Source organism: Aricia agestis, chromosome 1 (assembly GCF_905147365.1).
Source record: "Aricia agestis chromosome 1, ilAriAges1.1, whole genome shotgun sequence".
In the NCBI taxonomy this organism is placed as follows: domain Eukaryota; kingdom Metazoa; phylum Arthropoda; class Insecta; order Lepidoptera; family Lycaenidae; genus Aricia; species Aricia agestis.
In genome coordinates, this window is record NC_056406.1 from 13479572 (window position 1) to 13623750 (window position 144179).

A 144179-nucleotide genomic window follows, 5' to 3' on the forward strand; every position below is an offset into this window, starting at 1 on the left:
ACAGTTCATTTGACATTTTGATAAGGTTAAAGTTATAGTTAAAGTAAGTTGGTGCAACCCACCCTAAGTATATATAAACAACTTTGTTCTTGGCGTTGCCATGACATCACATGTTTTGGACATGCGCAATAAAAGGTGTTGCGGCGCATGCGCTAAAAATTACGCCGACGAACACGAGCCAAGTTTCCATAGAGCTGTCGTTTTGTAGATTCACGTTTGAAAAACGTCATTTGTGTCAATGTGTCATGTTACGTTATTTATGTCAATGTGTCATGTTGCATTGTTGCCGCGTAGTATCGCGTACTGCGGTCTCACCTTAAAGCTTAGGCCAAACCTACGCGAACAGGCGTCTGCGAAGCGGAGCGTCAAGTCAACCTTCACACAGCTGCAGTTACAGAAGTTTAGTGCTTGTCGATTCGTGTGCTTTGCATATTTAATTTTATATATTTTAATTTATACATATTATAAGTTTCGTTTGATCAAGATTTATTTTTCACTCTCACAACAAAATATTTAATCATTTGCTTCAAGCTCCGCCCTTATTTAAACATTCAATCAATTTAGACATTATTTACATATTCACTTGCGCTTCTTTTAGACGGTTTATCGTATTCTCGAGCTAACAATTAGCTCAATGTTTTACATAATATTATGTATCTAGCTTGGACAGAAACAATTATTCTACTACATATACACTTCTACGCAGGACGACAATAAATACAATTCAATATGAACAGATATTTACACACAAACATAATATTTGGCACTACTCCCCTTGTATCCTAAAACGAGCATTACTGGCTTTATTACATTTATACAATAATTTACTATAATACAATTATCATCTAAGTATTTAATCTAAAATCACATTTCTCTTAAGATTTACAAGCAAGTACAGTCCTATTCGATGTGCGCGCATTTGAATAACCCTGAAGTAAATAATGACAATTCGCATTATTGATTTTAAATTTATATTATGTCCTCTGCCGGGCCATACATAAAATTTCATCAAAATCGGTTACAGGCAGATAGACGCACTATTGCATTTATAACACTGGATCGCATGAATCGAAGGTGCGGGCAAAGTCTAGATTATAATCAGTATGAATAGACTCGAAGTATACCTGCAACATAACACTTTTACCCAGCCATGTACACTTTTGACTTCACAACAAAAGTGTGAGAAACAGTGACATTACTCCAAGGGGTGTCCGTGTATAGTGACGGGACAGTCGATCCACTGCACCTGCGAGTAGTCGACGAGCGCGGGCTACGTGTCGTCGGGTTCCATCTTGGTGGAGCGCACCATGACCAGCTTGTCGTCGTCGCCCGGCATCGCCCCTATCGTCAGCATCATCTTCTCGTCGTCGGGCTCCATCTTGGTGGAGCGCACCACGACCACCTTGTCCTCGTCGCCCTGCATCGTCTCTATCGTCAGCATCATCTTCTCGTCGCCGCTGTCCGACGCCGAGTCGGAGTACATCTGAGTCGATGTTGCCACTTCCTGGGAATATAATTGTCGCTTTTAGTTGTGTAGAGCTAGCGTTCACTTGACGATAAGTTCTCGAAGGATTCGGAGTTGCTATGAGAATGAAAGTCCTGGCAGTCTTAAGTAACTCTAAACCATAAAGTTCTCTAAACGGACTGCAGCTGTTAGCTAATCTAAAATAGTATTTATTATCGCACAAGTAAAAAAGAAAAATGTCATAAAGATCGTTCTGCGAAGATAGAAAGAAGGAAATTCACGTCATATTATAGTGATCGATTGTAAGTCTATATGATAGGGCAAACAGTGAGAGAGGCGGGTGCGAACGTTATTAGTAGATATTATATTAAGTTATTGGAACATTTTGCAGACATACGCCCCTTTCAGTTCTGCCGAACGATCTTAAAGTTTTGTGCGATCCGAAGCACTAGTCCAATAGGCTAATTTTCAGGTGTTTTACAACCGAACTTTTGATGGCCATACCGTGATTCTATTCTTGGTGTGTATCCGCACGTGCTTGGCCAAGTGGTCGGAGCGCATGAACCGTTTGCTGCACTCAGGACACTCGAACCGTTTCTCGCCGGTGTGCGTTCGCCTGTGCCGCTGCAGCTCGTCCGACCGGGTGAATCTGAAATAGGTGTCACACTCATGAATTTATATAAATACTGGAAATAGTTAATAACGTAGTATAATTATTGGGATAGGACAACATTTCTTTCACTAGAACACGAAAATATTGCTATCTGAGCCTATTTATAGAGCTGTAAAAGTGATTGCGCTAAATTCATTGTCGTGGGAAAGAGTCAGTTAGGGGCTAGGGTCAACCCACACGTGCCACAACCACACCACGTCGCAACGACAAAATGCCGTCAAGCAGTAATTACGTGTGAATGGTGTCGCTGCAGCGTTTTGTAGTTTCGTTGTGGTACCGACAAAATGTCGACGTGGTTGCGTTGTCGCCAGTAGTCGCCATGTGGTTACGTACGAAAGTCAATGAAACGGAGGGGGGGAAGAGCGCGGGCGGTGTGCGCGCACTGTCATTGCATCGACGCACGTTGTGGTTGCGATGTGGTCGGCCACTAGTTCGCTAGTGGTTGCGATGTGGTCGGTATCACACAAATGGTCGACAACGACTCCAAAATGTGGTACGTGTCTGAATAGTCCAGTTCATACGCCTACGCCATACGCCCGACGATGTGGTGTTGTTGTTGTTGTGGAACGTGTGGGTTGGCCCCATAAAGTTAATATACCTAGCGGAATAGAGAAACGAAGGCCTGAGCAAGAGAGATGTCACTATCAGTAACACTGCGTGGTAAAAAGAGACGTGTGATACATGACAGCAGCACTCTTTTTTTGACGTCCAGTCGGCACGTGCCGCTCGTTGACAATTTAATCTCATAGAATTCATGTTCAATCATGCTTGTGTAAGTGTATACGTACACATAATATTTTTACACACAGATGAAACCAATTTCAGTTTCGTTTGACAGCTCGATATTGTTGCTCTATTCCGCTAGGTATATTAATTATTATCTTTATGGTTGGCCCTTAACGTTAGGGTTTCTTCAAAATTTATCTTTATATTCGATGACTTCTTTATGAAGATTACACAAATTACTAAATTAACTTTGTTTAGGAAATAGTCACTATAGTTTGTGCGTTTTAAGATGATATGGGTGACAGTTTTCATATTTCTTGCTACGGGTTTTTTTTACAAGAAAACAAAAAAAAAAAACAAAATGTAATAAATTATATTCCATCTACAAAAACAAATGTTTTCTATAATTGTAAATGAATAAAAATGAAAAGCTGCTAAATGCTAACTTATTAATATAAAATTTGTGAAATAGGAGTATAAAATTATTGTTACGAAAACATTTGAAAAATGTTAGTTGCATGAAACGGAACTTATGTCAATAGAGATTGACTCTGTTGAATCGAAATCAAATCGATAAAAAAGGGCGGCCATCTTAAATCGCCGGCACCACTGAAATGTCAGTACGAAATCGATAATTTCGATTGCAATTCCTTTACGAAGTGATTCGATATTTTTAAATTATCGATTAATTTTTGTTAGGTAACTTACCTACTATTGTCAATTATAATCTGTCACGCATATCATCATAAAACGCACAAACTATAATTCCTAAACAAAGTTAATTAAGTACATTTTATGATATTAAAAAAAGCCATCCTACCTCTTCCCACAGAAGAGCCAGTTGCAAAGGAACGGTCTCTCGCCGGAATGCCACCGCAGATGTGCTCTGAGATGCGACGTCTTGCCGTACACTTTGTTACAGCCGGGGATGTGACACAGGTGCTGCTTCTTGCGGTCGACCAGACGACTGCAACAGTACACAAATTAAATTATTAACAGTAGATTACATTTTAAGGTCTGCGTTTGATAGAGCGGGAGCATAAAAGAGAAGTAACGTTGCATTGTTACAAACGCTAACGTGCCTTGTGTCTCTGTGGATATATTTTGTTTTAAACATTTTATACAGACACAACGTATTGTTATTCAAACTTAAGTAGTACTAAACACGTTAACCTAAACCTCAATAATAACTGATTAATTACTAACATTGAGTATAAAGACAGCGGCATTAAATTGATTAGAATATTGCTCATGATGCATAATTATTGAAACCACGCTAAGCCGTTTAATCACGGCTTAGCAATTAATGCTTGAGTGCAAATACGTCCTTTTATCTAAAATGATTGTATGTACTATCCTACGTTCTTTGGTCGCATTACGTCAAACCCAGCCGTCAGAATCACGACATATTATATTGTATTGACATAAGGGTCAATTCAATCCGCAACGCGACGCGTAGATGCATTTCTAAAGTACTGAATTGAAAGATTTTTATTGCGTGAGACGTCTTGTAAATCTGTCAAACTCAAATCCATACAAATTTAAAAATGCATCTACGCGTTGCGTTGCGGTCTAATTTGACCCTTACCCGACCAAACGACGTAGATCCGTCAACTGCCTATAAAGCAATTTATTCAACGGTACTCACTTCTCGCCCTGATCGCAGTTGGGGCAGGTGCAGGCGACGCGCTTCATGAGGCGCTTGCCGCCGCTGGGGCTGGAGGGGCGGGTCTTGATGTTCTCGCACTCCGGCGTGCTGGGCCCCGTCGTCACCGTCACCACCTGCCACTTGCCCGGCTCGTTGGGGTCCTGCTGGATCTGCTGACCGGGGTATGGCGTCTCTGAAAATGCGGACTATGTTAGTTAATGTAACTACAGTTTTTTTTTAAGATATTACTGTAAAAGTTGGTAATGGCTCGACTTCATAAACATAGACTGCCCAAAGTTAATGTCATGGTCGTACTACATTGATAAATAATGTAATGTCTTAATTTATATGCCATATTGTTTAGAATCGTAGTCCTCTCTAATGGCTGCCATACACGCTACGGTCTACCGTAGACCGGAATGTGCTTGGGAATAACCTGGGCAGTTTTTTGGATCTGGGCAGGCGACCGGCGCAAAATGGAAAATCAATTCTTTCGGCTGACACCTGCGTAGGCATACCTGCACAGGTGACCTCTCCGTTAGACCGTAGCATGTATGGCTTACATAAGTAAATTGAATCTGTTTTATAACATAAATCACTCCGTTGCCACTTGCCAACAACAACTTTGTTGAAGATTTGGAAGCTTTTAACAGCAACACAGCGTACTATATTATACGAATACGTCCTATGGGCAGGAGGAATCGTTTACTTTCAATACCATCACCATCGCCTTGACGTTCCTTACTTTTCTCTCCTTACCTATGACGGGCTGCGGCTGCGGCTGCTGCGTCTGCGTCTGCGGTATCTGGGTGAGCTGAACCGCGCCCTGCAGACCCATCGCCGGCACTAGCTGCACCGTGCTCCCGATACCGCCCACGCCCAGGGTTGGCACCTGAATAATGCCAAAGTACGTTACACGTGGAGTTGGTTGGAGCCACAAATACGATACAACGATGAACATGTTCTAGTGTACACGATACAAAGCTTATTATCGAACTTATAAATAACTAGCTGTCCCGGCAAAGTTGTTTTGCCATAAAATGATTTTCCCTGTTTTCCTGCTTTTCTCTTGAAGTTTTTTCGGATTTTTTTTTCTATAACCTCACGGAGCCCGAGACATTTCCAACGAATGCAAAACCGTGGAAATCGGTTCGTGCGTTCTGGAGTTATAGCGTCAGGAAGGAAAACCCGACTTATTTTTATATATTAGATTAATTAAACGAATCTCAGAATGTTAGACGTGGAGTTGGTTGGAGCCACAAATATGATACGACAATGAAGATGATTGTACACGACACAAAGCTTACAATCGAACTTATAAAGAATTAATTAAATTTAACGATTCTTAGGACCTGTTTCACCACTACCTAATAAGTGACGAATAGGCTATTCACCAATGAACTTGACAGATCAAGTATGGAGAATCTGTCAAAAAAGTTGTGAGTAGCTTATTCGGCACTTTATCAGAAAGTTGTGAAACAGGCCCTAATGCTAGACGTGGAGTTGGTTGGAGCCAAAATACGATACAACGATGAACATGTTCTAGTGTACACGACACAAAGCTTACTATCGAACTTATAAAGAATTAATTAAATGATTCTTAGAATGTTAGACGTGGAGTTGGTTGGAGCCACTAATACAATACAACGATGAAGATGTTCGAGTGTAGACACGACACAAAAATTACCATCGAACTTATAGAGTTAATTAAATTAAACGATTCTTGTGTCACAGAATTCAATGCTACGCTGGACTGTTTTGATAACATTTTGTGTGCTAACGAGTATATCTGAGTATCGGCTGACATCTATTTTTATACCCGAAATAATTTATACTTACGAAAGTAAGTATCTAACTACTATAGTCAGGGCAATTTAACGTGGCACCAGCGGTCATTGACCTTTCTAGTCTAGGAGCTATGTGAAAAATACACGTAGTGCATTCTGCTAACTTAAGAATAAAATTGCATTCTTGTTTCTTTACAACATACTATTATACATATAACATACTATTATATTTTCATCGGAAAACGTCTTGGTTACCTCTTCGTATGATAACTTCTAACTGTTTATGAGTTTGAAGTGATATAATGCATACTGTGTTCACATCGTGTATGCAAAATACGATATCGCCCTTAGACCAGAAACGTCTGTCAATTCATTGTTAATCGCGGTTTGTATAGGACATAACAATTTTGACAGGGAGTCAATGACCGCTACAGACAGAATTCCACGATTTGAGTATAGCATAATTTATCTTATACTGACACACTATTTCTACGAATGTTGTAGTAGTGTGGGGGTCTAAAAGATACCTGTACAGGATTAACGACCGTCACATTGTTCGCGGCCGGTATGACGGTGACCTGCTGCCCGGCGGGCGTGTTCGTGATTATCGTCTGGGACGGTTGCTGTGGGATACTAGAGTCGCCCTGTACTCCCTGCACGCCCTGCACCGCCTTGTCCGAGCAGCGTGAAGTGTTAGTAAGAGTTAGACAAATGCGTTATTGAGTAACATCTTTCCTTTCGCTCTTTTGTATTGAAATGGAATTATAGCACTTTCAACGAGCGACTTTTCTCATATACGGCCAACTAAAGTGAAGTTTGCGGTATTTGAGAGGACAGATGTTACACCTTATCTACGACTCTAATGTTAATTGAAAACGAGGCTCGTTCATAATAATATGACTTATGATCGTTTACCTGTAGCGTGATTGTGGCGGGCGTTTGGGCGCCACTGACTGAAGCTTGTGATGTCCCACTCTACAAATTAAATGAGTTACTTTAACCACTCCCTTATTCTGCGTCTCCATAATGTTTGAATCAGGTTGTTCCCTATACTTTGGCCTATGGCCAAATCATGACTGAATTTTGGCATGGCTCCGCAAAAAACAAGAGGAAAAGTATATTAGCTTAATACTCACTTGAACGTTTCCCAAAGAAGCAATTTGTATTTGTTGAATTTGACCGGACGGCGTCAGAACGTTGGCGACTTGAGGCTGGGCTTGCATCTTAAAATGAAATCCAGAATGTAAGTAAAGAGGGAAATTTTAACAGATATATTAAAGGCGCCAAAGGGAAGGACATAGTTAAAGTTAGGCCCAATAAGGCCTTAGTAACAAAAAGATGTTTAAATTCTGATATGTTACTAAAGTGCCTTGGGGTTGTGGGTGTTTCTATTGGTATGGAGATATTTGTATGTCACCTCTCGTCTGCTACGTACCTGCTGCAGCTGCGGCATGACCTGCAGGTGCGGCGCGTGCACGGGCAGGTGCACGGTCTGGTACACGGTGTGGCCGTTGGCCATGCTCACGGGCACCTGCACCGGCACCATGCCCATGCCGCCCATGCCACCGACCCCGCCCACGCCCCCGCGCACCGCCACGCCACCGCCCGCTGGTGATAGTAATAGTGGTTATATAATATATAACCTCCAACCCCCCTACTAATAAAAATATTTACACAACGAATAACTTTATATAAGGTCTGAGTTATCTTCGATCTTTGTCGGGCACATGACGCTTCCGATGTGCCGCACATCAGAAGCGTCACATATGACAAACGAAGACATAAGACCTAAGATCTTGAATAGTTTTATACGCTGGTTAATCTTTATCAGTAAGGGGGCCAGAATATAACTTAAGGGTGCGTAATTTCGCAACCTATAAGTTATCAATCCAAATCCAAAAATCAAAGTACCATCGAAGAAATTGATTCATAGGCAGTCGACAGACCTACGTCATTCGGTCGGATTATGTCAATGGCCTAAGCAATAGAGATGTCACTATCAGTATCACTACGTGGTAAAAAGAGACGTGTGATACATGACAACAGCACTCTTTTTTTGACGTCCAGTCGGCACGTGCCGCACGTTGACAATTTAATCTCATAGAATTCATGTTCAATTATGCTTGTGTAAGTGTATACGTACACATATTTTTCACACAGATGAAAACCAATTTTGGTTTCGTTTGACAGCTCGAGATTGTTGCTCTATTCCGCTAGGTATATTAACTTTATAGACATAACACGACCAAATTGCCTATGGATCAACTTCAGTGATGCGCGCGCGAGCTCAGAGGAATGGTGCAGAGGAAGTGTAAAATATTTTTCGATAATAGCGCATAACCGCGCATCTCGCTCAGCACCTCAAAGCTCGCGCGCGAACTATACGTAATCGGATGATATTCTTGGCTATTAATTAATTGTTTATGTCAGCCACACAGTCGGTCAATTCGTGCATCATGCTTTTTTATGCATGATATTAGGTATAAATAACAATTATTACATGTGCAATTTCTAAACAAATCAACGTGTGTGGCTGCCAAAAACTGAAAAACCGTTTAAACGTTATGTTCGTATTAACACATCAAATTATTATTTACAGACACCAATACAAGCTTAGAATGAAGTAAAATGCACACGATGATTATATACAACTGTGATTGAAATAAAAGTAAAGCAAAGAAAGTGAAAGATGAAAAGCTGGGGCAGCTGTGCGACACTCGATTTATATATAGGGAATTCGTCTGTCCGCACGCCGTAAGGGCAAAGTAACCATGACCAACCTTGTGCTTGCGGGCTCGCGGGCTTGGCGTCCTTGACCCCGCTCTTGTTATCCCCCCCGCTCAGTTGCACAGTGTTGCCAACGCTCGCGACGGGCATTTGCACACTCGTGGGGATGGAAATCGCCTGACTCGTCGGTATTTGCAATCCGTTGGGGAGCGTTATGTTGGTGCCCGGTATGGTAATCATCTGGTTGCCGGTCAAAGCGCTCAGCGGGATGGTAAGGTTAGTACCGGGGATGGACACTGTCGCCTGTTGCTCTGTTAGGTGGTGACAAGCGGGGAGCGGAAAACACAGATTAGTATGAGAACAGAACCAGTTAGAAGCCAAGTGGGCATGCGATTGATGAAGCCTAATGATCAGATTTTTTAATAATTTATTAAACGTACATAATTTTTAAGGAGAATTATTGCAAACTTTGGATTTGTCTGATGCCAATAAAATGCTAACATTTTACAGCTAAGTTATATTTCAGAAATATTTACTAACTTTACTTTTTTTTGAGACTATTTATTACTTTTTTTGTTTTCTTTTAAAAAAAATTTGAATTAATAAATAAAAAGAAGAGAAAAAGCAAATGTAAGTAAAGCGCGATTGTGATGAAGTATGATGCTAGCAACACTGACTCACCGGTGGGCAGATGCATGACGTTCTGCAGGAAGCCAGCTGGCAACACCGGCGTCCTGACTAGCTGACCGTTCACTAAACTCACTTGCCCCAGCCCGGAGAAATTCTAGAATCGTTTAAAATGTTCCAAATTTAAACACTCTTCCATTGCCCGTAATTCACCACCACCACCACCACAAAAACTCTTGTAAAAAAACCTCAAAGGCTTTGAGGTTTTTTTACAAGAGTTTTTTCACTCGTGCGTTTGATAAGCTTACGACAAACAGTTAACCAATGAACAACGCTATTGAAAAGATAAAATCCTGACAAAAAACCTTGAAATCTGAGCATAATGTGTTTATAATTTTTTAACGCCTATAACCAACCTAACGGTTATTATATTTCAAATTCAATGAAGCCGTACGACTGGAAAGGACGTCTTGTCTGGAGGTAATTGCGCATTCAGAGCACGTCAAGAACATAATATGGTGACGCAAAGGTCAGACTGCATACCATTTTTGCTGATTAGGATATGACTGTATTTTTATACATATTGAAAGAGATTTACATAAAACTAGATGACGCCCGCAACTCCGTTGCGCCAAAATTCGTTTATCGCGCGGGAATCGTACATTTTTCCGGGATCAAAAGTATCCAATGTAAAGGACATTGGATACTTTTGATCCCGGAAAATCCCGGGACTCAAAGTATATCCATACCAAATTTCAGCAGGTTCAGCGGTTTGGGCTTGAAGAGGAAACAGACTGACAGACAGACAGACCACACTTTCGCATTTATAGTAGGTATTAGTATGGATTAGCATTAGACATTTTTGGCACAGGCTCCCGGGCTACAGGGCCAAGTGTGTGATGGAAATCATCGAAATTTGATGCAGTACAAAACAATAACGTCCATACATTCGAATGCTCAAATAGGTATAGCTTAAGTTACTGTCATAAACACGTAGATAGGACAACAAACGCATGACCGACCCTAGTATGAAAACCAACTAAAATTACTAAAGTTTCATGAAATGCACATAATAATTATTATAGGTGTGCGGTGTTGCATGTTTTAGGTTAGTTACTATTAAAATAATGATTATTTAGACTGTGGGTATCCTCCCAAAAGTTGTTTTACTAGAGTTCCGTACCCGAAGGGTAAAAACGGGACCCTATTACTGAGACTTCGATGTCTGTCTGTCTGACTTCAGGCTGTATCTCAAGAACGGTGATAGCTAAAGCGTTGAAATTTTCAGATATAATTTCTGTTGCCGCTATAACAATAAATTTAGGGTACGCCACTATTCGCAGTGTTGAAAAGAAATTACCTGCGCGTGCTGTGCCGGTATGAAGAGGGCGTCCTGTCCGTCGACGGTGACCGCCTGCATGGGCGCCACGCCGCCGACCCCGCCCACGCCGCCCACCAGGCAACCGCCGTACACGCCGCCCGCCTGTTGCTGAAATTAAAGTTTTATGACGTCACGGTTATCGTATTATGTAAAACAGTAAGCCTACTACGAAATCGTTTTGAGACTCAAACAATTGGACGAGAATGCTTATACGTGGGAGAGCCATGCTTCGGCACGAATGGGCCGGCTCGACCGGAGAAATACCACGTTCTCACAGAAAACCGGCGTGAAACAGCGCTTGCGCTGTGTTTCGCCGAGTGAGTAAGTTTACCGGAGGCCCAATCCCCTACCCTATTCTCTTCCCTACCCTCCCCTATTCCCTTCCCTTCCCTACCCTCCCTATTCCCTCTTAAAAGGCCGGCAACGCACTTGCAGCTCTTCTGATGCTGCGAGTGTCCATGGGCAACGGAAGTTGCTTTCCATCAGGTGACCCGTTTGCTCGTTTGCCCCCTTATTACATTAAAAAAAAAATGCCGAGTCCTGCTTTAACAACGTCATATCACGTTTGTTAGAGTAGGATGCGACATTCTCGTTCGATTGTTTGAGTCTCAAAACCGTTTCGTGGTATGGGCCCTGGCCATAGACGGACCGCAAGTTGCAGTCGAGACCGACTGCTCTAGAACCGTCGCGTTGAAGTCGTACGCGACTGCAACATAATCGCATCATGCAGTCGACCTTACATAACCTTTGTTCGACCGCACGGCGAAACTCGACCGCAGAGCGACTGCTCCGACCGCTCAAGAACTGCTCGAGTAGTCCGTGTATTGCGGATATGAATTTAGTATGGAAGCTGCAGATCGCCGTGCGGCAACCGCATCTTGCAGTTGTTGACTTCAAGATGCGGTCGATCTATGGCTGGCCTAAGATGCAACGTTAAGAAGGAAAACTTTATTCATTTTTTATTAAGAAGGCAAACTTTATTCATTCATTATTTCTTTATTTTATTTTTAGCTTCATGGTTTTCATTGCAAAAGTGCAAGTTTATGAAATCATTTCGCATTTACTAGAGGAAACCCTTATTCATTGTATTGTATACTTAGATACAATGTCAACAAACTATAATATAATATGTATTTTAACACGACGGAAGTAACCACGTCTGCAGACGTACTTCGATTGGCGCTGCTAGGCTTGAATATTATATCTGTATACACGTATGTGTGCATGCTATTAAGCGTGTCCTGCGCACAGAGCAAGCGGCCTCGCGAGGAATTCGCCGCGCGAAGCAGCTCGCCGCCCGCCCGAGGAAAGGGCGCGTGGCTCAGGCGAGGCACGTCCACACTGACCGAGCTGCTTCGCACGGCGAATCCCCCCGAGGCTACTCGATCTGTGTGGACACTCCTATTCGATAAGCCTCTAATATATTATACCTGTAGTAACTGTGGGTGTATCTGCAGCAGCTGCGGTGGCGCGTTCTGGTAGCCCTCGCCGCCTACAACTCCGCCGCCAAGCAACGACTGGAGCTGCTGCATACTGATCACCTGAAAACAATCAATAAATGTGTATATCAAATCATCAAACTCGTTATTTACTCGTTTTATTTTTGGGTCGATAGAAAAGATGGGGTGAACAAGAATTGTTATCCTCTGCCTTTTTTTATCGTTTGGGTAATGCAATTACGCATCCCGGCGATCTGGGGATGGCTACCGAGGTATGTGGGACTCCCCAGGGCGGTGAAGGCCGCGCCCGGGCATACCCACTAAAACCCTACGAGTGTTCCTACTTTCCTCTTTAGGTAGGTACCGTTAGTCTGTAAGAAGCCTAACAGCATATTTTAAGCCACAGCGGATTAACTCAACATAATACTTTAGGATGTGTATGTGTTGTATGTGTTGTATGTCAGGAATTTTAGACATATGTCAGGAATGCGGCCGGAAAAGGGAAATGTCAGGAATTTTTGGCAAATATTTGAAATAATAAAATTTTGTACACTAAAAACCATCAAAACTTTAATTTTTAATCACAATAACAAAAAAGCTTAAGGCACAAGTACTTTGGAGTTTCATAAGCTGTAACTTACAAATAATCGTTATCTTTTTACGATATAAACATAAATCAACATTGACAAATTAAAAATTAAAAAAATCAACAAACAAATTGCTCGTGTCAGGAATTTTGGCCGAAAATCAGGACTTTTGAAATTTGTATCTGGTAACCCTATGTTTAGTGCTCTGACTTTTGAGCCTTAAATAATTTTGATATATATATTGCAGTGTAACAATTACCTGTGGTTGCTGCACTTGTATTCCATTGGGCACTGTGCTGGCGGCGTTCACGATGGCCGCGGAGAGCTCGTTGCCCTGAACATATTCACCGTGGTCAAGCACTTCTTTTTAATAAGAGATGATATTGACTAGGACGTATTAGACGAGAGATACGATAAGGTATAGTAATCATAGAGTGCACTCAGTACACTAATTTATTCTTGGGATGTTATGCACTTTATAGATTAGCTTGGCATTTAAATTCTACTACCCTAATAATGATTACTAAAATCTGAAGCTTAATTATATTTACAACTATAGCAATAATATGAAATTAAATACATCTACAAAAATTAATACACCTAGTAAAAGCAAGGTAGGAAACTTTCACTTAATTTATTAAGTAATGGTTTGATGAAAAGGCATTTTAACAGAAAGGAAGCTTAAAGTATAATCAATATAAATACTTAGCATCAAGCATTTTTCTTCTTCTTTAGGTAACTTAGCATAATATAGTAGACGAGCTTTTGCCCGCGGCTTCGCTCGCGTTAAGAATTATTATTATTTACAAACTTTCATCCCCTATTTGAACCCCTTGGGGTTGGAATTTATCAAAATCCTTTCTTAGCGGATGCCTACGTCATAACATCTACCTGTATGCCAAATTTCAGCCCGATCCGTCCAGTGATTTGGGCTGTGCGTTGATAGATCACTATGTCAATCAGTCAGTCACCTTTGAGTTTTATATATATAGATAGAAGATAGATAGATAGATATATTATGTATTATGAGTTAAGTATAAAGTTATTTATTTTGATTATACTCTAAGTGTAATTAGCGCATGCAGTACTTACGTAGTGATGGGCGATGGTAAGTGAGTTAGTGAGGTGAACAAACATTACATCTACCCTAAACCCTCGCCCCGCCCCCACTCACCGACAACCCTTGCGCCCTGAGCTGCTGGACAACCGCAGTGCTGATCACTCGCAACTGCGGCTGCTGATGTTGCATGTACTGCTGCTGTATAGCGGCTAGCGTCGCCGCCTCGCCTTGTTGTTGGACAAGCTGAGCTTGTTGAACCTGTTGCTGTTGCTGCTGCGCTTGCTGCTGCTGCTGTTGCTGCTGCTGTTGCTGTTGTTGCTGCTGTTGCTGCTGTTGCTGTTGCTGCTGTTGTTGTTGCTGCTGCTGCTGTTGCTGTTGCTGCTGTTGTTGTTGGGGGCCTGAAGATAAGAAACATTAACCTTAAGATTGACGTAAAGTTTGAAAGGTTTCTAAAAACCTTTAACATAGATACTGCTAATATCTTAGTTTTAGTATTAAAAAAACATATTAGATAGTCAATATCAATACACACAAAACCCAGTACTAATCAACGCTTTTATATAAAGGCAGGTATTAAATAATAAATCACACTGTAGCTAAAGAGCCCTAAATTAGAGAAATATTTCCCGATCCCTTATAAATTATTAGAAGTATTTATGTGTGCCACCTCTTTGTTTTCGTGTGGCATCAGTGACCTCGCTACAGCACGGGGGGTTCCTCCCTTGAAACCCCCTACAGACGACCTCGTTTAAAAAGTCGTTTCCGCCCAATTCAAAAATAGGATATTTATAAAATATTAAACTATCGATCAGATTACATTTCATAATGAAGGCTACCATAAAAAAATGAAATGAAAGTAATATCGTATACGAAAGAAGAGAGGGTCGATTAGATCCACCCTCCAATTTAGATACTTACCTATGTACTAACAAATTCTACAATTAGAATAACAGAAATTCTTAAAAGTTGCATTGTTTGTAATATATTCATAATTTAAATAAATTATCATTCTTAAATCTTTGACGGCGGAAATAGTTGAAAATATTTGTATGTGTAGAAAAGATAGATATATTATGTAGATTAGATTTAGACGTGATGTGAAGCGAACATAGATATTGTTATTATTAGATTTCACCGCAACCTAGTAATTTAATAAAATGACTACATGATGTTCATCCAACTGGTTAAATTTTAAACTCAATGAAAATGCTAGTTGTCATTTCATCCATTCCATTATTTATTACCCCGCCGTATCATAAACTGAGTAAGGTTTGCTATATTGGTCTAAATTCAGGGCCTTTACTTACAAAATAATAACCATAATATTAATGGTATGCATTTTTTTATTTTAAGCACTAAAGATTTTATTCTTCGTAAAGATCTTAAACGTCCTAAGATTGAATTTTACGTACCTATTTTATTACGAAAGTATCGGCATGACAGTATTCTATCAATGTGTCGCATTAATTTTTTCTGCTGAACTGTAGGGGTTGACTCCCCGTGGAGATCGTTAGGGGACAATATACAATAGTCGTTACCGACTCAAACGCTTCTGCCAATTTTTACTGTAGTTATCTTGAGAAAAATATTTTTAGGCCGACAGGTGATACTAATGTAAGTTAAAGTATGTAGGTACTTATATACATTTTTTTCGTATTCCTTTTTGTAATATATTCCTCAAGGTTAATTTTAAACAACTGAATACTGACGTAGGAAGAGGGATGATACCAGTCACCGATACCAGTACGTATAAGTGTGCCTGTCTGCCTGTATGGGTGTGTCTATCTATGGCAACATAACTAACGAGCGGATGAAGCGATTCCATTTATTTTTTTACGTGGATTTCTATAACCCGTAAAAGACTTTTGAAGATACTTACTAAAATGCTGCTGGTGCTCCTTAATGTCCTGCTGGTCGGGCCCCATGTTGGCGGGACCGAGGCGGCTACACGTAGCTGCTAACAACGCCAATGGGGACTGCGCACCACCAGGTTCTTGCTGAAAATATGTTATGGGTTACCAAAAGCATTTTAGGTATTTCGACTGTTATTGACGCGATTTTATAACTAAAAAGTTTATTTGCTATTCTGTATTACAATTTACAGACAGACCAGACAATGCTTAATATTATATGAGTGAGTGGGTGGATGGAAGACATTTTTTGTGAATGTTATGATGAATATTTTTTATACATTTTAATTCATGTCAGATTTCATGGTACATCCTGTAAACTTCAGAATTTTTACTCGATGTTAACTTAACATTATACTGCGGTATATCTCGTTGACAATACAGGAAGCCCTCGATAAAAGAGTTGAAGTCTCAAAGATTTATATACAGTCAATGACACAGATTCGATAAGCCGCACGGTAATGTCGGTCGGATGCGAAAAGGCGCGAATCCACGGGGGTCAGGCCTAGGGAGGGTGTCACTGGCAGGGCCCCGCCAGGCCCCCAGACCCCGGCCAGGCCCCGTTAGGCCCCCGCTATGCTCAGCCCCTTCCGGCTTTGTCAGGCGTCTGTTATACTCGGCTAGATACAATAATATGTACATGTGTGATTTGAAGCTTTATCATGTTTACGTTCGGTTTGAGCTTCCGTAGTCTCAGATCGCTGTATCATTTATGTTAGTGTTTCAACCGTACGATATTTATTTATGAGGAATTACGTACTAATAATAATAAATAATGATAAAATATCTATGGAAGCTTCACACCACGTCAATCTGGCCCCGTGCTAAGTACCTGAAGGACTTGTGTTACGGGTACCAGACAACTGAAATATACGTATTTAATACTTTTATACCATACATATATTTAAGATTTTTAGTATATGATACACATATTTAATACACGTCTCAATGACCCAGGAACTTTGAAAACTTTCTGTTCCGTCGGCGGGATTCGAACCCGCGACCCCCGGCTTGAGCTACGAACAGCCCACCAACTGAGCCACAGAGGTCGTCAAAAAGTAATATTTATTTAGTTCTTCTAGGACTATTTATTTAATTCTTCGAGTTTTAAATTTATGACTTATTAGCCAAAGGGGAAAATTAAGCGTTTTTTATTATTATTTTTTGTTATTTTAGTTTTTGAATAACTATAATATTTATTACTTATCACGAGCATAAAAACAGATCTACGTAGTAGTTACTTTTTCAATCATTAGCCCAACGATAACCTGATAATTCCATCTTCGTACTCTGAAGTAGACCCTTTATTGAAAATTACTAATTAGCCATCAGTCATAACGCTAAATTATAATTTCTGAGGAAAATCTTTCTAAAAAGAAAAAACAAGTTATAAAGAAAATTATTTTCACAAAAAAAGTATAATGACAATATTATACTATTTTATGTCTTTTGGAAAAATTATATTGTTTTCATAAAATCAATGTTCAACACCATAATCGTTTAATTATGCTTGATAGTAAGTTTGATAGTTTAGTACCCTAAACTATCAAAGTGAAGTGGGAAGTCAATTTTGCAGTCTGTGAACAATATTGGCAAAATTGCGTTATTTGTGAGTCGACACGCCTTTTCCTAACAAGTGCCGTGAACCGGGAGTCGTCGCTCTCAAGGTCGCCGCCGCCCTTTGATCCACCCACCTTGGGTCGCGTGACTGTTATTTTATGCTCTTAACTAGGTTATGTTGCGTTCGCCCGTTATTCCTCATCACAAAATCATATCGAACGTTACTTACGATAACCATTTATCATTTCTTATATTGCTACGATAACGTCCATGTTAAAAATATAACAAGCGGTAAAACCGGTTCAGCTCCGACCGCTCAGTCACGGCAGTTTAGACAAACGCATCGCATCGAATTTCGAACGTGAAGACTATTTTCGAAATCAAAATGAGGAGTGTGTCAATTTTTTGGCAAGGGAGTAGCTTCAGACGCGGTCGCAACCTCCCGCGTGTGGCCCGCCGCGCCGCCCGCCGCCTGCCGCCTGGCGGGCCCCACACGGCCGGGGCCGCGCTCGCCCCGCCCTCCCCCTGCACCGACACACGACACTGCCCGCTGGCGTCCAATCTGTTACACAATTTTGCACTGTTTTCTCCTCACCTAGCACTATTTACCTTAATAACCTTGTCCTCGGTAACGTATTCCACTTGCCCCTTCGTAGAGTCAGACGACATTCTCTGCTTTGCACTTAAAAACAAATAATTCCTTTTGTTCGGGCACAAACTGCACCATTATCACGACTGGCCGCCGATCCGCGGCGAACGAACTGGCAGCTAGCGGCGCACGAAGTTAGCCGAGGGCGCTCGTTAATGTTCGTAGATCCGCCTCCTATCGCTTTCGTATCGAAAAGTTTTTAAACACTTTCAAGAAAGTTCCTATTAACTAGAAGTCTTGAAACTTAACAGGGTACTTTTCAAACATATTTTACGTTTCCTATTTGAAATCAATCGATGTATAAGTTGGTAGTTAGCTGAATATTATCGAAAATACGAGGTGACGTCTGCATTTTCTGTCTCGCTCTAATACGAACGAGGTCTTGATTATTGGTAGGCAGCAGCTGCGCCTCTCTCCTCCTCCCCGTCGCGGGTGCGGCGCCGCCGCCCGATAATAATAATTGAAAGTAGGAAGGACGTAATAATGGGTGTATAACCTCGCGCCCGCGGCCTCCTTGGGCGGGCAAAAAATGCACACATGTCGAGAGTCGAGACGTTTGCCGCGCTCTCCGCGTCTTCAAAGCCGACGAGGACAATGATAAGGAACATTATGCGCCGGCTCTTTGTTAACGTGAATCCTTGTGCCATTTTAGATTACGACATCATCGCGACTCTGAGAACTGTTATCACTTTTTGTATCGGCTTTCATAACGTTGTTTGGTGTTTGCATTTTATAGGTCGTTGGATTTACACGTGTTTCGAGTACAATAATATGATTAAGTATTTTAATTAGATCACTGCTTTGGTCTATATTTTTAGATTTTGCTTCCTTAACATTGTAAACATGATTAACTTCAGGTAATTTCTTTGAATATGCTCTTTTAATTATTTTAAGGCTTTAAAATTAAGACCCATGCTATGAAGAAATCTCATCTGTTGTGTAATGTGTTGAATCTCTTAGTCTCGATCCACCTACATACAATTGGAAACCGACGTGGACTTATTTATAATCGGCTATCGGGTCTGGCTCGCGGCGAGAGTGAAAGTCGGACCACGTTTTGTCAAGCGTCAGCCTCGTTCGCCCCAAGCCCATTATGCACGAATGAGCAGCCGCCCCGAGAGAGCGTGTGTCTGCGGCTTAATTATCTTCACCTCGCTTGAAGCATAATAGATCCTATAAATATTAGTATTAGTGCTCAAAATGCTCTGACAAAGATTATGCTCTCGACAAATTTCCACGTAAAGAGTGCACCACACGAGCGTATCGGATAATAAATTCTACCGCATGGAGTTACAGATGAAATTCGTCTGACGAGAAATTGAATCATATTATGTTTTTATTTCGTGTTGACTCTATTATGGGTGTACCTCAGCGATCGGCACGCGGCGGCACAGTGACGTGATAGTGTTTACTAAACGCTAATGCTTAATTAGTCAAAGCACGGTAAACACTGGTGAAATCATCGGAGCCATTGTCCCTGGCAGCAGGTTTAGCCGCAAGCTCGTGAGATCGTACAGCGCAGAGTGCATTTACCTGACTGAAATAAAAAAATAACTGTAGAATTTTTAAAATGCCTTAAACTTAAAGAATGTAATATAGTTTTTACATGAACAATTAATAAAATATAAAATATTATATGTTAGTAGTTAGTATAGTATGCTGTCTTATTCATATTAACTACCAATGGAAGACATTAGAGGGGAAAATATTTTTTGGGAATATGTCTCAATTTCTAAATTACCAATACTTTAATAATAATCAAAACGATGTAAGCTGGCTAATATAAATAAAAAGTATTTATTTTACCTATGATAACGTTCCGTCCAAATCGCCGCTGCTCCAAGTCTGTGGGAGGGTGCTCATGACCATTTAGACACGCCCAAATTGGCTGCAGGATGAGATATCGCTGTCCAACATACACCACCCTAATTAAAATATTTTGTTAATAATAATCTATAGACAATTTTTATTTCTGATGGTATTCTAAATATCTCTAGAGGAGAGATATGGAAGATGGAATTTATATTCTATTCGCAGAAGACATTTCACAGAAAAAATATTTTTCGAATATCTATAAAAATTAAAAACCCAAAATAGTACCGTGAGATTATGTCCTAAGTATGTGAAAATGTGAAAAGTGCCCATTATTATCCTTTAAAAATTTAATTTGTTTGTACTTTTTAGGCGATTTATTGGCCTAGTTCCACAAGTTACAACTACGTGTTTCAATTTATTTTTTTCAGCCATTTAATTCAAATGCTCAGTCAATTGAACGCCTAGGCCGTTTATGAATCATAAAATAAATTAATTAATTAAAATACCACGTACATACTTGTATCCCATAAAAATGCCAAAAGCATCTGCACCATGTACAAACTGTAGAAAGACGTATAGAAGATTCGACTAGACTACCAAGTTATTAAAAAAATTGACGTAGACTATACACCTAAATTTTATATAGGTAAAACGAATTTAACGAACGGCCTAGGCGTTTCATTGTCTGGGCACTTCATTTAAATGGCTTACAGTCATCTGGTGGTGGTGGTTCAAACTTGATTGAATGACTTTTTTTTTTATTAAATAAGGGGGCAAACGAGCAAACGGGTCACCTGATGGTAAGCAACTACCATCGCCCATGGACACTCGCAACATCAGAAGAGCTGCAGGTGCGTTGCCGGCCTTTTAAGAGGGAATACGCTCTTTTCTTGAAGGTTTGCAGGTCGTATCGGTCGCAGTGACTGACGCGTTCATTGCGACATAATATTATTATACATAGCTGTTGTATTTCCTTAGTGAAATTCCAGCTGTGGGAGGGAGGCCGGGTAAGCCCGCCCGGGGGTAGTAACGTGGGGCAACCGCGCGCCGACAATTACTGTAGAAACAGAGTTTTTGTTTTTTCAATTCAATCATTATTCAAGGAAGTGGCTAAAGCGTAGTTATGAGTAATTAGTTAAAACTAAGTAAGTAAGTACATAATTATTATTAGTTATGGATATTGGTTTTATTTTTTAAGTAAATAACCTTCTATCGTTCTTATTGTAGTAGTTAATTAGTTCCTACCTGAAATTAATTGTCAACATCGACATGAATTTATCGAATTGCACCACAAATGCAAAATATAGAGATGTAGAGTCTAGCCTTCAACGTCCTACGTCAGCTTTTTCTCATCGAAATTGATTTTATCTAATATTTTAAAATAGTTGGGTATGACAAAATAGTAAATAATAAATAAACTCATTAATTAACTTTATAGTTAACCTTTAAAAAGTCTTAACATAGTTATTATGTACTTCTAAAAAATGACAGATTTTATACTAACGAACACAACCCCTAATTTGTTTTGGAAAAACATTAAAAAATTATGTGCAGGACCTAGGTACTGCAGGACACACAATAATATTTTAAAGGAAGTGATTAATAAATTATGTCATAACGATACTACCGCAAGGTCCCGACTTGGCACCCTCGCGCCCACAACCGGTTCGAGCGCTGGCTCCGGAGATCCTTATCAAGATTAATCACTTCCTTCAAATCCGGCCTCCTTTTGCGATAAGTGTCCTAAAAATATCTCAGTAGCACTGCAAGTCACTGTTTCCTAAAAAAGTTTAATTTTGAATTAAAAAAAACATTAACTTTTATCCGAATTTTCTTGGGCGTAGACCGTGACTTATAAACTGTGCCTCTTAATAAAATTATTCGAACTAGGTTTATAATCGGAGATTTGGCGAGAACTTATACGTACCTACCCATAATAAGTACACTCATGTGCACCCTAACCGATCTCGGTTCTATTGCAACTCTCCCTTTTGGACCCTTTCGGAGATAATTGATCGTAAAGTACAGCTTTTGAAAGAGCCCTCATTTAATCTCGCACATATACGATGGATAGCCTTACAATTCACTAACTTTATTTTTTTTTATTAAAATATTTGAAACTAGAAACAGTTTTTCCAGTTTCCGTCAAATGTACCATCGAGGAAATTGATTCTTAGGCAGTTGACATACCAACGTCATTTGGTCGGATCATATCAATTCAATATTAACTTATTATAATCTGTCGATTGGGTTTGACGTAACGGGACCAAACTACGTAGGTCTCCCATCTGCCTAGGAATCAACTTCTCTGATAGTAAGTACATTACGAATAACACAAGACAGCGTTTTTAAAAAGAAAACTTACGTAGGTGATAGGTATAAATCTTACTGGCAGGAAAGTTGTCCCTCTATCCTCATTTGTCGAGTGCATTCACCGCTCTTTTTTCCTCCAGCTCTTGCACAATCTGAAAAACTACGGACAGGAACTATTATAATTTATAGACAGAACACTTAGGGCTTGCTTCATTTTGCCACAACTTTTTTGACAGATGGAGTGTGGATAGCCTATCCGGCACTTCATCAGAAAGTGGTAAAACAGCATCTAGGCCCTGTACTTATATTATTTTCTTCTATTTAATCGTATTAACGTAAATAGGGCATGATTCTGTGTTATTACGTAATATGTAACTTCAGTCCAACTGTGGCAAGGGCGATCCCGCTGGGCAACCGGGTGGGTTTTTACTTTTTATTTATAAACGTAAACAAATTATACGCGAAAGACAAACACTGCACTTTCACGTTCCCTTACCTATAAATTATAATATGAAGGGCCTGTTTCATCCCTTTCTGATAAAATGCCTAATAGGCTATTCACGACTTTTTTGACAGATTCTCCATACTTGATCTGTGAAGTTAATTGGTGGATAGTCTTATCAGGAAACGGTGAAACAAGCCCTTAGTATAGCTATATTTATCTAGATAGGTATATACTATATAGCTATATTCATACGGAGTCAAGCTATCTGACATGGGAATCCCCCCTTCCCCCTCTGAAATAAAAGCTGGATCCGCCCTTGATCTGTGGAAGCTGTGCACACAAAGTCCAAAAGAAGCGTCCGAAAGATGCGCCGCAACAAAATCAGCTCAATACTATCAACAATAATGTAAGCCTAAATAATAATTGAAATACTTAATTTTTTATTCAGTTTTTGGAACAAAAGATTATAAATATAATAAATAAAAATTAAAATTAATGAAATGTCTAACAAGTTCAAAGAAAGATTCTCCCCTTTTTATTAAAATTACATTACTTTTGTTCGGCGCGTAATTGTTGGTATTTTTATGAGTCTCCGTCGTCCCATAGAGCGCGGATGAGCGACGTGGTCAGGGCTCCGCCCCAATCCCATTACTGGGGGCGTGCGGCCCTTCGGACTTGCATAGGGCTTGCCCTAATTATATCATCTGCATTACTTGTAATTTTAACCGAAATCTTCATTAAAGTGCCAATAATTTCGAAATAGAATTTTTGTATCAAGTGCGTTTTGGGAAAGAGCAGTGTTCTCGCAAAATCATTTTTCTTTTACTTTTGTTTTTTATTCATAATAATATGTATTATGTAAATATGATAGAGCAGCATAATATTAATTCTTCTTCTTCTTCTCCGTCAAACGCAAACCATTGACCACGAAACAAGCAGACGGATTACTTGATTTACGCAATAGACGCCGCCCACAGTAAATACTCCGATTATAGAAATAACACTACTAGCTCATTTGGCGAAACTCAGCTTCATTGTTTCATACCGATTTTCTGCGTATTGACTGGCTTATTACTTCCGAGGCCCGACATTTTCACCTAAAGCAATGTTTATTGTACCGATTATAACCGAAACAAATGGTTTTTATTGCTGCAAAATACACGGTTATTGCGCGGTCAACAAATTTCGGTGCAAACGAAATAAAAACCAAAATCTATTTAAATAAATGTTAAGTTCCAATTACATAATGCTTTTGCTCGCATTTAAGAAATATAGATACCATTAACCTACATATTTAGGACTCTTTGGCATATAATTTAGGAGACCGATCTGCAGTATAGCTAAGAGTGAGTGTAGTAGAGCGGTCACTGAAGAAGCAAGTAGCGAGGGACACCTAAATTAAACAATGTTCACTACATAAAAATAATATACTTTATGGAACTATTAAAACAAAGGGTTTAGTCTTACCAAACAGAATAACCATGAATATTCCAATTCTATAGCGAGATTCTGGAGCATGTGCGAGGTCTCTCTTTGCGAGAGAGATAAACTCAAGGAACCTCCTAGAGACCATCCTCTAGCGACTACTCAAAATATAAACAAACCCCGCCTATTATGTTACAAAAAAAATCCTTAAAACTACACCAATCTCAACTTACATCGACTATATTCCGGAATTCTGTTTGTGGTATCGCCAGCCCTATAATATACCTAGTTATAGTGCTAGGCGTTAGCTAATTGATTAGGTCAAACTAATTATGTCTCGGTGAGTAGTGACGGACGGGAAGCCTGCAGTTGACAGCTGTAAGCGGAAGTGAGTGTGGGCGGAGCGCCCCCGCCCCGCGCCGCCACGCCTGTCGCCCGCGCCCTAGATACTAATTATCACCAAATATTATCTAACAATAGATTATTATGTATTTTACCGAGGTTTAGGAAGTAATAGGTGAAAATTTATTAAAGGGTTTTTGGCTACCAAAAACTTAATAAATTTTGGGATATTATTAAATGCACGTCAGAATAATTTTGCAGCACACTACCTTAACTCCGCTAATTAACTGAATGCATACCAGAAAAACTAATGCCGATCAAAAAAAAACAATTGATTAACTGAACATGTCCTTCAAAAAAAACTTAAACATCATACAAAACGAGACGACCTTTATAACCGAATTCACACCAAAAATATGGTTCATACATCTGATATATTATTTGTAAAACTAAAATTTAAATTGTTTATCAAAAATACTAACTTGCACTCTAAATTGGACAATCTTACAACGGAATTTCTAAAAACGATATCGAAAGGTGCACCACAATAAAATCAATTTCTATTATCAAAACAAGTCTACAAATTGACAAATCGTGCAACTAAAATATTTTTAGCCTAACTTTATTTTCTTTTTGTTTCTCTGTTTTACTGAAAAACATGTTGGGGCCTCCTCATCTAACGCCGCACTCACTCCTTTGCGCTCGCTCTTTACTCTTTAGCGACCACAGATATATCTTGATCTATTTCTGTGTTAGCGACAAAGATTTTTGGTAATTATGATGAGATATTATGGTGAAAGATTTTATCATTCCAAAACTATATAATTCAAGGTTTCTTGATAAAAATTAAGAAAAATTATCAAAATTTACTACTGTATTATAATTGTATGGGTTAATAAATTTATTAATAATTCTTAAATAATTAATAGCAATGTTGGTCCACTACGACTTGATTGGGTTAGGTTAGATGGCTAAGGCGGGAGCGTAGCGCAGCGTAGCTTCCGCCTTAGCCATCGTGGTTATTTTTTTGTGAACCACCCAGAAGTAGGAGCCCCGCGTGGCGGGGCTCCGTCGACTCATAATTGAAGCCAGTTGTTTTTTTCTTTTTTTTTTCTTTAGTAGCTTGTCAACCCCTAGAATGCAATTCCTAAGCCGGAGGATTAATTATTTTGCAATATATCGGTAAGGAACGCTTTGTGCGCGAATCCGACTCGCTCTTTGCCGATTGTTTATAAACTGAGTTACCGTTCACTGTGCCAAAGTTTAGTTCATGTTATGTTAGCACTTGATGATTTTTATGTGTTCTTAATTATATGAACATAACAGATTAAATTGGGTTTTATTTAGAATAAAATATGATGTTCCTAAAAGTAATTTAGGTGATGGGTTTCCTTTAAAAAGTTATAGTATGTTTGTTGAACTAAGGAATTTTAGATATACAATTTTAATAATAGTTATTTGTTCAGTAAAACAGTTTTGCAAATAACTTTAAATAGTATGCTGAATTCGCATTATTTAGGGTGCATCATTAGTGTGCAAGTCAGTATTTTTGGTGAAACTTTCAAATATTTTGATCGGGAAAAGGGAATATACAGATATTGATTTAAATACATGCCATAAATTTTCACCTATTTTATTTCAACATACGTAGAAAACATGAACATTACTGCCTGGCTTAGTAAAATAGAGATGGGAAATGTTCTAGATTTAAAGACTGTTAGTTGCTAATAAGTAATAAGCTTAATATATTTTCTAATTCACTAATATTTTTTTTCTGTTTTTTAATCTTTATTTTTACTCCTCGACGCTGGACGACCGCCCAGGGCGCCGGATTTATTATATTAATATTAGTTCAATTTTTTTAACACTACCAGCGCCCTGGGCGCCGAAGAAATCTCGCCCAGGGCGCTGGTAGTGCTAACACCGGCACAGCCTCGAAGACCGAAGTAGGTACACGACAGCTGTCTGTCCAATTAGCATAGGTACCTATAGTAAAAATATATGTAGTTACTGTCATCCCGCGAAGGTCACTTCTAGGGAGATCGCAGACGACAGACTTTTTGTGCGATGCCATGCCGACTGATCTCCTCTAGAGTCAACTATCCTTTATAGAGCGCGGCTCTTGACTCGGAGGTCCTGGGTTCGATTCCCGCGTTGGAAACATGTTATTTCCAAGTTTGGTTAGGAGTTAGGACAATGCAGGCTGATCACCTGATTGTCTGAAGATGATCCATGCGTCGGATGGGCATGTAAAAAGTCGGTACTGCGCCTGATCTCTCGCCGGTCGTGTCGGTCTTCCGTCCCACTGGGTTATAAGAATAAAGGAATAGAGACTGATCTTGTGTACTGCGCACACACTTGGGCACTATAAAATTACTCCTGCGTAGCTGGCCTGGTTTCAGTGAAACCGGCCACCGTCACCGAAACTGGTATGGGAGCTATTATTATATATCCTAGATAAAAAAGCAAATTTTGCACCTGCTCAGTTTTTCACTCAGTTTAAGGGTTACTCAGTTCAACTGTGAAGTAAGTAGATACTTGGCAGGTGCTGTTACCGACTACCATGGGAGAGCCATGCTTCGCCGCGAATGGGCCGGCTCGACCGGAGAAATACCACGGGCTCATAGAAAACCGGCGTGAAACAGCGCTTGCGCTGTGTTTCGACGAGTGAGTGAGTTTACCGAAGGCCCAATCCCCAACCCTTTAGCCTTCCCTACCCTCTCCTATTCCTTCCCTACCCTCCCCTATTACCCTATTCCCTCTTAAAAGGCCGGCAACGCACTGCAGCTCTTCAGATGCTGCGAGTGTCTATGGGCGACGGAAGTTGCTTTCCATCAGGTGACCCGTTTGCTCGTTTGCCCTCTTATTTCATTTAAAAAAAACGTACCCAGTTCCTACTTTGTACCCAGAAATACGCCAGTCGTCATCTATGTAATATTATAATATGAAGAGCAGTAAAGAAATAGAGGCGTTGAGGGCGTGGCATCAACGGTTACTTTACATAGTAAACTTTGACGCGACCGCTCCACTTACAAAATAATATTTCCCGCCCAGTTAAATATTTTTTTCCATAAAGAAAATGGTATAATATTATCTAGCATTTTGATCGAAAGGTAAATATTTTCTTCTCAGCTCTCCCACGTCTTAAAAACGCGTCTCCCCTTTTTTCCCTATCCCAAGCGTGTAACAAAATATTACACGCTTGTTGGGAATGCCCTATTTGGCTAAATGCCGGTGGAACCTTACGATTTGTTTCATTTTATTAGATATTTGGTATACAACATTTCCTTTCAATGTCCCCACATGTCTCTTAAAAACACTCGGTAGTACTTACTACAAAGCAGTGTGGACAACTTCCTGCACTGATTTAGAGCACTATTAACGCCCAAGAAAACACACTTGTGCCACCTTACCAAATTTTTTTGTAAGGTGCAGTTGCCACACTATTACAGCACTGACAGTATGAAGTTCAAAAACAGGTCAAGTCACTGAATGCAAATGCCCCTGATTTTAAAAAAAGTTTACACCGCATAAAATTAACGATAGTGATCAAGCGGCGATCAAGTGTCAAAAAGCTATAACTTTTACTGCGGGAGAGCTTTTCAAAGCGGCCGCCTTGCCGCGCCCACACGGCCCGTGCAGAGCCGGCGATAACGAACTCTATCTTATCAGCACAGTGTTCATATTTGTTTGACACATTTGTTTTGAATTAATTTCCTGTGAAGTAACAGTTATTTAAAAGTTCTTATATCACACTTTGACCCGGTGAACTTCGTATCAAAGTCCTTGCAAAGCCAAAGACTAAAATTAGCCAAATCGTTTCAGCCGTTCTCGGTTTTTACTAACAGAATTTAAATTTATTTTTTATTTATATATTATTATAGTATACATATTAATATTTTATGCAACATATTACATACCAGAAGTAAATTGCATGTATTAAGCATATTTCCGATTTTGCCTCATCGTCTTCCATAATAAAAATATTATGTCGAACATTTAATTTCATTTTCGCCTAGTGTACTTTGCGCATAATTATCCACTGTTAATGACCGGTTTACATTATTCCAGTAGCAATCCAGCGCTGAATTGGATTGGAATAATATAAACCAGTCATTTAACTAAAACCCGTCAGTACAAAGTTTCGTGTACCTACCTATAGTTTTTTTCTGGTAGGCTGGCTGGCTTTATCAATTAGTGTTGTTATAACTTCACTTATACGATATGGCGCCATCTCACGGCGTTTTGTCGAATCATTAAATCATTAATTGCACACGAGTATTTACGTAGCGTCAAGTTGCACGTAGCGGCGACTTGTCCTAACTCTACCTAGAGACATCTAGCGTCGACTCTTGTCATCTTGACATCTAGTCTCTATTTATAGGTAGAGTTTTCTATTGTATTGTGGTTTAACCTCTTTCAAAATTACCAGCGACAGCTTATTGCTAATAAAAGTAGTTTTGAAAGATGTTTTTCTTTTAATACAATCTATTAATCTCTATAAAACACTTATTATGCTTTTTTAGTATCGGTCTGACTAGGAAAAGTAGAAATGAAACACATATTTAATGTAAGTCATTTTATTAAACAATAAAACCTAAATCTAGACATTTTGTAGTAAGGTACAAATAAATAATCCGCCAAGCGTAACAATCATAGTGTAAACAAAATATGGACAATCTAAAAAAAATCATAAATAAAATCACAATCATATTTTTTCATTGTCTTGCTTGATCTTTGATCCAAATAAAACAATTTTGACATATTTTGATATGTCACTTAGTTCTATAAAACATCTAAATAACATTTGTACTGGTGCCTAAGTAATTTTTATATTGAATAAAATTTATTAAGTAGTAAGATTGATTACATTGAATAAAAATATTTACAATAATAATAATATCAACGCTCGCTGTGGCCAAAAGATGGCATTGTACAATGCACAGTAAAATGTAAATAGTGTAAAAGGTTGAAAAATAAGGTATCTACAATAAACATGTTACGTACATCTAATGATCGTTAATATTAAGTTCGTTAGTAATACTTGTGGGTTTCGACGTTACACTTAAAATATAATCTCGAATTTCTGAAAACAAAAAAGAATTACGTAAATGTCAAAGTTAAATAACAAATGGACCACTCAGTTAGCGTTAAAACATTGCTTTTCTTTTCATCTCGATTTCCACGTCCTCTTCGGTTACTCAGATTAAAAAGTGTCGGTCTCACCACAAAAAACTAAACATCTGTTGAACAGTTGTCTTGATACCATTTTGTACTGAATTTTTCTCTAATCAACTGTTCTACAGGTAAAATTTTTTGGTTAAATCTTTTGTAGTAAGACCGTATAATATGTTTATCGATTTTGTTTTAAAGAATAACAGAGTCACGTCAAATTCATACGTTCAAATCTGTCTCTATTGCCAAAGGTACCTTATAAATAATTATACAGTCGCTTATAGACCCAATGTACCATCGAAGAAATTGATTCATAGGCATTAGGGCCTACGTACTAGGAGTTACGACGTAGCTTAGGTCTGTCTACTGTCTAATGATTAGGCAGTTGACGGACCTACGTCATTTGGTCGGTTTATGTCTATTCAATGTTAGCTATAATCGGTCGGATGGGCTTGACTTAACGCGACCAAATTACTTAGGTCCGCCTGACTCCGTCATGTGCATAGGAATCAACTTCTCCGATAGTACAATTTAAAACCTTATTGCGAAGTGATAAGATCGACATATAGCGTCATACGTACCAAAGCAGGCGCATTACAGTCCACCACCGCTCCTCTCGACGGTGATCTGCTTTTTGAGGGATTCCTTCTCGTGATGGGCTTCCTCCATCTCGGCCATACGCGCGAACCGCGAGTACGCCACGTGACCAGACTTGATCGCCGACATCATCTGCAGCGATATGTAGGGTAAACGCCGGATACTTGCTACTGTTTACTACTACACAATGATGTTCAGAGTGCCAACATCTACACAAATATTTTCAAAGTGCCAAATGCCAATCTTAATTGAAAAATATAAGCTTGTATATTTAAATAAAAATAGTCTATTGTGCACTGGTTCAGAAAACTCACAAATAAACATACGTGCTGAACTTACCTTAATTTTGACGTTTTGTTAGTGGTTATTAACATAATATTAATTTTTTCTAGACACCAAAGCAACAGCAACATGAAGCGTAAGCAAACTTTATGCACAAAAATATTCCCGAAGTGTAAAAATGACAAGTGAAAACGCACAAAATGCATGGCGAATTGTTAAATAGTTAAAACGATACAAGATGCATGTAATAATATTATTATGTAATGGAAAGGTGTAAAATGGTAGTTTTCAATTCGAACATTAAATATCCCTAATTTATAACATACTTAAAAAGCTTAGTAAACAACTACATGCATTTAAAAGTAACTATTTATACAACGTAACATTTCAATGGTTGTTTTCCCGCAGCAGAACGGTTTACCTATAAAAAACTTCACAAATCTATTGTACTTTAATAATATCTATGGACGCTTTACACCACGTCAGTCTGGCCCCGTGCTGGACTTGTGTTACGGGTACCAGACAACAGAAATTTATTAAATACTTTTTATATTATACATATATTTTAGATTTTTATTATATCATACATAATATATTTAACACACATCCAAGACCCAGAAACTTTTGAAAACTTTTTGTTCCGTCAGCGGGATTCGAACCCGCGACCCCCGGCTTACGCTACCAACGCGCCACCAACTGAGCCACAGTGGTCATCAAAGTATTGTACTACTAAGATAGAATCATTTTACTGCCGGAAAACAACCATTAAAATTTCACGCAGTATATTTCCATGCCATCTCGTTCTAACACAATAGTTGCTCGGGTCTTATTTCATGCAAAATTAAAATGCGATTAATTTTTTTTTACCCGCAATCACACATAAAATGGCATAAAACCCCCAAAAAATTAAATCAAAATAAACGCATAAAAACCCAAAATCAATTCAAGTTTTGCTCAAAATAGCGAGGCGGACTGATATGAACCTGCAGATATTCGTCGAGTTCGACCTGCCCATTCATGTTAGTGTCGATCTCTCGCAATATCTCGTGCAACTGTTCCCCGGTCACTTCCTCGCCGTAGTTCTGCGAAACAACGCGCCGCGTCAATGGGAGGACATACCACAGTTTACCCTACTTTATAACCGTTCGGGAATTTTCAATCCAAAGAAAAATCCCCTTATTATTTCGGAAATATTCATATTATCTTCAAGTTGTCTGATCCAGAAACACGTCAATCAAAGCTTCTTCTTGAAATATTGAAAATTCCCAAACAAGTTTACAAGACATTGACATAGCGACATGGACCCCATAGCTTAGCCCGCGGCGGTACCAGCAGTTTACCAGCAATGTACCAGTAATACCGGCAGTGTACCTGCAGGTAGTCCTGTAGCTCGAGCTGCCCGTGGTACGTCACGTCAATCTCTGACAATATCGCACTAATCTCCTCGTTGGACGGTTTCACTCCCATACTCTATAATGGTTCCAAAAATGTCAATTTGCCCCAATACAATTTTATTCTATTGAAATAGATAAGAGAATATATGATTCTATTAGGTTTTACTCATACGTTTACAAACATGATTACATATTATTAAAAGTCTCTCCAGGTATACAAAGAGACCTTTTACTGGATTGTATTCTTTACCTTAGGAACAAGCCATTAAGTTTCTGCAAACGTGATAAAAACTTGATACCTATTAGAATGTATACAAAAAAGTTTTATAAGTCGTCTGTAGTGTATGTAAATTGATGCTTCCACACAGTTCCACAAGTTATAATAATCGGCCAAATGCGAGTTGGATTCGCACACAAAGAGTTCCGTACCGTTATAGAGCAAAAATAGGCCAAAAATTGTGTTTTTTGTATGTTACCATTATTATTACCGAGTAAAAAAGGCCAAAAAAATCACGTTTGCTGTATAGGAGCCCCTCTTAAATATAAATTTTAAATTTGTTTTTAGTATTTGTTGTTATAGCGGCAACAGATATACACAATCTGTGAAAATTTCAGAAGTCTAGCTAAAGCGGTTCTTGAGATACAGCCTGGAGACAGACAGACGGACAGACAACGAAGTCTTAGGGTCCCGTTTTTACTCTTTGGGTACGGAACCCTAAAAAGGACATAATATATACACTCGAATTTAGAAATCTCCTTTTTGGAAGTGAGTGAATGAAGAAAAACTAATGAAACTTTTATGATTCGACAATAAAGATTATATTAACGGTCACATGGATCTAATGATTCCGTAACTCATATTTAATCAAAATTAAGACAAACTCCATATATTCTCTGTCAGTCTTAATTAAATTAAGGTTAATAATCATTAAATGTCTGTGAGTGCAGCTATCAGAGATATTTTATAAACGCCGAAAAAAATGTGTCCAGGGCCCGTACCACGAAACGGTTTTGAGACTCAAACAATCAGACGAGAATGCCACGTCCTGCTCTAACAACGTCATTTCACGTTTGTTAGAGTAGGACGCAACATTTTCGTACGATTGTTAGAGTCTCAAAACCGTTTCGTGGTACGGGCCCTGTATAAAAATTAAAATCACGTATCCTATGTGTGGAAGCACCATATTATAGCCGAAAAGAGCAATACCAAACTCTTTACCTTCAAACTCCTTCTAATGTCGTTGATGGAGACAAATCCTTTCCTGTCCTTGTCGATGATCTGGAACCGTTTGATATAAGTCTGGATCTCGTCCTTGTTGAGGTTGATGGGGATCTTGTCGCGACTCGCGCGGTTCACCATCTGTCCCATTTCGTTCGCCAAAAAGTCCGCAGCTTGTTTCATTTGTTTCTGTAAGAAGAAATATTGAAATCGTTAAACACCAACACTGTTTTTTTGCGCCAAGGTAACGTAATTTCTAACGTCGCGACTTAGCCCTTTAACTCGCGTACAGCAGCTACTTAATAGCATTATTTTCGTGCGCGAGTGAAAGAGACAAGTAATGTATCAATGTACTCTTTTCTGCGAGTTTAATACAGTTCAATGCGCCGAGAGGCTTCAACTTCATATAAAATGATAAAATTTGTATAACACTCTGTGCCTCGTTATTTTGATTTTATAGTCTGGCATAAAAGTGAAGAAATTAAAAAGTGGCAACATTTCTTCACTTTTATGCCAGACTATATCTTGATAGAAACAAGAGAGAAATAAATATTGTGAGTAAAGGAGACAAGTATATATAAACGAATTCCTCTATCACTCTCTCTCTACCTGTTTCTCGGCATCGCTCCACTTGAGCTCCTCGGCCATGATGTCGACGATGCCGGGCAGCGCCTCCGCCGCCGCCTGCACGTTGAGGAACGCCAGCCGCAGCCGCCGCGCGATCATGTCTACAGCCGTGCACGCGTACTCGCGCACGCCGTATCTGCGTGTACGTGTGAGTTTCATAATGAGATAGGGCCAAAAGTTATTCATTGGTTAAGATAAAGACTAATGTAGATTGTTAAGCATTAAATTGTCTGTTAAAATTAAAAATATAATTAACTACACAATCGTTTCAATTTTTAATATATTTTTTAATAAAACCTATGATGAAATAATAATAATACTTTAAAAAGATAAAACCGACTTCAAATTGTACGTAATTAAGAATTGAAATTCCCTATCTCAAAAACTACTGAATCGATTTTGATGAAACTTGCAGTATTCCCTAAGTTGAACAATACCTGGTACAATAAAAAAAATCACTTAAATCGGACTAGTAGTTCCGGAGATATGCGAGCACAAAGATAAAAACATACATACATACACTTTTGAAATTTGACACATTTGTTCAGAAGCTGATATAGATTAACATATGCAAAAACTGGTCAGTTCTGGAAATATTACATACATACGCGTCGATTTGATAACCTCCTTTTTTTGAAGTAGGTTAACTAATTTAATAAAAAACTTTCTGATAAGTCATAAAACGATATTATGTAGAAGGAATGCTTGAACATAATATTTTATCAATTAAAAAATTATTAACTCATTATTTTACAGATTTTGAGTAAAATATACCTGATCTCAGCGTCGATATACGGGAATTCGGGGTGTATTTTCTTGCCGATGATTGGCCACCTCTTGCCTGTCATGGACGCCATTTTGGCAACAGCGAACGCTCTATCGCCGTATGATTTCGCTAAGTGTTGAGCGGCCTAAAAAAATAAGAATGACACGAAAATTACAATAAAAAACATACATTTCAAAATCTATTTGAATTTTATAATGTTTACCTCCATTTCCAGTCCAAAGTCCTGTACCAATCGGATATACATGGTCGGGGTCCAGCCATGGGCGCCTTCTATTAGGAAGCCATCTGTTTGACATTCCTTGTACAAAGGCTTGAGATTCGCACCTATAAAAATTAAGTTTCATAAAACGTAAAGTTGTTGACAGTTGTTTTTCTATATACATAATGGTAAATTTATTAGAATTTATCCATATACGACATAGGGCTTACGCATTTCGAGCACACTATTATACGCATTATATTCATTGTAATAAATTGTTGTGGTATTGACACAGGCACAGCTTATATTGAAGCTTCAATTTTATCTATACTTACACAATGCACAATATTCATAAAATTATAATAAATGCTGCAGGGTATATTATTGTCCGTGCGGAACTAGTTGGCCGCGCCTTAGGTAGGGACAGGGGTGAAGGGGCGGGTTGCTTGCTGCTCGCAAAGCACATGAGATTAGACAGTGACGACCAATCTCGCGATATCGTGAACAAAAATATTATTTAATTATTGAAAAGAATAAATTAAAGACAATTGATCAGTTTTATATTTAATTCTAAACTATTGACATCGGCTTTCCGTTTTTTAAAAAACGTATGCACTTTGAATATTATATTTTCCTTAGATTATCCTTTTATCGGCGGACTCATCTTGCCAGAACTGTCAAAATCAAGCGCCCCCGCATCTCCGTCCCACCGCTCACATACCTAAGGCGCGGCCAACTAGTTCCGCGCAGACTATAATATACTATTCGAACGCAGTCTTTCAACTTACCGCTTCTCAGAGCAGGGTATAATAATATATTTGAACACGATCCTTCAACTTACCGCTTTCCGCTCTGAGAAGCGTTAAGTTAAGTTTATAGACCGTGTTCGAAGTCGAAGTTCATCGCTTTCTTGAGAAAAAAAAACTTACTCTCGATAGCAGCATCAATAGTCTCGGCGGCCATCGCGCGGTACGTCGTCCACTTGCCGCCGGCGACGGTGACGAGGCCGGAGTTGGACACGTGCACGATGTGGTTGCGCGCCAGGGACTGCGTGTCCGGCTTGTTGGGGTCCGACACCAGCGGCCTGATACCCGACCACGCGGACAACACGTCGCCGCGACGCACTGAGCAACAACAAACACGAAACATGATAATGACACTGTGATAAATTCATATTATGTGGCCAAAGACAAAAGAAAGCAAATAATACAACTTACAGCTTCATACGCGTTAAGAAGTGAGGAAGAGAAATAACAAAATTTACCAATTAAACTTTTTAATCGGGACTTAACGCGACTTATTTTTATGACTTATATATCGTAGTAGCATTACTACTTAAATAAGTCGCGTTAAGTCCCGATTAAAAAGTTTAATTATAATGCAACGCGAAAGTTTAAAATGTTATATTAAAATTTACCAATGACTCGTATTCCATAATGATAATGGTTTACTTCAATAATAATTTATGAATATCATTAAACATTTTGGTACTTTATTGGTCATAACTTGGATAATTACCTAACGCAAGTGAATTTAAACGCGAATAATCTAAAAAAGTCTCTATTACTATACTTACTGCTTCATCTATCACATCTTATTATATTTCAATTTATTATGTAAATTTGATATTTGATGTCCTCTAGTCCAGAGGGAATGGAATACATTTTTTCTGTGATATTTCGCTATACACATAAGTATAATAAAGTATCAAACTAACCCTCGACGTCTGGATTGAGATAGTTCTTGACTTCGGTGAGAATGAAGAGAATTTCGTCCTCCGTTGGTTTGGGGTTGTGCGTCACTTCGCAGGGCAAGTCCGTGGTGCCGGCGATCGTCCCCTTCAGCCACGGCAGGAAGAAGATGACGCGGCCGTCTGACGTTGACGGATCGAGCAGGCCCATGTGCTCTGGACTGCAATGGATACAGGAGATTTTAAAATCAATTACTACAGGCAAGCAGGCTTATTTATGAGTTTTTGTAATAAAAGTTGTGGCTATAAGAATTTAATTTGACAATAATATTATGTTGGGTCTAAGAATATTCTTAAAATAAATATTTTTTTCACTGGCAACCCTCAGCTGTATATATCTTAGCAGCACAGTAAGGCATATGACATATTTCTATGGCAACACTCACCTGTAGTATCCTGGCAACACAATGTGTACACCGGAAGATGGGCAGCAGATCTCCTTGATACTGGAGTCGTCCATCTTCCTGATAGAGTCTGTGAACGGTCCAGTGGCGTTGATGATACACTTCGCCTTGATGTCCCATTCCTTGCCTGTCATCTCGTCCTGGAATAAAGAGGCTTTAGTTATAACTTATAGCCATTGTAAATTCAGATAGGACAGCTTTAGATATGTCTACTGTACCACGATACACAAATCACAATCCTCAATTTGTATAAATATTTTTAATTTTTGATTTTGGCGATCAATACATTTGAACAATATCAAACTGGATTTTCCAATTTTTTGTACTCTTTGATGAGACTTCTGCACCTACTGAACAAACTCAAGAAATCGTGTCCCTCTAAGCTATACAAATATTAATTTAATATAAGTCTTGCTTACAAAAGTTACTGTGCTCTCAACTTTGATTTAAACTTATGTTCCCTTTTCATCTTACATCCTCTTCATGCACTGTAAATATACTAACCCTGAGTCGGGCGCCGCTGAGTTTGCCGGCGGTCTTGTGCAGCTGCAGCACCTTGACGTGGTTGGCGATGGTGGCGCCGTGCCGCGCCGCCGTCAGCGCGATAGCCAGGTTCATACGTGCATCGTCCTGTTGTCCTGCAATTAATTATTATGAAGAATATAAATTATTATAGTACTGAGCCTGGATTGTATAGACGATAAGATGGAAGAACTTTTAATTTGGCAGGGACAAAAGAACGCTGAAAATAGCGCTGATAGATAACTTCGCACTGATACTCGACGCCGTGTTCGACTTCGGAATATGAGAGCCCAGTTATATTTGTATTTTATGTGTCTGGAACGCACTTATAGAGATTAATTTATATAATTTTAATAAAAAGTTTGACACTAAAGGTTTGGAGTGTATGTCACAATCTTCATTATTTCATGTTAAGTGTTTGTTGAGTGTCTGAGTGCGGTGGTATGAATTTAATTTTCATAAACGGTTACGTACCATCATAGTATACAATTCCACCGCAGAGGTTGTCCGATTTCAACATAGGGAACAGTTCCAAGGTGTTCTTTTTAGACAAATAGTATGAGCTCTTCAAATTTCTGTCGCCTGCTACCAAGTCGTACATTTTGATACCGAACCAGTAATATGGGACTTGCCACCATCTGCAAATTGATATCAAAAGTTGACTATTTCAATCAAGAATACTTTTTTACGAACAACTACTAAAGAAAATATATTTGTTACGGCTGCAGGTTATGCGTTTCAAATCGACAATGCAAAATTTATTACTATTGTACGGTGAACTCGACTCGAAAGTCACAATAGAGCTGCATAAAACGATAGCTGTTGTAGCTTGGAAACAATGCGTACTTCAATGCCGGTCCTTCTTGTACTCGTTACTTTATTTTGAATTTATAGTACGTTGACTTGTTAAAAATTGCATTAACATGCAAGTCTGGATTTAATAAATCCAAACAAAATCCAAATAGAAGTTATATTTTTATAACTAACTTAATATTATATTTTTATAACTAAGTTTGTGGGGGCTAGTGGGCTACCATACCAAAATATTATTATTCTAATAATAATTTAACTTATATATACAACATCTTGCTGTCAAATATGTTTTTATGTGTCATAAACACTGCTGCTATTGTAAATAGTATGGCCGGCCATAGACGGATCGCATGTTGCAGTCGAAACAGACTGCAAAATGCGATCGCCGCACGGCGGTCTGCAGTTTTACACTTGAGCGGTCGGTACAAATTTCAATGCGATCGCTCTAGAGCAGTCGATCCCGACTGCGTTTGCGGTGCGTCTATAGCCAGTCTAAGTTAATTAATAGTTTGTGTGGCGTCCGCGTCAGCTAGCCGAGGTTCTAGGAATGCAACAGTCCAATCCAACTCACTTGTATACAGGTAACAATATCGGCAGCGGTCGGGTGAGATGTGGGGCCACCTCCAGCATGTTGGCTCGCTCATGCAGCGCCTCCTTCACCATCTTGTACTGGTCGTAGTCAAGATGGAGGATGGCCTTCTGCAGGTATCTGACGCCGCCGTGGATCAGCTTTGTGCTCCTACTGGATGTGCCGCTGGCGAAGTCGTCAGCCTCGACGCAGGCGGTCCGCAAGCCTGCAATTAGAGGGACGTTCCTTTACTAGTCCCAGTATACGGTAAGTGGGAACTGATGTCTCGGTAGCCAATAAAATTTCGTCAAATTATGTTGAACTATACTGGTACATTAAAGAACCTACATCTACATTGGATGTGACGTTCTGAATTAAACTAATTACTTTAATCAGTTTTTAACTATGAGCTCTTCCAAAACGAAAGTTCAAATTCAAACAAGTCTTGCAATAAACGTAATTTTCTGGGGCAGGAGAATAATGCTGATTAAAGAGGTTCATATTTACTGCACCAAGCGAAAGTTTGAAATATTTCGTTGAAAATTATGGCTAATTTAAGGTGGGCTAATTTATATCTTATACTAGCTGTTGCCCGCGACTTCGTCCGCGTTAGTAGATCACGTCCCAAGTATTATTTATTGTACAAAAATATTCAATGTACAGAATTGACTTTCCTACGATTTTATTATAATATATAAGTAGATGTTCCGCGAGGCGCCACTTGCGTAATTTAGGAATTTCACGCGACCGTACATTTTTCCGCAAAAAAAAAAATAGCCTATGTCCCTTAACGTGGTCTATTCTTCATGTTTGCTAAATAATAAAAATATTAGTCTTAGAATAATAAAATATAGCTTATGGCCTTCCTCGATAAATAGGCTATCTAACACTGAAAGAATTTTTCAAATCGGACCAGTAGTTCCTGAGATTAGCGCGTTCAAATAAGCCCTTTCAAATAATTTCCCCCCGTTTTTTCCACACTTTCCTCTATTTCTTTGCTATTATTAGTTTTAGCGTGATAAAATATAGCTTATAGCCTTTCTCGATAAATGGGCTATCTAACACTGAAAGAATTTTTCAAATCGGACCAGTAGTTCCTGAGATTAGCGCGTTCAAACAAACAAACAAACTTACAAACTCTGCAGAATTATAAATTAGTATAGATAAGTGCATTTGTTGAAACAATAATAGTAAATTATTACAACTCGAAACTGACGGCGACCATTGTTTGTGCGACGGGATAGCGATGGACGTTGACATACTTGTTTAGTCACTTCAATAAAATAATACGGGCGAAATACTTTATATGGCAAAGAAACGTTTGCCGGGACAGCTAGTTTAAATATAAATTAGGCTAGCCTAATTTATATTTTAATATGGACATTAAAGTGGAGCCTCAATAGATAACATAATATACGTCTTTTAGGTAATGTTGGTACAAGATTGATCATGATACCTAAGGGTCCATAATATGGGTCCACAGACCAATTATATTAAGGTATTTTCTTTTCTGTACCTCTGGTGACAGAATCAAGAGCACATCCAGCCCCCGTAGCTCCGCCTCCTATGATGAGCACGTCGTAAGTGTGTCCCGCCTGCAGCGCCTTCACCTGCTCAGACCGCGGCGGTAGAGGCCGCTTCCTCTGCCGCTCCGTCTTCGCCGATACTGTTGCTGGCTGGTACCATTGCTGAAAAAAAAAATTAAATATCACGATCGAAGTTGGAATTGCGTTTAAGCAAAATGGGGTTCAAGTTAATTAGAATGTTCAATGCTCATGGAAAACATAGAATCTATTCATCATCCTAGACTTGTGAGTTGTAAGTATAAAATTTATAAAATACTATGCTAGATTGAGTTTATACTACTGTTGTAGTAAAGTAAGTGTGTAACTTTTGCTATCATCTACAGCTTTAGAACAGGCCAATTAGTGTTCCAGCTGAAATTCAATGTCCAATCTCCATAATTTATAAGGAAACTACTAGTTGTTTCCTTATAAACAATGCTGGTCCATGAACTGTGATACTGGCTATGCCGATTTGTGATTCGACTGGAATAGTCTCCATCCTTTGTAAGGAAAACGCTAGTAGTTAGGATTAACGATGAAGGCACATACACTGTGATAATGGCTATAATATAATCTTAAATCTCTACATAGAAAGGGTATTTAATAACTCTGATTTGCAGTGTGTGAGTCAGGGCCGCGTGACGTGAGCTGACTGGGCATTATGTAACGGCTCTGTGCTCAACGTCGTGTGTACTAGCTTGTGCATATCTACACGTGTGCATTTCGCTCTTTACTATAATCCCTATACTAAATAGACATTAGCCGCAACTGCGAGCGCGCAGAAATAAGTTAATTGCACGAATTGAAGTAGGTTTAAATGCTGCTTTCAAAGTTTCCAAAAATTTTACTAAAGATACTTAATCGAAATATCGAGGCACAAGATTCTTTATGATATTAATCTACTACATAAAATACCACAGCTCATTTTCCAGTGAAGGTGAAATAATTAGATCGGACATGCATTGACCACATTAACCTAATTGAAAGGAGTGTCGAGGAATTCCATTATAGAGCATAATCATTAAACTAATTTGATTAATTATCATTAGATTTTTAATTGATGATTTCACACAAGGCATTCGGGTACTTAGCAGGGGGCTGAGCCGGTGTGTTTGCGTCCATACATAAAAATGTTATATTAAGGGGGCGTGATGCGCATTAGCTGTCATTCGAATAGATTATTTTCATTTCGCCCAGCCTTAATTTCCACTTCAGCCTGGTGTAAAATAATTATACTTAGAATAAATTAAGAAAAAAACTGTCTGTCCACCTCAAGTTTTATTTGAAGGGTTACAACTTATAAGAGTTTTAGGGCTAGATACTCTTTTAAGACGAATATCGTAAAATGTGCAACAGACTTGTAGATTGCAGACTTCTCTTAGTAACTAGTACCTATACTGAAATTGTTTGTATCTTCTATCTGCCAACTGGGCCTTGGCAGCAATGCAAGTGTGTCGCAATTGAATTGTAAAATGTTGTTTTCTAATTGTGTAATAAATACAATAGCTCTTGTTATAATTTTGGTATCAAAGTAATTTCCATATAAATACAGTAAAAATCTCAAAATACATTTTGTTTCCTTGCATTTTCATTTTTATAAAAATAGTACAGATAATATTGTCACAAGTATCATCCAATTCTGCTGTTAAGGTAGAGAAGATCATAAATAGTATAGAAAGCAACCGAGGAAATTGCTGATCCCTATAAATATGCTCCAACTGCCTTGATTAATAGAATGACCAGCATCGGCCACAACTCAAAAAGGTACGGGCTACGGCGCAAAACGCAAGCATGCGTACGTACTTGCGTACGGGCGAGCGTACAAGCGTGCCATTCAATGCCGAGAGGAATTAAGCATTACTTTAGCATCTAAGCAAATATATTTAGTACCAGATATTCCGCGCGAATTTAGGAATTTCACGGAAACCGCACATTTTTCCGCAAAAAATAGCATATGTCCCTTCACGTGGTCTATTCTTCATGCGTGCCAAATAACATAAAAATTGCTCCAGTAATTCTTAAGATAATAAGCACTTTAAATTAATTTGCCCGTTTTTTTCCACATTATCCTCTATTTCTTCGCTCCTATTAGTCTTAGCGTCAAAAAAATAGCATATACTCTATAGAGTATATGCTATTTTAATAATAGTGTATTTTAATATAAAACAGTGTGGGATAGCTCATTTATCGAGGAAGGCTATAGCCTTCCTCGATAAATGAGCTATCCCACACTGAAAGATTTTTTTTAAATCGGACCAATAGTTTAGCACGTTCAAACAAACAAACTCTTTATAATATCAGTATAGATAATTGTCGACATACCGGTTTGTCGTCTGCGGAGAGGGCCCATGAACCGAAAATCGCTCCCGCCGTCCCCGCCACTCCACACACTATCAACTTCCTTCGCGACATGCCTGCAAATAGACGCAATATTTTAGTTATCACTAATACAAGCAATGCCAAATTAACATAATATTAATGTATGACTAATGACTATAAATAATAATATGTACAAATTACAATGTACATACATTTTATTTATTCGTACCTAGAAAGTCTTAATTTTGACAATAATATTACTGCTGGTATAGTAGGTATAGGTGCATTTGATAAGAAAAAAAAAAGGAAGCTCCTGACTCAGAAGATGCAGTGTATGTTCTGTAACAGCTTGTTTTCTCAGGATACTCGAGGAGAGACATGTATCGTATACCTCATGTGCGGGCTCTGGGCCCATGGTGATTGTGCAGGTGAAGTTTGATGATGCGATTTTTGCAGTGCAAAATCGCATATCCAGGTATATGCGTGGGAGAGCCATGCTTCGGCACGAATGGGCCGGCTCGACCGGAGAAATACCACGTTCTCACAGAAAACCGGCGTGAAACAGCGCTAGCGCTGTGTTTCGCCGAGTGAGTGAGTTTACCGGAGGCCCAATCCCCTACCCTATTCCCTTCCCTACCCTCCCCAATTCCCTTCCCATCCCTACCCTCCCCTATTACCCTATTCCCTCTTAAAAGGCCGGCAACGCACCTGCAGCTCCTCTGACGCTGCAAGTGTCCATGGGCGACGAAAGTTGCTTTCCATCAGGTGACCCGTTTGCTCGTTTGCCCCCTTATTTCATTAAAAAAATAAATATGCGACTTTTGCATGTAACTTTTTTTAAATTGACCAACATTTCCGCAGTATCTCATTAAAATAATGGTTAATTGCTTAAAATTTTAAAGTGGTCCGTATTTGGGTACCTATTTTATATTTGGCTACCTTTATGTTAATTTTGTTTTTCAGAAAATTTTATACTTATTTTAAAGTAATAAATGTGCAAAAAAGCCTTTCACAATTTAAACGCAACTGTATGTCTGATAATTATTACGAATAAAAATATTTGATTTAAGTACATCATCTTTTTTTTCTATAACCCAAAAACAAAATGGTATTCCATATTTGATTACTTTCCTCTACTACTATAATTAGATGGGCGTCATTTTACTTAAAAAAAAATTATACTAACAACGATTATTGATTTATTCTAAAACACTACATAATATCTGCATTCTGCTTGCCTAAGAACAAAACACTTGATAACTGGCACAATTGAAACTTGAGCTTACTTATTGGTGGTAAATTATTTCATACTAGATGTCCCGCGCGGCTTCGCCCGCGTAAATTAAAAAATTTACAGAAACCGTACATTTTCCCATAAAAAATATTTCCCCCGTTTTTCCCACATTTTCCTGAGTTTCTTCGGTCGTATTAGTCTTAGCGTGATAATATAATATAGCCTATAGTCTTACTCGATAAATGATCTATAACACTGAGATAAGTTTTTAAATCGAACCTGTAGTTCCTGAGATTGACGCGTTCAAGCAAACATACTCTTCAGGTTTATAATATTAGGTAGGTATAGATTTTTTTAATTATCGCTTGACAAACTCGAGTCTCGATCTAAAAGACTATGAAATGGTATAATATGGTAGTGATGATGATGATGATGAATGTAATTTGCATAGTAGCATATGCTTTCTGTTCTTAAAACAACGCCGAAACTCCCAAACTTGTATCTATAAAGAATTAGGAGTTCTCTCAGCACCTTCCGAACCACGGTATACCAGGTATATCTCGGTGCAAAATCTTACTTGTTGGTTAGAATACTTCTCACGAAACCGAAGTCACCGCACGTTTCCACATAAGTTTTGAGGAGTTCCCTCGATTACTTATGGATCCTTCATCAGATCACCACTTTTGTGAATATAGTACCAAATTGGGATGATACCCTATATACCAAAAGAAAAATTTTGGAAATCGGTTAACAAACGGCGGAGTAATCGTTGAATATAAGAAAACGATCATAACACCTCCCCCATTTTGAAAGTCGGTTAAAATTGTAGCCTATGTGTTATTCTGATGTATAAGCTATATTATTGTAAAGTTTCATTAAAATCCGTTCAGTAGTTTTTGCGTGAAAGAGTAACAAACATCCATACATCCATACATCCATACATCCACACATCCACACATCCACACATCCATACATCCATACATCCATACATCCAAACAAACTTTCGCCTTTATAATATTAGTAGGATCAATACCGAATAAGTATAATAAATAATAATCGAGGCCCAGCAGTGGTTGTCAGGAAAGTAATGTAACTGCTACGACCTAAGTACATTATCTTCCTAATTCCTTTCATGATAATCACGAAATCGGTTTACGAATTATTTCACTTATATCTGCCATGTATCATGTTCATGCCGCTAAATATGTCGCGACTCGCGAGCATGCGTACTAGTAGTGATTAGCGGTGTTAGGGCTGGTAGATACTTGACGCGAAATAAATAAGGTAATTAAGCACTAATGCTAGACTCGGAACTAATAGATGACACTTACGAAAAAAAATGCCATACAATAAGAATTACTCTTATTATTTCTCAACACTGTAAATTTTATAAGCTTCTCAAGCTATCTGTTGATGTGAAAAAATATATTAGGGACAAAAAGGGCCTTCAGGAACAAAATTTTAAAATAGGATCAGTTTTTGTAAACAATGTGACCGCGTCAACACGCGCTCGGCAATATCTTAGTAAATAGGTTAAGGAAGGCGAAATTTTGCACGTAAGTTTTGAATACATTTAATTGATTTTTTTTTATTTCAATTGATTCCATTGGATTAATCGTCAAATTGTATACACTAATTAATGTTTATTTATGATTTTTTATCAATTTTCCCTAACAATTATATAAAGGGTGTCTACTATTAGTTATTGAAAATGTAAAAAACTTAATAGATGACATGGAACTCATATCATCATTTTACAATACATACCAAAGTTATTTTGTAGTTTGTTCTACTGCAAATATCATCACTATTCTATGAAAATATAATTCTATTAAGAAACTAACAACTTAGTTAGAAGTACTACTGTACCTAAAAAATGGACATGTTTTTTAATATTAGACCTTGTACTGATCTAGCAATTAGTTTTTAGCAGTAAAAAGAAAAAAAAAGAGAGCAGAGAAAAGAAAGAAGAAAAAAGAAGAGGCGAGAGAAGCACGGAAACTAAAGACTGTATGAATAAATAAATATTGTGAAAAATAAAAATAAGAGGAAAGATAGTTCCAATACGGGAGAAGAATGGATAGAATCTGGAGACAACGTGGATAATATTTCTGATGCTACTATGATGAAGTAAATGAAATCTTTTGAAAAAACGGCAAATAAAGACCTAATAATAGGAAAAATGTAATGTAATGTTCTATGTCAACTATTAGTTCATATTGGTGTCTAAAATTCACTCGGCGTAACTGGGCGTAGCGGTCATTGACTCCCTGTCAAAAACTTGTCATTTTCTATATAAACCGCGATTGACAATAAGGTGTCAGATGTTGTCAATCGCAGCTTTGTATAGAAAATGACAAGTTTTTGACAGGGACTAGGGAGTCAATGACCGCTACCGCCAAGTTACGCCGAGTGAACCTTACTATTAGTGATGTTCGTTTTTTGTGATGTCATCTATTAGTTATTATGACTAAGTTTACAAAAAGACCAATAATATATTTTTTTATTGATTTGTCAGAAAATAATTATAATGGTTTTATTTTGTAAGAGTTACTGAAGACATGGAAGAAGTTATTAATCCTTTATTTTCATAAATATATATTTTATAACATTCAAATGTTTTATGTTTCCTTAAAGCGTCTGCCATTTGTGTTTTTACCTTAAATGTTTACATCGATTGTTGGTTATTATTTGGTTTATTTTCTAAGCACGGAAAAATAATTATATACATATTATTAATTATTTCCATGGAAATACCCAAGTTCGAAATTTGCATTCCCAATTCAATGTAGTAAGTAAATTTGTATTTCTACTAAATTAAGGGATATTCGAAAATCAGCTCAGTTCATGGATAGGCATTGTATATTATGTATCATACATGTAGTTAGGTCAATAAGTAGGACAATTCCGAAGATGTTTGTTATTCAGAAATAAATATTTTGTATATAATTTTGGACAACCCTACGGCACTACAGACGCGAGACGCGTCTACACTCTACACAAACAAAATCAGATGACTGATTATATCGTTATCGTCTGATAAACTGTGACGCTAAGCGTTTGCACTGTTTCATTAAATTATTTTGACTTCCTACTCCACGATTATTGCACGATAACCTTTGCTTTTTCATTATTTCGTAATACTTAAGGCGCTCCCCCTACGGAGATGCCGTAAAATATTTTACCGTATTTAAAGTCCTATAAACTCATAATTTGAAAGCTACAAAGTTATAATAAAATACAGCTATTCAGTATATCAACATTCCTTTCCCCGTTATTAATTTCCTATTTTTGTTTATTATACTCATGATAATTAGCTTCCAAATAAATACCAATTTATTAAAATTGAAGCATACAATCAGCATCTCCCTAGTATTTACAAATTACGTTTATTTGAAATACACGACAATAGACAATGTCATTAACTAAATAGAATAGAAAATACTTTATTTGTACAACTTAAAACTAAATTTAAACTTAAAAAACACAATAAAGCAAAAATATGTACAAATAGGCGGTCTTACTGTTAGCAGCAGTTTCTGCCAGACAACCTCTACATATACATATTCCCGGTTTGAATTTTTTAAATGTCAATTTTGAACTAACTAAGATAAGTAAAAAATAGGATTTTGGTGCGATCTCGGCAACGCGTCAAATATAATAATATGGTCAAGGTCGTTTCCTCGGGGTATGGCCTTTACTGAGGTCCAGTTATGTAATAATGAAGTACTTATAGATTATATTAATTACTAAATGGTTTAGATTTTAGAATGTTGGAGCCAACATTCTAAAATCTAAACCATTATAATTAATATAATTATTAGTTTTAATCATTTTAGACTTTTTAAAATGCTGCTGGTATAAAAATATATCTTATATAATTTCTCCCATCTTTTTCGTAACAAAATGCTTTCTTTATTCAACTTGAACTATGCATTCTTTTTGATTAAATTCTTTTCATAACACATGGCATTCTGCATTGTGTTATGAAAAGAATTTAATCAAATAAAACAAACGAGAATTAAATTAATAAGGTCTCTCTCCACGTTGATATTAATTTAAAAAATCATAATTGCCACCATTATTGGTTGTCTACAGCCGTGTTCTGCAAACTTTTCGTGTTCAAGGCAGCTGTGGTTCAAGGTACATCCAGAACTCAGAATACAGAACAATTCTGTATTATGGGATCCAGATTTTTTTTAATTTTTGGAGGTATCCCACAAATTAATCAGCGTGTACGGGTCCGGTGTGCTATGTTCCCAATTCTTATTCCTTTCGTCAATCGTCCTTACCTTTTTTTGATTCTAGGAATAGGTATGTATAGGTAAATTAATGTGACTTTTTGTGGCACACCAACAGCTACTGGCCACGGTACACCGTACTTCAGTGTTCCACGGCCTCTTGCTGAAAACTGGTCTATAGCATGCATGATAATAATAGCACACTAGACGTCGCGTTGATAATAATGGACAACCATGGACGAATATATGTCTTTTCATAGAGAAAATGTATAATTTGACCATGGCCTTTCTACAATCTACAGTCATATTTGTCATATTTTCTTGGATCGGTCCATCATGGCCCCATGGGCCAGCGTGGATAAGCCGCATTAGACATAACATAATCATAAAAGAAACAATAAGTCATAGGCAGTGTTCATAGGTATTCGTTATCTAAGATAGCATTTTTGTGTCTTGATGACCTATGTTACTTGAGAAATGACATCATGCTCATTTATTACAGTTTCATTAATATCAAAAGTTTGTTCCTCCTAAGCCGCAATTTGATCGTTTTCCTATTGTTTTGTTCCTGTCTAATATATTGCTGTTTAAATAAAATTAACGGTAAATATAGGATAAATACTTGAAATTACATTATTTTGTCATCTATGCATACTGTGCTTGTCACTAGGATCCCATTGTGATCCAGGTAAAGATGCACGCGAAGCAGCACGCACTCGACATGTGACGTTTTAAAAATAAAACATTAGCGGGCGTGTGCTATTTCCTACACAACGCTATACTTTACCTCAAGGACGCTCTTGCGCTAGGTGTTGTTGCCTAGAGGCTAGGCTCACAATATCATGTAGGTGGTTAAGTACAGTTCGAAGGAAGGACAGAAAGAAGTTCATCCATTGACCTATCGCGGCCTGACTCTTTCACTTGTACGCGAAAATATTGGTACCTACAATGGGCATTGTCCAAAAAAAATCACATGTACTTTTTATATTTTTTTTCGTTAAAATAGGGTATTTTAAGAATATAAATTAAATAATTTTGAAATTCATTGGCTAGTTTTTTCTCAATAAATTTTTAAAGTTTCGCTCTGACGTCATCATCGGCCGCCAATTGACCTCTGCATATGTTTTAAATTTCCTTTCAATCTTATTTATAATGGCTGGTTCGTCAAATGCAAGTTTTCATTATGTGAAAGCTGATACGAGAAGCTTAAAAAAGTTCGAACCGTAATGTTGGTCGAATTTATTGCTATTTCAACGCCATTGAAGGTCAAACAAAGGTTAAACGTATTTGTTCAAAAATATAAGTAACTAATGGGTATTTTTTTCGTTTATATACAGAAAAACGATCACTGACCTTATTCCTCGAAATGTTTTTGTAATAAGCAAAATTAAAAAAAAAATTGACAATCCCCATTGTAATATCTCGCTTAAAAACGCACATGAAATGTAAGCCAGTAGGTGCTTATGTTAAAACAACCATAAAACCTTAGATAAATGATTGGTCTCGCGCGCGCGCTCGACTAGATACCGCGCTATATAGAAAAAACAGATTTCTGAATGCGGCAAGTGCCGGTGCCTCAATATTGTAGTGTGTGTAAAACAATGCACAAATATTGTTGTGTGCGTAGATAATCGGGTTGCCAGATACGTGACTGGTGCCCAATCAATGGGGAGAATTAGTTGCTGTGGTCTTGTAATTTATTATTATTGTATAGTCAGTGCTGATTTTTAAATCACCATAAACTTTACCATTGGAATAAAGTCCATTCGAAAAGAATGCGATAAAATAACAACGTTGTTTAGGTCAACGAAATATAATGGGTACAATATTGATGAGAAAATAATACAAAAACAATGGTAGGAAGTTTAACGAAAGTTAAGAATGAGTCATAAAAAAGCAAATGTTAAATTTGTTTTCTCATTTGTTACTGTATTGTGTACTTACATAAAATATAAACTGTATTTAAGATTTTTATTATAATATGATACTCATAATTCATATTTATTAATACACATTCATGATCCAGGAACTTTGAAAACTTTTTGTTCCGTTGGCGGAATTTGAACCAGCTGCCCTAGCTAGAGATTTTAATGCGCTCATCCACTCAGCCACTATGTATATATAAAAAAATAAGATATAATAAATAAATAAATAAAAATCACAATCTCAGAAAGATTTGGGAATTTTTAGTTTATGGTAATTGGCAACACTGAACATCAAGCGGTACTCCGTCCGAATTTTCAGGTTTATATTATTTTTCTGTGCTTATAGTAATTCTTATTGCTTATAGTAAGTCTTACTACGCAAACTGGCATTTTGCTACGGACGTTATCTTAAAATTTAGAAAATTATCGACACATCTACCTCACCCGAAGCTTGCGGCGCGACTGGCGCGGTTACGCCCGATGTGGCGTATTATTTGTTGCCGCATTTTTCAAGTACTCCGACGGTATCTAGTCGTAGCGCACGCGCGAGACCAATCATTCATCTAAGCATAAAACATTATTGTCACTATGATTGCAAAGACTATTGCGAATACATGTTCGTAATCGTTTGTATCAATGGTCCATCGTAATTCCTAGGCCAACGTGTAGGCCAATGACTTTGCCTAAGCGGGGAGTGAAGCACCATGGGGTTTTAGTGGGTAGGTCCTCGGAGAGTCCCACATACCCCGGTGTCCCCAATCCGCCGGGGATGCGTAAATCATTTCCCCATGTAAAAAAAGGCCAACGTGTAGGCCGCGTAAAATATAATGCTTTAGACTTTAGAGTTTGGATCTCAAGTATCGGATTATCTTTACACTTGGGTCTTTTGTTCTATACAGATTAAAGATTTAAATAAGTATTACGATTGTCAGTTACTAATGGCAATGCACTTCGCAAAGTGAGATTCATTTAATTTGTAATCATGATGCGTGTTATCCCAAAATTCGCAGACTTGGCACTGACAGTGACCTGTTGAATGTGCGGCATTTATAAACTAAATCTATGTCTTTTCATTTTTATTCTCATGCTTTCATGCTTCTACTATAATACTCTCTGATCCGACAGCAGACTTCCTTCCTTTAATACCTCTCATTGTAAGCACGTAAGTATAGTTTGTATAGAATTATGTAAATAATGTAACACATGTAGAAAAGTAACAAAACTGATAAAGGTCAGTTTTGTGACTTTTCTACATGTGTTTCTGGTGTTAAACTTAAAGATTGGAAAACACAGAAAATGAATAATATTATTTGGTATTAACTTGGTGCCAGTATCACCAAGACCTGTCACAGATAGTAGTAGCAAACTTTGTGTCAGTGCAAGAATAGTGAATAGTCCCAACATATTTTTAAGAAACCTAATCTGAGGTAGTTACTAGTAGTTAATTTATTATATCTCTCTACTTTTATCATCAAGAGTGCAGAAATGCTAAAAATTATATATTATGATTGCCTAAAATACTAATTTTGTGAATTTTTTATTGTAGATGACCTTCAATAGCTTACATTGTACACAAATCAATTGACATCAGAAGGTGTTGGTTTAAAATTTAAATTGTGGCCAAAAACAAAAATAGCCTGAGCTATCACAACAATCATCACTTATAGATAGTATATAAAAGTGAATTGTTTGCCATTAACACATACAGGTAATAATTATGATGAGGAGGTCTTACTAGAAAGCTATACTTACAGCTGATTCTGTACTTGATAACATAAGCAACATTCTATTTGAATAAATATTTTTCTCTTTTCGGACAAGCCTTAACCTCCTATCAATCCTACTCCCGAGCGGTCGAATTCAACCGCGATAATAATAATTTTCAAGAAACCGCAATCAAGGGATTAGTCTGTAGTATTTAAAAGGAGTGAGCTCACTGAGACGGGCCATGCTGGGTTCAGCGTGCCGGGGCTCATCGCAAAAATCTGCCTCCATACAATTTGTATGGAAGCGGAAATCCGCTGCGCCCCAACACAGTGTGCGATACATCCGCTTCCATACAAATTGTATGGAGGCGGATTTTTGCCATGAGCCCCGGCACGCTGAGCCCCGGCACGGCCCGTCTCATTGTGCTCACTCCTTTATAGATGAACTAGCGGCCCGCCCCGGCTTCGCACGGGTGGACATTGATTTTTATTATTTTTTTTTCAATCTTTATTTCTTAGTCAATCTTTATGTTAAAGTAAACGTGATTGAGTAAACGTGGTAAATGTAATGGTTGGGATAATTATTGTTACACTTGATTAAAATATAATTCAATTATTATTATTATATCTGGTAAATACTAACTAAGCTATAGCTGGTAAGTAATTTGGCCTGGTTTGTACCGGCGCAACGTTACTATTGCATATATTTCACCGACTTCAAAAAGGAGGAGGTTATATGTTCGGCTGTGGATATTTTTTTTAGATTAAAAAGTAGGATAATAATTGTAATAGTCAGATATACGATATCGCGGACTTTTACGTTGATATTATTGTCCTCTTTAACTTATAAGACTCTAAGTGCATCACTTTGTGTCTATAATTTATAAAGCTATATATGGAATATTTTGGTAGTTTTTTTACACAATTAACATTCATGTTAATACGGTTCCCTTTTTTTTCTCTTATTAAATAATTATAGGCTATAGCCTATGTTCAGCAGAAATAGTGTAGATTTAAAAATATGCATTAATTATACTTCCATCGGCATCGTGGGTATCGCAGACATTGTGGGTATCGCAGACATTGTGGGTATCACAGACACAATAGATCTTCAATAATTGTTATGCTGGCAGCCGGCTGCCGCTATTGGAGATTTATAGTTATAGAAATTAATTATAATAGCACTCAAAAATAATAGTCATTCAAAACGTAATGAATTAATGAAGCATTATAATATTATCCCATTAACGAAGCGGCACCCGGCTGTCGCATAACTATTATATTATAAATCTATTGTGTCTGCGATTCCCATGATCGAGGTAATAATAATTAATATTTACGTGGACTCTCTCACACCCGCGCGGCGCGCCTTGACGACGCCCAATTCGCAACGTGCAGCAGAAATCGTAATATTTTAATTACGCCATAACATTAAAACCAAATGTCCAATTTTTTATCATTCAAAGACCAAATATTATCTACATTAACTGTACTTAGTAATGAAATAATTAATTTTGATAAGAATTAATGCCATGAGTAAAATAAAGGCATTTAAATGTAGACCAAAAACATTTCAAGATTTTTTAATAAAAAAATGGTTATTGTGCCTCACTCAACATAGGTATAGTGTGTCGCGGACTTTTTTGTAGATATTTAAAAGATCTACAATTACTTAGAACATTTTATGGTTCTATCTTTTATAGTTTAGGCAGCGTACGCGAAAAAAGTAACATTTCTGGCTGATTTTTTACACCTTGCGTCCAAAAATCCCAAATATCTTACGGAACCCTATTTTTTTCCAAAATAAAATTTAGCCTATGTTCAGCAGAATTAATGTAGGATTCCATTGGTAAAAGAATCTTTCAAATCGGTCCAGTAGTTTCGGAGCCTATTCAAGACAAACAAACAATTAAATCTTTCCTCTTTATAATAGTAGTGTAGATTTACACTTTTGTAAGTCTCACTATAACTCAAAAACAGGTTGAACTTTAAGTCTCAAAATATTCATAGAAGTCCAGGGAAGGTTTATTTGATGAGATAAGAAGTTAATTCACGGGTTATCTAGTGGCTTATAAAGTATTTTCTGAATAAAATATTATGTCTCTTTTACAAAATAAATAAATAATGAATTGAGTAATAAACCACATTGAAATCACTAATGTACTTTAAAATTTTTCAACAGTATAACAAATGTAATAGTTACTGTTTTATATACCTAACAAAGCATTATATCTTATTGAATCAATATTGCAACTACATTTTCATGTTATATTACATCCCATAGTGACATAATATACTTAGGTTGGTTGTTATTCTGTGACATTATAATAATACACAAGTTTTTAGCTAACATTTGCAATGTTGCGCTTTAGAAAATATTATATGAAATAACCATGTATAAGGCTTTTACAATGGATACTGTTTTGTATGAAAAGTTAGTTTGGTGTTTATAAATTATTGAAAGATTGAAAGATGAATCACAACTTTATTGCTGCTTTTAAATAAGCAATAATAGTACAAAGGTCATAATATTATTTTTCACGGGCACGTCTTCCGTATGCACCCGGACAGGTGGGCGCGTCTAGTTTCGACTGGTCGGCGTAACAGAAGCCAACCCAAGAAAAGATGGCGCGACGAACTAGATGCGTGTGATAAAGAGTGGCCAGCAACATCACAGGATCGTTAACTTTGGAAAGAAAGAGGGGAGGCCTTTGCCCAGCAGTGGGACACTGTAGGCTGATAATAATAATAATATTAGATTGTCCGAATGAGGCGAATATAAGCAACGTGCGCGTGTCGTGATTTCAGCAAATTGAAATCAAAACAATGCAGAATCACGTCGCACTCTCGTAATGCTGGTCCTGGTGTCTGTGTGAAACAACTAACTGCGAAGTTTATTTCAAGGACACGGCTCAGTTACTCTTTTTTATAAATGAAATTATAGCAGAACTTATTATAAGTACATATGAAAAAGCTTCAAGGAATATAAACTAACAAAACGTAATAGTGTTAATGCTCGAGGATGATGATATAATCGCTTTGCATTACCAGTTTTAGGTTTTAGCTTTAAGTACCAGCACGAGCAAAATAATAAATACTTAACAATTTTATATTTAAAAAATAAAAACTTACCTTTATTTTTATATTACAAGAAGTCTTGGCAATTCATTTAATTATGGTAAAGTCTGAATGTTAAATGACAGATAAAACTATTTTTACACTGTTTTAGATGGTAAGTAACATTTATTGTGGTGTTCCCACGTTTTTTTGGAATTTAATAATTGTAAATTATTAATTATTAACTGGGCACAATCAAAGCCCAGCCAAAATTTTATTGTTCCCGACTTGCGGACCGTGAAGCGCGCTGTTCGATCATCAGTGATAAACTGATAAACTGTCAGCTGTCAGGTTGACTGTTGACGGATGGTGTCAAGTGTCATTGTCAATATGACAGCGAAAACCATAGGCAAAAAGATTCTAGTGATGCGCCTCTGTTGGGCAAAGGCAAAGTGCGTCCAAGGACTGTATACCGGTATTTTAATTTAACCGATATTTTCCTTAAAATATCGATTCACGTATCGATATCAATCGATAATATCTATATTTGTACCGATTTCTAAAAAACTGGTAGTAAAATACCTTTATTTTTATCGATACTTCGTACCGATATCCGTACGAACGACGTTGCCAGCTCACATACTTCACCGTGCGCGCATCGTTGCTACGTTGCCGCTCAGTGCGTATTGTTGTGTCTGAGAACTGAGATTGAGCCGTAATCAGTGTTGCCTGATGGTCTCGGCGCCGTACCCCTCAACTAATTTGATTTCCCCCTAGAAATCCCCTAGATTACTTTTTCTTTTAATATTCAATAAAAATATAATATTACTAAACTTTATTACAGCTCGACAAGGCTTTAAATGAACGTAGCGAGAAAAGGGACTAACGCTTCTATCATACAAAAACGTCATTTTTGACAGTTTTCCTTTACCAGCAGGCAGCAGCGCTCATTGACATCATTGACATATTCATTTAAAGCCTTGTCGAACTGTATTCATCTTTTCAATATCTCGAATTTCGACCTCCATTAGTTATTGTGGCGCTTAAGTAATTTAAAGATGGTAAAAAAATATTAGGAACGTGATATTTGGCAAAAAAACTGTAATTGATGTGTATTTTGAATTTCCTCTAAAAAATCCCCTCAATATTTTTTCCGAAAATCCCCCTAAATCTAGGGAGAAATCCCCTGATCTGGCAGCACTGGAGCCGTTTGAGCGGGACAAAAGATAAATACTGGTAATATACCGGTATTTCAGTGCCGATATACCCATTAAATGAAGAAGAATGTTTCTGGGCATTAGTCCATTTTATTATTATTATTATCTATGGACGCTTCACACCACGTCAGACTGGCCCCATGCTAAGTACCCGAAGGACTTGTGTTACGGGTACCAGATAACGGAAATATTATATTTAATACTTACTTTTATATTTATAATATACATTTAATTAAGATTTTTATTATATGATACACATATCCATGACCCAGGTCCCAGGAACTGAAAAGTTTTTGTTCCGTCGCACAGTGTTTTTTTCGGGATTCGAACCCGCGACCCCCGGCTAGAGCTACCAACAGCCCACCAACTGTGGCTCAGTTGGTGGGCTGTTGGTAGCTCGTCAGAGGTCGTCGAAATAAATTGAAATGTTACAATTCCTTCGATCACGGATTCTTGGAAATGCTATTGTATTCTATTGTTGTCGCGATCACCGGTGCTCTTATGGGACTTGAAGGACTGGAAAGGAGGACCTTTATAGAAGGAGACTATTTTACTATATAGGTCTCGTTAGTGGTGGAAATTTGGACCAGACTCCATACATTTTAAAACATACTCCTTTGTATTTGAATTTTAAAATCAAAATAAAACTTAATTTTTGAGAAATAAAGTGAAGATATTATGTTTATTGGAATCACTTAAAAAATAATTATTTCTCCTTCTTCTCAGATGACAAGGAATTATACAGTTTAGTGATTTCATTGGAGATAGCACTTGGGACAACTGCTCCATTGGTGTCAATATAGTTGGCAAATGATTTGTTGATGGAAGCCTCTCTTGTTTTACCATTAGCATTTTTCATTACCAGTACAAGATTATACTTGTCATCATGTCTGTAACAAAAAATATTTTTTAATTATTATATATTTCAAATAAAAGGAGGTTATCAATTCAACCCTTATATATGTTATATTTCCAGAACTGTCCAGTTTTTAGGGTTCCGTACCCAAAGGGTAAAAACGGGACCCTATAACTGAGACTTCGATGTCTGTCCGTCTGTCTCCAGGCTGTAACTCAAGAACGGTAATAGCTAGAGAGTTGAAATTTTCACAGATTATGTATTTCTGTTGCCGCTATAACAAAAAATACTAAAAACAAAATAAATTAAATATTTAAGGGGGGCTCCCATACAAACATGATTTTTCAAACATTTTTTGCTTGGTATCAATGATGACAACAGATAGGCACTTGAAATTTTTACAAAAGCCTTAATTATGTGTGTACTTTAATAATTAATAATAATATTTAAATAAAATAAAAATTTAAAGGGGGTTTTTTTTTAATTTAAATTTAAATTATTTTTTAATTATTATATATTTCAAATAAAAGGAGGTTATCAATTCAACCCTTATATATGTTATATTTCCAGAACTGTCCAGTTTTTAGGGTTCCGTACCCAAAGGGTAAAAACAGGACCCTATTACTGAGACTTCGATGTCTGTCCATCTGCCAGTCTGTCTCCAGGCTGTATCTCAAAAACCGCTATAGCTAGACTTTTGACATTTTCGCAGATTGTGTATTTCCGCTATAACTGCAAATACTAAAAATAAAATAAAGTTAATATTTAAAGGGGTAAACTGCCATACAACAAACGTAATTTTTTTGGCCTTTTTTGCTTGTAGTCAATAAAGGCACCACTTCACCAGGTCACTCACTTAAATAATCTATACTAATATTATAAAGCGGAAGAGTTTGTTAGTTCGTTTGTTTGTTATAAAGCGGAAGAGTTTGTTAGTTCGTTTGTTTGTTTGAACGCGCTAATCTCAAGAACTACCAGTCCGATTTGAAAAATTCTTTCAGTGTTAGATAGCCCATTTATCGAGGAAGGCTTTAGGCTATATTTTATCACGCTAAGATTAATAGGAGCGAAGAAATAGAGGAAAGTGTGGAAGAAACGGGGGAAAATTATTTGAAAGGGCTTATTTGAATGCGCTAACCTCAGGAACTACTGGTCCGATTTAAAAAATTATTTCAATGTTAGATAGCCCATTTATCGAGGAAGGTTATAGGCTATATTTTATCACGCTGAGTCTAATAGGAGCGAAGAAATAGAGGAAAGTGTGGAAAAAACTAGGGAAATTATTTGAAAGGGCTTATTTGAACGCTCTAATCACAGGAATTACTGGTCCAATTTGAAAAATTCTTTCAGTTTTAGATAGCCCATTTATTGAGGAAGACTATAGGATATATTTCATCACGTTAAAACTAATAGAAGCGAAGAAATAGAGAAAAGTGTGGTAAAAACGGGGGAAATTATTTGAAATGGCTCATTTGAACGCGCTAATCTCAGGAACTACTGGTCCGATTTCAAAAATTCTTTCAATGTTAGAGAGTCCATTTATCGAGAAAGGCTATAGGCTATATCTTATCACGCAAAGACTAATAAGAGGGAAGGAATAGAGGAAAGTGTGGAAAAACGGAGGAAATTATTTGAAAGGGCTGTTATTTGGCACAGATAAGAAGTAGACCACCAATCATAGGCTATTTTTTGTGAACTAATTTGTCTGTGAAATATCTAATTTACGCGGGCGAAGCTGCGCAGAACGTTATATTACGCGTGGTCACGACATCACGCGTAAACGGCTGGACCTATTTTGCTGAAATTTGGTATAAAGATACTTTGAGTCCCGAAAAAGAACATAGGATACATTTTGTCTCGGAAAAATGAACGGTTACTGCACAATATACTTTTATGATTTGCGCGTAAACTATTCAATCTATTTTGATGGAATTTGGTATGGATATACTTTGAGCCTTGGGAAAGGACAAAGAATACTAATTTTGTCCCGGAAAATGTACGGTTCCCGGACAATAAACTTATGATTATCGCCTAAACCAGGGCTTCCCAAACTTATTTGTACTGTGATGCCCTTGGGACTTTGCCATTTCTTTACCACGCCCCTCAACCCAGCCCCCAAAAATACTTTCTAATTTTTGGACATTTATATATGGTTACTAGGAAATAATGACCAAATCAAAACACAAGCATAAGCGAGCAAGGCTGGCTAAAGTGAATGATGCGCTTGCTTTTCTGAGCATATCTTGTGAAACCGGGGATATACACTGCCCGGGATATATGAAAGACATAATGGGCGAGGCGTTTACTCGATTTGGTTGTGTTGACATGCGACGCCCTTGGGACAATGTTGCGATACACCGGGGCGTCGCGACGCAGTTAGGGAAGCCCTGGCCTAAACTATTTAATCAATTTTGGCATGGAGATTGGAGATACTAATTTGAATCTGGGGCAAGGAATGTTTTTGTCCCGGAAAAATGTGTGGTTCCCACATAATATACTTTTCTGATATGCCCATAAACGATTCAATCGATGTACGGGAACAACTATAAACAAAAGTCCACACGGACGAAGTCGCAGGCAACAGCTAGTAATAAAATAAAATAAAAATATTAGACAGGTGCTCCCATACAAAAAGCATAATTTTTGCCTACTTTCGCTCTATTGCGGTACGGAACCATTCTTGTGCAAGTCCGGCTCTATATTTTTACTACATTGTGCATTGGAAAACGTCTCTAGGGCGCAGCGGGAACTTATCAGGAGCAATTCCAAAAAATTTGAGTCCGCCTGGTCTGGCCATTCTTGCGCCCCCCAGAGTCTACGCCCTGTGCCAGTAGCACCACCCTATTTACGGCACTGCCGTTATGTCAATGTAAGCCAATAATCATGACTCATATTGAATTGACTTAACCCGACCAAATGACCGTCCGTAGGTCCGTCTACTGCCTATGAATCAATTTCTTAGATGCTACATATAATAACATACATAAGACATACAATTAATGTTTTTATGTTTCTGTTCACATATCTCAGGTCATCAAGTCCGATTTAAGTGATAATTTTTTTATTTGATTTTGATGAAACTTGCAATACTCCCCTAAGTTGAACAATACCTAGTTCAACTTAGGGGGGTTCTGCAAGTTTCATCAAAATTGATTCAGTAGTTTTTAAGATATGGATTTTGAAAACCAATTTTGAATTCAGTTTTATATTGCTTAAAATATCATAACTTACTTTTTAACATATGAGCTTGCTTCCCAAATCCTTGTTGCATTCCCAACTTTTTCTTTAGCAACTACAAAGATACCCTTCTCTTTAAATGTGGTGTATAAAGTTAGAATGCTCATAAGAACAAAGTATGATGAGACACATACAATTAGGACCAGTCTGAAAAATAATAAAAATATATTGTTAGTTTATATTCAGACTTAAAGAGAGGAGTGTCAATTTAACTCCGTAACTTAGAAGAATAACTTTCCTGTATCTTTACCTGGATTCTGGAAATGGGTATAAATAGTCCCACAGCAATGCATACAGTGCCACACCTACTGCCAAAGCACACAGGAAAAGTCGACCGTCAATAAGAGCAAAACTTTCTTTGCACTTCAAGTCCCCAGTGAAAACCTGCAATTACAATGATCTACATAATATAATGAATTATAAGGATAATCGTCTTAAAGTATAGCACAAGGTTAGGTGCCAAAATCGTGTTTAAATAGCTATTAGTATAATAATTAATAATAAGTAAATATAAATTATCAAATAGGTACCTACCTCTCGGACAGCATCATCAATTGCGTTCTTTGCAGCAGCTCCATCCCATTTGTTGATCTTGACAGTCTAAAATTATTATTTATATGTTTATTATTAAACATAATAAATAAGAAAAACAACGTTAATTCAAGTTTTATGAGACAAAATGGTATGGCGAGGTTGTGACGTGTCGCTTCTCCCTGCCATCATGTCACATCAATATAAATGATACTTTACCTCGTTGGATTCACCCATATTTTCTTTTATATATAAGTCAATCACTGATCAGATTTCTTGGGTTTTAGGTGTCCTATAACTTTTAATTTATGAAACAGTAGAAGTAAACAAAATTTCACTCAAATGTGCCGTATTGACAAATCTCTAAACATCGAACCAAAAAGCCGATTTGTCAAAATGTCAATTGTCAATGCACAGAATACAAATTGCTGTGTCAATGTCAATTGTCAAAGAATAAAAGTCTTTTTTATGGTTCCGTACCCAAAGGGTAAAAACGGGACCCTATTACTAACTTGTCTGTCCGTCCGTCCGTCTGACCATCTGTCTTTTTTCTCGCGTTCAATCGCAGTTATCATTCATAACTTATGAACTCAGAGAAGATGGACCATTATTTTTCTCTATGAGATGGACGAAAACACTTTTCTTGCAGCTGCCGTTGCTCTCTGTGCTATGAGCTATTATAAATATTTGCCAAATAAACAATGTGTTCCGACACCGGTGTCCGATCCTTTAATTACATAATCTATGGCATATTTTATCGACAAATTGGCTCTCAATTTTTTTCTCTCTCTCACGGTTGTAAAATGGCAGCCATTTTAGTTTTTTTTCGGGCTTTCACACTAATCTGAACAGTACTTCTCATGTAAATATCCTATGATAATAAAAAAGGTGTTATTAGATAGCTAAACTTGTGGACTACACTTACACAGGCAATATGTTATAAATTTTGTGGAATTAAACCGGAGTTTAAGAAAAAAAATAGTGTATTTTTTAATTAATGGCTTTTTGTGAAAAATCTAGCACAATAAACTGGTTCTTTTTTGTTTTAAAAAGATAGAGAAAGTTTTCATCTAAATAAATTCTTTATTTCAATGCTTTAAGTCAGATAGTTTAGAAGTTATAACGATTTTCAGAATTATAGGTCAGATTAGTATGAAGTCAGAGAAAAAAATGTTTTTTCAAAAGTTGAAGAAAAAAAACATTAGAAAGCCAATTTGTCATCAAAATATGCCAAAAATCATGAGTTTCACCATGCATCGAAAGCGATGACGGTAATCCAAAAATCTTAGATAATTATATTTAATTTTATTTCTCACAGGTCGCGGCGCGGCGTTAGCGGCGCGACTAGTAGTGAGAAACGCGAGAGTGTACAGCGGGGCTAAAATGGTCGCTTAGTTGAATCATACAATGAATCATTTACGATTTATTTTTAAACTTCTCTTAACGTGCAATTCATTTAATGATTCGTACTAAGCAATTCATTTGTTTGACATTTTTCTATGAAAAGTCGTAAAAATGGTCCATTAAATCCGAATTGCTTTTCTGTCAAATAGCAGAATCATCAAATGTCACTATAAACGTCATATTTGATCTTAGAACTATTCTTATGTCGTAATCATAAACCTATAATGCTAAAGACCAACAAAGAGTGCGAGAGAGAAGAAAATCCTTTATGGAATTATAACAAGATGAAAAGAGAGAGGCAGTCTAATGAAAATTGTAACCACTTTCATTTGACAGATCGTCAAAAGTCGTCAGTCGTTTTTATGCCCTTTCGGTATTTCCAATATATTGTTCAATTTGTTTGTTATTTTTAATAAATATTATTATATTAAAAAATTGTGACTTGTGCTGTAAGTATTTGCAGTGTAAATCATAAGAATAATCCTGAAAAATATACATTTCACAGGTAATTAATCTTCATGTCCTTATTGCTACGATGTGTTTATTTTTGCTATATTCTGACTTTAGTTCTCTATTTCAAATAAAATATTGTGAATCTTCCCTTTTACTTTCATATTTTGCGTAACTAAAAGTACTATTGTTCTTATATTACACAAATTCTGAAGAAACATTTTTCATCAAATTTTTTTACATACTTATACGCTAGTGCTTGAATCAAATTTATCGATATGCTTATCGATATTTTACAATAACATAAAACTAAAATAAAAATCATTTACCTTTATATTTATCACCTTAAACCCGGCCGCACATTATCCGAAATTTCTGATCAGAAAAATTCGGACGCCCGGCGGAACGCACTCTGTTCATACATTTTGTTGTAGACCCATCATACTAAAAGAATTTCTGACGTGTCAAAATGTATGAGCGGGGCGGGGCGTCCGAATTTTTGTGATCAGAAATTTCGGATAGGTAATGTGCGGCCGGGTTTAAGGTGATAAATATAAAGGTAAATGATTTTTAGTGTATAATAAATGCTTTCATACAAAGCAATTATTATTTTGTTTTTTATTAAAATCTACAACTTTTTTGCTAGCCCTACGGACATAAGCTCAAAAGTCATAAAAATAATTACTTGGGACCAATCGCCAGATGAAAAAAATGTTAAAAATTCATATCTGGTGATTGGGCCCACTGGGCCCAAAAACCTTGGTTGGGACGAAACACCAGAGTACTCGATCGGATGGCAGTTCATATGTTTCTGATCAGAAATTTCGGCCAATTTGCGGCCGGCCTCAGTCACTAAATTAGGACAAGTGGAATAAGCGCTTTAGATACTTTATTCCATAGATAAAGTATTATAGTACTTTATTCCTACAAATAAATACTAGTAATCTGTGACTTTATTCATGCTTTATTCTGTGGTGGCAACCATTGTTGTAAAAAAATTAATATTGTTGTTGGTTCTCCTTGTGAGTATAGTATTCGTTGTGTTGGTTCGTTCGTGCATAGAAGCCGTGAAATTAAATTATCTCAAAACTTGTAATGAAGTAATCTTGCTAGAGATAATTTTCATAAACATTATAATATGTTGTTTATATAATTTAAAGTTCGATTAGTAACATTTTATTTTAACACATGAAATCGCTGAATTCAATGAACACATTTTTGGTATGTAGATATTTCTGTCAATTAATTATTGTTTTAGACCATATACATCGAAGCAGATAAGTTATTTAAGATTTCTGGATAATAATGTGTTTAACTTGTTTTATGTCGATAGATAAGACAACAACAAAATGGCATTGACAGTCGAAGATTAACGATCGAAAGAGGTCACTGCATGAGCGTACGGCATGTTTGATTTTTAACTACTACAAAAACATTTAATTTCATAAGGTTTATCCAAGCTAATAGAAAATAATGGCCAAGAAAAGGAAGGCCGGCACTAAAGCCGGCACTAGGCGTTCTACTAGGCGCGGGAAACAGGCTGAACAAGAAAATAACTCATTGAATGCAGCTGCTTCATCTACCACATCAGAACCCAGCTCGGATTTACAATCTAATGCAGATCCTTCTTCCGAGTCTACAGTACCATCGTCAGATGCTTCAGAATTGCATCCCGAAACTGCTAAAATTGATCCAACACAGTCATGCCCAACAAACATTCAGCCTGTAGTTGCTCTTCATAAAAAGTTTGGTAAATACCGTTGTTTATTTAATAATGATGATGTGTTCAGTAGGAAATATGAAAATTGTTCTGATAGTGAAACTAACAGTAGTATAGATATTAAAGTACAGGAACTTTGCTGTGGTTCAGAATCAGATTCTAACATGGCAGTAGAAAGACAAAGTGAGGCAAGTCCTCAGAATATCCCAGAGCCAAATTGTCCTATAAGTGAAAACTCACAATCACACACTCAAGAAATTAATTTGCTGAGTGAATCTGATATTTCAATGGACACCCATAATGACCATAAAGGTGTAGAAGTAGAAAATAACACTGAAGAGATTCAAAATGAAAATCAAGTTCATGAAATCCCAAGTGATCAAGTTACGGAACCATCAATGGATCTCAACAACTATGAAGATGATGAGGTTATCACTATTGTCCAAATTGTAGAAGATGATAACCAAGACATGTATTATGACATAAACATTGAAAATGCAAATGAAACAAACATGCAGAGTGAACAATCAAGTGAGCCAGGTGATACCAAAAAGGAGAATGATATAGGAAAAGACTTTGCCAAACTGAATTTGCTCCAAGATGATTCCTCTCCTTATTCACCATCTGATCGTCTCTTGTTTGATATGTGTAATACTGAAGTTCAAACATTGAGCAGGCCAGATCCATGTCTAACACCTAGCTCTACTCTCTCTGATGATAGCAACTCATCAAGAGCTACTGAAGTCAATCAGGCTAACTCCAATGACTCCTCGGAATCCTCACCAACGGGTGTTCGCAGATCGAGTCGCATAAAAACTATTAGCAACTTAAAACAAAAGACCAAAGGCTATGGACTAGTTAAGACGCCATTGAAAAAGGCTCTCATAACACAAACTAAACTAAAACTAGAAGAAATTGCTGAAAATCAGGAAAAGTCTTCTGATGGTCTATTGAATAACCCACCATGCTTGTCTCCTTTCCCAATACCCTCAGATATGCCTGTTAAAGTAAAATCCCGATGGCGAAGATCAAGTGAATTGGAGATGGGAACTACTTCTCCTGCGATATCTCCACTTGCCAGTCCAAGCCTTCCACATAAGTTACCAGTGCTCGATGAAAACCCACCAGTAGAAGAAGATATCCCTTCTGAACCATTGAGTAAAGAGGCATATGATAAAATAATCGAAGAGAGGATGAATCAGTTTCAACATTTAGAAGAAAATGAGTACTTGTGTGAGCGTATGATAAGTAAAGAAACAAAGAAAATGATCTGTGATTGCTTCATGACTAAAGAAGAACTTGAACGGGGAGAGTTAGCCTGTGGTGAAGACTGTCTTAATAGATTGCTGATGATTGAATGGTAAGAATGTTTTAATTAAAATAGTATACTGTAAACTGAAAGCATGGCTATGTCTTTACTATATTTTAATTATACTTATTTACAGTAATTCAAGATGTCCAGTAGGAGATAGATGTACAAACAGAAGATTCCAAAAGAAACAACTGGCACCATTACGAGTTTTCTATGCTGACAAAAAAGGTTGTGGTGTTGAAGCCAGTGAAGATATACCAGCGTAAGTTTTTTTCTGTACTTTTTTATAGTCTCCATTTCCTATTTACTAGCTATTTGACCGAGCTTTGCTCGGTATTCGATAAAACACGAATTAAATGACATTTTCTAAAAATGATTCCTAGCTAGATCGATTTATCGCCGCCGAATCCTCCTATATACTAAATTTCATGGAAATCGTTGGAGCCGATTCCGAGATTCCAATTATATATATACACGAGCTTTTGCCCGCGGCTTCTATAATAAAAATTGCAATACACAATTTTTATTTGTATATACTTTTTATTTTTGCAGTGGCGAATTTTTAATGGAATATGTTGGTGAAGTCCTTGATAGTGAACAATTTTATAAACGTGCCCAGGCTTACTCGGACGAAAATAACCTGCACCATTACTTCATGTCACTGAAAGGAGACACCGTCATTGATGCTACACTCAAAGGAAATATTTCCCGATTCATTAACCATTCCTGTGAGCCAAATGCTGAAACTCAAAAGTGGACTGTTAATGGGGAACTGAGAATAGGTTTCTTCACTAAGAGAGATATTCCAGCCGGTGAAGAAATCACCTTTGACTATCAGTTCCAGAGGTTTGGGTGAGTTAATGCTTTGTAAATGTAATTTTTCAATTTCAAATGGCCAGCATGTTTTTACAATAATTATCTTGAGTATTAAAGAACTTAAGTTGTTGGGGGTTGTCAATAACAATTATTGTTGATGATAAAAATCTACCCCAGAGTTTTGATTAATAAACATACTGAAACAAAGCTATGCTTGACAGTTAAGTCTGTAACATTTTCATACAGCAAGGAGGCCCAACGCTGCTACTGCGGGGCTGAGAACTGTCGCGGGTGGATCGGCGCTGAACCTGATTCTGAAGATGAGGAAGACGAGGTTAGCTGTTTAATTATTATTAGGAATAAAGCTATACCAACAAAATTGTGTTGGTTTGTTTTGCCCGTTGGGCCCCAGCGGTGTGGGGTTTCAGCGGTGGTGGTGTGTGGTTTACTAACAATCATTGTAGCAAGTAATCCTGTGTGAGCAATTTACTCTTTAGCTGTAGCTCTACCATGAGTTTAAAGCTATAGTATTTATCGATACTCGATACCGACTACGTAAATATTTAGTATGGCGATTTTAGTTCCGCAAGTAACCGCTAGAGGCGCTGTAAAATTTGCCATACTAAAAATTACGGTAGCCGGTATCGAGTCTCGAAAAGTACTATGGCTTTAAACTCATGGTAGAGCTACTGATATACTATTAATGTAACAATTTCTATACATTTTCAATTTTATACATTATACAGTTAAGTGCTAAAAGGGCATTTTTAACATTTTAACCAATTTACAGGAGGAAGATGTTTCAACTTCCAAATCGGACACAACATTATTATCAGAACAGGACACAGCCTCTGAAAATACAACAGCTCCGAGGCGAGTACCTGCCAAGGCTAAGAGGGAACGCAAGTATAAGTCAAAGAAACCAGAGCTGGGACTTGATGCTGATGTGAGTTTTGTTTTTGCGCCATTAAGCATTTATTTTGAGACAGTGCCACCATTCATAAAACCAGACCTAAAGCTTTCGATTTGATGAACATATGATTATTAAGTGGTTTTGATACAATGATAACACATTCTGTTTATACTAGTTTAATAGTAGAAAGCAAAATAGTAAAACAAAATATCTTTCTAGTATTTCTGTTATTTGTAAATTACAGTTGATTAAATTACAATTTATAAATGTTAAAATACTTAAAATATTACATATTGTATATTGTAAATGCTAGATGGAAGAAGAACTGGAGGCTCTGGCCCGCACCGGCGTGAAAAACCAGAGTCATACGTTGCGTCTGTCGCGGACGGTGGTGCGTGCGCGAGCGCGGCCCTCGCAGGTTGCGCTGCTGCGGCTGCTGCGCGACGCCGACCTGCCCTGCCGCAGGCTGTTTCTCGACTACCGCGGCTTGCGCCTCCTCGCGCCTTGGTGCTCCGACGCCCCGCTTGACTTTAGGTAAGTTTTTACCCAACTTCAAAAAAAAGGAGGTTATCAATTCGACGCGTTTTTTTTTGAGATAGAGAATTCTGACTCTTAATTACATATTTTGCAGTTAATATTAGGCTACTTGACCTACTTTTTTTCTTCATGCTAATCGCTTCTTAATCATTCAAGAAATCAAAAAAGGGTTATAAGGGGGTGAAAATGTGTAAATTTGTTCAAATTAAGTTAGTTCCAAAAATTCGTAATAGATGGCGCAGTGTCGTCTCCTACATCGCACAAACGCTTACTCAAACGTGTTGCTATAAGAGGTGGTGAGGATGTATTGTGTAACGTGTTGCTATAAGAGGTGGTAAGGATGTATAATGTACTAGCTGTTACCCGCGACTTAAAATACCTATACATATAGGTAAAGCATAAAAAAGTAAAAAAATATCCTCCTCCTTTTTGAAAGTCGGTTAAAAAGTAGCCTAAGTTCCTGCTTATTACATCAGCTACCTGCCAATAAAAGTCCCGTCAAAATCGGTCCAGCCAATTCGTAGATTAACCGGAACAAACAGACAGACATACAGACAGACAAAAATTCTAAAAATTGTAATTTTCGTGTATGTACCGTCTAAATATTCATATGCATGTAGTAAAAAACTGTTATTTCAATATTACAAACAGACACTCCGATTTTATTTATATGTATAGATGTATAGATATAGATGTTCCGCGCGGCTTCGCTTGCGTAATTTAGGAATTTCACGCGACCGTACATTTTTTCGCAAAAAAATAGCCTATGTCCCTTAACGTGGTCTATTCTTCATGTTTGCCAAATAACATAAAAATTGCTCCAGTAGTTCTTAAGAATCTTAAGCAATTTCATATAATTTCCACATTTTCCTCTATTTCTTTGCTCCAATTAGTCGTAGAATAATAAAATACATATAGCCTATGGCCTTTCTCGATAAAATATAGGCTATCTAACACTGAAAGAATTTTTCAAATCGGACCTGTAGTTCCTGACATTAGCGCATTCAAATAAGCCCTTTCAAATAATTTCCCCCCGTTTTTTCCACACTTCCCTCTATTTCCTGACATCCCTTGACTCGAGTCCACAACACAAAAGACTTAGGGGTATACTTCGATAAAACCCTTACATTTAAAGACCATATTGCTGCTATTGCTAAAGATAGTTATAAACGCTTAGGATTTGTTCTCCGAAATGTTAGGGACTTTAAAAATCCCAAAGTAATTAAGTTACTGTATAACACATTAGTACGCAGTAAATTAGAAACGGATGCTTGTGTTTGGAGCCCTCATACAAGCGCATCAACACTGATGCTTGAAAAAGTACAGAAAACTTTTCTCAGATTTCTGTACAAAAGAGTTAATGGATATTATCCTTATATGTACCCCACTAACTTCCTTTTAGGTACCCTAGGATATCACTCACTAGAGGTCAGGAGGGGTGTGGACCTCGTTCTAATAATTTTAAAAGCTCTTCGTGGAATTATAGACTGTTCGGAACTTCACACCCTCGTTTGTCGTTTGTTCGTGCCCGACAATTATCGCAGGCACCGCTCTTGCCGTCGGCCCAAAGTATTTGCCTTACCTATATGTAATTCTGTCGCGAGAGCCGAGTCCCCACTGTGTCGTGGGTTAGACGTGCTAAACGCTCTCCTGTCTGCCAACCCCGAGTGTGACATTTTTGCTGATAAGTGGACGGAAATAAGGAAAGTATGTGTGAAATTCTGTGAGGGAAAGTATGAAAGAGCTTCTACCGTTGTCTATTAGTTAAGTTGTTATTATTATTATTAGTTTTTAATTACTATCAATGTATATTATTATTGTGTAAGTTTTAGGTTAATTAATGTAATTGGGGTCACCCGTTTTAATTAACTGTAAATAAATAAATAAATAAATAAATAAATTTCTTCGCTCTTATTAGTCCTAGCGTGTTAAAATATAGCCTATAGCCTTCCTCGATAAATGGGCTATCTAACACTGAAAGAATTTTTCAAATCGGACCAGGAGTTCCTGAGATTAGCGCGTTCAAACAAACAAACAAACTAACAAACTCTGCAAAATTATAATATTAGTATAGATTCCTGTTCCTTTTTTTTTAAGTCTTAAGAAGAGTTGATGTTCGACTTCGACCCCACTTCCCAGTTTTTAACCCCAACGCAAAAATAGGGGCGTTTTTACGTGTCTGTCTGTCTGTAAAGTGTAAACATTGAAGCACATCTGTCGTGGTTAGGGAATGCACACAGGCCGAGATCTCGCGAAATCTCGGCCTTTTTTAGCGAGATTGATCTCGGACGAAAAAAAGGCGAGATCTCGCGAGTTTGACGAGATTTCACTTGAGCATAAAAACGTCTTATTTGAAGCGCGGACTGACACGGACAGAGTTGCGATCACGGAGTCAAAACAAAGAGGAGCTGGCCTAAGCAACTGTGCACTGTGATTCTCAACTAGGTCCTGAATTTTGTTTTTTTTAGTTATAAAAGAACGTCACGTTATCGTGGACGCCGGCTTCCACGATAAAACGTTGGGTGTACGTTAAATGCCCTTTTGAATTTACGCACCGCGGACGTTTTGTGCGGTTCAGAAGTGTAAACGTTGTAAAGTCATCTAATTTTAAAAATTTAAAAGCGTCTCCATATATTTCCATACATTTTACTTCCCTATTTTACCGCGGACGTCCACGATATTACCGCCACGTCCAAAATTATAAAAGCGCATTAAAAGAGAAGACTGGCTGTTTCTTTCATTTGTTATTTGATAGATAGTAGATACGTATGTGAAAGTTTAGTACTTAAAAATTATAGACAGATACATCAAACAATGTTTGATGCATAAAATTCTATTGAAAAAAATCGTGAAAATAAATGTTAATCTTATAATACTTATAATATTTATTACTTTTTTTTTTGTAATTTATTCAAATATTGTGATTATTCGCAAAAAAAAACCCACCAAACTACTAATCTCGCGAGATCTCGAAATTGGCGAGATCTCGCGGTATTGTATTCAGAAACTCGCGGGATCTCGCTTAAGCCCCAATCTCGCGAGATTTGCATTCCCTAGTCGTAGCCTACATGGTTCAACGGGAACTACCTACTACTTATATAATATAAGTTACTCTTTGACTACCGCGCGCTATAAGCTGAAGTCCGCGCGGACGGAGTCGCGGGCAACAGCTAGTATTTTAATATTTTACACAGTAGAAACCCATAAAAATGTTGATTTAAAAATATGCCTTATAAATGGCGCCGAAAACACTGTCCGCCATAGTGTGACGTCATACGTTTTGTATTTTAAACTCTCTTTATTGAACATTTTTTCATGTGTTAAATGTACGATTCTAAAAGTGCCCAAAAATTATAAAAGAATTAAATAAGAAATTAGAAATCATTTGTAATGTTGAAAACTTTTGGAGAAAAGTTTTGGCCAGTGCTAGGCACACATTTCACATTACAAATCTTTTTAGGCTTATTCTTATTATTTATGTACAAATAAACTTACATATAACGAGCGCGATAAATAAAAGATATTATATTACTAGTGTGATGACGTCACATCCAAATCGGAAGTACCTCAAAAGCTTTTTCGTCAGTACAAATCATATTTTCATAAAATCATATTTTCAAATCGACTTTATTTATCAATCATAAAAGCTTTTATTTGATGATAAGGGTGAAATACGGTTTCCTAGGCCAAGTTCTACTAGAAATATGTATTTGTTCAATGAAATTGAATATAGGTCAAGTAGCCTATTTTGAAGTCGGTTTTGTCTTTTTAGTGTACTATTTTAAGTTTTTGAGTTTCTATGATATTATGTTCCAGTTTTATATAATATTATGTGTTAAGTATATTCGCAGTGTCAAATCTACCAACAACTTTTTCCAGTGCATAATTATTTAAGTGTAATGTTTGGTGTTACTTTATTTCATGCATCTATTGATGTATGTCTTTATATATTATGTATCCTTAATTTAAGAACTAACAAATTGTTTTTACTGTATGTATTGTTACAGATACGAGATGTTGTTGACTGTTGATCGCTTACCAATTCCCAACAAGACCATGGTCCATGAGAGCCGGTTCTTCACAATAGTGGAGAAATGGCTTAGCTCCAGTGATATACAGACATCAGAACCCGTCTTTATTGATGAGGCAACAGGTGTGATATTTTATTTATTTTTTATGTTGTTTAGTATTTTTTAAATAATATCTGGTTTATACCACAAACACTTTATGGTATTAATTTTAAATGCTTTATGTCCTACATAGGTTTGCCGCTAGAGCTACCAAATTCACAAGTGATAGCAGAAAAGGCTAAAGAGAACTCGGCCATCTTGCAAAAAGTTAAAGATCTTTCAGGGCAGCTGCTCGAAAGATGGTCTAGTCTAAAGGTAACTACAAAAATATTAAAATCATAGTAATGATTTAGATTGCATGTATCAATTTAAACATAAGTTAGCCGTTATTATTGTAGTAAATTTTTAACAATAACTCTCGCTAACCAAAAGTTTATTGTAATTGTCCTAGTAACACAATATCTTGTATAATTTGCATAGGAATATAGTTTTTACATTTATTACCATTTTTTTCAAACAATGCTCTTACAGGAAGTGTTCAAAATACCAAAGAAAGAGAGAATACAGCAAATGAAGGAGCATGAACGTCAAGCTAACGTGGAGCGACGCGCGGCCGATTCCAGCGGGTCGAGAGACCGTGATCGCGACCGCAGGGATGAGCGCGAACGTGACCGCGAGCGTGATCGCGACCGAGACCGGCGAGACGAACGTGACAGAGATCGCGAACGTGATCGCGACAGGGAGCGGGATCGAGAGCGCGAGCGGGACAAAAAACGCGACAGAGAACGGGATAGAGAAAGAGATAGGGAAAGGGACGAACGTGACAGGCGGAAGAGAAGAGGAAGTCCCGAGGGGCGACGAAGTATCAGGTTGGTAATTAGTAACTGATAATATCTTATATTTCTTTCTTATGTTATTTTTTTTTTAAACTTGAAAATAGTTCTGTATTGTATTTCTCACTAAATCATACTATTAAGGTACACAACATTATATTTTATGGTACCAGTGAAAACATACTGTTATTTTGAATCCTTATATTTGTATGGCTAATATTGGAGGGTAGAAACCATTGTCGATTGTCCTTTTTAGAAGTAGGCAGGATCTTTAAAGACAATAAAACATTTAAATGGGTAGGGTATAAAAATTATAACTTTCATTTTATTCTTTTGATCCTCATACAGACTGAACGAGCGTGTGCTAGCGGCGGTGCCACCTATGAGCAAGGAGGAGCGGCGTCGCGCGTTCGCTGAAGCGGCGGAGGCGGCTGATGCGGCGCGGCGTGCGCCCGTCCCGCCCGGCCCCGCCACGCCCATGCCGCAGCATGGCTGGCCGCCATACTGGCCGCAGGACTTCTCGCAGGTATGATAGTTTTAGTAGAGATTACATGTGGCCCCAAGGGAGGGAGTTCATCGGGTATATGACCCCTGCCTGTGTATATTTAATGTTTTGTTGTTGTACTTATTACCACTGGACTGCTCCTGGTATGAGTCGTAACTCATAAGTGATCTACAATTTTACCTTGCCTGTGGTTGCCTGGAAGAGATTGGTACCTAGTAATGAGGCCGCCATCAGTAGCGGCGTAAGGGTGAGGCGACGCTGGGCAACCGCTCAGGGCGCCGGATAAAAAGGGGCGCTAAAGGCAAACAACAGGGGCGCCAATTTTTTTAGCTAACCAGCACCCTGGGCGACGAGGAATTCTCGCCCAGGGCGCTGGTAGTTTTTTGTGTTTATATTTTTGCGTTATTTCTGTACTCTGCACAATAAAGAATATTTTATTCATTAATTCATTTTAGTGATTTTTTTATTATTTTTTTATGAAATAAGGGGGCAAACGAGCATACGGGTCACCTGATGGAAAGCAACTTCCGTCGCCCATGGACACTCGCAGCATCAGAAGAGCTGCATGTGCATTGCCGGCCTTTTAAGAGGGAATAGGGTAATAGGGGAGGGTAGGGAAGGGAAGGGAATAGGGGAGGATAGGAAAGGGAATAGGGTAGGGGATTGGGCCTCCGGTAAACTCACTCACTCAGCGAAACACAGCGCAAGCGCTGTTTCACGCCGGTTTTCTGTGAGAACGTGGTATTTATTCGGTCGAGCCGGCCCTTTCGTGCCGAAGCATGGCTCTCCCACGTGTAATTACTTTTAACTTCAAATAATGGCTAATTTTCGAGGCGATTTTAACCAATACGGCAATAATCCTTATTTAATTAAATACATTATTGATTTAACATCTATACAAATATTATAATTGGGAAGAGTTTGTTCGTTTGTTTGAACGCGCTAATCTTAGGAACTACTGGTCCGATTTGAAAAATTATTTCGGTGTTAGATATCCCATCTATCGAGGAAAGTTATATTTTGTCACGCTAATACTAATAGGAGCGAAGAAATAGAGGAAAGTGTGGACAAAACGGGGGGAAATTATTTGAAAGGGCTTATTTCGAGGAAGGGATATTTTGTCACGCTAATACTAATAGGAGCGAAGAAATAGAGGAAAGTGTGGACAAAACGGGGGGAAATTATTTGAAAGGGCTTATTTGAACGAGCTAGTCTCAGGAACTACTGGTCCAATTTGAAAAATTATTTCAGTGTTAGATAGCCTACTTATCCAGAAAGGCTATAGGCTATATTTTATCACGCTAAGACTAAAAGGAGCGAAGAAATAGAGGAAAGTGTGGAAAAGCGGGGGAAATTATTTGAAAGGGCTTATTTGAACGTACTGGAGCAATTTTTATGTTATTTGGCACACATGAAGGATAGACCACGTGAAAGGACATAGCTTTCTTTTTTGTGGAAAATTGTACGGTTTCCGTGACATTCCTAAACTACGCGGGCGAAGCCGCGCGGAACATCTAGTAGATCTATATGGCCCTTTACAGCATATGATTTTAAATATGATTATTTTCGAAGATATCACAGATTTAAAAATTGCGAGACGTAGCTTTTGCGGCGATACCCACCAATGCGGGCCACGGGTAGTATCATTACTATATAATTAAAAACCGGCCAAGTGCGTGTCGGGCCACGTGCAATATAGGGTTCCGTCGTACCGCTAGTTTTTTTTAAATTTTTGTATGGTCAATGAATGTACATTTATAACGTGTTTTACTGCTGTCCTATAAGCAGTAAAAGCACAATCGTGTATATTGTTTTGCAATTTATCCATTTATTCTTGTCACGTTAAAATGAATACTAACAGAAAATATATAAAACATTTGCAGATATTTCCACAAGGCATGATGGGTAATGCCCCAAATATGATGAACGGACCCAACATGATAGGTGGACCTCAAAACATGCTGGGTGGCATGAGTGGCCAGATGCCCAACATGTCAGGAATGATGCCCATGCCATCTGAAGTACCTCCGGAGTGGATAGGGCCGAATGGCGAATATCAGGGCCCTCCAGGATTCTGTCCACCCTTCAATGGACCCCAACAATTTTGTATGCCGCAGCCCAAGTAAGTGCCAATAACGTAATGTAAAATGTTAACCTGTGATTTTTGGAAAGATGTAGGTACAGCAATACCATGCTTGATAATGAAGATAATAATGTTCGCTGGTAACATTTCTTACACTACATACATCCCAAGTTAAGTAAAGTTCTGATGTTTGATTCTTGATCAAGGGATTATTGAAATTTATTTTGTCTGTAAAGAAAACCATTTTATTAGAAGAAAACAAGTTTATAAAATTGAGCTGTCATGAATTTTTTCCCTGTATAATTCTTTTCTATGTCAAGATATTATGTTGTAGTTTGTAGTAATTGAATTGACACTTGTGTTGCAGTATGATGGGTATGAGCGGTTTCGGCATGGGCGGGTTTATGTTCGGGCAGCAGATGGGCCCCGGCTTCCCCGCGCCGCCCGCCGCCGCGCCCGCCGCTACGCCCGCGCCCGGCCCCGCCTCCGCTCAAGCTGACGTGCAGGTATTTTTTTTAATTTCAATTAGAGAATCATTAATTGAATTTGTTTTGTATATTTTTGTTAATTACTCTGTACATTTTCCTCGAGACTTGAACACAATGTTATGGTAAAAGGTAGGTTGCTAAAAATTGCTGAACTTTATAATATTTCGAAGACATGGCTTGAACACAGTCCAACATTATGTCCTGGGCTATTCCAAAATGATGTTGATTTGAAATTGGTGGAAATGACGGTTGCACATTACATTTATAAAGAAAGTAATAATTTAGGTGTAAAATAATAAGTTTGTGCGGGATGGACGTTTGAAGTAAAAGTGAGGATGGTACATTTAGACCTCACCATTTACTTTAGACTCAGATGTTAATATCCATATATAATTTATAGACAATACTGCAATACTGTTACACATGCGGACGGAGCAAACAAAGCTAGAACATGTACATAAATTCTGTAGCGGATTATGGTAATTTAATATGGTGGCAATTCGTGTGTAGCTGCAGGAGGCGAGCTCGGAGGAGGTGGTGCTGCCGTCGATGTGGCGCAGCGCGGTGGACGAGCGCGGCCGCCGGTACTACTACCACGTCAAGCTGCGCCAGCCGCAGTGGGAGCCGCCACCGCCGCCGCCAGGTAAATGGATTGCTATGGAAATACAGTCTGCCAAGAAAGAGAAGACGCTGAACAAAATTTTTTAAACGTAATCACGATGGAATAGAGGCTTTTTCATCTCGTTTTTCCACAGAATACGTTTGTACACTTTAAATATTAACACCCTGACACTTTATTTAATGAAGTTTTTATACTTCTTATGCGATTTAAAAAATATGTTCAGTGTCTACACTTTTTTGACAAGCTATAATTACTGTTGATACCCATAGGAAACGGAGGCTATCGTCCTTGTCGATCAGTTATTTGATCTCCATTTCACATTTGAACACCGTCGTTTAGATCAGGTTAATATGTTGCAGATTGGACGATATGTAAACTCCGATTTTTATTCAAGATCAAAAAAACTACTACAATATTGCCACTGCAATAAAATATTTGTGCAACAGTATATTCCTTTTTTCTAAAAAACAAGGCTTAGATAATTTAATTATTAATAATTTTAATTTGATGATTTAAATAAGTAACCTGAGTTATTTTATTTTACATAAATACAAAACGCCGTAATAAAATCTTAAACATTTGTAATTTTTGGTAGTATACCTGGTACTTTACTGGTATCACTTCAGGTATTCATAACATTTGGTGCAATAATTTACAGGCTAAAGTAACATACTTAATATAATTTAAATATACATGTACCTAATTTACAAAATAGCAGAAAAATTGTGTGTAGCTCGCTTTATGGTCGTTATCTTATCGCTGCCATTTTTTTCGGCCATGACACCATGATATTGTTTATCCTGTCATATAATCCTTAGAATTAAAATGATAAAATTATGTCTTATATTATGTTTTACAGCAGCATTTGTCCTATACTGTAAAGTGTAAACTATGTAAGTGCGAGAGGGACGAATGCTATTCAAACATAAAAGACGTCCTATTTAGACTAAGATGTAAGAGTGTCATCTGGGTTCTAGTAAAAACCATTAATGTTAATAAAAAAGCTTGTATCAATAAGGATTATTTGACAAAAACCTTGTTTAATCATTATGTTGACCAGTAATGCCGATAATAAATAAAGTAACATATTGCAAAAAGGTTGGCGAAACCTGAAATATTCACTTGACAATGACATTTATGTCACTTTGACACCTTTGACAGTGACGTACTGTAGTAGCTTTTTTGATCTTGAATTAAAAATCGGAGTTTAGTTCAGTCTGTGGCTGCATTAAGTGACCCGAATATTGATAATAGGCTTAACTCACATTGGGGCAGAATCAAAGCGTCGCGTCACGTTTTTCGCCAAAGCATATTCATCTCTATTGTTTTATTATATTGAAGTACTCTGCTATGAAAATATGGAAGCGTCGATGAGCGAATGCGGGTGTCGACGCGCGCTCCTCCATTTTTGCAGCTAAAAATATGTAGTACAATAGAGATGAATATGCTGTTGGCTTTTTGCCCACGTGACGCGTTTTTCAACAAGTTTACTCTTTTTTTGCAGACGAGAGTGAATCTGAGGAGGAGGCAGAAGCGCTGCCTGCTTTAGACACTGCTGTAGTACAACGCAAGTCTAAGGGCAAACTCGTCGAGGGAGTCAACGGAGTATACGAAGGTATGTTCCATTTTAACTATACCAATATTTTATACTCTGTTTCATTTTATTTGAATCTTAATGTAAACATAGCTACATTAGCATAGTAGGGACGAAAATAGGCTCCCAATTCAAATATCAATGTTTAACTACGCAATAAGGAAATACGATGTTACTTAAAAGTCCTTTTTAATTAGTTTATATTTAGATCACGATAAAATAAAACGGAGTATATTAATTTTATTTTGCATTGATTCGCTTTAGCTATCTACAAATGGTAAAATGACTAAACACTTTTTAATTGTACAGTATATTAGGACGATGAGATAAAGGTTTGTCTACCTATAAGCCGAGATTGTTATAAAACTACGTGTATTTTCATACAGTGATCAAAGAAGACCCTCGCAATGGTTTGATCCCGGACCACGCGCTCGTCAATTTGAAGCCGAGAAAACGAAGACCCGGGCTAGTCACAGAAAGACCGATTAGTGTAAGTTGCCTAGTGATTATACGAGTCATTACTTAAACATTGTTCACTACTTGATCTGTGAGACTGCAAATCTGTGATATTATATTGTAGCTAATGAGAAAATATAGTTTTTTCACAATATTGTGTTTTACTATTCACACTAGCAATGAACCAAGGAGTTATAATGCCAACACCAGTCACAAACCTTTATAAGACATCAAGACTGCCACACCAAATTATTGCTCAATAATTTGAAATCCTTGTTGAAAATTTTGAAAGGCGTCACAAGAAACTACATTTTGTCTGATTTTTGACCCTCAAAGTCTAGATGCGCGCTAAAGTGCTGGAAGCAAATAAAACTTGATTTTAATAATAACTATAATATCTTTGTTTCTAATTTTGGTCATTGCTGGTTTTTGAAAAATCCGCTTTAGCATTAAAAACTTAGGAACAGTATAAATGAATAATTTTGAAAACGAGAGTTTCAATTGTAAAACCCCCAAGTATTTTATGGTATCATAACTTCAAGAGCATTTAACGATAATAATAAGAAACCAACATAAGTAACAACTGTAATAGTTGTGGCATCGCTGGGCAGTAAAACCAAATTACAGAACACACACATAGCTTATACCTATAGCACATAATTAAGTAGTAAATCCACTAATAACTTGTCACACGCAGCCTCGAACGGAAGAGGACAAGTTGGCTGGGCGACTCGAGGTGAAGCGGTACAAACAGACCAAGGAGAAGCTGCGGCGGCGGCGCGAGAAACTGCTGCAGCGAGCGCGACGCATCAATCCGCAACATCTCAAGGTAACATAAGAGCTCCTAGAATGCCTAATACACATCAATGTTGGGCATTAAAAGGACCAGAAAATAAAACACATTAGCAGTGAGAGTCCATAGCACCAATCTCTATCTCTAGAAGATTCTAGATACATGCAATTCCCAAGGGGGTAGATATTTGCTCATATCCTGTATGTAGACAGGCCGAGGCGTATCTACAGAATGTTTAGTGCTTAATATCCAGATGAATATGTGTTTGTGTGTGATGTAATAGCAAAAAGTTATGATCGTTATCACCAAAACATTCGCAGATGTGGCACTTAATGTTAAAGTAATCAAATAACTATGTCTTAGTTCGCGGACCTGGTGGACTCTGACTCGGGGAGCTCTGAGTCGGAAACTGCGGCGGCGTCGCCGGACGTGGACGAGGCGCGGCGCATCAAGGAGCAGTTCCGCAGCGGCATGGCGCGGGTGATGGTGCAGCACCTCAACCCCTACCGCCGTGCCGACGCCCCCGTCGCCCGCATCACCAGCACCGCTGATTTCAAACACCTCGCGCGCAAGGTACGTGCTCTTTTTGCTGTTATCGGGTTCCTAGACCAACAAATTTATCGTGCAATATCTTTTTTTTTTATTTAATCTTTATTTTTAAAGGGGTTTGATCACTTAGTGATTAAGTCACCCGAATTAAATTAAATATCGTGCAATATCATTGAACAATACTATTGAACAATTTATTTGACAATAAGATTGAAAGGAAGGCGCGTTGTTGATAAAATTGTTAAAGTAATGACTGGTTCGCAACAAGTCAAAGCAATTGATAGCTTTAGTAAATATTTTGAAGAAACTACTTGTCAAAGTGAGCTATAGTTATTCATTCACATTTGGTTTACACGTGTCTATCGTAATTACATTTTCAGCTCACACACTTTGTGATGCTGAAAGAGCTGAAGCACTGCCGTAGCGTGGAGGAGCTGGTGGTGACGGACTCGGTGCGCTCCAAGGCCAAGATGTTTGTCAAGAAGTACATGATGAAGTTCGGGCCGGTGTACAAGCCGCCGCCCGACGAGGCCGACTAGTACGATCTCAACCGGCTCAAGGCCGCCATATGGAACACCCTCGGTTGATAACGTGAATACTATCGGATGACCACGTGAATATCTGATCAAGTGAACACTTTCGGTTGGCCACGTGAATATCTGATCAAGTGAACACTTTCGGTTGGCCACGTGAATACTCTCGGTCGATCACGTGAAACTCTTGGTAGATGCAAGACAAACCATTTATTATCCGAGGGTATACAATTTAAGGTCACATCTGGATTCAGGATCTGGATTCAACCACCGCAGAAGACGTAAGGGTATGTGGATTTGCATTTCAAACGACTCAGACTCTTAGGTGTAGGAGAGATATAGTTTCGTATAGAATATGAGTGTAAGCAAATGATGTCCCACGTGTAAATATGAAGTCAATTATGTTGTATGTGACTCCAGTAATTGCAGAGTATCGTGCGGTGACCAAAAAGTGTTATTTATAATATTGAAGTGATTTTCTTCTGAAGTAAATGAGTTTAAGTTATATGGTAATGCCACAATATTGATTTGCGACGACGCAACGTAATAATGCATTGATATACCTACAATACAGTGTGGCTGTCCCAACGCTGTAATTGCAATAAGCTGTCGCAACGCAGTATTGGGGTCTAGTTTTGAAACTTGAAAATATAGTTAATGTTTGTGCACAGTGTTGTTCATGCAGTTGCTAAAACGATGTTCCTCGACAGTTAGTATTAATCATCAAGTGCATCTTAGTTTAGTACTGCAACCAAGTCAGAGTTAATGTCGAACAGATATTTGTAGCAATTCCCAAAAAAATTAATGTTCCTTTTATCAGAAGTTTGTTCCAAATAACTTTTTATTTAACTATTTTTTTATTGTTTCTGTTGTTTCTTATGACGGTGTAAAATACTTTGTTTAATATTATGATTATGGAGTATGTTTTACTATATCAGCCAGTTCTTGACCAAGCTACCGATGTGTATTTATGTTGGTCTTCGGAATTTTATTTAATTTAAATCCTAAGTATTATACCTACTGATGCTACTTTATATATTTTAACACGGCCTCTAATGAAATCGACTCTCGAATGCTTATTTAAGCGTGTAACTACAGTATTATGTTATTGACTTGAAGGTGCCTACGCGCATTAAGGCTGAGACTTTGTGTTTTCATTACAGCAAATTGCAAGAATGTCACTCAAAATATATTGCCCATTCATGGAGAGTTTTGAAATGTTTTATTACTATTTACTAATGTGGATATTATAATAATATGGATTATGGAGTATTTCTCTGTGAATAACCGAAGTGCAGTATGCTGTAAGCGACGCTTATAATATTATTATACTCTTGCAAATATTTCGTGCAGTGTTTGATTATGAAATAAATTAATGTATTATGTACGGCTTTAGTAATAAATTCAGGTTAGATTTAAAAGACATTAGTAAAAATACATTACAATCTGGGATTGAATATTGCAGCAATTTCTCCTATCTGCGTTTATTACTAAGTCAATCTTGTAAATATTGTAAATAAAAGTTATGGAGTAATTTGATTCGATTGATCAAATGAATGCTTACTTGTTGTGGAGCGAGTGGCAGGGATTTGTTGTATACTGTTGACGAATGAAATCGAACACGTCAGAACAAATAAATTTATTTCTTATAATATGTTTGTTTCAATGATTTGTCGTGGGGTGCGCCCTCTTGTTAGTTGTTAACTAAAGGCATGAATTGTAATTTTCTGAAAATTGCTTTTAAGAAAAAGTTTTCAGAAAGTAACTCTCTTGTAGGTAGTCAGTATTCGTCGACCAATTCTTTGCATTTCTTGGCGTTTTCCGCTAGTTGGTTGCACTTGTCTGTTGACTTCCATTTCGTGCAACTCTAAAAAATACGTAGATACTATTAGGGATAAAGTTTAAAATTATAGCAATCAATCTATACGTAAGTACTAAAAAAGGCGTAAAAGGCTATTTTGGTGCGACCATGACAATTCCACGGGTGTGGTGCCTATTATAGCATACGTTCTGAATTTGAACACTCGCCAAAACAGCCTTGTATGTCTGTAATAAGCATGAGCGTAGCCAGGATTCTATATACCTTTCATTGCTAGTCTAACACAAAAAGTATTTCTGACAAATTCTTACCAGTTGTGCGTTTAAAAAGGCGCAAGTGAATAACTTGACGGCTGGGCAGGCGTCCTCTGGCGGGTACTCCAGGAACTTGCCGTCCAGGCACTCCCGCATTATTCTCTCCGCCATCTCCCTCTCGCCCCCGTTATCTTTGCTTATCTGCTGGAACCTCCTCCTAGCGGCGTCTTCGTCTATGTTGTCGCCTTTCATGATACCTTGTTTGGTCAGTATGCATTTGACGTTGTCGCACTATAGAAGATTTTTGTTTAGTATATCTATTGTTATAATGAAGGTTTTTAAGTTCGGGTCATCGGGATTTTTGATACGACCTGATCAATATAGAGCTCCGCTTGTTAGCGAGTGGAAATACGTCGATAATTTTTAGGGTTCCGTACCCAAAGGGTAAAAACGGGACCCTATTACATTACTGAGACTTCGATGTCTGTCCGTCTGTCTGTCTCCAGGCTGTAACTCAATAACCGCTATAGCTAGACTTCTGAAATTTTCACAGATTGTGTATTTCTGTTGCCGCTTTAACAACAAATACTAAAAATACAATAAAATAAATATTTATGGGGGGCTCCCATACAATAAACGTTATTTTTTGGCCTTCTTTGTTCGTAATCAATAATGGCAACAGCTAGGCACTTGAAATTTTCACAAAGGCCTTAGTTTATTAATAAAGTAGACATATGTCTACTTTATTAATAATAATATTTAAATAAAATAAAAAATTAAGGGGGGCTCCCATACAAAAACCAAAATTTTTGGCCTGTTTTTCGTCTTTAACGGTACGGAACCCTTCGTGCGCGAGTCCGACTCGCACTTGTCCGATTTTTTTAAAACTGCTAAGCTGCTAGATCAGCCTGCTCCCTAGTGGCAATACATATTGAAAGCACCAATTGATTAATTTATAATCCATACTTCCATACTAATAATATGAATGCGAAAGTGTGTCTGTCCCTGTTCCCTCTTCACGCCTCAACTGCTGAACCGATTTTGATAAAATTTGGTATGGAAGTACTGCGCGTCCCAGGAAAGGACATTTACAATACTTTTAATCCCGGAAAATGAACGGTTTCCGCGCAATAAACGAATTTTAGCGCAACGGATTTGCGGGCGTCATATGGTACAAATATCCATACCGTAACTTCTTCAGAGTCATCCGCCAGACACGACGTCATATCTGCACCGAAGCTCTGTGATGTGGCTACGCTTTCGCAGCATCTTTCGCCGAACTGTAATAACATTTTCATGTCACATTTTTTTTGTTGCAACTTGCAGTTAACAGTCAGCGAAGGTAGGTAAATTCATCTTGTCACAAACTAGTAGTGGTAGGTACTTACATTTTCTAATAAAGCCACGCAGGCTGTGGCTTCGTCGCTTTCATCCCCATATACCTGCAACACACATAAAAAATTAGATATTTTAAAATCGCTCAGCAAACGGGAAAGGGGAATGCGTATAGTAACTAACTATCCAATGTTAGGTCTCATAGGTGAGACGAGCAAAAAGTGGGGCTGTTCTCCCATGAACCACTTTTAAGTAAACTTACGCTGAATGCCACAAGAAGCAGCGACAGTGCAAACTTTAACGCAATCATGGTGAATGACAACAATCGCATATTGAAAGACTGAAATGGCACTGAACACTTTTATACGTGAACGCGACAAAAGCGCATTTCCTGGAGCTAAGATTAATCGCCTGATAATGATTTTCACGTACCTAATGGATTTCACACATTGCGGCGCGTACTAATTTACAGTCGCACACAAAGAGTCTAGAGTTAATGTTCAGAAGCTGAAGGTCAGTTTCAGCTTAACATAGCTATTATCTTAATAGGATGTTTTAACCATTTGTTGTGTTCGATGACGACTGGGTAGAAAGCAAATTTCAAACTACAAATAGTTTGTTATCTTATTCAGTGACTGTTTTAGCGGTCCTCATCTGTAAATTAGTGCTAACCTTGGTCATGAAAAAACGGCTGATATGGTGGAATTATAGGTAGGTATAACCTATACCTACCTATAATTCCATTGGAATTATAGGTAGGTATAGGTTATCAAAACTAGCTCATAATATTTTACTTCCATTCTAGTTACTTCTTAAAAACAGGGTAGCTGTACCCTGTTTTAACTTAGTTTTGTTAAAAACTAAGTTAAAATACTTTGGTGTGTGCATTGGGTGTGTCTTGTATCGAGTTCCCTGTGAAAGCAGCAGCGTTAAAAATAGTATTTTTTTTCGTGTTTTGTATATTGGCAAGCGCCCCAGGGTCATGCTTTTGCCCACACAATTTTTTTAAAAACTTCCTTTCTCAGCGCTGCTACTTTTACAGTGTACTCTATACAGGGGACTAGGGAATGCAATCCCGCAAGATAATTTCAATCCGGGTATTTGCGGGACTGAACCATCACAATCCCGCTGGATCCCGGTATTTGCGGGATCCCGCAGGGTGGTCATAACTTGTAAAATAAATCGACTTTACTTGAAAGAACCCGTTTTATTCTTAGAAACTCAAATAAAACAAACTTTGTCAGACACTTTTTTACGAGGGTTTATTAATACTTACTTCATTCTTTAGAATATATAAAAATAAAAAAATAAACTTTTTGTTTGGAAATGGCTACGTAGTAATAAAAGTTAAAAAAAATATATTTATTTTCAGCTTTTATAAAAATTATTATTTTTTTCCAAATATACGGAAAATTGTGCTAAAAGACTCCGTCACATACATACAGCCCAAGCTTATAAAAGTATGTTAAAAAAGTTGTGTCTGCCAAACGACTCCTGATATTCGACACAAGGTAGCCAGCAGCTGAAAAAGTTTGCCCAGCTTCAACGCTGGTTGCAGGTACATACATTATTGTCATTGAATTATAGGTGAATTGAAGGTAAATTGTTTAGTGGGCTGCCTGTAGCCAGTTCACGCACCCCCGCGCGCACAGTTACACGTATGAATCACGCTTTTTTGTAATCCCGCCAGTCCCGCGGGATCCCGCTAAATTTTCGACCGGGATTAGTCCCGCAAAATGCATGCGGGATCCCGGTATCCCGGTATTGCATTCCCTACAGGGGACTCATACACTTCTTAAGTATTATCATACTTTGTTTAGTCACACCCTACTACAACATCATGTGTTATAGGTACATACGTGCATTTTATATTGTCTCATACAATACGACCGGTCCAGGCTAAACTAAACTAAAATCTAAATTAATACTTAAGGAATAAAACGATAATATATTATAAAAGCTTTATTTTAAATTCCTATATTACCGCAATTAAAACTTTAAATTATTAATAAATAATAGTTACGTCTAATATAAATAAAATAAGTAAATAAAAATAAAAATGTTTATTTCAGACCGGAGTCCATAAGCTGTTAGTAAATACAATAATTATTTTATTACAAACTATGTTAGTACTCAGGAATAATATTATTAGTTAAAATATCTACGTGGCCTACCAGCAGCACTGGGCACGTAAACATGAATATGCACCCAATGTCGCATGATTGGACACTCTACTTTATCGCTTATCACCCTAAGAATAGTGTTGGTGCTTGCGCGAACTCTGCTCATCAAAGAAGCTACTCGCTTTCTTATGACGGCTTGAAAGCCATCAGTGTGAGTTTGAGCAAACATAATATAGCTAATCTAATAAACTATCTAGTGTCGCGTGGACGTTTGTTGTTGTCTCCAAAACTCCTCTCTATTTTCAAGAAAACGTAACGCTTCCTCAGCCTGCTTCATCACTACGTCGTTTTTCTTATCCGCTATGGCCAAGTTGGGGTTTTTCAAGAGGTTCTCCAAATATATCTTATCAGACATGAGCTGGCCGAGGGCCGGTCGCGAAGACTTGGCTGCCGTTCGTTTCGTTGCTCTTTGAACTTGTTTCACGGACCCAATGGTGTTTTCGATAGCTTCCTGATAAGAGACATAAAATGGTTTAGATACTGTCTATCTACAGGATGTAACGAAACATAGTGATAATACCATGATAATGTTCACTGTGAAAGTAGCAGCGCTGACAGAGCAATTTTTTTGTGATTTGTATGGACACGCGTCCCAGCGTAATGAGTTTTAAATATTTAAAAAATTCAAAAAAGTTACTCTTTTAGCTTGCTACACCTTGTCTATACAAGGTGTAACAAAACTAGGGTGGAATACAACTTATGGGAATTATGTTAATATATTGTAAGTATATCATCATGGTATTATAAAACTTTATGAGTATAATATAAATTTATCATATGGTGCTACCTGTGCCTTTTGAACTCCCAATCTGAACTCATTGAGGTCGGGTCTGGCGCGCAGACCTCGGTGGTAGTGGACCAGACTCATCTCGAACTCCCCGCAGTAGTACAGCGCCTCGGCCTTCTGCAGCAGCGCCTTCGCGTGCTTCGGGTCCAGGGTGAGCGCTGTCTCCGCATCCGCCAGCGCCTTGCGCGGCTCCCCCAACAGCAAGTAGCACTTGCTGCGCGCCACGTATGCAGCCTTCTCGTCCGGGGCCAACTCGATCGCCTGAAATTATAAAATGGCAAATTAGCCATGTACACCCTGTGCACTTTCATCTTCAATTTTCGTCATCAACTTTCATATTGGCGTATTCAATAATTGTATGCGTCAAGGAACGCAACGCCAATATTGTCATTTTTGAAGTTTTGGATACGGTCAGAGGGCATGCATCGCGGGCATGCCTCACGTTCGCTATTGACTGCGCTATAACGCATGCCCTTGACGAACAGAAAAAGGCACAGTGTGGACAAAGCTATTAGGATTTAGGCAAGACACAATTCAATAACACGATACTTGCAAATAATAATCATTCCACACTGAGTTCTGACGACCTATTAAAAAAATGGCCAAGTGCGAGTCGGACTCGCGTACGAAGGGTTCTGTACCGTTATAGAGCAAAAATAGGCCAAAAATGGTGTTTTTTGTATAGGAGTCCCCCTTACATTTTTATTTTGTTTTAATGTTATTATAATATTTTATTAAAGTACACTTAGGCATTTTTGAAAATTTCAAGTGGCTACCTGTTTCGATTATTGATAACGAGTAAAAAAAGCCAAAAAAATCATGTTGTATGGGAGTATTCTTGAGATAGATAGAGAATAATCTGGAGACACACAGACGGACGGACGGACGGACGGACAGACGGACAGACAACAAAGTCCCGTTTTTACCCTTTGGGCACGGAACCCTAACAAAGATACAATATTTTCTTGTAAAAACTATTTTTCTTTATTTTGCGACAAATATTTAAAATTCCGACTAAAATTCCTAAACTTTCGTTCCGTGTTAAGAACTTTAATAATTTGAAAGCTTTACTTTTCACCAAACCTTGTTTACAAAGGATAGCGCAGTGCGGTATCGTTCCCGCATTAGCTCAGCTCGCGCCAGAGCTAAAAGCGTCCCAGAGTCGGCCTCGGCCGGTATCTGCAGAGCGTTGCTTCTCTCCGTCTTATCCTTAATGTTCAGAGACAGTTTGATATCCTTCGAACCCATCACCACGGCTGCAGCTCGGTCTTTGTCCGTGTACAGTTCCTCCTCGCGGCGTCTTCTCTCCCGTTTCTGTCGGCGACGGGTCTTTTTCTTCTCCGGCTTAGTCGATTCCCTTCGGAGGGATCCGGAGAATTTGTCATCTTCGATGTTAGATTCTTTGTCCGCGGTGGGTGGAGCGCGCTTGCTGATCGAGGCCTTGGGCACCGGGATCTCGTCCTCGTCATCTCCGATGCCAACTCTTACGAAACTTTGGAGGAATTCAGCATCTTTAGTCGGTCCGAGAATAGAGCGTATTTGAGCTTTAGCATTGTCCTCGTTTTCCGTCATTTTGCGCAAAACTACGTGCGTATCCCGAGCTCGTGAGGTTATATAACGTAAGTGTGTGAGGAGGCATCGATAGCGACGCCTGTGCCGTGGTCTCCATGGCGACTATAAGTGTTTAGGCACCACCTATGGCCCTTAGTGTATCGTTGTATGTGGGACCGTATGGCGGAATATTTCAGGTCAATATGTTGTGCCATTTTTGAGACACATTGAAACAAAGTTCTACTATACCTAACTTTTATAGCGGAGCTATACTATCAATATATTCACATACAATAATATTTAAATAGGAACTCTCCACGCAAGCTCCGAGGGATTATAAAAAGACGTTGTCCTTCTGCCTGCAACAAGGCTTGTGCAACGTATTTTCCGATAGAACAGCAAGCCTCCTGAGCCCCCGTTGCCTCGAAATTCGAGCACGGAGTTTATGCTCAGTAACTTTTGAGCTTACTCGATACCAATAAAAACTTTGTTTTTTGATTTAGTGTCGACTCTAAGGCTTCAGTCTCGAAACCAGCGGGCAGCGGCACGGAAGTGGCGGCGGCGCATTCTAATCAATTATGTAAAAAAAAAAATACGAAAATTCACGTGCAGCCTTTTGCAGTAGAGGGGTTCAAAATTTTAAAATAATTTTACTAACTTTTTAGGTGTGAAAAAATACTGTTTGATAGACTTCCTAAAGAGTAACAATAAATCCTTTAAAAGTTTTGTACAAAAATGATGTTTTAAGGCGAAAAAAAAAAAATTACGAAAATTGTATGGGTATAATATATATAAAACGAGTCCTTAAAAAGCAACAATACTTATATGTATAAATACAAACATGGATAGCAAAGACAACATTAAACTAAAATTAACTACTGACTAAACTATTGTAATTATAATAAAATAAAAATTGTTACACACACTAATAACTCAAACAATTTCAAATGAAACTTATAAATAAACAATAATAAATAATAATCAATTAAACCAACGCGCTTTACAAACATAGTGGATTTATTGTTACTCTTCTTAAAATCTATCGGATGGTATTTTTTCCACACCAAAATCGAAGTTTTTTGCGAATGTCCACTATTTAGCGATTTCGGATCACTGTGCGGCGTTGATTTCGAGATTGAAGTCTTACTTTGGCCAATGACGTCAGAGCCCTCTCGTAGTTGCCGTTCTTGGAGTGTCCGGCGGCCTCGTCCCGGTACTTCTTCGCCTCCACCGGGTTGGTGGTGGGGACTTCTGGCTCCTTCCCTCGCACCATCTCAGCTTGTTATTGTGTTGTCTGAAATAAAAAAAAAAATTAACTTTTTATGTTTTTTTAAATTCTGTACTAGGGTTCCGTACCCAAAGAGTAAAATCGGGACCCTATTAATAAGACTTCATTGTCTGTCCGTCTGTCCGTCTGTCTGTCTGTCGCCAGGCTGTAACTCAAGAACCGCTATAGCTAGACATCTGAAATTTTCACAGATTGTGTATTGCCGCTATAACAACAAATACTAAAAACAAAATAATATTAATATTTAAGGGGGTTTCCCATACAAGAAACGTGATTTTTTGGCCTTTTTTACTCGATATCAATAATGGCAACAGCTGTAGGCACTTGATCACAACGGCCTAAAATATATGACGTGTACTTTAATATTTAATAATAATATTTAAACAAAATAAAAATTCAAGGGGCTTCCATACAAAAAACACAATTTTTGGACAATATTTGCTCTACAACGGTATGGAACCCTTCGTGCGCGAGTCCGACTCGCACTTGGCCGATTATTTAAAAAATAATATCTTACTAAAACTTGACGCTGTATGTGAGAGGTATTAGGATTTGAACGTACCAAAATTGTATTGTAAGTAATGCACTTTACGAAAAATGTTACTTAAATTTAAAAAATATATATATTTTATCCAAACCTATCAAAAATGAAAAATATTGAATCAATCACTGGAAGTTGCAGTCATGACGACACACTCTCGATCATATAGTATGAATTATAAGCTTTCAAAAAAATATCAAAATCGGTCCACCCGTTTGGATGCTATGATTCCATGGGCAGACACAAAATCGGACAGACAGATACGTCAAACTCATTATCTTATAACCACCTTATAACATCCTTTTTTTTGGTGGGGGTAAAAAGACACTAGACCAGGTTGAAAAACTACCTAATAATCCTAATTTTATGTTCAACTCGCACCATTTGTTTCAATACGATAAGTGGTCCTCATTTTGTAACGACATTGCCAAATATTTCCTAAGGTAGTTTTAGGGTCGGCATACGATTTGTGCAAACATGGGCGAGCCGAATGTTGTGATTGATGACTCCATTACCGAGGCCGCGGCAGTAACTCACGTACTTTACGAAGTACGATCATATTGTACCAGGGCTCGGTTCAGTAGCGGGTCAAGTGTGGCACTTCCCCTAGATTTCAAGTTACCTCTAATACTTGCATCGCTAATTCAACTAAAACAACAAAGTTAGTGTTACTGGCAATTCAAGTCTTTCTAGAAGAAAATTATTAAACAAGGTGTAACAAAAGCAAGTGGTAATGCTTTAGGGTGTGTAATGTGTATACCCCTATATTTATAATAGAGTTCGCCGTGAAAGTAGTAGTGATTCTCCGCACATATATTTAAACGTCTTTATGGAAGAAGAATTAATACTAATCGCATTGCTTTTGGCTCTATTTAATAATAAAGAGAAAGGCAAACGCAAATACTGGGTTCATCCTTAAGACTGGCCTCACACAGCCGGAGTGTCTCTCTGAATTCATAATCTGAATTCATATTATTAATTCAGAAAGACCGGAATACCATACAATATCAGTAGGCTGCACACACATTCTGATTTTTTCAGATTATGAATTTCATAGATCGATCTGTAAGAATATGAATTTCCGATTATGAAATTCCGGCTGTGTGAGGCCAGCCTTATCGTCGTCGGTATCGTCAGTATCATTCTTACAGATCGATCTGATTAATTCATAATCTGAAAAAATCAGAATGTGTGTGGAGAATACTAATTAAAAAAACTAATATGAATTCAGATTATAAATTCAGATTAAAATTCTGGCTGTGTGAGGCTGGCCTTAAAGTGGAAAAGAAATGAATAAATATTATTATTATATTTTTTTAGTTTTAGAAATTCATGGCACGAGGGCGCTTGCCCATACAAATCACAAAAAAATTTGCTCTTTCAGCGCTGTTTCACAGTGAACTCTACACATGGGATACATACACATTCTAAAGTATTATCACTAAGTTTTGTTACACAGAGTGTAACAAATACTACCTTAGAACCCGGTGAATGTTTTTTGCCGCATACATATTTTATATAATGCTTGTATTATATTCACTAGCAATTTGACCGAGCTTTGCTCGGTACTCGATAAAACACGAATAAAATGACATTTTCTAAAAATGATTCCTAGCTAGATCGATTTATCGCCCCCTCGTTGGAGCCGATTCCGAGATTCCAAATATATATATATATATATATATATATATATATATATATATATATATATATATATATATATATATATATATATATATATATATATATAAGATTTTTATTTTAACCTTCTTTTTCTTGAAAAAAAAATTTGAGAGGTGTCAAGGGACACCCGAATGGAACGAAGTTATTTCTTATGTTCAAAAAATCTGTATACATATTATACACTCAAAAAAAAAAATTAAAAAAGGCCGTCTATTGACGCCCAGGAATACTAACAACACGTCGCTGTTTATTTAAAAAAACGCCATCTAGTTGACGAATAGGAATACTTACTATCAACGCCCTCTGCCCCTAACATGCAGGCACTAATAACAAATGTCGAGGTCAAATCAAGGTCAAATATAGTTCTGTCTAGCCTTCAGATTTACGCCGAACGCGCGATAAGCAACTTCGTTCCAAAAACAGCACCAAAATTCGTTAAATAGTTTTAAAAGTTTTAGGACAATAATTATTATTATAACTTCTAGACAAAAAGCGAGAAGCAATTTTATTTTATACGATGTGATGTTATATTAATTTGATTTTGAAATAACCTATTTTAGGACCAACATTTCTTTTTAATCATAACCCTATAATATACAACATACCGTAACTTTCGATCAGATAGGTAGGGCTCCGCTCTACCGTTCCCGCTGTTCGTGAGAAACTCCGATTATCGTGTAAACACAACCTGTACGTTATCTTGAGCACAAGTTTTAACAACATTCGTCATCTTGGGAATTGAAAATTTTATTTATGGATAGCCTTGTGAGTTGTGACCTTAACTCGTTAACATAGAGCAAAAATGTACCCTGCTTTTATTGAGTGTTTTATTTATTAGACCTTCAGATACCATTTTAAACAGTAGCTAAAAGCTATTGAAACTTTATCCAATGTGTCCTGACACCTCGAGCCTTTAATGTTTTGATATACGGATTTTTTTTCGATGAATTCGCTCAACATTTTTTAAAGGCTCGGACTCTGGTGTCGGGATACATTGCATATTATACCTAGTATAGCATACACTGCTATAACTTACAAATGCTACAAATTACAAACGAATGTTGTTTAAATCGTTCAAAAATAAATTAAAAACTTGCTGACTTGTCGTGCTTCGTTTCGTAAAGTTTTATTTTTTTGATTGTACATTTTTCGTAGGATTATTAACGTAAATAGGTCTGCGAATCACGACAGTACCGTCGTTTGTACCCGATGTAGTTAGTTACGTCACGAAGCTAATAAACAATTTACTATCAGAGGACATCGATGTGATATAAATCTAGACAAAGTCAGCATAATGTGTCATAAGTCAACTCATAAGCCAGAGAAATTATATTATGAGGATATGATTTATTAACTTGAAGGTGCCTCTACCCAAAATAAATTAAAAAGTCCCGCTTTAACCTTCCCGTCGGAAACGAAACTAAGCTCAAGAACTGTTAACTAAATGCTTAATAATATTAAAATTTAAAAGTGTAAAGAGAGCGAGCTCAACCAACCAACCAAGCAACTCCGCTTCTACCCAGAATTGACGGCGCAAATTATTAGGTACTTACTTAACTTTAATTTAATGACAAAAAATGTATGGAGTTTATTTCAAAATCTTCATTAAAAAGTTAACAATTATTCTGACTTTAATAATAATTCTAGAAGTTGTTTAGTATCGAGTGCCATGGGTAACTCGGTTCGTCTGGAAGTTTGGCAATGGCCAGAGCCACATTACTGGAAATTATTCATGCAACCGATTCAGCCCACGAAAAATAGTTGCCGGTTTCTTTTATCATAATGCAGAAAAAATGCGCATTCCATATGCCAGTACTCGGATTATACTTGAGTTGAGCATTGTTAGCGATAGATAACACATGAGGTTCGTATTTTAACCGACTTCATGAAAAGAGGAGGTTATATGTTCGGCTGTGAATACAGAAATTCTTATTACAATTAGTCATTGCAGCACATAATATTGAAATAGGCGTAGATGAGTTAGTTTCTAAATATTTTTTTTCTTGTTTGTAATATTTTTATTCGGTGGGTATCCTCTTTAGTCCTGTTAAGATAGACTATAAACTAAAATATATACAAACTATGGTAAAATACTCGATTGAAATGGAAACGAACAGCGAAAACCAATTTAATTAGATTTTTATATAATACTAGCTAACACGGCAAACGTTATTTGGACGTTATTTTGTTTAGGTATAAAAAATAGATTTACGCAAATTTTTAGACGTAACTATAAGCACACAAAATTTCATTCAAATTTGTCCAGCCGTTTTGGGAGAAGCATATCTAACCCAATCTTGCGTCACAAGAAATTTAATTATTAGATATTCACCAAATTATGTAAAATACACCTTCCTAAGTCGATTTTTACTGTTGTTTCATATTGCACATTGTGTTTAGAATAATTTAGATACAGTTTTTTTGGTAACATGAGCATCTAACATAAAAAGAAATAAGGAATACCCATACCATAATATTATGACCTGTTTATTATACAAGATGTTAGTGTAAACACCTTTATCTTTGAAATCATCAAATGAGCCCGTCAAAATAAACAACTTTATCTATGAGAACAATGCTGGGAACTCCAAAAAATCCGTCTTCATACCCATACAAATTGCCGATCCGGGCGTTCGTATGGGTATGAAGACGGCATTTTTTTGAGTTCCCAGCATTGTTCTCATAGAAAAAGTTGTTCATTTTGACGGGCTCATTTGATGGTTTCAAGGATAACGGTGTTTACACTAACACATAGTATGTGTGAGTCTTTGATATAACGATGACAGCTACTACAAACTTAGCTGTAACTATTTAGAAGTGGGTAGGTAATCGTACAATTAAATATAAATCTAAATTAGTAGATGTCTCTTGAGGGCAGTTAAGAGTGAACTGATTGTTTAATTGTGGGGACATTTGTTAACGTCTGCCAGAAGAAATACTGCTACACCTAGCGAGCTCACTAGTTTCAATTTAAAGAAAATCTCAATGTTTGTTGTTTATGTTTTGATAAAAATAAAGTGACTTTTAGGTAACATTTTTATGTTACGATACATAAGTTGCTTGTTTTTAAAAAAAACATAATATGATATTTTGTTAAATGTAACGGGTATAGTGATAGCAAAATATTGAGTACTTTATTTGATCACAATAAGAGTTATTACTTATTACTAATGGGTATTCACAACTGAATCTAAAATTAAATGAGCGTACATATTTGTAGGCTATTCAGATTATTAAAAAAACGTTTAGTTTCAAAATTAATTATCGTAATGACTTATTAAATTAATATCCACGTCTGGACTATTGATATAAAAATATATTGAAAACTTACCTAGCTCAAGCAAAATCCAAAAACATTTACCAACTTCCTCACTACTGAACTCTTAAACAATATAATAAATGAGAAGTCTTTAATTAGTGTTATTTAACCCTTACACAAAATGACCCATGAAAAGTTAATTTCAATTATTATTTAACCCTAAAACAATGATAACAGCGCGGAGTCATGCTGTGGAATGGCCGGGGATGACATTTTAAGGTTGTAATATCTAATTTCATTATTTTTGTTTGAGCGAGTCACGAAAGGCGGATCGCGTGATTAGCGGGTCGTTACGTATCGGCAGCGGTAAGTCAATATTGCTCATTTAATATAATATCGGGACGAGACCCATGATTGATGAACAATTCATGAGCAACCGACGTATGGAAAAAGGATGAAATAGTTTTTATAAGCCTTTAATTTTTAAGTTTTTTGTAGAGCATATTTTTCCCAATATATTGTAGTCAATAAGAAGATTGATTCTGCTACATAATCTTCTAATTATAAAGTTTCGGTATGATGCAATCTGGATAATGTAAAAAAAGAATAAATTACGCGTTTTTGCGTAAAAAATAGTCAAGAAACGTAAAAATCGGTTTATGACAAAAATAAGCCAGCTTAGTAATAATATTTATTATTATGCTAATCAATTTTATACTTACTAAGATTATGTCCACAGTCCAGCACATATTAAATTAATATGTCCAGCACATATTAAATTAATATGTGCTGGACTGTTGACATAATCTTAGTAAGTATAAAACTGATTAGCGTAATAATAAATATTATTAATTATTTTTGTCATAAACCGATTTTTACGTTTCTTGACTATTTTTCCCGCTAAAACGCGTAATTTGTTCTTTTTAACGTTAATATTATTAAGTTAACTTCGCTCAGAATATTACATTCGTAGCCCGTAGCTTGCCCGTAGCCCGTAGCCCGTAGCCCGCATCCCGCATCCCGTAGTCCGTAGCCCGTAGCCAGGCGAGCGGCGCGGCGTAGCATGTGTCGTAGCACCGGGAGCGCGGCGTAGACCCCTCGTAGACGAGCTACGATCTTGTAGCACGTCTACGTCATACAACTTTCTACTTTTCATTTTGTTATTTTTTGGTACATCCTTCTTAATAATCAATATCTATACATATTATAAAACAAAGTCTTTTTTCCCTCATGTCCCTTTGTTCCCTTTAATCTTTAAAACTACGCAACGGATTTTGATGATTTGAAAGATAGCCCATTTATCGAGGAAGGCTATAGGCTATATTTTATCACGCTAAGACTAATAGGAGCGAAGAAATAGAGAAAAATGTGGAAAAAACTGGGAACATTATTTGAAAGGGCTAACTTGAACGCGCTAATCTCAGGAACTACTGGTCCGATTTGAAAAATTCTTTCAGTGTTAGATAGCCCATTTATTCAGGAAGGCTATAGGCTATATTTTATCATGCTAAGACTAGTAGGAGAATGTGGGGAAATTATTTGAAAGGGCTTATCTCGCGAACTACTGCAACAATGTTTATGTTATTTGGCACAGATAAGAAGTAGACCACGTGAAGGATAAGGCTATCGATTTAAATAATTTTTTCAGTGGCTTTATATTTTATACCAGTGCGACGCCGGGGCGGGTCGCTAGTAAATAATATTTTATACTTAGACTATCGTTATGTGATATATAAACGAAAGTAATAGAGTTTTTCTAGAATCTAGATGTGTCTTGAATTATAATTATATTTTATAGGTAATGATAGCTGATCCTTGATTATATTATAAAAAATATATTAAAATAATATGAAAATTCTTTCATAACTAAAATAATCAATTTTATTTCATAAATAATCATTTCTGATATAATAAGTAAAGTTAAATTGATTAAACAAACTTTCCGTTTGTAATACCCAGTCCGCATTACAAGTTGGGAACATTAATTTCAGTTAAAATGCAGTAGTCGGGGACAGGACATTTATTGAAACAAAATTATTTGCCACATCATTGACCTGTTTTACCAGGACACAAGGGCTATTTTTGAATATTCAAACAGAACTTGAATAAATCTTCGGCATTTGTGCACGCGACGTTGACATAGCAGTAATTACAGCAGTAGGGGCGGAATATTCAATTTTGTTACCTAACATCATTTCTACCATTTTTATGTCAAGGAACGCCATATTTTATTCATGTAATTTTTTCTTGTAATCTCTGTAGGCCGTCTATTAGTTTAAGGATTTTTGTTCTAAATCTAGGTACTGATTAAAAAAATAGTAGTTGTTAAGTAGCTTTAACGTTATGACCTGTATTCACTTTGATTAGTGCAAGTCCCTTATTTTCTCCTAATCACTAATCACCTGCACTCGCACTAATCAAAGTGAATACGTGGCCCTTATTTTGAGACTTAAGTTGAGTTGCCGAGCCTTGATTTAGAGGAAGAAAAATGGCTGCTATAGTTAGTCCTTATATAACTTTTTATAGTAATTTTTGACTATCAAATTGATTGCAGACTAGTTTTGTAGGTGCTTCCAAAATATCTGCCAACTATAAAATATTAATAAGTTAGCTAAAATGAGCAAAGCGGGACAAATAAAGAAAAAGTCCATGCTCTGCATGTTTTTTATTTCCATAGAAATTCCACATCGATAAGAGATATATTTGAGTACTCACATCAATATTATCCCTACCTTTGTAATGAAACATTACTACAAAATATGTCATTATGTAGACAATTAGACATACACTGATACTTCGCAGCGAATATAATAATAAATCTTACAGTACACAATCAAGTACTTGTAGGTGTTTGACACGTATTAATAATATTATATTTATAGTACCTATGCTAACTGAAGGCTCAACTTACACAAGGGTAGAGTCGCGGCGCGCCGTGCTTCTATGTTTTTTCTCAAAAGCATAATCATCTCTATTGTTCTATTATTTATCTTAGGACCTGTTATGAAAATATGAAGCGTCGATGAGCGAATGCACGAGTTCCATATTTTCATAGCAGAAATTCGTACTTAAATAATCCTAGTGTAAGTTGAGCCTAACGGTTATATACTTTCTGAAAATATTTTAACATTTACGACACTTTTCCTAAATAAACATCAACTTAATGTTACATTATTTAAAACACAGAGTTACTACAAAATGAATAATTGATTTGCTCATATCATAATAATACCTAATATAAAAATAATTTTTCCATATTAACAAGTAAGTAACTAAAATAGTAGATTGCAGAATGCAGGTCATACAATTAACTCGTAAATAAATGCATTGCTTTTACGTTTTTTTGAGCGTTCTTACGTCTTATGCTATGTATAAATAAAACAGACGAAAATATTACAATCATACAATCTTATAATTTATATTACCACATTGGTATAAAAATACAAAAGGAATAAAAAATCTTCATGTCGTCATAAATGCAGTTGTTATGAAAAAAATTTTTAGAAGCTTTGGCTATCCGTGAACAAGAAATATTAATATAATTTCGAGCCAATTTATTTGTAAAGAAAATGTAAAAATATTCTGTATCAAAATGTTAATATATAAAACGACCAAGTATATCGTATTTTATAACATTTACTGATACTACGTTACATAAATCTCGTATAAACTAGTAACTTAGTTTATTGGGCTGTCCGGACTGCCAATTATAATCGCGTGATTTTTTTTCTCACTTCTGTAACTCATTGAATCTTATGAGAGTATCCGCACTTGCGATAAAGATATGAAACACACGGAAAATAATTCGCGAGAATAGAAATCGAGCGATTAAAATTCGCAGTGCAGACAGTCCCTTAAGGGGGCGACCAACCCAAAATTGTCGATTTTATAATTCATATGTATATTTGAAAATAAGCCCGGAATTGTTTCATTTTCTAAATATAGATACTACATTATATTTCTAAGAATTTAATCTGAGAGAAAACACTATATTTTAAATTTTTCTCGGAAAAAAATCACAAAAATGCATCTAATTTTCACTAAATTTTATTGAGACACTGACCTGGCGGATTTTTTAAATGTTGTATATTTATCGAGTTATTCATTAAGAAAAAAACTAACTTGGCGACAATTCCGAGACAAGACGGGCGTGAGTTTGAAGAGAGAAGGACGATGTTTGATTTTTTGCGTTAGTCGCCTTCTTAATGTTTTGGGCTTTGGCATTATCGTATCGTGTTTACTGATCTTTGTCGTCGGGCTCGGGGAGGCAGTCGGAGAACACGATCTTGGGTGCCGGGGTTCGCTTCCGCTCCGACGATCGTGACGACGACGTGCGACGTTTCTTCTGTTGAACACCCATTCATTTTTTAAATAATATTTATATTACTGCAACGAGACTAAAATATATGCCTACTTGCTTTTGCATTGCCTTTATTGTTAGTCGTTGGTCGAAATATAACACTTTTCATTTATTAAATGGAGAGAGAGAGACAACATTTTGATTCCATAATTAACTTCTACTAGTGCAAAACCTCATTTTTTTTGACAGGTTGTGGCAATCAACAATTATTTTATTTCTATAAACTGTATCTACATCAGGGGATAACTAAAAATTGCTTTAAGTCTAAACTCTAAAGCCATTACTGAATGTAGTAGGAAGTATGTAGTAGTTAGTACCTTAGTTTCAGAAACGGCTGACTTCCTCCTAGAGTGGGCGCTCGCAGACCGCTTTCTTTTCTCCTCTTTCTGACTGCTTTCACCACTGACGGCGCTCTTTCGCCTTCGCACAGTGGAGGTGGAAGTCTCGCTGATCCTCTTCAGTGAGGGTTTCTTCACGTGGGTTTGTCTGGCCGCGTTCTCCTTTATGATCTGATCGGCTCGAAGTCGCAATATCTTAGCCGCTTCCTTGTGGTATTGGAGAGCAGCGTTGAGATCGTTACGAGAGAGGGCGAACAGACTTGAGTAACCTCTGGATCTACAAATAATAAAAACATCAGCATTTGTTATTGATGTGGTCAGTTACGAATTGACACTAGATCGATGGCTTTGCTTCGAAAGGTGCTCAAAATACCAAATTTTTAAGCAAACACGATAATGCGTATGCTCTCTAAGTCAAAAACTAACCTGACAGTAGCAGTACGACGCCGTAGCCCAGGAAGTCCCAAGAGACTGATCTCACCGAACACAGAACCCTCGCGCAGCCGAGCCAGGACTTCGCTTTCATCGGCAGACATCACCTAAACGAAAAAAAGTGTTAATTCCCTTTACGTAGTATAATATTATGCACTATTCATTGTTTCTATCTCTTACTATTACTTCCTTCAGTTTGCTAGACTCGAGTGAGATAGAGAATGAGAATATACACGTGCACCACTTAACATATTACCAGATTCGACTGCATCGAATCCGAGTAGTCACAGAACATTGCACCTTATGTCTTGAGTGTCAGAGGTTATACTCACGTAGCACTCGCCGGTTTTAACGATGTACATCTGGTGGCCGACGTCGCCGCGGCGCACGACGACGTCGCCGGGCAGGTACGACACCGGCCGCAGCTGCAGCACCAGGTCCCGCAGCAGTGAGTCCGAGCAGTCGCGGAAAAGTTGCACCTGGCGCATGGACAAACAAACCGTTGTTTGTATATCGATCTAAAAGTCTTCAATAGTAGATCACTTCATATTCAGATAGTTAGGAAGTTCTTGAATGTTGTAACATAATAATAGTCTTTATAGCAATTCATTTTGGAATATGTATTCCCTCCTGAGTTTGGTAACAAAGTTTTCGATCATGAACTTGCAAATGTCACTCACCTTACTCAGAATTTTTATGTGGACTTCTAGAGCTACGTCTCGTTTCATATTGTAAGGTAGAGAATTAAGTATTTTCGATTCGTCTGAAAATAAAGGAGAGGCAAAAATGCAGATTTGTAATATTTACAAGTAGACTTCAAGCTTCAAGAGGTATAGGCATAAAATAATGAAAGTTGCTCCGTGATCTAAAAAGCGATAGGGAATGACGGCTATCTAAGTTTTGTTAGTAGGACCAAATTAGATTTGCTCATTTTACTGCATAATATTATAATAATTTATTTATTAATAATAACATTATATGATTACTGGTAAAGGAAATTAGAAGTGGTTAATTAGCACTAGTGAAAACTGTTGTTACCGAAGCATCTCTGTTGGCTCCAGGTGTAGGAGAACCAGCAAGTGATACGGCGCTGCAGCGAGGCCGGCATGTTCAGGCCGCTGAGGTACTGACGACATCCGTCTACTGTCTTTCGATATTCCGTCTGCAAAATGATACACTTGAAAATTTCCATAACGAAAATATAAAACTGTTATTCAGTTTTAATTCACGCTCAAGACTGAGAAGAGAAGACGTACTCTAGCTCTGGTGGCCGTTGCGATTATGTCTCTTATTTGGCCGATAAGTAAAGCAAACACGAATACTCCCATCAACCAAGCTGCTGTCATAAATAGATACTCAATCGTGTTTTCTGGCTTTGGATTTTTACCTGCAACAAAATATCCACGTAGAAATTAAAACTATTACAGGGCCAGCTAAGAATGTATAGTTTGGAAAGATTGAATTGAACATACCAATCGACGTAGCAGTCTTTGTAGCGAAATAGAAGCAACGAAGATAAGCATTTCCTTGATTATCGTACACCCAGCTGTTGGAGGCCAGACCGATGTGCTTGCTCATGGCGTAGTATGCGCACGCATTCAAATGAATCAGATAGAAAATGTAGAACAAAGTCTTTCCAATTCGGACCTAAAAGGGTATTTTTAATTATCGCTTATAACAACTGTAGATAATGCGGTCAAAATATGGTAGATCTACGTTGATGCCAAATGTCAGTGTTGCAGCTGAGTTTATAGATATTTTGGTTTTTAACTGTACTGTAAGTTAATCTAGTCCAATAGAATAAACACTGAAATATAAAAGTTATAATACGTACTTCAAGGTATCCACTTAGTAAATACTTACCACGTAAGGAGAAGCGAGAACCCGATCCATAGCTTGATGAAATTCCCAAAACGTTTGTAACTTGAACATTCTTGGGAAACGTAGAATCACCATTTGTGTGCCGAAATAAAAGTATAATAAATCCAATGGTAAGAGGGATAGCAGATCAAACTGAAATAAAAGCAGGATACAATCATTAATTTTATCAATATAGTCACAAACTCTGAACAATTCGACGGTGACGATTAAGGAAGGTCAAATTTTTGAAAAAGGCAATATGTGTTATTAAAAAAATTGGTAAAGATAGTAACATTCGTTATGACAGGGTGAGGAAATAATGGCTCAAAATAATTTTAATTCACCTTGAACTGAAGCTTCTTCCTGTAATTATCTCTGGTTAGAGTTGGATCGTCAACCCAAAACCCTTCATGAAGGAACATCAGCCGCGGCTTCACAAAGAATACATCCAGTAAGTAGACGACGTCGCAAATGTAGTCCGCCACCATCCACATCGGCGTATTCTCCGGTGTCTGATACGGGAATGTAGCTCTTAGGGCAATGCACCAAGCGTTGTAGCTGTAGCAGAATGTCACCAAAAGAAGCCATGTGATGTATCCACGACCTAAAATATAATATTATTTTTACTTTACTGAACATAATAAAAAGGTAGCGGTGTACTTATAATATTGATCCATTAATGATGGTGGTAATTGCCATAAAATTCTTAATGGCACACCCTGCAGGGTGCTCTATTCTTCCAATCTACCAATTAATTATTGTTCGAGAACTAAGCAAGGGGACCAGACTGACGTGATGAGAATATTATTTTACTTAACAAATAGGATATACGACTGACTGCTTACAGGTTTTTAAATATTATGCCTATCACCAAGTACATTAAATTGTATAAAATAACATTTTATTTTTATTTGAGTGCTAAAAAGTTATTACAACGAATTTTGATACTCGTATTGACTGTAGCAAAGCTTGTAACGTTAGCGTTTACTGAATTAATCATAGACATAAAACGAGATTTGAATATAGTAAGGTTTCACTAATTTATATTGTCGTTTTCGTGGCTTGGTGACTATAAGAAAAACTATTTTGGTAATACGGAAAATTAATGCTCTTACTAAAACTTATCCGCGTTTACAAACAGTAAACGCTTATAGATACATTTATAGAGCTACTTCTGTGTATTTCTATAATTAAGTAGTTATAATTTATTATTAGCTCGTCTGTCAAACGCCCCAAATGGGCGTCTTACTCTAAGGCTGGTATAAATAGTCAGTATTTAAGATGCGACCCGGTCTCAAGACGCGGTTCGGCTCTGTGATTGGTCCAAATTTTGACAGCCAATCAATCACAGAGTCTGAACCGTGTCTTGAGAATGCATCTTGAGTACTGACTATTTATACCGGCCTAAGACTATTCAGAAGTATTTTCGAAAATGGTTTCACAGTTTGTGACAGATGAAAGGTTATAAGTAAGTGGCTTTTGGTTAGTAGTGACCTAGCCGAATTAACAACGATAGTATATCAAATGGTATAAAGTTTTAAGCTTAGGCCAAACCTACGCGACCAGGCGACTGCGAAGCGGAGCGTCAAGTTATCAAATGTGTATTTTGTATACAAAAAACACATTTGACAATTTGACGCTCCGCTTCGCAGACGCCTGGTCGCGTAGGTTTTGCCTAAGCTTTAAGATGAAGCGCAAGAATATAAGGCGCAACAGCTTTTGCTACACTCTCCACGCGGGCTTTATCCGCCACTTCTGGTCAGCTGGGCACATAAAAAATTACATACCCTGAGGGTCGATCGGCATAAAGGGGTCGCATAGCGGCAGTAACTTTATGAACCCCTTACACTTCTTGTTGCGAGACGGCGAGGATGGCACGGGGCTTTGCGGCGTCTCTACCTGCTGCACCACATTTTGTACTCCCTTAGAGGTGTCTCTAAATAAAAAAAAATGTGTTAATGTCTATGTCCTGTAATTTTTTCTATGGAGATTTTCCCTTTAAAACATTAATTAGGCACCTTCATAGAAATTTTCAATTTTTATTTTCTTACTTTTAACTTTTTAAGCATCTAAGAATGAAATTGTTATCAAAACGTACTTTTTGATAGGGCTATCTCCTGATTTTAGCTTCTTAATTTCTTTCAGTTCAGTATTGGATTCCTTTATTTCTCTGTTCTGATGTTTCTTTGGTGTGGCGAATGTTAGGAGTTTCACTTTATGGATTGGTATGATAGAGCTGAAAACAAATAAAATTTTGCTAATAATTGTGCTTGTAACATATTTTGTTACTTTATAGTAGATTATACGTACTATGTTGTTGTATGTAGATTGGAGAACTATTGTACTAACGAGTACTTAGTACATTACAACTAACCATAATATTAATTAACCATACCTCTCTTTTTTGCGTTGAGCATCGTCTTTGATGTGTGTTTTTGATTCGATATTTGAATTTGTCTTGGTCAGTCTGCAAAGAAAGAAAATTACAGCAAAACCGTTCCAAATTAAATTCTTTTTACAAAATATGAAGTTCCAAAACTACAAGGATCCTTTTTTTATGAAAAAAAAAAATATTTTAATTACTCGGCATGATTGGGAGTGGTGACAGGAGTACACCAGGAGCCGTAGGGAGGGCCCGTGCGCACGGTGCATCCCGGCTTGTTCGCGGTCGGATACACAGTATGCTGGAACAAAATCCATAATAATATTATAAATGCGAAAGTGTGTCGGTCTGTCTGTTACCTCTTCACGGCCAAACCGCTGAACCGATTTTGGTGTTTGGACTAAGCCCAAAAAAAGCGTAGTCGATTAAAATAATTTATGTACAGCAAAGTAGACCATAAATAGTAGATTGTAAATATACAATCCATTTTATTCAAAACCGTAACCGAAACCGATAATTAAAAAAGTAATTCTGAGATACACAGTACTTCCTTAACTAAACTAAACCGTGAACTATTCTACGAAAGACTAGGCGGTATGGTCGAAAGACTATAGCCTGCGCCTTGGGCGCAAAAAAAAAACCGTGAACTAAACGTTACTTTCTTTGTTTTTGTGTTCTTTCATGTGAAAGGAATGTTGGCACTAGACATTTATAATTTAAATGGCTTCACTCTACATCCACTTTCGGTTGTAAATTGTTCGGAAACATACCACTACGGAATCACCTTGATTTCTGCTGCGCACTGTAAAACTCTGATACAAATCGTCACCAGCAGTATTTTCAATATGACCTGTAAACTTTCAAAGGCGGGCAACGCACTTGCAGCTCTTCTAATGCTGCAAGTGCGAGTATCCAAGGGCGACAGTAGTTGCTTTCCATCCGGTGACCTGTTTGCTCGTTTGACCCATTATTTTATAAAAAAACGATCATATAACCGAGTAGATTATCATCTACTAATCCTAAATAAATTAAGAAATTTAAAAAAAAAAACCCCGTCAAACAACTTTAAAAGTAATGAAATACTGACTGACTTTAAGTTTAAATAATTCCTAAGTGTAAAGTGATATTTTAGTCTATAATTGTTGTCAACAGTGTCTTTTGCATCTTGTATCGCCATGCCACTGATTGTCTCGATACTATAATGTTTTGTGAAATCAAACATCTACATTAGCGGTCCCCCAACACACCTTGACAACAATTATGGACTAAAATATCACTTTACACTTAGGAATTATTCCAACTTAAACTCAGTAAAATATATTATTTCATTACTTTTAAAGTTGTTTGACGGGGGTTTTTTTAAATTTCTTAATTTAATTTTATTTCATGCTTTTTAAACTTGTGTTGGTTATAGTGCAAAATAATTCCTATCAACAGGATCATATTATATCCCAATGAATACCATCTAGGAATGTCATTTTTGATGAGGCCGTCACGCGTCAATATGAGTTCAAACATGAAACCTCCACTTTGGGTTCATCATCATTGAGCTCGGCTCCTATAGAATCCAGGTGATGCTGCAGCAGCAGCAGCATGCAAAAATTTATTGGTTATCTACGTCTTACTAGTTGTCGCAATTCAAATGAGCCCAAACACGAAACCGTTGCTCTAAGTTGGTGAGGAGTTGGGTATCCTATTGATTACCAGGTGATGCTGCAGCACCAGGTCAACTTTCCATTCATGTGTAAATATTCATAAATGTCACGAACTAGAATGCAATAAATCCCACCAAAAGACTGCAAATTGCTAATAGGCCCTCCACGAACAAGATGAACCGCGATTTTTCAGCACGGAGCAGGCTGATGATGATGAACTATAGCTAAGAACACTCTCAATGAAGTCAGCTTTCAAACAAAAAAAACTAGATCAAAATCGGTCCATCCGTTTGGATGCTACGATGCCACAGAAAGACAGCCAGACAGACAGACAGACAGACAGACAGACAGACAGACCGACAGACAGACACATCAAACTTATAATACCCCTCTTTTTGTCGGGGGTTAAAAACAGTAAGTACATAATAATCAGATTATTTTCTATACCAAACTACCATTCTATACTGTCAGATACCTATAAAAAGTGATAAATAATAATTACTTAAATATGAAATCCACGAATATCCACGAATATGATAATACAAACAATATATAAAAATGTGTTTCCTACGTAGCACGTAATAATCTGCACCCTATCGTTTGTAGCATCGCGTCGCGTCGTCCTATCTTAGATTCCTATAAGAAAAGTCAATTAGTTACGATCGTTTTTTAAACACTCGGTGACTGTTTAATCCAGAATGGACATTATATTTGGGATACATTTTTGGTATGTAGATACTTTGAGTCCTGAGAAAATGTACGGTTCCTCCGCGTTAAACGAATTTTGGCACAACGGAGTTGCGGGTGTCATCTAGTGTTACATAGTTATTATTCTTTACCGACTGTGCCAAAAAGACAAGTAATGGGTTTGACGCGCTATTTCCTACGTCGTAGTACCTAAACTGTTCGTTCCAATGCGGTGGTAATCACGATATGCACTATAGATTCGTATGACTTGTGGTTAGTGGTGACTTTTTTTCTTGTTCAAATATGCTAACTACAATTATAATTTTTCCTATCGTTTGTTCTCATGATTATTATTTTTTGTTAACAATTCTGATAGCAACTTAATTTGAATAAACTCAAGTCACCCAAGCTCACATAACTTGTAAGGTGGGATTTCACCAAACACACATAAAACTTAGTTTTATAAAACTTAGTTCCCATTGAACGCGTTCCTGCTGCGACGTAAATCTCGTTTTGTTTCGATTGGATTTCACAAACTTCTTTTGATCGCGATTATTAAATCTAAGTTTACGTGACGTCACGCGATTATTTTACATGTTTTCATCATTTTAAAGCCTTTTCACGTTAATTTAACCACAAAATAGCAAGAAACAATACATAAACTAACAAACGCATGTGTCAAAACTGTCATCTTGACATTTCTTTTGTCTATGTTTTTCGTTCCGCCATGACAGGGCTTGAACGGGTTTTATGACGTTAAACTTCGGACTTTGGGCGTTCAAAAGATAAAACTCGGATTTGCTGTGAACGCGTTTAGTTTATGCTGGTGAAATGCATTTCGATGCTATAATCGCGTTTATACGTTTTGAACCGGTTCAGAGTGCTTTGAACGCGTTCCATTTCTTTGGTGAAATCGCCCCTAAGTTGTAACACTCCTTATTTGTTATAGAAGCTCTTTATCAATCATAATTTTTTATTAATTTTTATTTTTATTTAACATTTATTGTACACAAGAAACTTATTCTAACACAATTGACATGGAAAGACGACACAAAAGAACTGCTTATTTCTACAGAAATTTCTTACAGCAGCCCTACGGAGAGAAAATACGATATAAGAAAATGGACAGAGCGTGCACAATCACACACAAAAAAAAAAGTCTTTTAGATCTACTTACATACTAAAAAATAATAACTAATAATAAAACATATAACCAAAATAAATAATATTCTATCTGTATATTCTTTGCTTTTTATAAGCCGCACGAAAACATAAGGAGCGGTCATCGTTTATGAATTAACGACACTATAAAACGGAACATAAAGCGTCTTGGTGCTCGTTTCAATCTCTATAATAGGACTTAGGAGCTATATTTAAATACTGTCCATTCTGGCTGCAAACGCTCGTGCTATTGTTCGGCTGTTAATTTTCCTGGCGATTCACCACGACTTTGGCCGTTCAATATATAATCTATTAGTTGCGTAACCTATGTGGTTATTGTGGGTTTTGATACACCTGGAAGTGTTCGGAATATGACATAATCACTTTAAAAACCCTCATAACCTTAAACAAAACTTGGTTGACTTTGGTATCCTAAAACGGAACCCTTACCAGCGGATTTTTTGTATGTTGGTAGGTTAATAGTTATATAATTTAAGAGTAACATTGTCCTACAAATAAAACAATTTATATTTTGGGACCATCAAATCAAAGTATGAAATCTTTTCTATCTCTGTTAGCTACCACTTTCAAGATTTTTCGCAGATAAAAATGTTGTTTGTCTTATCAATCAAAATTAAGCTACTCACAAAAAATTTGCTTGATAGTATCAAAAAAATTGTTCTAGAGCTCTTTGACCATGTTGTTCATCTGTCAGTCTGCTCATCTTTCTTCTGTGGATAGGCTGTAATACGTGAGACAGTGCAGTTATGGTTGCGTGCGTTTGACTCACCTTTGACCATTTAAATTTTTATCAATCACGCATTACTTTTATGAGAATTGCTAAATGTTAAATGTTAATGTTGTGAGGCGGGGTGGTAAATTCTTTGTCTGTAATTTTTAACCGACTTTTAATAGAAGGAGGTTTTATATTCGACTGTATTTTTTAAATTCTAACGAGATTTAATTATATTGTTATTTGGGATCCCAAGAAATGTTTATAAGCTAGGTAACCTGCTTAGTTATTCCGTCCACAGTCGACGGAGGTTAATGGGCCGGCCTCGCCACTCACCGACTACCTGCATTACTCAATATCTTGCTAAGTGATTTGAATATTCAATAAGCCGCGAAATCTTATATTTAATAGCTCATCTATGGCCTTTCCTTTAGCGTACTAGTTGAAACTTGAACTACAAAAATTGTTTGTAAGATAATTAAAAAAACGCAAAATCTAACGGCGTAGCACAGTAGAGCGAAATAGAGTAGGGGAACTAGAGTAAATATGCATAGAGTGAAAAAACATAAAAATAATAAAAAAAATATGTTTTCGAAAATCAGTTATTTTTTAAATTCATATCCCATCTTAAATGATTCTGTACTTTGTTTTCTAAACAGTAGAGTTTAAAAAAATCAACTAAAAAAGGAATTGAATATTACTCTATGTAATTATGCTGAAATATAGTACGTACTTTTTAATACGCCGAAACCGCCAGCTATGCCCATTATCAATTACTTACTGCAAAATAAGGGTGCGTTCCAATTTTCATTAACTAATTGTTATTTACTTAATATCGACGATGAAACACTTGGGTAGCCATCAAAATAGGATAATATGATGAAAAACTGAGGAGTACTTTATTTTAATTCGAGAAACTTTTTATGGAACCTCAATCTAATAATATATTCCCACTAATTAGCCGCTGGGATATAGTAATGTTAAGGGTGCCCAAGGAATATTATGTTTAATCTGTCTTGAAACTCGCAACGAATCTAATCGAAAACAAAATAGAAATTAGAGTAGAATTAAGTATTATTGCTCAATTACTTTGTTATCTTTAAATCATCACGTTCTAGATTTAGAACACGATAAAACTTCTCTTAATGTATTAGTGGTAAATGGTACTGAGATATCGCTAAAGCTACCGCTAAAGCCTAAAATAAGCGTTATGTAATTTATATGTTTTTATAACGTTCCATGTAAGCTACCTAATTTAATAATCATACTTTTTACCAACATCAGACTAATTGAAATAATTAAATACTTTAATTATTTCAATTAGTCTATTTATTGTATTTTAAAATTTTATAGGTCGAATCCTTATTATAATATTGAGCACTGCTCTGTCTTTCGAAAAAAGAAAATAAAATGTGAAAATTTGCTAAACCTTCTTTTGTTTTTTTAGCCACCTAAAGAATGAAGACCATCGACATACACTCAAATATATTGGATCAAGGATCGCACTCAAATCACAATAACATGGATTCAACATAGTGACCAACAAGACGTATCAATTCGCGATAGAGTTGTCTTTAGCTCTTAGAATTTAAATAAGTATATAAATTATAAATTGAAAGTTGTAAAGTATAATATTGTAAAGATGATGAGTGATGAATGATGAGTCACAAATACAATAATTGTTTTTTGTTGATTTTAGTAGTTTAACTATATAGGATTAACGAGCAAAAAATTAAGCTTATTTTTTGTGTAATTAGCCCATAATAATCTAATATAACTATCAAGCTTAGCACCAAATTGCTATTTGTGAGTTCTTTACGTTTTTCGAAAATAGAAAGATAATTTGGTACTGGAATCCATAAACTCTGAGGTGATTTACACATGCACTATATTTTATTGTGCAACATAATATGCAGTTATTGTTATTATTAAGTAATAATAATTTATTATTATATTTTAATCTTCTTTATGACGTTTTCTAAGTATTTTAAATTATAACATAATATAAGTGTGAACAATGAACATAGCTCAGAACTCTACATCTCTATTTCTTAAAAGTCAAAATTATAATAATAAAATTATTTAAACGTCACTTAATATCATAAAGAAGTATCTATAGGTACTTCTTTATAATATTAAGTGACGTTTAAATAATCGTTATTATTGTATCGTTAATATTGTATCTATAGATACAATAATAACGAGAAGTAAACTGACTTTGTTTGAATACAACTTGTGTGAGTGGAAGGAAAGTTATGACTGAAAAACCGCTAACACCTTACATCACGAAAATTTTGAAACTTAGAAAAATGAAACATTACTTACTACGTCAACTTTAATTTCCATTGGATATGAAACACAAAACTATTTTATTTTAAGACGGCGCGGCGCGCTATTTGGAAGCATTTTTCGAACGCGCGTGCTTAGTCTTCAAGAGGCAAGCCGACTGGCCAGTAAGAAAAACTTAAGGGTAAGTAATTGTTTTATGTGTAGCTACTGTGTGTAGCTTGAGCTATTAATATATAATTGTGTAGCTTTGTTTTTATTGTTTTCTAAGAACTGTTCGGGTTTAGTGGCGTGGCGGAAATTAAGAAATAAATCTTATAGTCTGTATTTAAGTGCGGAGCTCGAGACTCAAGAGATAAAGTATAAATAGACTAACAGAATAAAGTAGTTATTATGGTTTAATTTTAATTGAAGGCGCGTTTGTCTTTTTCTATTAAAACTACTCCCAACTATAATTTCGTGATTAAATGACTTAACTAAATGAAGGTCCATAGTATTTACATTTTATAGGAAGTACACGTACTTTATAGGCAAGCTTATATAAGCTTCCCTATGGATATTGAGTTAGAGTGGCAAAATATCTAAGTACTTACCTATTTAAAAAACATAGTTTAAATATATACCTTTAAGGTATTAAGTCAGAAATCCGTCCGTTAAAATGACTGCTGATTGGTTTCGTCTTTTTAAAATGGAAAAACCAGGAAATGAGCAGACACACAACCTAATGGTAAGCCATGATAGCTGCCGCTCATGAACACTCGTAACTGACTCAGGAGCTACGAATACGAGTACAGTTTTTAGATAATTTTAAATCAGTTTAAAAAATTTAATTATAATAATATTATACACGGCAAGACACCCAATTATTGGCACTTTTAAAGTTGTAGTACGGGGGCTCCGTTTTAGGGTACAGTAGTCATCCAAGTTCTGTTGATTACTGAACCCTATAACGGAACCCTAAAGAGCTGATTTTTTGTATATTCATAGGTTAATAGTTATTTAATTTAAGAGTAACATTGTCCTACAAATAGAACAATCCATATTTTAGGGTCAAAGTATGAAATCCTTTCTATTTCTGTTAGCTACTTCCCACTTTCAAGATTTTTCGCAGATAAAAATGTTGTTCGTCTTATCAAAATGAAGCTACTCACAAAATATTAGCTTGATAGTAATAAAAAAAAGTTCTAGGGCTCCCGTACTAATAATATTACGCAATAATTATTATTGTGCGGTGTTAATATTAGGATGACTGTCAATGACGGGGTATTTTACCATCTCAGACCAAATAAAAAGTCTTGTTATTGGATCTGAGTTTGCCATACAGAAGATAGGCACAAAAAAGTAATGATATTTCATTAACTCATATTAGTTCAGCTATAGGACAGCTAACATTTTAATTTAAAAAAAGGTTTCGTAAGAATAAAACAAGTGCGAAATAAAATGCTTAAAAACGGTTTACTTACTTTTCTCCGTAGCTTCACCTTTCCAAGCGCCATTTCCATAAATAAGATATTAAACCTTGAGCTTTGAGCAAATTTTGTTTATTTTAGAAATTAAAATACTTTTAAGACAAATTTTAGATACTTACTTATAAAAAATTAATCCAAAATTTAAAAAAAAACATTGCCCAAACAATCACTTTTTTAAAACGCGTTTAATTGCGTTAAATTCGTTTATAATTTCAGACACTAATTGGAGGTAAAAGTGTGTTATTCTTATTTTTATTATACTACGACAAATCCGCACTAGAAGATGATCTAATCGTATACTTTTATTGCCTTTATGTAGATTCCTTACGATTTTGAAACAAGAAAATTATTTTGTTATTATAAATTACATTGATTGCAATAAATATAGGATTTGCAATTATCAATTATTTTGTAATTTTAGCAAGATTTTCTGCTTATTGCGCGCGCATTTGCGCATGGCATGTCAGACCCTCGGCCGAGCCAGTCCTTCTCATTGAGCATCATGTTCCCCGATATTTTCGCCATGTTATCCTTGTTTTAGTTAAAAAAAAATAGTACGTAGTATAGGATTTAGGAAATAGAAGCGCGCATTTGTACGGTATGAAATATTAACACTCCTATAACTGAGTGCTGACTGAACCATATCAGACGATATTCTTATGGTCGTATGCACAGAAATAGATCAAGATATATATGTGTGGTCGTATGCCATCTTTCCTTCGATATTTCTCTAAATCGAAGACCGGTTTTTACTAGCGAAAACAGTTTGAAAGAACACTAATTTAATTTTATTTATATTTAATTAATACTTACTAATTTTATTTTATTTCATTGCACAATGTTTACAATTTGAGTGATTTATAAACAATGTGTAAATAAAATGGAGTTGAAAATTTCATACCTAACACGTCATTTTATTAAATTAAGGTTATCAAAATGACCTGCTCTAGTAAATTGTATGAATGGGTAATGAGTATCGTTATAATTAGTAATCTATACTTAACGAGAACATAATATTTAACATTGACTTGATAGGTAGGTACATTGTAAGAAACCTTTAAAGATTACTTCAATTAATTTTTAAATTAACATTATAATTTACTTGGTAATACGTGGTATAGGACTGCTGTCATCTAGTACGTTTAAAAGAAATCAGTTTTTTTAACTTACTTCATTGGACTTAGTTCTCGGTAACTTCTTCATACATACATAAAATCATCTAATTAATGTAATATACTAATAATGGCACGTTTAGAGATCAAATAGTTCAGATGATAGCGTATTTCGTCATCAGGGGACACACGATACTCATGATCTTAACGACCCTGTAGTTACTGCGAGTCAGTGTGTAGTTAGTGGGCAGCAGTGCCAACATGTATAGAATTTGTGTGACTTTAATTTTAGTCTCATATTTATATGGGTAAGTACGAAAATTTACTTTAAATATTAGGTGCTCATACTGTGATGTATAGGTTCGAGTAGGTATAATAATAATTAATTATGAATAAAAGACCTACAAAATTCAATCGATCATTTTATTGATATTACAGAGCTCAATCCAAGGTGATATTAAAATTTAATGATTTAGAAGATGTTGCATCAAATTTAATTAATCATGTCTCAGTAGACACAAAAATGCACGTGGAATTACCGACTTACAAACCAGAAACAAAAGAAGCAGATAAAGTTGCTGATTCGAAAGATGACGAGCCCAGTGTAGTTAAAGCGGCCGTGGAAGTGGTCCCCAAAACGAACGAAACGGTAGCAAACTGTGATGAACTCAGAAACATATCGGAGAATGTGATAAACTCTGAGGAAATTGAACTCTGTAAAGATAAGGTTAAGGTCGACAATGGTACAGCTTTAATTCTAACACCGCTCATAGAGGACGGTAAAATCGAGGAGGCGCGTTCGTCTTCTAGAGTGGACCCGGATCTCTTCCTCGGTTTCGAGAGCCACACGGGCTTTCTGACAGTGAACAAAACGTACGATTCAAATTTGTTCTTTTGGTATTTCCCCGTGCAAGACAAGCCCGTGAATGAGACGCCGTGGATAATTTGGTTGCAAGGCGGCCCGGGGGCTTCCAGCTTGGTGGGACTGTTCGATGAGATCGGACCTTTCAAGGTTGGACCGAATAATGTTTTGATAAGTAGGTATAACTTTGATTAAAATTATATTATTGTTATGATAATTGAATAGCACTAAACTCCACTTTGGATTTAACAAAAGCAACTTTTGTATTTGTGCAGTGATTTTCTTGTGTTTTTGATACATTTTTTTTATTTTTAAAGAAAACGAATTTACATGGCTGTGTAACCATTCTTTGGTGTTCATCGACAACCCCGTTGGAACGGGCTACAGTTTTACCAACCACGAAGATGGATACGTCAGTGATATGGCTACGGTAAGTAGGAGGCGGAAGGCCAAAATATACAGGTACCTTCGTTGAAACCTCTATAGCTAGAATAGTATAGAACTTTTCGATAAGATGACAAGAATTGTAATTCTCTGAACCTTGATTAACTTGACTTAACTTTAACTTAACTTTAAACTTGACGCACCGACCCATATTACCTTAGCTAAATTAAGATACCAACCTTCAGAAAAACAATTAGAACTTTTAGTTTATTTTTTATAGTACGCCGACCACTTGCACTCAGCAGTGCAACAGCTGCTTCAAGTTTTTCCAGAGTTACGAAATGCGCCGCTGTATATAGCTGGAGAGTCGTACGCCGGCAAATATGTCCCGGCTTTGGCGATGGAGATACACAAACACAATAATACTTCAGAATTACATGTTAATTTAAAGGTTAGTGAACTACTTTTATGGAAATTATGCATCACCAGCACACCGGCGCGACACTGCACGAAAGACGGCGAAAAGTGATAGTGCCAAACGCCAATCGTGCACTTTATAAACGCTTTAGGTACGTTAGAAGAGCGAAAAGCTAATACTAGGTACCTAACGTATAAATTTTCTATCCCAAAACGTATTTGTAGGTGTAGGTTAAAAATAAATAAGGACCTTTACCATACCATACCCATTGCTTAAACCTACAAAATTTGTAACATCCTATTAATATTATAAATGCGAAAGTCCGTTCGTTGGTTACCTTTTTACGTCCAAACCACTGAATAGATTTTGCTGAAATTTGGTATGGCGATACATACTTTGAGTCCCGGGAAAGTACATGAATTTTGGCGCAACGTAGTTGCGGATTTTTAGTAATATGTTTCGGAAAAGTTTTTAAGAAATAACGTGACACAAGATTTTTTATGTAATAGCTTTGTGATTCGTTTCAAGACTTTGCATTGAGTGTAGATGTATCCAAAAACTGAAAAAAGAGATTGGTCATTCCTAAACTTTTATACAATTACTAAAGAGCCATTGTTTTTCAATTATGCTTTAATTTTTTCCAGGGACTGATGCTTGGAAACGCGTATGTTGATCCCGAAATGATCGCGAGAATCTCCCGGTCGTTCTACTACTTCGGTCTATTAGACAAGGAACAGTTGGGCATAGTCGAACCGCTTCTGAGCAAATTCCGACAGGACATAGCGAATAATGACAGCATAGGCGCTAAGAACGTAAGTATTTTTAAATTCATACCCCCCAAATATTCAAAGTAGATTCAGAGTTTATATTAAAGAAGTTGTCCAATGTCCAGTCAGTTAAAAAAGTCCAGTTTTACAATTTTTGTCTTTGTCAGATATGCTAAAAAGGTGTCTGACACCCAAAACATCGTATTTTTAGCAGCTTACTACTCCGTCCGCTGTCTTTGTCTCTCATATTATGACGTTTTCAACTTGCCAGACAAAGACAAGCAGACCACAAGGTCTGCTTGTCTTTGTCAAAATATTTTCACAGTAACTACAAAGTTACTGTGTAAATATTTTTATTACTTAGGTTGGGTTGCACCAACTAACTTTAACTATAACTGTAACTTTAACTATAACTTTAACTACAATGCAAAATGTCAAATCTTTGGTTAAAGTTAAAAATGGACGCCATCAAGACGCTATAATTAACCATAACCATAGAGCTCGACAAGGTTTTAAATGCACTTGGCAAAAAAAGGAACTAACGCTGTCATCATACAAAAACGCCATTTTTGTCAGTTCTCCTTTACCAGCAGCGCCCCCGCCCACGTTCATTTATAACCTTTTTGGACCAGCTTTCATCTGTCAATTTCTCCGGTCAAAGTTAAGTAAATTTAAAGCTAGCCTTAACTATAACCATAATTTTAACTTTAACCACGCCTCTGGTGCAACCCAACCTCAGTGAAGAGGTATTAGTTATTAGACCATAATTATTAATTAGTATAACGCGAAATTTTAAGCAATGAAGCAACTTTAGTAATACTCAATCCTTTATAGAAATTAGACTTCCAAGAATATAGTAAAATGGGTATTTTATTTACTACATAGAACATTGCCCTATTAAATCGAATTAGCAAGATTTTTAAAGTCCACTAGGTACACTCTCTCCTCTTTCTAGTTTAGGGATAATGAATTGCGATATTTTTTCACAGTAAAAGGTAGCCTATGTGTTAATCCTCCGTATCAAATTTTATTAAAATCGTTCCAGCCTTTAGACGTGAAGAAGTAACAAACATTCAAACTCACAAACTTTCGCCTTTATAATATTAGAAGTGATTTCAGAAATGGAACAGCTTGATCGTCATTCTGCTGTTCATGACGAATCAAAGGCACGCCTACAATTTCCTCAAGGACGACTCAGAGATGGGTCACTTTATCCCGTTTTTTGACTCGTCTAATATTAAAAAGGCCATCCATGTCGGGGATATTAAATTCTCCTTCGTCAACGTAACGGTCAATGTTAAAATGTCTCCAGATTTCTTAAGCAGCTCCAAAGGATTAGTGGAGCAACTCTTAGAACATTACAGAGTTCTCGTGTATTGGTGAGTAACAACATACAACACTAATAAAGGTCCTTGTCCATTAGACTAGTCTATACATCTATACTCTATACATCTATACATATAAATAAAATTGGAGTGTCTGTTTGTAATATTAAAAGAACGGCTTTTACTAGATGCATATGAATGTATTATATAGGATACATACACCGAAATAACATTTTTTACAATTTTTGTCTGTATGTCTGTCTGTTTGTTCCGGCTAATCTCTGAAATAGCTGGAGCGATTTTGATGAGACTTTTTTGGCACATAGCTGATGTAGTAAGGAATAACTTAGGCTACTTTTTAACCGACTTCCGAAAAGGAGGAGAATATTTTTTCACTTTTTTATATTTGTTTACGCACAACTCAGCCATTTGTGGACCGATTTCCAAATTTATTTTGTGGTTGTATGAAATGTAGACCGAATTTGTTAACATTATCACAAAAGTGGTGATCTGATGATGCAATCCAGGAGAAATTGACGGGACTCCTTATATGGAAACATATCGTGATTTTACGTATTTCTGAAGGATTTTAAGCTTAAACTACCAAAAATATTTACTTCAAATACGTTCTTTATTTAGTTTTTAGTATTTGTTGCTATAGCGGCAATAGAAAAACGTAATTTATGCCAACTATCTAGCTAGCGCGGTTCCTGAGATACAGCCTGGATACGGACAGACAGACAGGCTTCAAACTCTTTGTATAAGTTCCCATTTTTACTATTTGGGTAAGGAACCTTAAAAAGGGGAAAATTTCTCTCTTTTTCGTTATCTTTGTAATCAACTAATCACATTTCGCTGACGCGGACGAAGTTGCGGGCAACAGCTAGTATATAATATATTATTTGTAAATCCATGTCTGTCATGTGAAGTTTGACGTTTCCAATATTCCAGACAAAAACAAGCAGACCTTATTTATATACTTATGTTAGTAAGTGCGTTTGAGAATACATAGGTACCTAAATCAAAAGTCCGCAAAATTATTATTACTGAGTAATTTTTAGGGTTGATTGACCTTACGTATAGCTTTAAAAATGTTAATGTACTTATAATTACAACCTAATTATTTCCGGTCATTATTACCTTATTTATTTTCTTCCACATGAAGCGTAGCATTTTTTATTTTTAGTGGACAGCTTGACCTGATGATTCCCTGTGTTTCCATCTTGGATCAAAATCGAACTTGGAAATGGAATGGTACCAAAGAATTTTTAGAAGCAAGAAGATATCCTTACATATACAATAAGAGACTTGCCGGGTAAGAACTAAGAACCCTCTGAAGTCCGAATATTGATGGTAAAATTTCCACAAGCTTGCTATTATATGCTTTGTAGAAATTTTACCATCAAAATTTATTATGTGCCAAAGTTCTCAATATGATAGGAGCTCTTCCTTCTCAGGCCTCAGCTGCCTTAATTTTTACTAAACCTAGTAAAAATTAAGCCAGCTGAGATGGCAGAGCTCCTTTCATATTGGTGAGTAGATTGTAGTCTTATTAACTCACAAGTTATGTTAACCAGCAGACAGCTCTGTGTCGTTTGTGAGTTGTCCTACACAACAGAAAAGTTTGTGGTCGCGCAAACTAAGGTTTTTCACCACATTGTTTTCCTTCTACCTTTTTACGTCCTAGTATTGAAAGCTTGTAAACCTCCTATAGCTTAAATTGTAAGTTTTAAAATTTGCCTTTGTACTAGGATGGACGCCTAACGCGTGGTTGAACAACGTATTTTCGTGCGTACCTACTACCTACCTACATTAATTCAGGCGCTCAGAAATGTTTACTCATGTCGATTGTCGACTGCAGTTCGTCGTTATCTATTAATTATTATCATTTTGTACTAATCTACAATATTTTATTTCAGATACCACAAAACCGGCGGTCAATTAACAGAGGTGGTGGTGCGTGGTGCGGGCCACATGGTGCCTGTTGACACTCCCGAGCCTGTCCAGACGATGGTCGCCAGGTGGACGTACGATAAGCCTCTAAGTAAACATTTTGGAGCATACGAAGGCTCCTATATAGAAGACTACATAAAGAATCACACGAATGTATACTTGTAAATAAATATAATATTTTTAAACGTGGAAATTATTAAGTTGACTTACGAATAATAAAAATTATTATTCGTAGAAGTTGAGTAATCAGCGTGTTTCTCAATTATAATAGTATTTTAAGTTTTAAAAAGATAAAACCGACTTCAAAATTATACGTAATTGAGAATTAAAATTCCCTCTCTCAAAAACTACTGAACCGATTTTGATAAAACTTGCAGTATTCCCTAAGTTGAACAATACCTTTTTTGTTACACGGGGAAATGCTTTGCGCATCCCCGGCAGATTGGGGCAACGGCCGGGGTATGTGGGACTCTCCGAGGAACTACCCACTAAAACCCCATGGTGCTCCACTCCCCGCTTAATAGGCATAGTTACGGGCACGATCAACCAACCGCAACTCTACCAACGGTTGTCCGCGTCTCGCAGACTCATCAAAACATGCAGGCTTTTATAGGTCGTCCCACGGGGTGGCCTAGAAAAGCTCACACGGAGGACGCGATGTGCAGGAGCACCATGCGCATCGCGGCTCTCTCTGGGACTCGGTGCAATGGGCGGCGGTGTCCCCACACTGCCACCCCGAGTATCCCGTTCCCGGCTAAGGCAAGGCTTTGTGGCCACTTCGTGGTGCACGTCTTCTCCTCGGTCGTCTCAAGGGGTCGAGCGCCTCCCGTTCTCTCCTACGCTCAGCCTCCTCCTTTGCAGTGATGACATCCTGGGCAAAGTCATTCATCGCCTGCCACGCAATCTCGCTGCTCAGCATTGCCCGGATTATTGCTGGCAGGGAGAGGTAATGGCCGCCGTAAGGGCCAATCGTTGTTCCGTCCAGGATAGACAGGTCGACAATGTGTGCTCGGCAGTGTCCATCTCGTCAAGGCAGTGCAGTGGTGACACCTTGTGTCACTCTCTCTCCTCACGATCTGGAACAAGTACCGACCGAAACACCTAAAGCAGCCGTGCCCGGTCAGCATCTGTGTCAGATGGAAGGAGAACGCGATTGCTTCTATCAGGGCGACGCTTACCAGCGGTTTCTGCAAACGCTCCGCCCAAAGGTCTAACGACCTCTCCTAGTACAAGAAAAAAAAGATTACTTAAATGGGACTTGTGGTTCCGGAGATATGCGAATACAATCATAAAAATATACATACATACATACATACGTACCGCCCATGACTATTAACAATGTCGAATGTGCAAAATCGACAATTTTTTTTTTTTATTTCATAAAACATGTCCTTGTGACCAAGTCTATCATAGCTGAAAAGAAAAAATCTATATTATGCATAGTTTCTGAAATAAGTACCTACATTAAAAATGTCGTATATTACTAAGATAGTCCGCTTTCAATGTCGGATAGTCACTACCTACGTTGTTAACGGGACGCGGGGGCGAGTGAGAGCGCTCGATGTGCCACTTACGACTATGTTAACGGTGGGAATGGACCTTGCGCTGTCACTTGTTTTTTTTTTGCAACCTTAGTTATATTATTTTTAATTTTAATGCCTACAAGATCAGCACAGCTAATCAAACTAAGTACTCAACGAAATTAAGAAAAATATAGCAATAGGGAAAAAATGCTGATGGAAATATTATGATCGAAGTCGATCGAAGATGCTAGTGCGGAAAATGGTATTTTCTATTCTTTATTATATTTTTTAAAGATTTTGAACAGTATATCTTATGTTTTATTGCTTTAGATTTGATTATAAGATATAACACTTACCTTCATTAACATTGTAACGTAGGTCATTTAAAATTGTCGGATGTGCCTCATCCAACGTTCTTAACCGGATTTTTCAAATGTGTAAAATGTCGGTTGTACCACATACGACATTTTTAATCGGTTTTATAAATGGTTAAATTGTCGGTAGTACCACTTCCGACATTGTTATGGGGATTTATAAATCGGCAAAATGTCGGTAGTATTACATCATAATCATTTCACTTATTTTTCCAATTGTGTTAATGTCACTTGGAGTTTGTTTCATATCTATCGTTGCTTACCAACTTTAAACAATTTTCAGAAGGCTCCAAAAAAGGTTATTTTTGTGTGAAAATTAAGTTTCATACATACATGTCTCTGAGTGCAGCTGCTATACTTTAGGGAAGTTTAATTTAAATTTAATGATGCTTATCAGACATCAGTGGGAAACAACTCTCAAAATGTCTTATATCCGGCTGCGGCAGTGAAAAACGAAATCCCTATAGTTATCCAGAAGAAAATAGGTAGACCTTCAGAACTGAATACCTGGTGAAGTAACCGCAACCGAAACTCCATAATAGTTGGTCGTTCTCATCTCCTAATTCCTATAGGGACAGCAAAACTTTCAGCTTTTATAAAATGACGAAAGTCTGGCTGTCGCTGGTTAGTGGTTCTTTGGTTATTTTGACAACATATTAAAAAAATGAGGTTGACAATGACAGCTGACTGCTGACATTGACAGTTGATATGTGAGGAAGAAAAACTCACAAAGGAGCCATTAATAAAAAAGAAGAAGAAAGTTTGTTTTGATTTTATTTTATTTATTCTTATTATTATTATAGCTATTTTTATTAAATTGTCCTAAGAATCCTTTCTGTAAAAATATAAGAATTTTTTTCGTTATATATAATTATTATTCTTTAATAAAAATAATGAATATATTATAAAACCGGCATTATAGTTACAAATTAAAGTTTTACAGTAATTATGGCTTCAATCCTGATTACTTTGCTGAAGTAAGTAAAATATTAATGTGATAATCTATATAGCTATCATTTAAGATTATATCGTTGATATAAATAAATAATAATACATTAGTACCTACATAAAAATAATATTACAAAACAACTACCAAAATAAGTACAAAATACAAACACCTTATTATCTTAATTAATTAAATAATATTTTAATGAGACACAAATATTTTTTGTACAATCTATCCAACTTTAAATGTTAAGTTAAACATTGACTTAATTTAATTATTTAGTTTCAGCATTATTATGACAATGACACTGGCTTCAGAAAGTATACCTGAATTATATTTAACACCAATGATCAAAAGCAATACAACAAATGAAATAAGAAATGTTTCTAAAGTGAAATCAGACATTTTTCATATTGAGAGCTATACAGGATATTTGACAGTGAACAAAATTTTTAACTCCAATTTATTCTTTTGGTACATTCCTGTCCCTGGTAAGGATGTACTTAAGACACCATGGATTATATGGCTGCAAGGTGGGCCCGGTGCTTCCAGCATGTTTGGATTATTCAAAGAGGTTGGACCATTTAGATACAAAAACAATGCTATAGAAAGTAAGTTACTTGCCTTATCAATATGTTATGTTAAGTACTGACATACGGTTTTGCTCGATAGTTTTACTCCAAATCGAGCAATAACCACCGTGTGGACCGCAAAACTGACAGCTTGAAGGCTCGCTTCGAGCCGGCTCCGATGGAATTAAATATGTCACATATGTCATTTCTTCGACTGGAGGAAAACTATTGAGCAAAACCGTATGTGAGTACTTAGCATTATGTATGGTTTCAATCTCACATTAAAATTTCTTAAAAGTTAAACCTGTAAAATTCTTGCTTGATTATTTTCTGAACCAATAAGAGTCATCATGTATAGCATAAATCAAATCTAATTACAATAACAACAAACTAACTAAACGTAAACTAATCATTTTATTTTATTTTACTCTTAAGTCTTAATATACTAATATAATATGTAATTCTTTTTCAGTCAGAGATACATCTTGGTGTAAAAAATATTCCATGGTATTCATTGATAATCCAGTTGGAGCTGGTTTTAGTTTTACTGATTCTGATGATGGATATCCAGAACTCATCGAAACAGTATGTTGCGATCTTTGTAATACATCAAGTTTATTGAGCCTGTAGAAATCACACATAAAGCCATTATAAATATTAATTTCATACTGTTCATAGCTTTTGTTATCAAAGGTTTAGTTTAAATCATGGTTAACCAAAAACTCTTATTGATAAGTTTTGTTAATAATTACTTTTGAGTTATTTTGAATTACATTTGTTTGTAGTACCAATAATTAAAAAAACATTTTTTAGTATTCAGAGCATCTGTACATAGCAGTGAAACAGCTTGTCCAACTTTATCCTGAACTTGGCAAGACTCCTTTGTATATAGCTGGGGAATCATATGCAGGGAGATATGTTCCAGGCTTAGCAATGAAAATATTAGATGAACAGCACAATGGAGAAAAATTAGTAGATTTAGAGGTACATGCTGTTGTTTTTGACATTTTATTACTTAGTAACACAAAGATTTTGTCTTTGTCTGTCAATTTTTCTCTAACATATTAGACAGGGACAACACATTTTATAACACCTGTATACCTGTGTATATGTCGCAGGGAAAAGAAGATATCAGGTATATCCCGAAATCCCTAGGGATATCACGAAATCGCGGTAGATACCGAATATTCTTGTTTCTTACGTCTTCTTACTAAACAAATCTAGTGATATGTCATTTCACTAAACTAAATCTAGTGAAATGTCAGAAAAGCGGATACCGCCGAATAAAAATCGAGCTACGCATTTCTCTCGCTAGCTCTAATACCCTATCACTATCTTATGGGGGCAACTAACCCTAAATTGACGATTTTATAATTCATTTTTTTACTTGAAAATAAGCTCCGAATTGTTTCATTTTGTAGACATAGATACTGCATTATATTTCCGAGAATCAGACCTAGCAAAAACACGATATCTAATTTTCACGAATTTTTCATATATTGCCATTACCGTGCATTAAACTAAGTTAATATTTTAAGACATTGTATAAAATTCTATCATTGAGGAACTGACCTAGCGGATTTTTTAAATATTACATATTTATCGAGTTATTAGGAAAAAAATAATTTTCTTTTTATTAAAATGAATCCGCGTCGTCCTTTTTCACCTGGCATATGAAAGACGGGCGCAAGTGTGAAGAGAGAAGGACGATTTTTTGCGTTAGTCGCCCTCTTAACGCGAATGGGGCATTATCAGCGTGAAGGGATCTTATTGTCGGTATTGAGTTATTAATATCCCCATAATATACATTTAACAGGCTATCGAACCATGCAAGTAACATGCGCGTAAGTCTGGAAAATATTAAAAAATGTTGAGAGTCGTAAAAGGTGATTTTTAGAAAATCGTATTCAAACTTAACGTACACGTAATAATTTAACGACTAAAATCACACGAGCCGCGCCAGCTCGAGCGACGCATTTGTTTCACTCCCACTAGTGCCCGTGTGGGTATTAGAGCGAGCGAGAGAAATGCGTAGCTCGATTTTTATTCGGCGGTATCCGCTTTTCTGACATTTCACTAGATTTAGTTTAGTGAAATGACATATCACTAGATTTATTTAGTAAGAAGACGTAAGAAACAAGAATATTCGGTATCTACCGCGATTTCGTGATATCCCTAGGGATTTCGGGATATACCTGATATCTTCTTTTCCCTGCGACATATATATCTCTGTATTAAGAGAGACATATACTTAGTAGTTAATAGTAAAGGATTTTTTTAAAGGGAAAGCAGTTTTGGAGTGTTAAATTAAAGAATATATTTTCTTCAGGGTTTAATAATGGGAAATCCAACATTGGACAGAGATAGCATCATGGACTATATCAGTGTGTTCTACAACTGGGGTTTGATTGACGCTCAAGGAGCCAGTGCTGCCAAACCTGTGCAAGAACAATTCCAAATGGCAATTCAAAGAGGGGATGCAGTTCAAGCTTATGAGGTATTTAAAAATACCAAAAAATAATTGCATATTACATACTTTTTATCACGAAGGGGGAGAGGTTCCCTTGTGACTACAGTTGTTGCAACACGGCCGCGTTAAGTCCCGATTAATAAGTTTTAATTAAGAATATTTTAGTTCCAATTGATATTAATAGAGCCAGTTTTTTGCCTTCAGCATTATGTTCGTTTTTTATAATTTCCAAGTTTTGCTTTACCTGCCAAGTTTAAAAATAAAGTTTTAAAGAAGATATTATTTAAAACTTATGTATATTTTATTATTATTTTTTAATATATTTCAGCTACGGGATAAATTGCTTGATATATTACAAGATTTATCTTATAAATATACAACATACAACGCATTAAAAAATTACAAAGATATTGATGATTTTGGCGAATTTTTAACCAGATCCGATATAAGACAAATAATACATGTTGGGAACAGGGTTTTCACTATCAGCAGCCCTATAGTTCATCATCATATGAAAAAAGATTCATTGGCATCCATTTCGCCAAGAATTGAGCAGATACTAGAACATTGTAAAGTGTTGATTTATTGGTAAGAAATTATTTTACTATATGTGTTTGATGATGAGGTTCATTATTTTATCTTATTTTTTACCAGTCCCCAGTCCTGTCGCACTTGCGTCTTACCGGTAACGAAAAGAAGGGAGAGAGAGAGTACTTCCATACTGTGCACACACTAAGGCACTACAAAATAACTCCTCACAGGACTAGTTTCAACTAAACCAGCTGCTGCTACTTAAATAAATGGTACAAGAATGCCTTGATAATATAAATCAATAAACAATTTTAGCGGGCAACTGGACCTAACATCTCCCTGCGTACAGAACGCCGAGGCTCGACGCAGGAAGTGGCACTGGACTGGCAGAGACGATTTCCTTAATGCTCCTCGCATACCCTGGGTCTTTAATGATACATTGACTGGGTAAGTACACACTGGCTCTGCTATTTTTATTTTATTTTACCGGAAAACAAAACAGCAATTATTAAGTAACAATATGAATTAATACATAGCAAGAATTCGCTATGAAAGCTTAGATTACATTATATCTCACAATAATTTCTTATCTCCGAAGATTTCTTATTTCTTTTTGATAAGCGGAGCGGTGTTTTTTTGTGATTTTTTTTACCTTCCACTCTCGTTAACTTTTTTCTCCCACGGTTTAGAGATTTTACGCCTGTCGATAAAATGTTCAGCTTTTCAAGCCCTTTCATGTGATATGATATGTGTGGATGTGCTACAGCTTGGGTGCGGCTTCCATACAAAAATGCCCCTTGTTCTTTAAAAGAATTCTTCCGTGAAATAAGCAACTAACGGCTTTTATATTTCAGATATATCAAATCTGGGGGTCGATTGACCGAGGTGTCGATAACGGGGGCCGGACACCTCGTCCCTGTGGACAAACCGGCCGAGCTGCTGCAACTAGTGACGGACTTTATTGAGGACATCCCCATACGAGCACCGACTTCTTTAACTAAAAATAAAGTCGCAGAGTATATGGAGTATTCATCAGGTCAAACTAACACAGGTTACGTGATTGGTTTAATTGCAAGTGGTGCTATTAATGTACTGTTGTTGTTAGGTATTATCGTCAGCATTGTGATGGCCGTTAGATATAAGAAGCAATATTACATGAGTCTACCTTTAAGTGAAGATACACTGGCCTTAGAATAGAGATGACTTATATCTATTCTAAGGCCTCTCTATTCTTAGGCCGGTATAAATAGTCAGTACTCAAGATGCATCTCGGTCTCAAGACACGGTTCGGCTCTATGATTGGTCCAAATTTCGACAGCCAACCAATCACAGGGCCTGAACCGTGTCTTGAGACCGAGATGCATCTTGAGTAGTGACTATTTATACCGGCCTTAAATGCAGAACTTTGCTTTGTAAGCACTTACAATAATTATTATGATTATTTCGTACGCCTACGTACGTTATTCCTACGTCTGTACTTACATTGTTTGTAATTTGTATCATAAATTTAATCGAAGGCTTGCATTGTTTTAATTATTATTAGAAAGAAATAGAAACAATGTTACATTTTTATTAGAGCTATTTTCAAATTATCGTTACAATACATTTTGCCAGTTGTTTGTACTTTGTTAAGAACAAACAGTTATAATGTAAGAACAAATAAGGTGCTAAAAGCTGTGATATTCCTCTGTAGTATTTATAACAAAAAAAAAAACAAGAAGCGTTTCTCGGTTTAGGGCTAAATTTTTAATGAAATCTTTACTAATATCACTATCAGTACATAATATTATAAAACAAAGTCCCCGGCCGCGTCTGATTGTCTGTCTGGCTTTTCGCAATAATCTCGCACGGATTTTCATGCGGTTTTCGCCAATCAATAGGATGATTCTTTCCGAAGGTTAAGTTATTACTTACATTTACCGAAGAACCGAAGGTTAAGTTATTACGTTGCCGGCCTTTTAAGAGGGAATAGGGTAACAGGGTAGGGAAGAGAATAGGGGAGGGAAAGGAAGGAAATAGGAGAAGGTATAGGAAGGGAAAAGAGTAGGGGATTGGGCCTCCGGTAAACTCACTCGGCGTGTGTTTCGCCGCAAGCGCTGTTTCACGCCGGTATTCTGTGAGCCCGTGGTATTTCTCCGGTCGAGTCGGCCCATTCGTGCCGAAGCATGGCTCTCCCACGTCAAAAGTTGAAGTACAGTTGAAAAGTGTAGGTCCTAGTATACCACCCTCTGGAATTCCATAAGAGATTTGTTCTAATTGTGAAAATTTTGACACATTGCGTACGGTCTTGTAGATAGCTATGAAAGATGTTAAATGCTTCTCGAATTCCACAACGCTTGACCTTCTCAAGAAGGATGGGGGTTTAATACGGTTTCAAAAGCATCAAAATAATTCTGGCTATTGTCTTATTTAATAGGAACTTCCTGAGTGTGGGGTGCTACAGCATCCTCTGTTAAAATTTATTTTTTCATTTCATTTATACCCGGAATATTATAGTGATGGGTGTTTATGTTATTACCTGGTTTGCGGGGGTGGCTAAACTTACGGACTAGAGACAGTAGAACGTATTTAGTCTGCACCTTTGCAAATTCTACTAGAATGTTCCTGACAGATCCTGGTTTCCCTGAAGCATGGTGTATATCGCGGACTTCCGATGGATGGATTTCCATAGAGAGGATGTACGCCAGTCCGACTCGCACTTGGCCAATTTCATATTTTTTCCTTTCATTGTGGATAACGACCTAATTACCTTGTTGCCAAATTTAAGTTTCTAAGTCTGCTAGAAGTACCTTAGAATTTTGATGATCTGTCAGTCAGTGAGTGACAAAATGTAGTAACTTTAACCATCCGTAACTATTAAACTATTTATCGAAATTTCATGTAATTTGGAGGTTGAGCTAGTTTCAATACTTGCTCCTAATCACCGAAATTCTGAATCCCTAGCTTTGTTAACATCAAAGATAAAGGGGGTGTGAAAAAGCCACGAACCGCTTCGAGAAAAGTATGGTACGGCCGTGCCTTTGTTAAAAAGCTTTGCTGGGGCACTGCCGTGCCCCCAGATAGCATAATATCAGCCACGACACGAATTTCGCGTTATATGGTCTTTTTGTGATTGCCAGAACGCAACGTGGCCGTTTTCATTAGAGCCACAACGTGAATTTGGCGTCGTGGCTGTTTCACTGTGACCACAATACATTGTGAGCTGTTTTCTCGCTCACTGAGCGTTTTCAGTCTTTGAGCGTAACATAATATATACTATAAGTTATAACTATATTATGTGTCATATACTTACCTAATGTGCTTAGTGGTTAATTCTTTGAAAAAGGATTGTTTATTATTGTGAGATTTTTGTATTTTACCTTTTAAAATAAGTAAGTAGTTACTTAAATTATGTTTTTATATTGTATCTACAATTTTTATATTTTTTATTTAGAAAAGTCTTACATTAAAATTTATTTTTATACAAATTACTAATTATTTTTCATTTAAGTACACTCATTTAAGTACACTGAAAATCAAACCTTAACAGAAAACCAACTCGTTGCATGTCAAGTGTCAACATACAACCTCACCATGACTCAACTTAATATGATGATTACTTAAGTAATAAGGGAACATTATTAAAATCTCTCAAGCACCGCCTCCATCAAATCAAAGATCAGATAGCCGAGGCGCGTCGCTCGCATACTTGATACGGTCAGAAAAAAACGACCACCGTGGGAACATTCATGTATGGGCCGGCGAGTACCGGCGAGGCGAATTATAGTAAACGCACATTACGACGCGGCGCAGCGGGGCGGGCTGCATTTTCCATACACATTTTAAGCCCCGTCGTGAATTAGGTCACAGAAATGAATAAAAAATGCGGCCCGCTCCGTTGCGGCAGTCGCAATATGTGCGATCCATTAACCAACACACGCACGTAACAAGTGTAACACCGATGATTGTTTTACTGCTTACATCCTAAATATAGAGCAAATTACATTTGGAAGCGTGCAAGAATCTATCGCGAATGCGGGGACCGTGGGAGCCGATTTATGCTAAGCAGGTCATTGGTACCCCGTACCTGTTCGCTGCGTATACAGCGTGTTCGCGATCTTTTTGTTTACATTTTATAAGATTTAATTTATCTATATTCCAGCTTTTGTTACTGGAAGTAGAGTTACAGTTCTGTTATTGATGAGTAATTATGATAGGTATCTCGGTTACAATTTTACTTAAAATTTTACGTCGTAATTATATCTTATAATCAAGTATTGTGTGACTTTGTTATTTTTGGGAGGTAAGTACATTTTTGTAATTGCTTAAAATCACTAGATATAATGTTGAGGCTTAATAAATCTATATTAAAGGCTGTCACAGACAGAGCAGGTAATGTATATTAATGTACATTACATCCCGGGATGTATATCTTTACATTATATTAATGTATCACACACACAGCAGGTAATGTAATGTATCTTTCCCTACATTTCAATGGTAGCCGCCCCCTTGACGCACATTTCAGCTGCTTAAGTGTTATACAGGCTGTTCTTATTTTTAATGTTGTAATAATATGGCCTTTCGAGTTACTTGTTATTAGATTCACTAGATAGTTCATCAGAAGATGATTCGGATTGTAATTTTGATGCGCGCATTGTTACATATTGTGCCAAAAACAGAACGATGTGGATTGAAGATATTTGATTGGAAATATAGGCTCTGGGGAACAGACTGCCTGCAGTACCTGCTGTGAAGTGCTGTGCTAAGGTGGCAAGTGGCAACACTGTGTGCATCTGTCTATCATACACATATAATTTAATCACAGAAATTTTTGAACACCCTATGAAGAGATCCTATGAAGAGTATCGTAATATACAGAAATATATTGAAATGTATTTAGATGTATCAAAATATAAATGTATATTTTCATATAGCTCGGTATCTTAAGATACGAAGATGTAAAAATATACATTATAGCTGCTGTGTGTGGTCTCCTGACGATTTCTATAGAAAGATGTATTGAGATGTATCGTGCTATAATATAATCTTTACATTACCTGCTCTGTGTGTGACAAGCTTTACATATAGTATTATAATATTGTAATCGTTTGTCTTTGCGCCAACGTGGCATCTGCTACAGTTTGGTGGATTTTGCGTTATTTTTTGTATTTGAAAGGAAAATAAGGCATAGTATTTTAACAAGCCACTAACAGGCGTGGGTGATGATTAGAAAAGTCACTTCCCAGGAAATGTAGGTGATTTCTTTGCTGACTGTAAATATTTTTATTACTGTAAGGGTTTATAAAGACTTTAGTTTTGTAAAGATTTCGACTCCAACCACTGTATAACTTTAAATGAAAATGTTGAAAAGTGGAACACCCTGTATGTAAGATTGAGATAAATCCAAGTTCAAGGCGCAAGTATAGAGAGAAGAGCCCCATATACGAGGTACTACGATACTACCACACCATTCCACCTCCATACCCCGGGGGAAGAGCATCTCTGTCTAGTTACTACTACCAATATGTTTACACTATTTTTGTTTTTAATGTAAGTTTTTTTTGTTTCTTAGCTTAAGGATATTTTATTAACTATTAATTATATTTAACTGTGGAAATTGTAGATAACTATCCCATTATTTAATTAGAAATACTTAGTAAAAAGTTAAACTTAAAGAGTACTCTTATAACATTATAATGTTATAAGAGTACTAAAAAATATGCCATGATAAAGACATTTTCAATTGTAGTCTGATTGCATTTAAACGTGATCTAGCCAAGGACCATAACATCTTTAATCTTTATGAACTGAAGTTACTTGTGTCAAAAAATCAGTTTTCTAGACCTTACAGATTTTGAGATCTAGGTTAAAGTATATAGTCAAGTTAGGGTCATGTGGGCTCTTAAGTCATTAGAATTGTATTACCTACTTTAGGATATATTTTTATTTATTTTATACTTTGTTATTATTGTGGCGAGTTGATGTTTAGTTATAGTTTTTAGTTCTATTTTGTTTTGTGTTTTCCCTGTCTTTCTCTAAGTAAATCTTATACTAATATTGTTACCTTCAATGCTGGTGTAGTTGTAATTGGACCTCAGTCTAAATGCCGTGTGTTGTTAATGTTATTTTATTGTATGTTGTTATTCTGTGGTCTGTAACTGTACCATAATAAATAAATAAATAAAATTACTTTACTCCTAATAACTTATCCTTCTAAAATTTATTTCGTACTGCCTCTCTTACTCGATAGGTTTTTCGCACTGTACATTTAATAAGGTTTTCGCACGTTATACAAAATACTTAGATATCGAGTGTCTATAACACATTAGGTACCTTCTTCCACGCAGATGTTGGCAGAGCCTCCTGGCCACGGACGACTTCTCGCTGCCCGACCTGCCGCCGGGGGAGGCCCCGGAGCCGATCCTCACGTTTATGGAGCGGACGTACCGGGCGGGACGCACCCGGGAAGGCGACGACGGCGACGCCGGGGAACCTCTGCTGCTCACCCCGCTCATCGCCACCAAGAAGTTCGACGAAGCGAGGCAGGCCGCGAGAGTCAAGTGCGATCTCTTCACGTCTGATATCGAGAGCTTCTCGGGATATCTAACTGTAAGCTTTACTTTGTTACTGTAAGTAGAATAGGTGCTATCAGAGAAATTGATTCATAGGTAGATTGCGGACCTACTTAATTTCGTCCGGTTTTGTCAAACTCAGTCGCCTCGCCGCGACGAGGCGACGCGACGGTTCAAGACTAGTATTGAATTGACATAATCTGACCAAATGACGTAAGTAGGTAGGAATCAATTTCTTCGATGGTATAATATAATATGTTACGCTCAAAGACCGAAAACGCTCACTGAGTGAAAAACTAGCTCACATCGCGTTGTGGTCGTAGTGAAACAGCCACGACGCGAATTTACGTTCTGGTAATCACAGAAATACCACATAGCGTTCTGAGCATTTATTGTTCCCACACATTATACTTTTATGACTTGCGTGTAAACTAGTTAGTCGATTTTTATGAATTTCGCTATGCAGATACTTTGAGTCTCTGGAAAGGACAAGGGAAGCTTTTTGTCTAAAAAAAATTTACGGTTCCTGCACAATATACTTTTATGATTAGCACGTAAACTATTCAATCATAGTAAAAGGAGGGGAAGTAAGTTATCTTCATATAAGTGCGGGAACAATAAATGTTCAGAACGCGTCGTGGCCGTTTTCATTAGGGCCACAGCCCACAACACGAATTTCGCGTCGTGGCTGTTTTAAATGCTCAATTTAAATTTTAAACGCGTCATGGCTTTTTTCGATTACCACAACGCGTTGTAGTCGAATTGCATGTCAGCCACGACACGAATTTCGAAAATTGAGGTATTTCTGTGATTACCGGATCGCGTCGTGGCCGTTTTCATTAGAGCCACGAGACGCGAATGTCGCGTCCGCTGTTTCACTATGACCACAACGCGTTGTAAGCTATTTTTTCGCTCAGTGAGCGTTTTCTGTATATATACTTACTTAAATAAACATTGTTTTAATAAGTGATACTTACAGTATGTCAAGAAAGTGAAGAAATTAAAAAGTTGAAACATCGTAGTGTCATCCCTTTTAAATCAATCTAAGAAAAAAGGGATGACAATACGATGTTGCCACTTTTTAATTTCTTCACTTTCTTGACAGACTGTAGTTGTCAGTTGAATACTTCATTACTAAGGCCGGTATAAATAGTCAGGACTCAAGATGTATCTCGGTCTCAAGACACGGTTCAGTTGGCTGTCAAAATTTGGATCAATCATAGAGCCGAATCGCGTCTTGAGACCGGGTCGCATCTTAAGTACTGACTATTTATACCGGCCTAAGTCCTTAGTTTCCCGGATCTCTTCACGTCCGATTACCGATATTGAGAGCTACTTAACTCTGGATATCTCACAGTACGCTTTACTTTGTTGCTGTACTTATAGAAACATTGTTTTAAAGGTGATTATGAGCACTACTTCATTATCCTAAGTTTTGTTTCACATTAAAGATAATGTAAGTGGGTTAAACTTACATGGGTAGGTATTAGTTATTACTATGTATTACTTAGTATACTTAATAGTTACTGCTACTCTTATTATTAGCTATGAATATGTCGATACTTTTTTTCACCACCACCAGGCACCACCACTGAAGGTTCAAATGTACCTAATACGCCTTCTTCGGATATGCTGCCGTACCTAACAACAATTCTTATAGAATTTCCAGCGAATTTCAGGAGCGAAGTTACGAGCAACGTCTACTAGTACGTTAACTATTGTAGGTCTACTTTGTTGTAAAATAAATTTATTTTTAATGTAATGCCGCTGATGCTTAGGGCTCTTGTAACGTTTAAGATGCCACTGCCATCATTCCTTCTCTTACAATCTCTTTATTAGATAAAGGATCGAAGTGTCAGGATTGATGGTGTAATCTCTCAACATGGGAACTATTGCATTGCATCAGAGTACTTTCGAACATGCACACTCCGTTTCACATCTCAGCGAAAGGCTCACGATTCACGCTTCTTGTGCCTTCTATGAGTAATGAAAATAAACTATAACGATTAACGATACTGTTCAGCAACGCAACTTTATAACGACTTCTATGATTAAGCTTCAAATTAATGTACCCCTCTTTAAACACACTCAATTAAGTATAATCTATCCCAAATTATTAGGCCGCTTATTTTTAGCTCCATTTGGCGGCGAAGTACTGTGCCTTACTAGTCTTACTACCGGTACCTAAGTACCAGTAATAGGTTTTCGAGCTAGATAGATTTGTTCCATCGTGATTTTGTTTTCGATTGTCATGTCTTTTAAAACGAACAACTTTATTTCAGGTGAATAAAGAATACAATTCCAACCTTTGGTTTTGGTATTTCCCTGTGGCTGATAAGCCGGTGGAGGAAACTCCTTGGCTGATCTGGCTTCAAGGTGGTCCGGGCGCCTCCTCCCTGTACGGGCTTTTCACTGAGATCGGACCCTACACGGTCACGGACGATAACAATTTGGAAGGTATGACTTGAAATAGTACTACCAGGGAATTTATGCTTTTAGCAGATGACTGTTTTAAGAACATGGCCAGTTACTCAACTTAGTCTTATGTGAGAAACTAGGTGACGCCCGAAACTCGCCAAAATTCGCGCGGGAACCGTACATTTTCCGGGATAAAAAGTTTCCTATGTCCTTTCCCGGGACTCAAAGTATCTTCATACCAAATTTTAGCAATATCGGTTCAGCGGTTAGGGCGTGTAGAGGTGACAGACAGACAGACACACTTTTGCACTTATATCATTATTAGTATGAATATGGACTAAATGAACAAATTCCCTGATGGCAGATGAATATTGTACACGAAGTTAAGTTATTATTATTACATTATTAAACCAAACTTTGTGTACTATCAGAGAAGTTGATTCCTATGCAAATCGGGGACCTAAGTAGTTTGGTTGCGTTACGTCAAACGCAGCTGACAGATCACAATTAACATTGAATTGACATATTCGACCAAATAACGTTGGTCTGTCAATTGCATAGGAATCAACTTCCTCGATGGACGATGGTACATACAATATTCGTCTGATGTAAGCAGCGCAATCTGCAAAGCGTAATCTTTTTAACTTATTGTGGAGTATATACGAGTCGCTTTTGAATTTCGATAACGTAAAGCTTAAGGTAGGTTAAATCCTGTGAAAAATTAACCATGTACGTAGAGATCCATACCATATATATATACCATTTTTGGAAACTGTTTTGATTTTTGTTATTGTGGTTTTCTGACAAAATATTAGCTAGCATCAAAACATGAATCAATCAACAAAGATGTTGAAAAGTTAACCCCTGTCAAATATCCTTAGAAACCAGGCTTACCTAAGTAGTTTCTATTTTAATATAAAATATTATACTTTTCTAACACATAGGTACCACCTACCATTGAAGAGATTGATTCATTTATTTATTTCATAGGCAGTTGATGGACCTACGTCATATGGTCGGCGGCTGTGATCGGTCGGTTGGGTTTGACTTAACGCGACCAGGTCCGCCATCTGCTTAGGAATCAACTTCTCTGATAATAGGTATAATATATGTTTTTGTTTTAGAAATAAAGTATTCGTGGGGCAAGAACCATTCCCTGCTGTTTATTGACAACCCGGTCGGAACTGGTTTCAGCTTCACCGACGACGACCGCGGGTTCGCGACCAACCAGACAACGGTACATTTATTGCTTCATTAATGCAAACAGTATAGCCCGTTATGATATCCTGAAACAGGACTTTAATCTGTTGGCCAATAAGTAATACCGGTCTTTCGACCTTAGGACCAGGGTCACATGAAACGAGACGGAACGTGCTGCATTTTGTGATCGAGAATAATTATTGTATTTAGGTACTTCGCAATTTTCATTGCAAGGATTCTAAGTTCCAGGTATCCTGCACTGTAATGTCATATCATTTGTGTAGTATATTATTATTTTTAACAAAAAATTAAAACCGACTTCCAAGGTAAAAACAATAATAATATGAACTAAAAAGTATTAAATAACTCTTACTGTATAATAGTGCCTTTTTCAGAATTCGTCTAAATCTCAACTATTTCTGTACATACTACAGTCTTCATTATTTGAAGTCGGTACTAGCTAATTTTGTCGTGAGTTCAGTCAATGTCAGAATATCTGAAGCTTTTGGGACTGGTACCGACTTCAAAGTAATGAAGACTGTAGTATGTACAGAAATAGTTGAGATTTAGACGAATTCTGAAAAAGGCACTATTATACAGTAAGAGTTATTTAATACTTTTTAGTTCATATTATTATTGTTTTTACCTTGGAAGTCGGTTTTCATTTTTTGTTAAAAATAATAATTTCACTCTTTTTAGCTACCTAAAAGATAAGGCTTTATGCGTAAATAACCTCTACGAATGTCAACTATTCACATTATGTTACTGTAAGCGAAATTGTGGTAAATGCTTGCAGTTATCTAAGCGATGCTGCAATTTAAAAACTTTTATCTTTAAAGGTTAAGGGGTTCTGTTCAGTGCCTTTGGACCAAGAGACACCTTCGTATGAACTTTCTCTTATTCGTAACATAATTATGTTTAAGTTACTAGAAACAATTTTAACCACTATGAGTCTTTTGATAAATTTCAAGGATTTCCCTCGATTGCTCATAGATCCCATCATCAGCTCACAATTTTTGTAATTATTATACAAAATCAAGATTATATCCTATACAACAACACAAGAATTTTGAATATCGGTCCACAAACAGCGAAATAATCATCAAAAACATCTGCTTCAATGCAAAATATCACGAAAAGCATCAATAATTGGGTCATAATGTGATGACCCATGGCATAATTATGATTTTGATGATGATGATCAAATAAATCGATGTGTTGGCTTATGCTTTTAATTGTTTGAACAACGCCGAAATCCCCGTACCTGTATCTATAAGGATTCAAAAGTTCTATTGGGTACCTTCGGATCCAGGGTATAACCTGGTGCGAAATCTTACTTTTTGGTAGCATTTACCTCGAATGCTGCAGAAAAAATAGGAATCACTATATGTTTCCATACAAATTTCAAGGAGTCTCCTCGATTCCTCCAGGATCCCATCATCAGATCATCACTTTTGTGAACAACTCCTTCTTTTTGGAAGTCGGTAATAAAATTATATTTTAGCTTTTGAAAATTCACCAACCCTGAAAGTCACAGTTATAAATTATAATATTATACATGTGACATTCGGACATCCTTTGGGCACACCGCACACATTGGCGTATCTTATACAGTTTCTAAGGAGAACCCCATCCCTGAGATGCAATTGCCAGTGGCCGAGCCTTTGAAACCCAAGAATTCTGGGATTCCCACTGTTATGAAGTAACAGGAAGTAATTTTTGACGTGGAAGAGCCATGCTTCGGCACGAATGGGCCGGCTCGACCGGAGAAATACCACGGGCCCACAGAATACAGGCGTGAAACAGCGCTTGCGCTGTGTTTCGCCGAGTGAGTGACTTTACCGGAGGCCCAATCCCCTACCCTTTTCCCTTCCCTACCCTCTCCTATGTCCTTCCCTACCCTCCTCTATTCCCTTCCCTACCTTCTCCTATTACCCTTTTCCCTCTTAAAAGGCCGGCAACGCACCTGCAGCTCTTCTGATGCTGCGAGTGTCCATGGGCGACGGAAGTTGCTTTTCATTAGGTGACCCGTTTGCTCGTTTGTTTTGTTTCATAAAAAAGCGCTTTCCCCCGACCCCTCCTATAAATACGCCTACGACCTTTCTCCATAATTTTAATTCCAGATCGGTGAGAATCTCTACGATGCTGTACAACAGTTCCTAACTCTATTCCCGGAGTTGCGCGCGGCGCCCCTGACTATAGCCGGCGAGTCCTACGCCGGGAAACACATACCGTCCCTGGCCGCGCAGATACACTGGAACAGAAATGCTGAAAAACCTATTAATCTACAGGTATGTTTTATAGTGAGACACGGTTGTAATCGCCAAATGTTTATTGTTAATTCACTCCTAACTATAATATTTTACGTCGTAGTCCGTAGACATAATATGGTTAAGTTCACCAGCCAACTCGATGGCAAATAATATAATGTGACCTGATAAATATGGAGCCAATTCAACTAGGAACACTGTATGAGATAAAAAATTATCACAAGTTATCACTATTTTTTCAGGGTTTAGCTATCGGCAATGGATTCATCGATCCCCTGACTCTTCAAAAATACAGTTACTTTGTACGCGAGACCGGCCTAGTGGACGACAGGGTGGCCAACGTCATGAATCACTTAGAATCAGCAGTAGTGCAGTTCATTAATGATGGAGAAATGCTCAAAGCGTACGCTGTAAGTAAAAAGAGGCTTATATTATAAAAACTAATACTTAGATGAATGATTGGTCTCGCGCTCGCGCTACGACTAGATACCGTCGGAGTACTTACTTGAAAAATGCGGCAACAAATCATACGCCTGATAAGGCGTAAGCGCGCCAGTCGTGCCGCAAGCTTCGGGTGAGGTAGATGTGTCGATAATTTTCGAAATTTGAAGTTACGTCCGTAGCAAAATGCCAGTTTGCGTAGTGAGACTATGCAATAATAACACTACAAGAAACAAGAAAGGTACTGGCATCACATACCATTAGTAAATATTATATAAATCGTCATAAACACAGAAAAATAATATAAACCTGAAAATTCGGATCGGAGTACCGCTTGATGTTCAGTGTTGCCAATTACCATAAACTAAAAATTCCCAGTGATTTTTATTTATTTATTTATTATATCTTATTTTTTATATATACATAGTGGCTGAGTGGATGAGCGCATTAAAATCTCTAGCTAGGGTAGCTGGTTCGAATCCCGCCAACGGAACAAAAAGTTTTCAAAGTTCCTGGATCATGAATGTATTAATAAAAATGAATTATGAGTATCATATTAAAATAAAAATCTTAAATACAGTTTATATTTTATTAAAGTACACAATACAGTAACAAATGAGAAAACAAATTTAACATTTGCTTTTTTATGACTCATTCTTAACTTTCGTTCAACTTCCTACCATTGTTTTTGTATTGTTTTCTCATCAATATTGTACCCATTATATTTCGTTGACCTAAACAACGTTATTATTTTATCGCATTCTTTTCGAATGGACTTTATTCCAATGGTAAAGTTTATCTGGTGATTGAAAAATCAGCACTTACTATACAATAATAATAAATTACAAGACCACAGCAACTAATTTTTCCCCATTGATTGGGGACCAGTCACGTATCTGGCAACCCGATTATCTACGCACACAACAATATTTGTGCATTATTTTACACACACTACAATATTGAGGTGCCGCATTCGGGAATCTGTGTTTTCTATACAGCGCGGTATCTAGTCGAGCGCGCGCGCGAGACCAATCATTTATCTAAGAACTAATAATAATATCATTGAACGCTTCACACCACGTCAGTCTGGCCCCGTAGTAAGTTCCTGAAGGACTTGTGTTACGGGTACCAGACAAATATTTAATACTTTTATACTATACATATATTTAAGATTTTTATTATATAATACACATATTTAATATACATCCATGAACATCGAAAACTTTTTGTTCCGTCGGCGGGATTCGAACCCGCGACCCCCGGCTTGAGCGATGACAATCACTGACCTCCATTATGCAAGTACGCTGGACCTATGATACCCACCTGCTTTTTGTGCCTATTTGAAGCGGAATCAGCGCCCCTAATGCGGGAGAAGAGAACTAAATTTGACGTAAAAACTAAAAATGACATTTGAAAATCGCCATATTGGCGCTCATAGCAGTGACTGAGTGAGTGACTAGTGAGAGTACTTGGAACTAATACTAGTGATGACAACCAATAACGATTAAGCGACCATTTGCAATTTACGTCAGATTTAGTTCTCTTCCTCCGCAGGGGGGGCGCTGATTCCGCTTCAAATAGGCACAAAAAATAGCTGTCATTTCAAAAGGTATCATAACTCATAAGTCCAGCGAACTTGCATAATGGAGGTCAGTGGCTGACAATACACGCAACCACATGAGCCACAGACGACCTCTATGCGTGTTGTCAGCACTCAACATAACTTAATCAAATACGTGCATTCGAAAGACACGTTTCAATTATTATACCTAACAGACTGTTGTCTGTTTCTGTCAGCTTCTAATTTGTTTATAAATTTTAAAATTAATTTACGCCAGACTGAGTATTATGTCAAATTCTACTATTTATTAATATTAAACCCTTCTTTCCAGTACTACAACTATCTCCTTAATCTGTTTCTGTCGGAGTCGAAATTAAGCAATCTGTACAACTACCTTCAAGACGACATATCGATAGATGGCGCTTATCTAAACTTCATACAGCGGAGTGAAGTTCGTCGCGCTCTGCACGTGGGGATAACTAACTTCACGTCTATTGGAGTTGTGTACCGGAAACTCGTACCGGACTTCATGGGCAGTGGAAAATACATGCTTGAGGAGCTTATAGATAACTACAAAGTTATGTTATATAGGTCAGTTAAATTTATATTCATATTTTTTATGTTCGTATCCTTGCAGTATTAACGTTCAAACCGTTTTTGTACTTCCACCATCTTCAAGTACTAAGTGAGTTAATGATAAATGAAATTAATGTAATGATGTATTCCATTATCTTATTATATATATATATATATATATATATATATATATATATATATATATATATATATATATATATATATATATATATATATATATATATATATATATATATATATATATATATATATTCTTTATATATATATATATATATATATATATATATATATATATATATATATATATAAAGAATACAATCTTGTATATATATATATACAAGAATTGCTCGTTTAAAGATATAAGATATATAATGGGCATTGTCCAAAAAAAATCACATGTACTTTTTATATTTTTTTTCGTTAAAATAGAGTATTTTAAGAATATAAATTAAATAATTTTGAAATTCATTGGCTAGTTTTTTCTCAATAAATTTTTAAAGTTTCGCTTTGACGTCATCATCGGCCGCCAATCGACCTCTGCATATGTTTTAAATTTCCTTTCAATCTTATTTATAATGGCTGGTTCGTCAAATGCAAGTTCTCACTATGTGAAAGCTGATACGAGAAGCTCAAAAAAAGTGGGAAACGTAACGTTGGTCGAATTTATTGCTAATTTAACCCCATGAAGGTCAAACAAAGGTTAAACGTATTTGTTCAAAAATATAAGTAACTAATGGGTATTTTTTTCGTTTATGTACAGAAAAACGATCCCTGACCTTATTCCTCGATATGTTTTTGTAATGAGCAAAATTAAAAAAAAATGGACAATCCCCATTAGGATCTCGGAATCGGCTCCAACGATTTTCATGAAATTTTGTATATAAGTAGGGATAAATCGATCTACCTAGGAATCATTTTTAGGAAATGTCATTTTATTCGTGTTTTATCGAATACTGAGCAAAGCTCGGTGAAATAGCTAGTTTACTTAATATGATAATTATATAATAAACAATACAAATCATTTTTTCAAAAACAACACGCATTGCAACTCCTGTAAAATAACATAGCACAAGAGCCAAGACATGACGTTCTAATGAATTTTCAGCGGTCATCTGGACATCATAGTGGCGTACCACCCGTCAGTCAACACGTACAACTCCCTCACATTCTCTGGCGCGGCCGACTTCCGCTCAGCCAAGCGGAAACCGTGGTACCACGATGGTAACTTAGTCGGGTATGTTATGCTAAACTATTTTAGTTAAATGAAATCGTACCCAGTCACTAACTATTACTAGACTAAAATATTATAGTCATCTGCTTAAGATAGAACGCATTATGATTCCCCAAAAATACACTTTATTATATCCTAAGATCCGACCGTAAAATTCTGCATGAATCGTTTTTTCGATCAAATATATTTTAAAATAATAACGTATAGAATTGATTAATGTTGGGTTGCCTTGTTAAAAGTAGCCGCAAGTACCTCTAATTGAGCAAAATGAAAGCCCGTAATACAAACTTTCGTGTATTCAATAGAAAAGTAAGAGAATTAAGAAGGAATGACATTGAGGAATGACAGGACAATACACATAAAAATAAAAACGCCTGTTAAATAAAAATAACAATCTTGCGAGTTCCCGACGTCCTCAAATAATGCCAGGCATAATAATTGTAGGCCTTAACATTTGTCATATACAAAAGTGATGGCAGCCCCAGTTTGCGGCTATCGTGCAACTGGCAACCATGGATAGGTACAAAATGCATAAAACTTTAATTTGGTATCAAAATTATTAAAAAAATCGATGCTTCAATTTTGATAAAGAACTATAGTCTGTTTACGGGCTGGCAACCCTAGGTTGCGGCCGACTTAGAGCTGGCAACCAAATATACCTTATTTTCTCACGTCATTTTCTTTCAAATGATGTCAAATTTACTGAAAAAATATACATGCAAATTATGCATTTATCTCATGAACATTCAACTTAATTAGAGGTACTTGCGGCTACTTTTGACAAGGCAACCCAACATTAATCCATTCTATACGTTCTAAAGATTATTTTAAAATATATTATTTGATCGAAAAAAACGATTCATGCAGGATTTTACGGTCGGATCCAATACTTTTATATTGTGTTGTGTGTTGCGCACAGCGTTTAGTAGTAAACTAAAAACGTTTCTGGTTTACCATAGATTTTATTTTATATCAATAGGTACTACAAAGTGGGCGGTAACTTGACGGAGGTGATGGTGCGAGGAGCGGGCCACATGGTGCCGGCGGACAAGCCCGCGGCGGCTCTGGGGCTCATCTCGGCGTTTGCCCGCGGACTCACCCTCGAAAATGATACTGGATTTTTGGTTGATGACAACAGCGTATAATGGTCCTAACTTTTATAAAATTTCTGCCATTGTATTTTACTTTAAATAGAATTGTACTTAAGTCGTTTTGCCTACTTGTAAATAAAGATTAGTTAACATCAACTTTGGTTTACCTTTAATCTGTCTTAACTTTTATCATTATTTGTAAGGTCAAATTTCAAAAGGCTGATTTCAAATAAAACTCCTGTACCCCAAACAGGCACTTAATCTTAATATGCGTTAGACTTAGCACATAAGAACCTGACCCGTGGACTGAAGATAAAACAAAGAAGCAACAAAAAAAAACCTAAACTGAGCTTATTGAGCAGCTATTTGTTTCACCGACATCGAAAGCAAAAAATAGTAAAAGATAATAATGACATTATAATATTCATGGGCGTACCGAGGCGTACCGCACCTGCCCCCCAGGTGGCGGGGGCGCGCAGCTGCCTCCCCTGGATCATGTTGACGTCCCTACTAAGTATATTATCTTGCACTTTTATCTATAAAAAATTAAGAAAACGAAAACTTGCCATTTGTTTGCAATACAATATTTTACAACTAAAATATTTTTTTTTTATTCTTTATAAACACCTAGTTTATAAAAAATTTGATTCCCTACCCTCCCCTTTTCCCTTCCCTTCCCATCCCTACCCTCCCCTATTACCCTATTCGCTCTTAAAAGGCCGGCAACGCACCTGCAGCTCTTCTGATGCTGCGAGTGTCCATGGGCGACGGAAGTTTCTTTCCATCAGGTGACCCGTTTGCTCGTTAGTTTGTTTGAACGCGCTAATCTCAGGAAGTACTGGTCCGATTTGAAAAATTCTTTCAGCGTTAGATAGCCCATTTATCGAGGAAGGCTATAGGCTATATTTTATCACGCTAAGACTAATAGGAGAATGTGGATAAAACGGGGGAAATTATTTGAAAGGGCTTATCTCGACTACTGGAGCGATTTTTATGTTATTTGGCACAGATAAGAAGTAGACCACGTGAAGGA

At 36.9% G+C, this 144179-nt stretch overlaps 8 protein-coding genes across 13 annotated transcripts; 2 read left to right on the forward strand and 6 right to left on the reverse strand.

Moving 5' to 3' along the window:
* Positions 1-378: 378 nt before the first annotated feature.
* On the reverse strand, positions 379-18459 carry LOC121734260 (transcription factor Sp4-like). Of its 5 annotated transcripts, XM_042124752.1 has the most exons (17): positions 18200-18459; positions 16000-16117; positions 14235-14518; positions 13320-13394; positions 12465-12575; positions 11014-11142; positions 9708-9810; positions 9080-9337; positions 7735-7907; positions 7436-7522; positions 7215-7274; positions 6827-6970; positions 5272-5404; positions 4513-4705; positions 3685-3831; positions 1970-2114; positions 379-1504 (listed from the first exon to the last, which is right to left on the reverse strand). In XM_042124752.1, exons 1-17 carry the CDS (start codon positions 18257-18259, stop codon positions 1271-1273), a joined length of 2454 nt encoding a protein of 817 aa, XP_041980686.1. In that variant the 5' UTR covers positions 18260-18459; the 3' UTR covers positions 379-1270. The 5 variants fall into 5 exon arrangements, with proteins under 5 accessions (XP_041980686.1, XP_041980716.1, XP_041980694.1 ...); XM_042124782.1 differs by lacking the exon at positions 9080-9337; XM_042124760.1 differs by lacking the exon at positions 7215-7274.
* An 11035-nt stretch (positions 18460-29494) lies between these two features.
* On the reverse strand, positions 29495-55289 carry LOC121734285 (glycerol-3-phosphate dehydrogenase, mitochondrial). 2 transcript variants are annotated; one of them, XM_042124798.1, is made up of 16 exons: positions 55039-55289; positions 42804-42895; positions 40433-40604; positions 38920-39142; positions 38010-38173; positions 37518-37651; positions 36996-37153; positions 36577-36770; positions 35789-35983; positions 34863-34984; positions 34648-34784; positions 33856-34009; positions 33247-33435; positions 31617-31715; positions 30336-30483; positions 29495-29665 (listed from the first exon to the last, which is right to left on the reverse strand). In XM_042124798.1, exons 2-15 carry the CDS (start codon positions 42891-42893, stop codon positions 30349-30351), a joined length of 2166 nt encoding a protein of 721 aa, XP_041980732.1. In that variant the 5' UTR covers positions 42894-42895; positions 55039-55289; the 3' UTR covers positions 29495-29665; positions 30336-30348. The 2 variants fall into 2 exon arrangements, with proteins under 2 accessions (XP_041980732.1, XP_041980743.1); XM_042124809.1 differs by lacking the exon at positions 31617-31715 and adding an exon at positions 32005-32103.
* Positions 55290-56832: 1543 nt separating this feature from the next.
* Positions 56833-61181, reverse strand: LOC121734292 (signal peptidase complex subunit 2). The gene is made up of 5 exons (XM_042124821.1): positions 61024-61181; positions 60808-60873; positions 60524-60657; positions 60268-60420; positions 56833-57070 (listed from the first exon to the last, which is right to left on the reverse strand). The coding sequence occupies exons 1-5, from the start codon at positions 61039-61041 to the stop codon at positions 56887-56889; spliced, it is 555 nt and encodes a 184-aa protein (XP_041980755.1). The 5' UTR covers positions 61042-61181; the 3' UTR covers positions 56833-56886.
* A 2523-nt stretch (positions 61182-63704) lies between these two features.
* Positions 63705-82122, forward strand: LOC121740218 (histone-lysine N-methyltransferase SETD2). The gene is made up of 19 exons (XM_042132858.1): positions 63705-63879; positions 63992-65738; positions 65824-65952; positions 66243-66542; positions 66753-66840; positions 67297-67452; positions 67733-67953; positions 71964-72109; positions 72220-72341; positions 72558-72895; positions 73208-73385; positions 75248-75486; positions 75815-75953; positions 76446-76578; positions 78062-78172; positions 78538-78641; positions 79305-79436; positions 79764-79973; positions 80330-82122. The coding sequence occupies exons 2-19, from the start codon at positions 64132-64134 to the stop codon at positions 80486-80488; spliced, it is 4512 nt and encodes a 1503-aa protein (XP_041988792.1). The 5' UTR covers positions 63705-63879; positions 63992-64131; the 3' UTR covers positions 80489-82122.
* LOC121740236 lies at positions 82107-84266 on the reverse strand. The gene is made up of 5 exons (XM_042132879.1): positions 84153-84266; positions 83944-83997; positions 83743-83835; positions 82613-82846; positions 82107-82349 (listed from the first exon to the last, which is right to left on the reverse strand). Exons 1-5 carry the CDS (start codon positions 84219-84221, stop codon positions 82263-82265), a joined length of 537 nt encoding a protein of 178 aa, XP_041988813.1. The 5' UTR covers positions 84222-84266; the 3' UTR covers positions 82107-82262.
* Positions 84267-86266: 2000 nt separating this feature from the next.
* LOC121740228 (outer dynein arm-docking complex subunit 4-like) lies at positions 86267-88432 on the reverse strand. Its single transcript, XM_042132867.1, has 3 exons — positions 87944-88432; positions 86861-87121; positions 86267-86524 (listed from the first exon to the last, which is right to left on the reverse strand). Exons 1-3 carry the CDS (start codon positions 88430-88432, stop codon positions 86267-86269), a joined length of 1008 nt encoding a protein of 335 aa, XP_041988801.1.
* Positions 88433-98726: 10294 nt separating this feature from the next.
* LOC121740350 (cyclic nucleotide-gated cation channel beta-3) lies at positions 98727-112605 on the reverse strand. The gene is made up of 16 exons (XM_042133025.1): positions 112541-112605; positions 104756-104856; positions 104568-104639; positions 104271-104408; positions 103960-104108; positions 102517-102776; positions 102176-102325; positions 101785-101959; positions 101569-101699; positions 101351-101474; positions 100993-101075; positions 100645-100791; positions 100307-100419; positions 99860-100157; positions 99396-99527; positions 98727-99040 (listed from the first exon to the last, which is right to left on the reverse strand). Exons 1-15 carry the CDS (start codon positions 112577-112579, stop codon positions 99420-99422), a joined length of 2088 nt encoding a protein of 695 aa, XP_041988959.1. The 5' UTR covers positions 112580-112605; the 3' UTR covers positions 98727-99040; positions 99396-99419.
* A 1251-nt stretch (positions 112606-113856) lies between these two features.
* Positions 113857-143300, forward strand: LOC121731840. Its single transcript, XM_042121507.1, has 24 exons — positions 113857-113966; positions 114097-114695; positions 114838-114950; positions 115185-115355; positions 115967-116134; positions 117209-117468; positions 118601-118729; positions 119334-119528; positions 122493-122821; positions 123255-123367; positions 123596-123766; positions 125112-125279; positions 125581-125840; positions 126099-126230; positions 126638-126977; positions 129757-129860; positions 132113-132374; positions 134620-134794; positions 135880-135992; positions 138079-138246; positions 138468-138635; positions 140559-140818; positions 141930-142058; positions 143035-143300. The coding sequence occupies exons 1-24, from the start codon at positions 113920-113922 to the stop codon at positions 143198-143200; spliced, it is 4740 nt and encodes a 1579-aa protein (XP_041977441.1). The 5' UTR covers positions 113857-113919; the 3' UTR covers positions 143201-143300.
* The last annotated feature ends 879 nt before the right edge of the window (positions 143301-144179 follow it).

Excerpts from the sequence above, each read along its gene's own strand:
- LOC121740228 (XM_042132867.1), bottom strand. The coding sequence starts at position 88,432 with ATGACGGAAAACGAGGACAATGCTAAAGCTCAAATACGCTCTATTCTC. Across the intron at positions 87,122-87,943 it reads CGCTATCCTTTGTAAACAAG|GCGATCGAGTTGGCCCCGGA; the intron begins GTTTGGTGAAAA and ends TTATAATTTCAG. Across the intron at positions 86,525-86,860 it reads TGGGAGTTCAAAAGGCACAG|GAAGCTATCGAAAACACCAT; the intron begins GTAGCACCATAT and ends GTCTCTTATCAG.
- LOC121734285 (XM_042124798.1), bottom strand. The coding sequence starts at position 42,893 with ATGTCGCGAAGGAAGTTGATAGTGTGTGGAGTGGCGGGGACGGCGGGA. Across the intron at positions 34,785-34,862 it reads ACTTTGGACTGGAAATGGAG|GCCGCTCAACACTTAGCGAA; the intron begins GTAAACATTATA and ends TTATTTTTTTAG. Across the intron at positions 33,436-33,855 it reads GGAGCGATGCCGAGAAACAG|AAACAAATGAAACAAGCTGC; the intron begins GTAGAGAGAGAG and ends TTCTTCTTACAG.
- LOC121740350 (XM_042133025.1), bottom strand. The coding sequence starts at position 112,579 with ATGGAAATGGCGCTTGGAAAGGTGAAGCTACGGAGAAAA. Across the intron at positions 104,409-104,567 it reads GCTCAACGCAAAAAAGAGAG|CTCTATCATACCAATCCATA; the intron begins GTATGGTTAATT and ends ATTTGTTTTCAG. Across the intron at positions 100,158-100,306 it reads CGTCGTACTGCTACTGTCAG|ATCCAGAGGTTACTCAAGTC; the intron begins GTTAGTTTTTGA and ends TATTATTTGTAG.
- LOC121740218 (XM_042132858.1), top strand. The coding sequence starts at position 64,132 with ATGGCCAAGAAAAGGAAGGCCGGCACTAAAGCCGGCACTAGGCGTTCT. Across the intron at positions 67,954-71,963 it reads GACGCCCCGCTTGACTTTAG|ATACGAGATGTTGTTGACTG; the intron begins GTAAGTTTTTAC and ends GTATTGTTACAG. Across the intron at positions 72,896-73,207 it reads GAGGGGCGACGAAGTATCAG|ACTGAACGAGCGTGTGCTAG; the intron begins GTTGGTAATTAG and ends ATCCTCATACAG.
- LOC121734292 (XM_042124821.1), bottom strand. Across the intron at positions 60,658-60,807 it reads TTGATGATGCTGTCCGAGAG|GTTTTCACTGGGGACTTGAA; the intron begins GTAGGTACCTAT and ends TTGTAATTGCAG. Across the intron at positions 60,421-60,523 it reads TACCCATTTCCAGAATCCAG|ACTGGTCCTAATTGTATGTG; the intron begins GTAAAGATACAG and ends ATTATTTTTCAG.
- LOC121734260 (XM_042124752.1), bottom strand. The coding sequence starts at position 18,259 with ATGTCGTCTGACTCTACGAAGGGGCAAGTGGAATACGTTACCGAGGAC. Across the intron at positions 5,405-6,826 it reads CGGTCGTTAATCCTGTACAG|GTGCCAACCCTGGGCGTGGG; the intron begins GTATCTTTTAGA and ends GGCATTATTCAG. Across the intron at positions 2,115-3,684 it reads TGGCTCTTCTGTGGGAAGAG|ATTCACCCGGTCGGACGAGC; the intron begins GTAGGATGGCTT and ends CACCTATTTCAG.
- LOC121740236 (XM_042132879.1), bottom strand. The coding sequence starts at position 84,221 with ATGCGATTGTTGTCATTCACCATGATTGCGTTAAAGTTTGCACTGTCG. Across the intron at positions 83,998-84,152 it reads TGCTTCTTGTGGCATTCAGC|GTATATGGGGATGAAAGCGA; the intron begins GTAAGTTTACTT and ends TGTGTGTTGCAG. Across the intron at positions 83,836-83,943 it reads GCGTGGCTTTATTAGAAAAT|TTCGGCGAAAGATGCTGCGA; the intron begins GTAAGTACCTAC and ends ATGTTATTACAG.
- LOC121731840 (XM_042121507.1), top strand. The coding sequence starts at position 113,920 with ATGTATAGAATTTGTGTGACTTTAATTTTAGTCTCATATTTATATGG. Across the intron at positions 118,730-119,333 it reads TACAATAAGAGACTTGCCGG|ATACCACAAAACCGGCGGTC; the intron begins GTAAGAACTAAG and ends ATTTTATTTCAG. Across the intron at positions 138,247-138,467 it reads AAAAACCTATTAATCTACAG|GGTTTAGCTATCGGCAATGG; the intron begins GTATGTTTTATA and ends CTATTTTTTCAG.